The 140,637-nt window shown below is 52.2% G+C and overlaps 5 protein-coding genes and 3 pseudogenes across 5 annotated transcripts; 5 read left to right on the forward strand and 3 right to left on the reverse strand.

Annotated features, from left to right (window-relative positions):
• Window positions 1-18,477: 18,477 nt before the first annotated feature.
• On the forward strand, window positions 18,478-22,643 carry LOC134154313 (P2X purinoceptor 2-like; the record flags this gene model as incomplete). Its single annotated transcript, XM_062601067.1, has 6 exons — window positions 18,478-18,560; window positions 18,837-18,917; window positions 20,522-20,660; window positions 21,672-21,962; window positions 22,359-22,424; window positions 22,496-22,643. Coding segments are annotated over 6 exons (750 nt in total), but the record flags the coding sequence as incomplete, so codon positions are not given.
• A 2,557-nt stretch (window positions 22,644-25,200) lies between these two features.
• On the reverse strand, window positions 25,201-52,037 carry LOC134154314 (DNA polymerase epsilon catalytic subunit A-like; annotated as a pseudogene).
• Window positions 52,038-53,089: 1,052 nt separating this feature from the next.
• On the forward strand, window positions 53,090-62,922 carry LOC134154315 (uncharacterized; annotated as a pseudogene).
• A 1,534-nt stretch (window positions 62,923-64,456) lies between these two features.
• On the reverse strand, window positions 64,457-68,064 carry LOC134154316 (leucine-rich repeat-containing protein 52-like). The gene is made up of 2 exons (XM_062601069.1): window positions 67,758-68,064; window positions 64,457-64,707 (listed from the first exon to the last, which is right to left on the reverse strand). Exons 1-2 carry the CDS (start codon window positions 68,062-68,064, stop codon window positions 64,457-64,459), a joined length of 558 nt encoding a protein of 185 aa, XP_062457053.1.
• A 117-nt stretch (window positions 68,065-68,181) lies between these two features.
• On the forward strand, window positions 68,182-78,784 carry LOC134154317 (P2X purinoceptor 2-like). The gene is made up of 9 exons (XM_062601070.1): window positions 68,182-68,291; window positions 69,703-69,838; window positions 70,982-71,058; window positions 74,140-74,220; window positions 75,817-75,955; window positions 76,964-77,109; window positions 77,161-77,254; window positions 77,651-77,716; window positions 77,788-78,784. The coding sequence occupies exons 1-9, from the start codon at window positions 68,182-68,184 to the stop codon at window positions 77,875-77,877; spliced, it is 939 nt and encodes a 312-aa protein (XP_062457054.1). The 3' UTR covers window positions 77,878-78,784.
• A 1,706-nt stretch (window positions 78,785-80,490) lies between these two features.
• Window positions 80,491-110,330, reverse strand: LOC134154318 (DNA polymerase epsilon catalytic subunit A-like; annotated as a pseudogene).
• A 72-nt stretch (window positions 110,331-110,402) lies between these two features.
• LOC134154319 (P2X purinoceptor 2-like) lies at window positions 110,403-116,488 on the forward strand. The gene is made up of 6 exons (XM_062601071.1): window positions 110,403-110,563; window positions 113,623-113,728; window positions 115,026-115,147; window positions 115,263-115,353; window positions 115,749-115,814; window positions 115,886-116,488. The coding sequence occupies exons 1-6, from the start codon at window positions 110,403-110,405 to the stop codon at window positions 115,973-115,975; spliced, it is 636 nt and encodes a 211-aa protein (XP_062457055.1). The 3' UTR covers window positions 115,976-116,488.
• An 18,666-nt stretch (window positions 116,489-135,154) lies between these two features.
• On the forward strand, window positions 135,155-139,821 carry LOC134154320 (maestro heat-like repeat-containing protein family member 7). Its single transcript, XM_062601072.1, has 13 exons — window positions 135,155-135,505; window positions 135,621-135,775; window positions 135,930-136,077; window positions 136,169-136,347; window positions 136,428-136,565; window positions 136,667-136,781; window positions 137,205-137,345; window positions 137,432-137,608; window positions 137,696-137,851; window positions 137,966-138,067; window positions 138,614-138,716; window positions 139,303-139,359; window positions 139,658-139,821. The coding sequence occupies exons 1-13, from the start codon at window positions 135,155-135,157 to the stop codon at window positions 139,819-139,821; spliced, it is 1,986 nt and encodes a 661-aa protein (XP_062457056.1).
• Window positions 139,822-140,637: the final 816 nt, after the last annotated feature.

A 140,637-nucleotide genomic window follows, 5' to 3' on the forward strand; every position in this document is an offset into this window, starting at 1 on the left:
AAATAAAGGGCAAGAAGCGAGAGTCAGGGTTAGAGGAGTAGAGAAGTGGAGTGAAATACTAGGAAAAGCCTTATACAGGAGAATGAAGCTTAGTTTGGAAAACAGGAGGGGACGCTGGCAAAATGGACTCAGAGGAAACTGGACATCGCTATCGAAACAACTATGACAACACACTGCCCTCTTTTTTTCTGTCGTGTTTCTTGGATTTCACATGCCTGCCAATTATTTGTATGGCTCAATACAACCATCACAGGAAGCTTCAGTGGAACAGAGGTGAGACTCAAGCGTACATTGCTTTGTCACCCCTCCTCCAGGCAGTCTTTTCTTCCTCAGCTGGCAGCGGTACCTGCCAGCCAGCTCCACACTACTACTCTTTCCACTTGGAGAGTGAGCAAGAAACAAGTGCACTTGCTGACATCCCAAGAATCACAGGAAAAAATCAAGGGCCCCTGAGATAAAGACTCCTATGAGCAGAGTTCATTCAGTGCTTGACATCCTCTTGACTTCTGTGACAGACTCCCTTGGCATGCAAAGGCACTCACAGTGGATGCTGGAGTTCATCCAACAGAGACATTCAAGCAGAAACAAACATAGTCTTGTACGAACAGAGAGTGCTGGAGGACAGTGACAGTATTTTCTGAACCCAGACCCAGGTCTGTGGGCAGTCCTCTCGTGATTGCTCGTGCTCGTATTTAAGCAGGCTGCATGAGAAAGTCAGTGAAGTCAAGTGCAATTGCTTTTCTATGCCATGATGGCACTGGCAAGATCCACTCCTTCCCCTAGATGGGGATTAAAGTGGAAACCTCTGGGAAAAGTATTACTAGAGGTCTGTAAACTTGAGAGAGGGACAGACAGAGATTAGTGAATTTAAAGAGAAAAGATAGAAAGAAAAATCAAAGTTTGCCTCTGCATCTCAGAACCAAACAGGGAGACCATGACTAATCAGAAAGTTTGAGAAGTGCTGTTTTACTGTTATCTTCAGAAATTTACTGTCAGATGTGTCAAGTAAGGCCAGGGCATAGCTGGATTCAAAGACTGATCTCATGCAAGGAACTTGCCGTTTAAAGGCAGCATGATCTCGGTGGTATGCAGCAACAAGCAAACCAAACATGCTGCCAGCTCCAGAGGACTGGCAACACGGGGCAAGGACTAACACACCTCAAATGTAGTCAAGGAAAAGGACCCTCAATCCCTTCCCTTGGGGAAGTGGTGATTTTTCAAGCTTTTAACTCTTACCTTTTCTTCAGCTTCTTGCCCTCTTCCTTGGACGCTGAGAGGATCATGGCTAAGTAGGGCCCATCCACTTCAAAGAAGATGCTGTTCTCTGAGCGTGTAACAGGTGAGAGAGGCTGGGTCCGCCAGCTCCTGGTACTCATCATTTGTGAAGCCTTCCTGCCGGCACAGCCCCAACAGAATAGCCTCACTCAACAGCTCGGCTGATTATACGAGCAGATAGCCCCCAGATACATCATCCTGTCTGAAGGGATCACTGATGGCCTTTGTTCCTTCCGGATGATGGGAAAGATCAATCCCTGCTCCCCTGAGGGAGCATAACTTACCCTATCTTAGCAGAGAATAAAGTATCCTGATTCCTTGTGACCAAGCAACTCCTTGGAAACCTACAGAACAATTTAGCAGGTAGGACTCAAACACGGGACCTGAAGAAAAGTGCAGGAGACTCTAAAGTCACTTCTTTTGGCTCATAGCCATAAATATCTGAGCAAGCAGAGCATGCGACCTTGTTCTCTTGACTCCTACTGCTTCTGGCAGTCTATGTACAGAAGCAGACACCAACCCTGGTCTCTTACACTATACCCTCTCTGCTCTATCAGAGTCTCTCCTTCCACTCAAACGCCAGTTTGAGCTATGGGCTGTGCAGGGCAGAGAGTAGCTGTGTAGCAAGCAAAGCTGTCAGCCCCAACGTCCTGCTCATTACACAAGGGACCAGAGACAAAAGACAGGCTGTCCTCTGGGCTGAAGCCAACTCTGAGAACAAAGATGCATACTCCACTGCCAGTAGAGCTACTCCCTTCACAAGAGCTGCCTGATTGGCTTGCAGGCCTACAGAAGGCTAAAACATTTTCTTCCCTTTCACTGTTTTTACCAGACTGTACAGCTGGCTGGTACAGATGCCAGACTCACCTTCACGGGGATGTTCAGCATGGCACCTGGGTAGCAGATTGTCACCTTCGGCTTCTTTGCATTGGTTGACTAGATGACAAAGTTTTCCGGGAAGCTGTTGGGAAGGACACACCAAATCCCATCTGTATCCAGTTCTAGAGGTCTCCTAAGAACGGAAGAAAAAAAATCACCATCAGGAAGAGATTGGAAAATATGCCAAAGAACTGTTCTCTGTCCACAAGTCAGGCAGAGGCAGTGTCCTTTCTGCAAAGGAAGTCCTAGTCATACAACACCAGTTGCATTAATAAGCCATGGCAATGTCAGAAACCTGAATCTCCAGAACACCAGAGCTTCCACTGATTAATCCCACATCTATCCCACTGCTCCTCTTCTCTGCCGGTCAAATTCTGCCCTTACCCACCTGCTCACACTACATACAGGAGAACCTTTCTTCCTCAGCTCAGCACATACTCACCCAAACTGCTCAATCAGCTCCCTAGCCTGTGTGATCATATTTGCTCCAGTGAAGCACACAATCCCAGCCATTTCCACGGAGTACCAGCAAGCTCTGTGAATGGAGGAGGGACAGTCAAAAGGCTGCAGTGCTACCTCTTAAGTACAGCTGCGGGGAAGTGCATCAGGTCATACAGAAAATAGAGTCTCAGGGCAAAAAAGACAATCACAGCAGCCCTCAGGAGATCATTTTCCTTTTCCTTCCCTGTGATACTTCAGGAAACCGCACACTCTGAAGAATCACCTATAGACAAACCCTGCCATCCATTGTCAATGCTACAGGGCCTTGTTTAGCAAAAGTCCCTGCTAAGGGGACTAATAAATAAGAAGTCATTAATAGGAACAAAAAAAAAGTGTTACAGGGATCACCTATCATCCCCCTTGTGCTTCGGAAGCACATTAAGAAGGTGAGAGCCTCACTAGAACAGCTCTGGTTTACAACACTCCTTGCTGGAGGACTCCAGCAACGACCACAGGTGAGACTCACCCTTTACGCATGACATAGCCATAGAAAGAATTGAGGACACACTTGTGTGCCAGCTGCAGGGAGTCATAGAGGATTTCCATATTCTTGCAGCGCTTCGCTTCAGAGGCATCGCCTGTCTCCACAGCCGCAGACAGCTTTTTCTTCCACACCTGATGGCAAGAGGCAGAGTCAGGACAACCCTACATTCCACTACAGGCAGTACCAATAGCCAGATATTCCCCCCACCTCAATCCTAATATGACACTGTGATCCTAGAACAATATCAGTTATTAAGATAATTCCTCTTTCTTTCTGCTCTTTCTTTTGCATTTGAGGGGGAAGCGTTGGGCATAGGCATTATGCTATATTATGGAAGAATCTTGCAGCATCAACTGTAACTCACACCCATAGTTAGAATTACCTAATCCCAGCAGAACTGCCATCCTACATCAATTCTGTCACACCACATATTGTGCTGGCAAGAACTAAATGCTTGCAGCAAGAGATTAGATCGAGACTAACAGCAGAACCATTTCAGCAGAAAAGGCCTCCCAGCCACCTCCGTGATTCATGACAGAACTAGCAATAACTGCAAAGCAAATAGTTCTTTATTAAACTCTTCCAGAGACAGAGTCCCAGTGTCTTGTCATTTCTTTCAATATATTAGCAACTACATTTCAGTCTCATCCCTCTGCCACAAGACTCCAAACATTTGAGAACTAGAACATGCTGCTTCTTTCTCCTAGAATCAATCACTTCTTAGCCTAAGATCAATTGTTTCTCTGCTTGTCTCATCTTTCTCTTTGAAAAGTACCCTACACTGAACACAAACCAGATCACAAAATAGTTGAGCTGAGGATTTTCTAGATCCAATAAAAGCCAAAAAAAAACCCAGCTGTTTTCTTTCCTAGCACTGAAAGTGATTGCATCAGAGAGCTAGGAACCACTGTGGCAGCAGCTGTTTAGGATTCAGCAGGGGAAAAACCTGCACTTGCACCAGAGCTGTCAGGAAAGCTAATATTTCTTATTGACCATACAGATTGAGCAAAACGATCCTTTAGGGTTCAAGTTTTCAGTGAGAGGTGAGGACCTTCTAGCTTTGGCAGCACAAATAAAACAGAAATTCAAGCCCAGTACCTCATGCAGCCCCTTGAACTCACAGCGACGGTCTCTGAAAGCTCGTACAGTGTCTACATAGAAAGAGTTCTCTCGCTGGCAGATGGTGGTGACACGCTCCTCCACCTTGGTGACGTGGATCTGCTCATAAGCCTTGCGGCAATAATCTAGTAAAGGGAATAAACAGAGAAAGCTTTCTCAGAGATCAGTGCCCCACTATGAATGGGAAGGATGAACACAATGGCATCGGGCAAACCACACAGATCCACAGATCTGAAGCGTTCAAGGCACCAGTCTGAGAAAAATTCCATCAATGCAAATAAACATCATACCTAGGAAAGCTGAGGGCTCATCCAAAAATTCAGGCTCTGCTCAGAGCCCCCACTAGCTAGATGCTTCCGCTGAGTAGTATCACTTTAGGAGCAAAAAGTGAAAGGATAGACACATGTGTTTCACTGACATGCTTAATGAGCGCTCATTAAAGAACAACAAAAAAACCCAAACAAAATATCACCTCTCGTGTCTCAGCTCAAATACATGACTCTCAGTGAGAAAAGAGAAATACTGAGACAAAAAACAGCACTTGCCTCCTCCTCAAAAAACGTACAGGAATTGGTTGGGATCCTAGGGGAAAACTGTTGCAGCATGAAACTGAGATCAAATTCAATCTGAGCCAGCATGAACTAAGTAGCCCCAGACCTGAGAGACAAGTAATTAATGATGTGTTTGCAGTCTAGGCAGCAAAAACCTGCTCCAGATAATGCCATTTATTTTCACCTGCCAGTTGCTTCTTCTCATACTTGGCCTGCTCTTCACGGCAAAGCTCGTGGAACGCCCGGGGTGCTCCATCTAGATACAGAGGAGGAAAATTCTCAGGCTCCAGTTGTTGCTGGATGCGGTGATACTCGCTGCGGCTTGCAGGCACTGCAAAGGAACAGCAACTAGGAGCTTTCCAGGGGAGGAACAGGAAGTGGTCTCTGTGTCTTCAGCTCACACTGCAAGCTCTATCCATGCTGCAATGCAACAGGGAACTTGACAAAGCAGACAGCAGAATTACACTTACTCAATTCTCCTCTCCACTGCCAAGTCATCCGGCACTGACGATTAGCACCTGGCTTGTTGAAGTCACAGGCAGCACATGTGGCCTCATCCACCATTGCTGAGGGCTGGACACAGGTCAGACACACCCATGTTAGAGAAAACAGAACCGTCTCCAGTGACATATGCCAGAAGGAATCGATGCTGGGTACTAGAAGAACACAAATGTGAACATCACAGAGGTGATGTCCAGTAAGTTTTCCTTTCTAGAAGCTTTTCAGAACACAAGTTACAGCAAAAACAATGACTATTCTTTGGAAGAAGCCAGCTAAAGCTATTGCTCTACCTTGGACAGACCTTTCGGCTCTGTACACCTGGCAACTGTAACAGCCTGACTGGATTTCAAACCGAGCCTTATTTTATCCCCCTGTCCAGGGCAGAAAGTTTATTGTTTGCCGCTAAGGGGATCAAATCGGAGGGACCTCCTAGACCATCTGCAAGACAAAACAGGAAACACCTTCCTGACTGGACTGAGGTTACCCACCTGCAACCTGTTGGTCAGAATGATGCTGGGGTACATGGCCCCTACATCTAAATGGTAGATAAGGGGGCATTCAATTCCGTTAGGAACATCCTTCAAGGAATTCAGCTTGACTTTGATTTCATCACAAGCCTGCGGGGAGATGTAAAAAAGTAAAATTCAAACAAGAAGGAATTAATGATGCAGTCACATACGCACTATATTTGGTCCTTCCGACATGCACAGAGACACCTGCCACTGATTCTGAGGAACACAGGAAGAGTATGAAGAACTAAAGGAACAGGATTAAGAAGAGTGGCAGCGGCAAGTCTTCTTTAGCCACCAATCTTTAAGGTTTTCTTTTGGACCTCCAAGGTAGGTTTCATCTACACTGCAAATGTCTACAGATAAGTTTCTCCTGTCTCTCTCCATGGAGTATAAAATGAGTCTAAACAGGCATCTTTAACATGTGTTGTCTCACCAGACATATTCAGGATGAGAAAAATCAGCCTTGCCTCCAGCCTATGCCATTCTTTATTAATATGGGAAATAAGGCACAGATGGACATGGGGCAGAACTCAAAGCTGAAGAAAGTTGTTATACAACACCAATATGTGTGCACAGGACCCAGGCTTGCCTAAAGAAATGTGCTGCAACTCCACCCTCACAGTTCTGCTCTCCCTGGAAAGCCCAGTCATGCCTCTGGCCCTGCAGGCTGAGGCAGGACAACAGACCTCCTGGAAGTTGGTGACTTGATCCAATGGCAAACCTTCTTCCTCTTCGACAGCATGCCGGAGCGTCTTCTCCACATGCTGCACCCGGAAGTTAAAGGCAGCAGGATTCTGCAAGGATACAGGAATGATACCGAGACCTCTTCTAGCCCTGACACCCATCCTCGCACACTGCCCAGGGAAGGGGGGCAGGGGGTGACAGCTTCTGCAAGATTATCCATGCTCCAGCGTAGCTTCGGCGATCTTTGAAAACAGGCTCACTACTTAGCAGAGCATGTCTCAGTATGGGTAGAGAGCAATTCATCTCATCTGAAGGGCAGATGGCTGAAACAGGTCAGCTGAATGGCATCTTGAAATGCCCCTTCGTTCACTGATCAGCTCCGATGTGAGCAGGCAGATAATGTTGGCCAATTAGCTGGCCTGACCTCCACAGCCAACTTGAGCTCTCTAGAACTGAAGGACGGTGGCTTTCTGCTAAGAACCCTACAACTCACAAAAGTCTACACCACTGGCACTAAGGCAAAACACAAAGCAGAGAAGAGATGGTGGCTGCTCCCCGGCCCTTGGAGTTCTCCTGCAAAGGAGGCTATATAGGGCAGCTAACAAGAAGAGAAGATTGCATGCATGTTCCATAGTGCAACACTTACGGGGCTGACCTAGCAGTCAGCTGCTCACACATCGAAGGCTCTAAGGGGCCAAGGATTTAGATTTAAGGTCCTTCTAAATTCACAGTGCACGTTCCCTTAAGATCATTCACGAGATTAAGGCCACTAAAATAAGCAGCACTGAGGTGTGGTGTATCACACAGCAAAGAGAGAAGTTGCCTCTAAAACTTACAATCTAGACAGTAGCACCAACCAGAAACAGGTAAAAGAGGCCAAAAGAAGCTTGGCTTCAGTGGGAGAAGGACAAAGATATAATCCTGATGAGACAAAAACAGAGTCATCTCTGCCAACAACCACTCGCTCAAAGAAAACTAAAAAACAAAAAAAAAAAAAAAAAGAAAAAAAAGAAAGAAAACCCTCAACCAACCAATAAACAAAGTAAACAAACCCACACAAAAGCAATGAACCACTCTCCTTGCTGTAACACTGTCTTTACCCAATAGCCAGTCTGAGGTCATGAGGAGCAACTTCTCCAACCCTTCCCACCTAAACTCTAAGCAGGTTCATGCACTCAAGCCATAAATCAGATATCCAAGTTTTATAACAGGTATTGCTATTGGGTATCCCCCAAAAGAACAGAGGATGGTAATTCCAGTTGGAGGGTTATTCCCTACTGCCATGTTCTCCAGAAAGAAGAGAAAGAGCATCATTGCATTACCATTTTAAAGCCTCTGTCGCAACACCTTGATTGCGTCCTTATCTTTTTAAAGCGGCAAGGGATGTCACTGCGAAAAACCCCAGGTTCCAGAGCTTCCACCTGGCCTCCTACATACGTCTCCGAGTCCAGCACGTGGCCATCATCTGTAAGTTTGCTGAACTCCTGCTCCTGCTTGTTGCAGAAGATGATGTTGGCGTGATAGGCCTGAACCATCAGCAATGCCTCACACAGTGTCCCAGAACCTTTTCTTAACACCTGTAAAAGACAGACATCAAAAACTGGACTTAGAAAGAAGTGCTGTAAAGGGTGCTGCTGGAATTAGGCTGGCCTTACCACCCCATCATTGAACTTAAATGTTTGATTTGGTGCCCAACATGATGTGTTTATTCAGGCAGTATTGAAGCCCAAGGCAAGAAGGAGCACAGTAAGGAAACAAAACCAACTCCTTCACTTAGGCTACCCATAACTGGTCTATGGAAAAACAGCTATGACTGCTGTACTGCAGAAAGGAAGCGCATTTGGAGACTACTTTCCCTCCTTTCCTTGGGAAAAACTATCCAAACAGTAGAAATTAGTTCTATTGACAATGTGTCACTGTTGCATGAAGGATGCAGCTCTCTGCCCAGAAAAGAAATTGTTTCAGGCATGCACTCACCTCATCAGGCTCCATGGGAAGGATGGTGCACAACGCGAAAATGAAAGGGTGCACATACTTCATATACATGTAATAGGTAGCAACTGCATCAGACACCAAACAGGTGGCCAGAGTCTGTTGAGGAGAAAGACAAATCAATCCCAGTCACATTTAATACAGCAGTTAACACGTACAATGGGAAACAATGAAAGGTTGAAATCAGCAGGAAGATGCAAAAGGTGTATTTCTGCATACAAACATCCCAACATGTAAAGAGTTATCAGTTGGCTTAAGACAACATTCTGCTTTAACCCAAATTACATAAGCCAGCTCCGAATTAGCAGAAATGGGGAAGATGAGCTCACTGCCACATATCCGCACAGATGCCACTCCGGAGTGGTCAGGAGGCCACTCTTGGCCTACAGAGATCTCCAGGGCTTTGGCAGAAACCTCATTAAGGTGTCTCCTGGACACTAGCAAAGTACTGCTCTGTTGCAATGCCCCGAGTACTACCGTTTTGCAGAAGTGTAAATAACACAAATATACAGTGCAACGCCAATGCCAGAAACACATCAAGGAAATTCTATTCTTCCCTAAGCTTAAGTTCTTTCAGGTGTCTGAAATTCAGCAAGATACACTGACAACTTCTCAAAGACACTGCATTAACTTAAAGGATTTCACAAAGCTCTAACTCAAAGGTTCACTAATACTGCAGATGCCCAGAGATACAGCACCGGGTGGGAACACCTGAGGCTCCTCCGTAGCCGTCCAGCACATCTCTTCAGGGTCCAGCTCCACTGCATCATAACCCAGTTTTGCTTTCGCTGCTGCTTTCAGGTTGTGACTTCCCACTGGCAGGTAACTCTCTCTCTTCACCCACCTAGACAGAATAATGAAAACGCCAGTCTACGAAGAGACAGCCCTGCACTTCAGAAAGGGCTGCTACGTACAAAAAGATCTGCATTACTCTAACAGGGAAAGGTGAGAGCAGAACATCCAAGTGCAGTGGAATAAGAAGCTGCACAGCTTTAGACAGTCTGCATATCTACCCATGCTCTTAAATCCTGACTCGTACAAATTCTGCTATTCAAATCATTTCTATTGCTCAGATTTTTCTCAACCCTCATACTTCAGAGACTTCAAAGATAAACGTTTAAACACAGGAGGAGGTATCAGCAGGACTGCAAAGAGAGGCAGTTGTTTTCCAGAGTCTGGACACTGGTCCAATGTGAAAAAACATTCAAGTCACAACTGCCAAGACAGACAGCCCTCTCCTGTAAACACACACACACACACACACACACACACACACACACACACACACCCTTCCTTTTCCTCTCTGTGCTAGGCAGGCTGTTGGGTTAGAATATGGCCCTGTGCCCACTACAACGGTTTGGTCTTATCCTGTCCTTTTACCTGCTATCCAGGACAGTTCTCAAATCCCCAATGACAGCCACCAGCAGACTGTATAAACAGAGTTAGTCGTTCAGGCTAGTGTGGGCAAGACGTAACTTCTGTAGCTAATGGCACACAACGGAGTACCGAGTAGAAGCAGCACAACCAAAGATGGGGGTGCTAGTCCTTTCCTAGTAAGATGTAACTCATGATAGCAGTGCACAGAGATGGAAAAGGGACAGTATTCAAATACATCAACTGTAGGCATTTTATACAAATTTAACAGATAAAGATGCAGTTATACGGTACAGACGCAGCATTCGGTACCTCAGACAATCCATGTGGATGCACTGCGGGGCTTTGTACTCTCCCAGGCTGCCCTTCTGAAATCCAATCTCCTGACACATATTAATTCCATGAGCTGCTGCTCTTGCTTCCACAAAAGGCCTGAGGAGAGAGACAATGCAGAAGAGAAGAAACAAAGCAGTCCCTTTCCTCCACCCCATCCCCACCCCAAGGGTTTCAGGATTGCTTTCTTATAAGCTACTTAATGAGGAATTTTTCTTGTGAATTCTCCTTTGCTCCAGACCTTACCTGTGAGACCTGGCCACAGTGAAAACTCCCTGTAGGGCAGAGCTACTGCAAGAAGGAAGCTGCTTGCTTACATCCTACACCAGAAGGCAGAACATTATGATCGAGTTTCCCTCGCTCCCCAAAGGTTTGGCTGCTCTGGTCTCCCTATTGTTCTGCAGTTCTCTTTTGACACTTTGCCTGTTCTCCAGTTACTGAGGTCATCAGTGTACAAACATTGCCAAATCAACAACAATCTAGAAGTAGCTCAGCAATCCCAGGACCAACTGATAAGACTCTATAGAAGTTCATATTTCAAAGCCAATAAACAGAGCTCTGCTCAGGGGAAAAAAAAAAAGTTCTGAATTCCACCTCCCCCTCTTTGACAGTCCTCTGCAGGCTGGCAATCCAAGACTCAGCCCAGCACTCCAGATAAAGAGCACATAATCAGGATGTAAACAGGTTCCCAAACTGGCTGGATAGTCTGCGTAGATAAGAACGCATGTGGCCGCTATGTGACCTCCAGACAAAGGACATACAGGCTGGTATCCAATCTCACCCCATGGCCTAGACAACATTTCCTTTTAGAAACCAAGTTAGTTTTCATTCCTGATCTTACCAGTCAAAGAAGTCTCCATCGTATGTGACAATGATAGTAGGTTTGGTCTCCTGGACATGTTCAAACCGCCTCTGCATTAAATGAGCCTAGTATGCAACAGAGGATTAAAAAAAAAAAACCCAAAACAAAAAACATCTCCCCCACAAACACAAACACTCAGCAAATTCACCTCCGGCAAGCAGGCACTGGATATAATACAATTGATGCAGTCCTTCCCCTTTCCCCTTGACAAAGGAAGAGTTACTGAGGACTCAGATCCCTGTTACACCAGGGACACGTTCCTGAACAACCAGAACACACTGCTTAAAGGATGAAATAGTCTTCCATCGATGCGATAATCCTTGCACAGCTTGATAGGTAGAGCTTTTGTCAAGCGGGAACGGCTCTTTGGAGGTCACCTTCTGAACAATTGCTTACAATCAACTAAGGATGCCAAAAGGGAGACAACTTAAGGACTATACTCTCCAAATTACTACTGCCCCTCAAAGGGGCACCAGTAGCCTTAGCTGCGTTCTCCAACATACAAAACGAGGAAATCCTTATGCATCATTCAGACTAGACTTCAATTTTATTTCCACAGCCATTACATATAGACCAAGCAACTAGCAACAAAGCAAGCCAGGGACCAGACCGCCAAAGGTGACATGCTCGTTTGCTGTCTAGCATTTTGCTCCAAAGCATGAAGAAAAGAACTGTTGTTCCATTACCTGCCCATCAACCACGTAGGAGATCATCATGATCCGGTCTGTCTCTGCATCAGGAAACTTCAAAGGGAGTTTGGTAGTTTCAATGTCAAAGGCGAGAACAACCGGATCCTGAATATGACCACATACATCAAACTCAAATCAGCTTTAGAGTATGATTTAACGAGCAGTTCTCATTAGATTAACAACTAATTTACCTAAGTAGGTTTATGCACATCTCAGACCCAGCAGCCTTGACTGTAGGAGACAAGGTAGCAACAGTGGTACCCACTGATAACCAAACAGCAAAATTCATTAACAGGAGAGAACGGAATAACAAAAGCTTCTCTTTAATGCAACAACCCCCTTCGAGAAAGAGAGCCATCAGGATTGACAGCACGTGAGGAAACATTGCGCAGGCAAAAAGCACTTATTACCTCTATGCCTTTATAGTAAAGGTTTCTTATGGCACTGGATTTATAAAGCATAACAACGAGTTTAAGAATAGTTGGGCACCCCAGGAATCACCTGGAACAAAAAATGTACACCTCTCAGTGGGGCAGGGAGTGCTCACTTCACTAGATTCCTCTTCCTTTGAAATGGTTCAACTGAAATCAGACATCAGATGTAGGAAACCAAAGAGAAGATTGGAATTCTCATTTGTACTTTTTAGTCTGTGTGACTAGGGGAATCCTAAGAAGCCCATGGACCAACCCTCCTAAGGAGACCTCTTTCCTTGACAGCATAGACGTACAGACATCACTCGCCTGGTCTCGCTCTCTGTTTTTCCTCACAGCAGGAGAGATCTCTTTCCGCACCTTCACCAAGTCATGCACCATGTGGAAGGATAACTTAATGTAGTTCTGCTTAAGACCCACCAAGTGAGTTGGCTACAAAGCAACAAGACAGTGCCAGCTAAGGGTGGAAAAGAGTAATGAGGGAAAGGGGAAGACTGTTAACAGTAAGAAAGCATTGGGAAGGCAAATTATACTGGCACACGTGGAAGAACTGGCCAAAGAAGAGGTAGTAATTGGATGGAAAGACTCGGAGTGAGAAGAGATGCTAGCAAGCACGTAAGACAGCGAAGAACATGTGAGCTACGCCAGTTCACACCAAGGGCCATCTTGTCTTGTTGTCTGTTTCCAAGCGCAATCACCAGTACACACCCAAGAAAGAGTAAACGTATAGTATCTCCCTCTGCCACAACACTCTTAATCTCCAGCCATTTCTAGCTCAGGAAGTTTCTTGAGCATCCTGTGAAAAAGACTATGTGCTGGAGCAGAACATATATTTTATTTACTATTACTATAATAAGCAATTACTATCAATAAGCAATAATTAGCCTATTCATGACATGCAATGCAAACAGTGCTTGAAGATTAAAGGTAAGCATACTGCTTCCCTTTACTGCTTAGCCCCTTTCTACTCCACTTGAGCTCGAAAGAAAGAAAGAAAGAAAGATTAGTTATTCAATAGTACAGCAGGCAGAGGAATACTGACCAGATCCAAATCTTCTTTGGGGACAGTTTCCAGCTTTGAAATGTTCCCTTGAAACTTCCTGGAGAGGAAGGATGACACTTCTCGTTCACAGCCCTGCAAAGAAACTGGAGAATGAGCAACAAAGCCAGACACTTCTCCAGAGGAGAAGACAAGCTCACAAGAGGTTCTGGCACTAGTGTCCTCAATTGTGAGGGGAGGACACGAGGCTGTCCTGAAATCCTGGCCGTCTGGAAATCTGTTCCTTCACACTGGGGCTCTCTTTGATCGTCAATTCACAGCACCGTCAGAACAAACCCAGTTTTGCAGCATGAGCAGGATCAAGACGAGATGAGAGGGGAAATTTACCCCTGTTTGGGCTTAGAAGAAGTGAAATAGGCTCCAGAGATCAATTTTAGGACAAAAAAAAGAACAGGAAAAATATGACAGCTCCTTGAAGGGATAATTCATCACATAACAAACCAACCTCCCTCTAAGAAACCTTAGTGGAGCCACCATACTGATACAGCTGCTTCCCATCTCAGGTCTTCTCTAACAGCTCTGACAAAACCACCAACAGAAGCACTGGAGCTGTATTTTTCTCCTACCAACCCAAGAAGATGGTCGGTCACAAGGCCTCTCAGCTGACTGGGGGACCCTTCAAGTCAAACCTGCCCTTGTCTCTGGGACCTCGGCCACTAGTTTACTCAAGACCCCGCTTGCCAGTGTGCAGCTTCCAAGTCCATACTCGCCTTCTCGGTAGCAATGTAGAAATACGGCTTATAGGGCAGGGCCACCCAGGAGAAATCAAAACCGGTGAACATTGCGCGACCCCGCAGCCAAGGTGAGAAAGCAACCCAACGGTTCCCAACGGAAGCAACGGGCACCGCGCTGCCCTTGCTGTGCTTTGCTGGCATTTCTGCGCCACACACACATCCCTGCATCTCTGCAGCACCCACCTTGGCCCCCAAGGGTCCCAGGTGGACCCAGAGTAGGGCAGACAGCGCTGCTGCCTTGTGGGTGATGCCTGGGGCCCAGAACAGCCAAACCGGTGGGGGCAGGCAGGACGCCCAGCCCGGGCACCAGCGCTGCGCTGGAGGAACGGGATGCACCTCGAAGCAGCTCCCATCCTCCGGGATGAAGTAGTCCACAGCGCTCACCAGCCGCCGGTCCTCGCCCAGCACCTCCGTCTGCACATGCACATGGCCTGTTACGACACACGACCCCCCCGCCCCCTCCCACCCCAGTCCTACCGGGTGCCTGTCGGTGACACCTCCCCTGCCCCAGTCCTACTGGGTGTCTATTGGTGACACCTCCCCTCACACCCAGGTCCTACCGGGTGCCTGTCGGAGACATCTCCCCCTCCCGTCGGTGACATTCGCCCCCCGTCCTACAAGGTGCATGTCGGTGACCCCCCCATCGTTGTCCCCCCTAGTCCTACCAGGTGCCTGTGGGTGACACCCCCCGCCGGTGACATCCCCCCCCGGCCCAGTCCTACCGGGTGCATGTGGATGAGCCAGCCCGTGCGCTCGCCAGGCTCCGTGGGCCGCTCGAAGCCGAACAGTGTGTCCAGCCGCTCCGTGCGCTGCGAGCGCTCCAGGCGCTTGAGGGAGGACAGCGAGGAGCCATCGTCCCTGCAGGACGCCGCGCCGCCAGCCGCCGCCCAGTCCCCGCCGCGACCCCCCCCCCCTCCCGCTGCCGCCTGGCCCCAGTGCTCACTGCCCCCCCCCCCAGCCGCCGCCGCCGCCGCCGCCGCCGCCGCCCAGTCCCCGCCACGACCCACCACCCCCTCCCCCCACACACACACCTCCCGCTGCCGCCTGGCCCCAGTGCTCACTGCCCCCCCCAGCCGCCGCCGCCGCCGCCGCCCGGCTCCGCGCCGCCCCGCAGCACCATCCCGCCGCGGCCGGAGCAGCCCCGCGCGCTGCCCCCACCCCCCGCGAGCGGGAAGCCTGCCAGCCCCGCCTCCCCAGGGAGAGCACCAATCAGAGAGCGGCACCGCAGCCAATGGTCGCTCTCTTCCTCGACCTCTGCCCCGCAGCACGGCGGCTGCGCTGGCCACGCCCCTCGCGGCACCTTCCCGGGCAGGCCCCGCCCCCGCCCCGGCTGCCGCTGCCGCGCACGCGCCTGCGCGGCGGCGCCCGGCGCGGCCCGACCCGGCCCGGCCCGGCGCGGCCTGTCGTGGGGCGGCGGCGCTGCGCGGGAAGCGGCTGCTGCTCCCGAAGCGGCGCCGTCGCGGGGGCAGTTGCGGACCGGCGCCGCCGTCTTGGCCGCCTCTCCAGGTAGCCCTCCGGCTGCGAGGGAGCTGGGAGCCGGCTGCGCCCCCGAGGAGCCCTGGCCGGCCTTGAGGCGCGTGCCGGGCTCCTTGGGCCGTGCGAGTCTTCCTGCCTGGAGGCCGGACGGGCTGCGGGGAGCCGTCGGGGGCCGAGGCGCAGCGTGCGAGCTCCGTCCTTGCTGCGCTTTGGCGGGGCGGGCTGAAGCCCTGGCGGGCTGCGCGGAGCAGGCCTGGCATGGGCTCGGCGAGCCTGGCCCGCCCCGTCTCGCTGAGGTGCCGTCCGGCCGTTCAGGGCGCGGGAGGGAGCTGGCCGCTGAAGCTGGCTGGTTTGCAGTGAAACATCAAGCAGCACTGCGGTCAGTCTGTGGAGTCACTGCCTGGGAGAAGAGAAGAGGGGCAGGTGCTCTGCAGGGACCCTAAAAAAAATGTCTCAGACGTCGGAAAACTGCACTGTGGAGGTCGTGCACAGGCAGCGCTTTCTGCACGGCTGTACGAACCGTGTGTTTGGGGTTTTAAGCATATGCAGTGTGGAAATCGGGAGGCTCCTGGGAAGTTTCCTTCTGGGCCCCAGCCAGCTGCGAGCCGGCACTGCCAGCTTGAGCAGCCCGGATTGCGTTGTCCTTCCGTGGTGCTCGGGCGGTGTTGGGAGCACGTAGGAAGCACCGCTGCCTTTTGCCCAGGCTGTGCTCTGTCAGCGGCCCCTTGGGCACAGCCCCTGCTACTAAAGCAAGCCTCTTCTGTGTTGGCCGTTGCTAAGGCTTTTGTAAATAAACTAGGAGGAGCACACTGCTTTTTTGAATTTCCTTGTTTGTATTCAGTTGAACTTCTTGAACTGGATCCTTTCTAATGACCCAATACTAGTATTATTTTAATAAGAGTGTAAATTACCAAAGTTGTTTTTTTTTTCCAGATATGAATGTCATCATTATAAGATAGATGGGATGTGCAGGGTTTGTGCTTCCTCATTATAGTTAAATAAGCAAATATTAAAGAAAAATGTGGGGAGAAAACAGGTAGTTAACATAAATCTGATTTTAACCAAAACTGTGACCACTGAGTTGCTGAGGACTTGTCAGTGGGGGATGTTTTGGAAGGAAGGGCACTTTCTTTCTCCCTCCCCAAACTGTACTGCCAGCCATCTGTTGATAATTATTGTCCAGTCTCTGCTGAGAACTTGTGATAGTTAATATTTCCTCACCGCTTGAACAAATAAGCGATAATCACTGCAAGGTACTTGACCACAGGAGTAGAAAGATGAATAGCGTGGAAGAGTCAGTGTATACCTTGGTTTGTGAAAACAGCTCAGTTTTCTATAAGTGATTATGACAAATTCAAATTCTTGACGACTTGGAGAATGAGTACATTGAGTTACATAGTATCTCTGGAAAAAGTAAGTTAAAAGATCAAAATTATCAAAAATCTTAAAAATTCCCCATTCCTGTTTGTTTCGTATTATTTTTAATTTACATTATCCTTTCTCAGAGGAAATATTGAATGTTTATAGCTAAGCTGGGGATAGCTCACTTCATTGCAATGTTTATTCTCTTAACCTGTCAAATCTTTATAGTTTTATTGAGCCCTATGTAACAGGAGAGCAGAAATCATTCACTCTGGTTTAAAAATGGCCTCTGAAACTGTCCAAAATCATTGTTGTGATTTTGTTTTTCTTTTTTCAGTTATGTTAATAATACATACTAATAGGCTATGCCTTTAGTTCAAAGACCTGTAGGTTTACAAATAACAGCTCTTTCAACTTTGTAATACTCTTGATGTGATAGCTTCTAAGTTTGTCTAAGAGTGGTCTGGGAATTTTTTTTTTTTTTTTTTTTGAGGCTTCACAGTTGGACTTTTTCTATCTCTACAGTGACAATCTCTGTGTTTTTTCCTAACACGTAAAACTCAAGATTTTAAAAACTTATTTCTGGACCCACAGAAAACTTAAGATCTTAGCTCTTTGAAAACTCACTCCCTTTCAAAATGCCACAGAGTACGTTTTGCTGATAGCAAGAAAAATGTGTGTTGCTATTGAAATGGCTTTGGGTAATTTGATCAAAATGTCATCAGGCCTGATCCATTTGAGTGTATACTTTATGCTTATTTTTTGGTTATTAACTTTCCTTTTCTTCATAGGTTTCAGTAGGTACAAGTCCTTGATGGCTTGCAGCACCTTTTCCAGAGGAAATGAACTGGGCAGCGCTGGTGTGCCCCGGTGGGCATGAGAAGCGTCTCAGGGCTCCTGGGACCTCAGAGGCCTGCCCTGAGGTGAGGTGGGCCTTGGGAAGAGGAATGGAGAGGATGGCGGGTTACAGACATGTGTGGAGCTGCCAGCAGAGACCCCAGGACAGACAGTGCGGAGCTGCACGTGGACGTGATGTTGGTGCCTGTAGCTCTCCTCTGCCGCTACCAGTTTGTGGCAGGGATCCCCCTGCCTGCCTTGGCCTGGGCACTGTTTGGGGGCTGCTGAGTGAGGGATCACGGGAGGGGAGATGTGTGGAGACTGAGCGGAGCTTGCTGGCGGATGCAGAGACGTGGGGAATGCTAGTGAGCACAGCTGCCCCTGGCTCAGTTCCCATGCAAGGAAATGGAGAAGAGGGTTGACTGTCTACTCCGGAGGACACACCAAGGAAAGCCATGCTAGAGTAGGGCCACCGCAGGCACGCTTAACGGCTGCTTACCCCAGGCAGCTTGCAAGGGCTGGCACCCATGCAGAGATGGGGAAGCACATGGGGTGCCCCGTCCCCTCTGCAGCCACAGCGTAGGACTACCAGGTGCATGTCCTGTTCTCACCATGTCCCCCATGACCCTGCAGGGGCTAACAGTTTGCAGTGCTGTATGCAGCTGCGACCATGACTGCACCCCTGGCGACATGGACATGTTGGGCCACAGAGAGCTGGGCATGTGCAGGGACAAGTGATCTGTGCAGCACTGCGCACTGGGCAGGATCCCATTTGCCAGGAAGTTCAGCGTTGTGTGTTCGTCCTCACAGGGCAGAAGACAGGGCGCTGCGTGCCCAGTGCTGGCGGCACCGAGAAGAGCTCTGAAATGCTGGCTTGGTGTCCAGCAGAGGAAGCGAGTGTCGGGTACGGGCCCCAAAGATGGGTCGTGGCACTGGGGAGGAGAGTCCTCTGCTAGGATGGAACAGGCACCAAAAGGCTGGCCCATCTTCGAGGTCCTGTCGGACACCAGGGGATGCTCTGGGCGGGACACCTCTGAGGGTGCTCTTGAGAGGTTTGGCCCCTTCAGCAACAGGCCATGGCCTAGGGAGGCGGTGCCATGGCACAGGGATGGCCTTGCACAGGCCATGCCAACAGGGACCATTTTGCTCCCGAAGCCATAGTACTTAGGTCTCTCCACAGTGAGTCCCTGGCGAAGATGGCACCACAGTTCCCCATCCTTATCAAGAGGAACATCCACTTCCCCTGCTTCGGCTTCTCCAAGGATGTCCATGTGGAAGAGATCAATGTGGGGCCTAGGGATGGAGCAAGTAGACCAGTGGGTACCCAGGCTGCCATGTGTGTACAGGGTATAGAACAAAGTGGAGAGCAATATAGGTGATGCTAAGCAGCTGAGTGCAGGTCAGGCCCTGCTGCTGGGACCAGGACAGCCTTGCTGCAGCAGCAGTGCTTTGTAGTCAGGTCTTTGGCATAGTGGGGAGAAGGGGGCCACCCTGGCCCTGCACTTGCATGTGTGTTGTCTGAGTGTGTGTGTGTGGAGTGCAGCCAGATGCCTTCCTGAAAGTGCAATGGTGGATAGCACAGCCATTTCCCGTAACAATTAGGTACCAGAGGAATGAGTGTTCACTGACAGCAGGGAGATGTGGTTGAAATATGTGGACAAGCCTGAAGGATGGAGAGGCAGGAGTGGAGCTGTGCAGGAGCAGTGCCATTTGGCAGCTGGAGGAGATGCCGGCTTTTCACAGGGGATCCCTGTTCCTAAGTTGCTCCCAGAATGACGGAGGTTGGAAGCACCTCTGGAGATTGCCTAGTTCAACAGCTGCTTAAAGCGGGGTCACCTATAACAGGTTGCTCTAGGCCAAGCCAACTCGGGTTTTTGGTATCTCTGAGGATAGAGACTCTCTAACCTCTCTGGGCAACTTGGTGCAGTGTTTGATCACCCTCACTGTAAAAAAAATGTTTGTTCTTAAGTTCAAACACAATTACTGTATTTCAGTTTATGCCCATTGCCTCTCATATGATCACGGGGCACCACTGAGAAGAGCCTGGCTCCATCCTCTTTACTCTTACCCATCAGGTATTTGTACACATTGATAAGATGCCCCTGAGCCTTCTCTTCTCCAGACTTAACAGTCCCATTTCTCTCAGCCTCTCCTTGCATGAGAGATGCTTCTAGTTCCTTCATCATTATTGCTGGACTTGCTCCAGTAGGTCCATGTCTTTCTTGTACTGGTGAGACCACACCCACACACAGCACTCCAGCTGTGGCCTCACCAGTGCTGAGGAGAGGGCAGTAATCACCTCCCTCAACCTGCTGGGACAGGATGTTTTTTTGGTGCTCAGCTGCTGTCTCTGTGATACGGAGTTCTCAACCCTTACTCCATCCATCTATCCTTCACTCTTGCTTGCCCCTGCCTCCACTGAGGAAGGTGGTGATGATGAGGATGGTAATTATTGAGAAAGAAGGAGCAGGAATGCTCACACTGGTGGGTAGATATGGGGCATGTGGCCTTGCAAAGGGAGCGGCTGAAGTCTTTGGGAACAAGAATCCCTTTGAAAATGCCAGCATCTCGCCAGGTAACTACCCCCGGGTTCCTCCTCTTCCTGCTCTCCACCCTCCTGCTGTGCAGGCCATCCCCTAGTCAGTCATGTGCATTTCTGAGTGCCTGCATACATCCACGTCTGGTATGTAGTTCTCCTAGGAAATCCCTTCACCGTTCATCAGCTGGAACCATCAGTGATGGCATGGATACCAATGAGCAGAGCTGGGGTTTAATGTTTCGTTTGGGTGCTTCACGGTATTAGGAAGAAAATTCAGGAGTATTGGTGTGCTGCTCTATGCCATGGCTCTGGCTTTGTCTCCCCAGGGGCAACATTCAAGCTGCTGAGAGCAGTTACTTGAAAAGCTGCACCTTCAACACCATCTCTGCCCTTTGCTGCCCCATCTTCAAGCGGAGCTTCATCGTGGAGCAGGCAGGAGAGAACTTAAGGGAGCTGGCAGAGAAGGTGTCATGTCCTGGGAGGATGGTCCTCCCAGAGGGCCCAAGGTCTTGCTGGCTGGGCACAGGGCGTTCCTTCAGCACCTGCTCTAGTGCTTGGCTCCACGGGATCATCACTCACACACTGGCACTGTTGAGACTCAGAGGCAGCTGGAGGCAGGTCCCTGGCCCTGCTGCCCTGCCAGCATGCTGCAGGGGCTAGCTGGGATGAGCTGAGGGCAGTGGCAGCTTAGCCAGCCTCAACAGCTCGGAGCACAGCACATTCACTGCAGCCCCTGAGCAGTCCTTTCTGCCCACCTTGCGCATGCAGAGCCCTGCAAGGCTCCCAGGCCCAGGGTCTCTCTTACGAGGCCCCTGTGCAGAGGCTGGAGAGCAGGAGGCCAGCTGGCAGCAAAGCATAGACTGCAGGTGTGCCTGTATCACTGCCAGGACTGGCAAGTTTGCTCGCCCAGTGGTGGGGACTCATTCCCAAAGTGTGTGAATGAGTCTGGAGACATTGCCAGGGGAGGGCAGTGCACCCAGCATTTGGTCTCCAGCCCCATCCGGCCCTGCTGCCTCTGCTGCCCTTTTGGGAGTAGATAATTCCCATCCAGGGAAGGAACTCAGCACTGTTCCATCCTCCCTCCAGGTTCTGCATCCCCTGCTCAGCCCCAGCACCCTCAAGACCCTAGAGGCCCCCCACTCTGCATCTGGGAATGCTCCCTGATGCCTAGCCATGCTCCCAACTCAGCTGGAAAGCCCACTGCTGGGGCAGAGCTCCCCTGGGTAAGCAGCCTTGCAAGCAGTGCTGCTGGCTTCCCTGGCAGGGCCGTGTGCCCCAGTATGGTGGCATTCCTGGCCTTTCCCAGCGGGTGATGAGGATGACAGCTGTGCTAACGCCTGAGTGGGGTAAATGCCCTGCTTGCTTGCTGGCTTATCATGCCCATGGCCAAGCTGTGTGCACAGTAGTGCTGTGCCCTGGGGTCACTGTGTCCATGGTGTGCTGGTGCTGTGCTAGGCCTGCTGGTTTCTGCTGCAGGGTGGGGTGGTCATCAACTGGAACTGTAACCTGGGCCTGCCTGAAACCGACTGCAACCCCCACTACTCCTTCCACCGCCCCGATCCCAAGACCACTGTCCCAGGCAGTGGCACTTGCAGTCCTGCATCCTCCTCCTGCCCTCCCTGGTCCTGCTGTGGCTGGTCCCCATCACTGGGCCCTTCTACCTGTCTCCCCAGGAGGTCTGCGAAGTATTACAAATGGAACGGGACCCACACACAAGTGTTGATCAAGGCCTGTGGGATCCATATTGATGTCATCGTGCAGGGCCAGGTAGGATTTTGCATGGTCCATGTGCTACTGGGGTGCATATGTGCATAATATGCTGCCGTGGTGCTAGGACCGTCCTGGAAAAGCAGCTCTTCTCCACTGCTGCCTCAGAGCTGGGATGAACACAGCCAGGCCTCTTCTGCTCAGCCTTGCAGAGGAATGGGGGAATCCCAGGTGCCTCAAATTAGAACCTTTGGCAAAGTGTGCAAAGTGTGCTGGAAGGAAATGCAAGACCTCACAGTGTGCGCTGCTGCTTGGGTAGGTTGTCCACACTGTGGCTTGGGCAGAGGGAGGTCTCTGCTCAGTCTCATTCCTTGTGCCCAACCCAGAGTGAATGCAGGCCCAGGCAGGAGGCAACCTGGGCTGGGCAGCGATTGCTGATCCCATCCTTTCTGCCAGGCAGGGAAGTTTAGCCTGATCCCCACTGTCATCAACCTGGCCGTGGCTCTGACCTCGCTGGGAATGGTGAGTATTGGTGCCGGGGGCTCGGCCCAGCTGCGCACTCCCAGCACTGACCTCCCTCTCTCACCTTCCAGGGCTCCTTCCTCTGGGACTGGATCCTGCTGAGCTGCATGAACAAGGACCAGGTGTACAGCAGCAGGAAATTTGAGCAGGCACCACCCTAGATCCTGGCCCTGGAGGTTTGGTCCTCTGGGACAGAGCAGTGGCCACGCTGCCAGCAAGGCAGGGCAGGGTGCCTGGGCATGGCTGCAGGCTGGGCAGCAGCATGTGGCTGGGGCTGCCAGGGCATCTGGCCCCTCCAGCCATCTCTCACCCCCGCGGCAGGCTGAAGGTGCCTCAGAGGCTGCTCCACGACATACAGCACCTCAGGGCTCTCCAGCCTCCAGAGAGTCTGTCCCGCAGGGACCGACCGCTTGTCCCTCCCCCACCACGTACAACCACAGCTGGAAGGAGCCACTGTGCCAGGCAGCAATAACACTTCCTCTGTCCGGGCCCTGCTCGACTCTGAGCTACCTGCTTTTCCCACGCGATGCTCCCTGTGCCTGGCCAGGATGCACCGGGCACCTTGCCGGCTGCTGCTGCTGGCCACCAAGAGCCACGGCCCCCTCCCTTCCCTCAGCCATGCTTCAAGCAGCTCCAGGCAGGTCCTGCCCCATGGCTGCCAGCTGCTGTGAGAGGCTGGGGGTCAAGAAAAGCCCCAGTGGCAGGGCAGACCCGTGGTGCCCTGGCTGGCTCCTGTGGGGGCTTTCAGGAGCTTTTGCTCTGGAGCAGAAGGCAGTGCCTGACTACTGGCTCTGCTTCAGCACACCGGGAATGGGCATTACCATTTTCTGGCTGGCTTGGAGCGCTGGCAGCCCCATCCTGGAGCAGCTCCTGGCTGCGGGCACCCAGGGTCCTGGGGGCAGGGGTGGGCACATCTCGAGTAGGCCTGCCCTGCTCATCCCCTGTGCCCCTGCAAAGCTGCCACAGATGGAGCTGCAGCAGTGGTGGTGGCCCTGGAGCCGTACTGAGGACTAGAGCAAGTCCTGCACTAGCCAAGCAGCCAGTACCCAATAAACTGCAACCACCCAGCCTTGCTGCCTGGAGCCTGATTGCTGCAGCATGTGCTGGGGGGAGGGGGAGGGTGACAGTGCAGCGTCATGGCTAGCGGGGTGAGAGATGGACATGTGCATCGTTCTACCCTCCACCCTAAAAGCTGCACCCTGCTGCAGTGCCAGGGCACGGATGCTCTTGCCCCGGAGCCCGGGTGGTAGGGAACATGAGTACAAGCACCTGCTTGCCCTGCACTGCAGCAGTAGGGGAGGAGGACAAGTCACCCCCAACCCCTGCCAGCGTGGTGCATGGACCTCTGCCAACACCAACCCTGCCCTGAGGCTGCAGCTCTCTGAGCCTATGCCCAAAAGCAATTCACAGCAGGTACCTGGCAGTAACTCACCCAGGCATAACCTGATTATTTTCTGGCTCTCAGGTTACAGCAGCTCAGCTCAGCACATCCTCCCCCAGCATAGCTCAGCCCAGGCAGAAGTTTGGGGGAAAGGGGTCTTGTCACACCGGGCAAGGGAAGACCCCAAGCCATGTCTTGAAGGCTCTCCCACAGGCTGGAGGGTGGGGATGCAGATGGAGGACATGCCAGGGGTACAGGCAGGGGACTTCTGGTGCACCAAAACCTCCTCTTGCTCCCCTTGCTGGGCTGGGGAGCATCTTCCTCCTTTGACTTGGGGTGCAATTGCTCACAGGAACAAGGTAATACCATTGCAAGAGGAGTCTACCTTGTCCTCATTCCAAGAAGAGGACCTGGCTTCTCTAGGACCAAAGAGCAACTCTGAGCAGGCAAACCTATGGGAAGGGCTTGGGGGAAGGAGCCAGCCTCTCACTGTAGAGCAGCAGGATGAAGGCAAGTGCCTGCCCCCACCTCCAGCAGCTCATTGCCCTGAGGAGAGCAGGAGCAATGATGCAGGGCTGAGAGGAGCTGCCTGGCGCAGGTTGAAGCCACTGGAGGCTCCGCTGGACCAAACCTTAACTCAATTGCACAACGCAGTGATTGCATTAGGGCCAGGTTTCTCTGCCCGTCCAGGCCAGCTCATTTCCTCCAACTCTAATATCAAGAAAACAAACACATAGGTACAGCCCCCTCAACCCCCCTTTCAGCAGTACTAGATGGAGGGAGGGCATAGCGAAGGACAGGACCACTTGCCCCATAACCCAGTGCTAATAGAAACAGGTATACTATAGAAGTGAAAAAACAAAGCTCAGAAAAATATTTTCAATACAGGTATGTGTGGAGGGCATTGAATAAAAATTTGTATATATATATATGTATATACACACACACACACACACACACACACACATATATAAAAGGAAGTGTCAGAAGTAGCTGAACACACAGTGCTTCAAAATGCCCAGAAAATTAACTGGAATCTAGTAATCTTGGCTCCCCTCATGCTTTTTCAGGCTTCTGCAAGCAGGATTAGATGGAAAGGACCAGGAGGCCAGGCTTCAGCTAAGCACTGGCCTCCTGGGTTTCATCACACCTGTGCTGGGATTTCAGTGAGCAGCCCCCCCCACCCTATGACTCACTGCTGTCAACTTGAAGCTTTAGCACCCAAGGGGGACAGCTCCCTTGCTCCCCTTCCAGCCCAACAAGAAGAGTCTGGCTTTCTCCTCCCTCTAGGAATCCTGCCCCATGGCTCAGAGAATGCTCCTTTCCAGGGTGCCTACAGCTCCCTGCTGTGTGTGGGCCATAGCACGTGCTCCTCTACCCAAAGAACCAGATGCATTGTCTGTGACACATTTAATTGTCTAAAACTCCACATTAAAACCACAGAGATTCATGCACACAGGGTGCTGCCTACAGCACAAACTCCCATCCCAAACTGGGCTTCTGCAGGGCTCTGGCAAATGCAGTCCCCCCTCCCCCATAGAGAGCAGTTCCAGCCCTAGGCACCTTCTTAATTCCCCCAGCACAGCACCAGGCTGTGACCAGGACTGCCCCAACACCGCTTAGCGCCCCCACACAGTGCAAGATGGATATGTGGCTTCTCCGAGATCTATCACAGAGCACAAATGCTCTTCAGCAGAGGTGAGAGCAAGTACCCAGAGCTGACACAGCAACAAAAAAAGACAGCAGGACAAGTTCATCACATCACTGCTGGAACTGGTGGTTTGTACGGAGCAGCCACTCAATAGTTTCCAGCAGATAGGCCACACTCTAGTGCCAAGCAATGCTCTGGAAGATGTTGATGTGCTCCATGAAGATCTGAGGGGGGAGATACCAGTGAGGGAGGGCTGCCCAGCACACCTCATGCATGAGCCAGGGAAGATGGAAGCTGGAGGGGACAGGGGGGAGAAGGCCAGGCCAGGAGAAGTTCTGCAAGCTGGTCAGGCAGGACTGCCTGGGTTGAGCACAAAGCAACGAATAAACAGCCAGAAAGCACAGAGAGATGAACTTGTGCCAGATGGGCTGAAAGGGACAAGTTATCACTGGGTTTTTCACTGGCTGTTACAGAGGAGCTGCTGGCAGGAGGCTGCATCTGGTGGCAGGATGCACACATACCTGGGAAGAAATGGTGAGGGCAAAATCTCCAGCACAACTGCAGTACACAGGCATAGGTGTCTCCTTCACACCATGACACTTCTTGCACACCTAGAGGCAAAGGAGTTTTAGCTGGGATAGCAGACAAGGCTGAGCAGCTCAGTCCTTTGACAGGGCTCTCTGGGGAGACACTGCTGACATCAGGTCAATGGGTCAAGCCTCAGCCAGCCAGCAAAAGGCTGCAGCTATGTGCTGAGAAGAAGTGGAGAGCGCTCGAGCCAAACTCTCCTCATCATATTCCCACTGCATCACATCAGTCAGAGAAGTAAGGTTGGGCTGCTCGGTTTCAAGGAGCAGAGAGCAGCTTCAGCCCTCCTGCTGCAGCCTGCCACATCAAGGGCAGGCTCCCGCAGCACGGCCGCCCAGCACTCATCAAGTCCTGCAGCAGGTAGGCCATTAGCTTCTTCTGCAGCGCTTCCACCAGTGCCATTTCAATGGAATCCGAGTCATACTGGGCCTGGCAGTTGGAGCATACCCAACTGGGCAGCACTGACCCATCCGAGGGGCAGAGAGAAGGGAGATGAACACCAGTGTGACTCTTCCCAAGAGAAAGCATGGTGCAGCCTCAGCCCTCGCAGCCTAACAAGAGCATTCAGAGAGCCCCGAGTGCCAGGAAGCCATAACCAATTTCGGGAGGGGATAAAGCATCAGCCAAAGCACCAGCACACCTCAAACTGTCACAGGCAGCTAGGAAAGGGGATGAGCAGAAAATAACCTTGAAGGGAGGTTTATCGCTGTCATGGAACCAAGCAGACCTTCAAAGCAAAAGGACTGAGAGAGAGAGAAAGATGGACAACATGTGAGTGAATGATAGGCCGAGAGCACAACCATGCTAGGGCCTCTGGTGTCCCCAAGAGGGACTTAATGCATGCAGCCAGGGCAAAGGGGATTTCCTGGGAAAGGAAGGCTGTACCTGCGAGAGGGCAGGGTCCTTGCACAGGTCCAAGTCCCTGCAAAAATTGCACTTCCTGCAGATGACTTCAGGGAGCATGTAGGAGCAGCAAGGGTCCCGAAACTGGGCTTCTTCTGAGAACTCACCCACCTCAATGAGGCGCAGCAGGTCCCGGCGCAGTTTGTTTACTTGGTTAGTTATACTGGCATCCAGGGACAACACCTACAGGAGACAGTGTTAGGTAAGGCCACCAGCAGAGAAGACGGTCCTCACGGGGACTCACTCTGATGCGAGTGCTAGCTGGGCAAAACAAACTGATTGTAGAATTGCAACAGATTCTTAAAAAAAAAAAAGAAGAAGAAGAAAAAAAAAAAGAAGAAAGCACAGCCCACCCCACTAACCTTGTAGATGTATTTGATGAACTCTAGAGCTGGGTTGTTGAGTGGCAAGTAGGAGCCAGGTAGCACTGAGAACATGTCTGAGGGCTCAGTGGCATTATGGGAACCAGCCATCTTCTTCTGGATCTTCTGAGTGACGGTGAAGAAGCTCTGCGTGAGCTCGTTGGTCACATAATCCTGTGAGAAAGTGATCACGCCTGGAGAGGAGGAGCAGAGAGAGCTCTTGAGCCATACGGAAGCATATGGGGACAGCAAGGTGGGCAGCTCTCTTCCTGCTGCAGGACTGGCCCAGCAGTGCTGCACACAGCTCTCCCATGGCTAACTGTGGCTAACCGTACTCACCAGGCATGGCTCCCGTCTCTCCCAATGCCTCCTGGGACACCTGGCTCGTGGCCCTCCTCTTGATGGGAGCGCTCCGAGGGGCATTGTGCTGCAGCTCCTCGCTCCTCCTTCATGCTGTGGTACACAGCCACAATGTAGGCTGCAGAGACACGTAAGAAAAGCTCCAGATGCAGTCCACGATGGGAGAGTGGCACAAGCGCGACTGTGCTTGTCGACTCTCCTGGGGCACCAATGACTAATCAGGAACTAGTGACCTTCTTCCCCTCTCTGAGAGAGTTCACACTGGCGCTGAAACCACCCAAACAATGATATTTACAGACATGGAGGTGGTTCCTTCTGTATCACATCCAGCACAGTGCAATCTTTGACTGTAAGGGGTTCTTTGGATCAACATCAGAACCTTCTCAGTAGCACAGAGAGCTTCAAGAAGCTGTGGGGAATGCTGTGGATATGGCTTGGGCAGCAGTAGGGTGCGGATAGCTCTAATCACCAGAGGTAACATTCAAAGTAGGACCAGGCGAGCAGCAGACTGCACTCACCCAACACAATCCTGAGGAAGCAGTTCTGACAGGAGGCAGCCTGGCGGAGAAACTGCACGATGTTCCAACTATTCTCTAGCAAGTCCTCCACATTTGCTTCTCCATCCTCCTCCTCTTCTTCCTTGTCCTCCTCTTCCTCACTGTCCTCATCCAATACTTGACTCTTGCTAGAGTCCTGCTGGAATGGAGCACAAGCCATGCCCAGGCTTTCGGTTGGTGATGTCGTAGCAGTTCCCTATATCCAAACCAATAGCTCCCTGCTCAACTCAACCCACTGCACCCCTGTCTCTGCAGGACTGAGCACTTCCCATCTCTTACCTCCCCAGAGTGGACGCTAGAACGCACTCTTCCCTTGATACCTTCGTAATTTGCTGGATCCATCCAGAGCAGGAATTCCCAGCAGCGGCAGAAGGAAATAGTCAGAGAGTGAAAGATCTCCTTTGAGTGGATGCTGGAGGCAAGAGACTGCAGTCACACACAATGTTGGCATCTTCCCTAGCTAATAACCTTCTCCATGGGAGGCAATGAGGAGCAGGCGATGTTAGCAAGAGAGCAGTTCACTTCTCACATCCAACCATGCTTCAGCAAATGGACTCAGTACAGAAGGCTGCAGAGCAGTCATTAGCAGAACTAAGGGCTGCAGAGGAATCATACCCACGCTTCAACTGCCTCTTGTGTCAAGATGCCTGTCTTAGGAGCCTACACATCATAGTATTCTAGAGATGCCTGCTGGATCACATCAAAACTGATACTCACGCTGGAACCTTCTTCCATGTCATTGATGTGATGGGACTGTAACACTGTGTTTACAGCCAAGCTCTGAATATCCGGCTCCAGGCACACTGTGAACAAACACAACCTGTCAACGGGCAAGCAGGGCAGAGAACCAGCAAGGACACAATCCCCTCTCCAGGTATGATGAATGCACCCACTTGCCAGGACTTTCCACAAGTTGTAAGAGCTCTTTACAGGTCTTGCTGCATCTACCGAGTGCAACATCAAGATATTCATATCAGGAAATGGTGAAAGCCTATATGGTACTGCAGCAGCACGGGAAACTGTGCTGCTCTCCAGACTGCCACACACCTTGTATTACAGGCTTTAAAGGACACTTTTGGCACATGGCCAGACCTCTCCCCTCTCTGGCTGTGATGCTATGTATGGATGGCCCCATTCACTGCACAGCTAAACAGCATAGCACCTTCCAACAAAACTTGGATCTACTTCCCCTCCAGGGGCCACCAGCTTTTTCTGGAAACTGCAGCAGAGGTGCTCAGAACAACTATCAGTCAGCTTGTTTTGCATCACAGAAAGATTCATCCTAGCGACCACCAGAAGTGATCTTCTGAATGCTGCTATGAGAGGCCACAAACTAGGAAATAATCTGTATTTAAATGCCTACATGCATTTTCTTCTATTGCATACAGGACCTTCTATCCCCAGGAGATGCCAATTGCATATATCCTGTCCAGATCATCATTGCTCAACTTCTGAAGCTGTCAGCAACTGCAGAACTGCTCAGATACTCTTCTGCCACTGCAGCCATCCTTCTCCTGAGCTCATGGAAGAGCACTTAGCTCTGCTCCCACTCAGTGCTATCCTACCTGTGGAGTAGCAGCCAGGGTTGCTTATCTCCACTGAGGCTCTCTTGTCAAACTCCATAACTAAACGGTTATCATCAGCCTCTTTACCCCCCAGCTCTGGGCGGGCCGTGGGTGAGAGCCACAGCAAATGGTTGTGACGACGGACGTGGCGGGAGAAAAACAGGTCAGAACCAAAAGGTAGACATGTCATCAGGGAGATTCCCAATGGGGATGTGGTAATATCTGAGGAAAGGAAAGAGGTACAGTCATCGGCGTAAACACATCAACAGAAGAACTGTGCCAGCATCATATTTGCTTGTCCCAACAAGGGCAAAAGCACAGAAGGTGAAAGCATCTGGCCTCATCTTGGCCTCAGGCTCCCGCAGTCTCCCTTTCCCACCCAAGCACAAACAAAGTAACCTCTCTAGGGGAATGTGGCCACCTCAGGCACCTGCCCTCCTCAAAAGCCTGGGATAGGCACGTGTCCAAGTTGAGGCAGTGGCGGATCACGCGGCAGGCTGCACGGCGCTGCCAGTCCAGGACTGAATAGCTGACGGCATCTGTTACTCGGACAGGGACCAAAGGAAACTCCTCGATGATGGGAATCCCACTTGCCAGTCGTTTCAGGTCCCAGTTAGACTGCACAGCAAGAAGTGTGGGGCCCCGGCGCTCATCCTACACAAAGGAGGAGAGGACATGCCCTGCTACATCCCTTCAGCCAGCACCTCTGCTCAGCAGGAAACCAGCTGTGTGAATGAGTGCTCACATGCCCCATTCCTGTAGTGGTCCCTGGTCCTCCACACAGTAGAGACAGTGTACTCAGAGTCTCTTGAAGCACCTCCCACTGAATAACCAGCTCCACAATTGAGAGCTGGGGTTTGGGGGTATGATCTAGCCTCACTGCTTGCATTGCGCTATATAAGCTCACCCCAGGCAAGCCAGAGCCCGCAGGCAACATCCATTTTTACCCTTCAACTTTGAAGCACTAGCTGTGTGCAGAGAGCTATGCTTAGAGGCTGTTTGAACTGCTGGACCAATGCCTTCCATGCAATGTTTTCCTCCTCCCAGGTACCTGCGCTGACAAGGTCTCAGTGGGGACCTTCCTCATGCCCTCAGCTCATACCTTGCAGCCCTGCAGGAGCCGCTGAATGGCTCTGTAGACTGTCTTGAGGTCGGTCTCAGCACGCACTTCAAAGGTGTGCTTGTCTGGAAGCAGTAGTTCTTCGCCCACTTTTTCCAGCACAGCACTGCGCTCCGATGAGTACATGTTGGTGAGGTTTGGCATCTGGTTGCTGCGTACCTGTACCAAATGCAAACGTGATCAGAGGGAACAGGGTTCAAAAGAGACAGGCTCCAGGCTGCAAATTTCAAGGAAGCTCTTTCCTCTACACATCACAATGCTTCACGTGACAGTTGAGGAACAGACCTGCTTGGTACACTTCAAAATACGAAAATCCCTGCTGCACAGCAGTAGACATCTGTGTCTGTGCAAAGAAACCGCTCAGCTCCAAACCGCTGCCTGATCCCCTTGCGTTCCCTCCCAAACCTTTAAGCCCTACTCTTACCGTGTCCAGCACAAACACTGCAGCTTTGCGCTGAGAGGGGATGAAAAGGCCAAAGAGAGCTTTGTTGCCCTGGGAGCTCTGGTAGAGGTAGATGTGGCAAATACTTCCTAGAGACACAGAGCAAACATGCAGCATCAATAGTATCTTCAAGCTATTTGGTCCTGGGTACACTGACAAGCCTTCTCCTAGGGTGCCTTACCTGGCTCCAGCTAAGTAAACTGAGCCAGAGAGCGCATTTCCAGGTGTTCAGTGTCAAAAGTGTCGGCCTCTCGCCCTGTGAGGTGTCTGACAAGCTGCCTGCTGACCATGCACACGCAACCCAGCTGGATCAGGGCTCAGAATAGTAACGGCACCTGTAGTGACAGGGACACTGAGATAATTCTCAAGCCACCAAGTTTTGAACTGCTTAACGAATCAATATCTTCATTAAAAGCAGGCATCCCAGCTGCCCATCTTCATTTCAGACTTACAGCATTAGAAGCACCAGTACATTTAATCTTGGTCTCACTGCTTTCGTATGTCTACTACTGAATACAGTTTAGGTTCTTCTTTGCTCTTTCTGAACTTTAAAAAGTGGTATCCTATCCTTCTTTATGGAATACAGAGGTTTTATCACTGCATCCTGGCCTATGTACATGCCACATGCTGGGGTTTTCCTCATCTTTACTCGAAAGAACTCCCATACCTTTGCAGTTCAACTGCTAACAAGACGGTTCTGGTTTGGTTTAGAGGAAACTCACTCTTCCCGTTCAAGTGCCATCTTTTCCCAGAGTCTCCTAATTTCAAATAAATCTAAACCTCTTTCCCCTAAGGGGTTGGAAACCAAACAAGTATCTTTGCTCATATAAAACTGGGCACATTTCTGAGAAAGCTACTCGAGAGGGTCTTTCGTTTTAGCGTCTTACTAACTTGTTTCATTTTGAGCTCCCATGCCTCTATCTGTGCCATTGGTACACAGACCAGTCAGCTACCACTCAGCACTCCTTAAAGGATGAGGAAGGAAAACGAGCACCTGGAAGGGTTACCTGAGTCTCATACACTCCCTCAGCGTCTGGAGCAGACAGGTCTGCATTGATTTCATTGATGTGCTCTTGGTACGCGTCTTCAGGGACTGAGTAGTCGTAGAGATTGTAAACCAAGTTTGAGCGGGGCAAGATCCAGTTCACCTGCCAGGAAAACAGACACACTCAGCAGGGCACCTTGCTTCAGGCCGTGCTCCTCCCAACAGCAGGGGAATCTTAAAGGGCAGCAAGGAGTTGTAGTTTGAGCCTGCCTTATGTTTCCAGAAACATGCTGACTCAGGAAGCAATCTAGCTGCCGGTGCTGGTCATTCCTAAGACAGTTAGCGGGATTTATGCTTTGTCCACATTGCAGTAACTGTCAACCTGCTTTCTGGTCAGGCTGAGATTAGCAGCAGGCAAAAGGGACTGCATTAAGGCGCATTAGCAGGGCTGGACAGGGAAGTCTTGTGAGGCAAACTGCCTGTAACATCTGTCTGCAGTGGCTAGAGCAACTTGTATGTATTCAACCAGCTGTCTTCCCCTGTAGAAGCAGCAGGGTCAGAAACATGACCCCCACCTTCCTGTAAACAGCTCCCTCCTCTGGTTTTGCAACGCGCTGATTGACATAGAACACTCTTGGGATGCTCAGTCTGATACAGTGCAGGTCGCTTCTGATCACTGCCCACAGCCTCAACCAGCCAGCCTGGCTGCTCTCAGCAATCTGCAGGACAGGGTGATTTAAGTTAGCTTTGCTGGAGAGATGCAACCCATTCTTAGCTCTTACATACACGCCATGGAGCACTTCTGGGATCTTCAAAGGCTCTACTACCTATGTCTTCGTTCTCCAAATAAGGAGCAACTGGTGACCACAAAGACAGCAGTGGACCCAAAGATTCATTGCTCTCAGCTCTGGCATCTCCACATCCTGCTATTGTCCTACAGGTACGGTGAAAAAAACTGTTCTGCCAGAGGAAACGTCAGAGCATGAATGAAGACAGCTCTGACTGATCTGCAGGCAGCACGTTGCATTGTGCTTCTGAAGGGAAGAGGACACCTGGTAAAGGCTCAAACACATCTCTTAGCTTTGGGCTAGCATTAGCTAACAAATTCATGCCATTGTCTGACTTTAGCCAAAGCATTTGGACATGCTGGATTAGGTGTCCCATCTCCAGCTCATGGTTACACACAGAGTCAAAGGCTGCATGTGACCTTAAACCAAACAAGACTTTTCTGGAAGATGAGAAGTGTCACAACAAGAGGCTGGGTCTCAGATAGCAGAGGCAACCAAGCATAACAAGAAATTAAGAAAATGCTTGGATTGTACCATCAACTTCTTCATGCTCGCATTGACTAAATCTAGGATTCAAGGCACACTTGCCCAGCTCCTCAGCTGAGCTTGCCCCACACAGGGTCTACATAGAAGTCCCAGATTTGCAATCAAGCACAATCACTTGAGGACCTCACTTCCTTACAAAGCTTCTCTGAGCCTGAGGCTATGCAGTCCCACATGACCTTCAAGGAGGTAAAACTAAAGTAGGATTGAGGTTAGCTGTCCCTGAAGTTCAAGGTTTGACTACAGGTATTGCAAACATGAGGCACAGGGCACTGAACAGGCCTCTGTGAGGGGTTAAGAGTGGGCCTGCCTTGCTGCCTGGTACCTGCACAATCTGCCAGGGCAAGTCCAGGATGCCGTGTGCCGTCCTGTACACGTAGCTGCTCAGTCCTTTGGAGAGGGTATCACAGATTATGCCTCCGCCTGTCATCACTCCACCATCCTCCAGGCGCCGCTTCTTCCGATGCTCCTGGTGCTGCCAAGCCTGCAGCTCCCATTTCTTCTTGTGGTAGCACAGCCAGACCAGATGTTCTTCCTAATCAGAGAGAGAGTACATGAACAGGAACCACAGAAATTAGCACGCATCTCCTACACATGAGGATCAAGCAACATAAAGCCGAGCCCTTCCACCTTCAGATCCTGATCATGTTACTGGCATAGCTGTGAAGTTGCCATTGGCCTGACTTTCTCTGCTAGTGGGACTCTCCCGGTAACATTTCCCTTTGTAGTTTTCAGTCATAGAAGCACAGAGGGTTTCAATAAACATGCAGCTTGCTACGCCCTGTTCCCTAGCTAGCTAGGCAGATGATCATACTCCTAGGATGTTTCCTGGATTCCTCCTGCCCAGTCTACTTCACTTACCTTAGTAGTCCCATGGCAGCAGGTGGGTCCAGGATCTCTCGCCAGGACTGCGACAGTTCCAGATACTGGAACATCTGCTGGCTTTCCTCTGCCGTACAGACCCGCTTCTGTTTATTTGCAACTGGAACCAACGGCTGAAGGGGCTTAGCAGCCCCCAAATCCTCTACGTCTCCAATCTGGGAGCTCGGTGTTCCCCCCTGGTGCTGGTTAGCAAGGACCTGAGAGAAACGACAGCAGGAAGTTTTGGGTGCTGAGGACACAGTATCAGCAAGAGAGGCCCACCAGCACAGCCAGCTCCTTTCTCTCACTCTTATTACCTGTCTCTTGCCTTCAGAAGTGAAGAGCTCATTCATTTTCTTTTGTCTGTGCACTCCCCGGAGTCTTCTAGCTTGCGAGACATGGAACAGTTCTCTGAGATCAGCTCAAACAGCTCTCAGTCAGGCATGTTGGCAGCCTGAAAAAAGGAACAAGGGGAAAAAAATCACCATCAGGAACCTAATGATCAAACCTCGTTGCTATTATATACATGGAACATTTAAACCGATTGATATGGCTGTCTTTATGAGGAGTTTGTGAGCAATCTCTGCTCCAGTTGCCAACACGACCTATGGAACATAGAGATCATGGACATGAGGTCTGCATCAAAACTCCTGCTGTGAATGCAACACTTTGAAATGATGTTGTACGGCAAACTCTTAGTGGGCCCAGCTCTGTAGTGCCAGATGCAAAATACAAAGGGGAAGTGCTCCCAATAAACTCCCAAGCAGAGCAGTCGCTCCGGCTTTTCATCTCTCCTGCTCCCCGGTTTGAGGCTCTGTTTTCTGGCATTGTCTCTGCTCTTGCTGGTTATTTTAAAGCTAATCTCTTCTGGCCTCCTCAGAAAAGATTCTGCAGGCAAATGGTTCTGCCATCCTCTGTCTCAGTGAGTGGCTCTAGAGAAAGTCCTTGGTGCAAGAGGGCCACCACGCTACCTCTGTGAAAGAGGTGACTGGAGGACAACGCTTACCCACAATTAAGCGGTAACAGCTGACAAAAGTGCTGTAACAAGGTCTGGTGCTAAAAGACCCTAAAGAGCAGCCCTAGAGAATCAAAGAGGCAGAAATTACATACAAACAGCCATCAGAGGCACAATGGACCAACCATTCTCCACAAAGTCCATCCTCCCTACAGTGTTAGGGTAGCTTTGACCTTCTCTGGCCCCAACCTGGCAAGACAAACATGCAGGGGATGCATATCCTGCAAACCCTACACTCACCTTGCTCTACAGTACATCCAACCAGTAATCAGCCACCTTGGCTACAGAGGCAGAGACCTCCTCCAGTGTGGTGCCTTTCAGAAAGGCCTCAAATACAGCCAACTGGAATATCTTCACCAACTGCAGCTCTCCCCATTGCTTCACCTCAAACCCTTTCAGTTCAGCCAAGGATCCATCTTCATTGAAGACTGCATACCTAGGATATAGACCAGGTTTTGCACAAGCTCTGTGCCAAGGAACACATCTCCCAGGATGCTGCTTACTACCCTCCTGCCAAAGTACTTCTAGTATTGCCAAACCAGGCAGCCACCAGGTAAATTAATCCAAGCTGTGGGGCTCTGGACTACCATGATCTAGGCATATTTACACAGCTAGAGACAATAACATCATGAACTACTTCACCTCCAGCTGCAAAAGCACATCAGCCTCTGCCCCCAACTTGCCAATTCTAACTGGCAAAATGTTCTTAAATGCACACAAATAAAGGGCAAGAAGTGAGAGTCAGGGTTAGAGGAGTAGAGAAGTGGAGTGAAATACTAGGAAAAGCCTTATACAGGAGAATGAAGCTTTGTTTGGAAAACAGGAGTGGACGCTGGCAAAATGGACTCAGAGGAAACCGGACATTGCTATCGAAACAACTATGACAACACACTGCCCTCTTTTCTTCTGTCGTGTTTCTTGGATTTCACATGCCTGCCAATTATTTGTATGGCTCAATACAACCATCACAGGAAGCTTCAGTGGAACAGAGTGAGACTCAAGCGTACATACTTTGTCCCCCTCCTCCAGGCAGTCTTTTCTTCCTCAGCTGGCAGCGGTACCTGCCAGCCAGCTCCACACTACTGCTCTTTCCACTTGGAGAGTGAGCAAGAAATAAGTGCACTTGCTGACATCCCAAGAATCACAGGAAAAAATCAAGGGCCCCTGAGATAAAGACTCCTATGAGCAGAGTTCATTCAGTGCTTGACATCCTCTTGACTTCTGCGATAGACTCCCTTGGCATGCAAAGGCACTCACAGTGGATGCTGGAGTTCATCCAACAGAGACATTCAAGCAGAAACATAGTCTTGTACGAACAGAGAGTGCTGGAGGACAGTGACAGTATTTTCTGAACCCAGACCCAGGTCTGTGGGCAGTCCTCTCGTGATTGCTCGTGCTCGTATTTAAGCAGGCTGCATGAGAAAGTCAGTGAAGTCAAGTGCAATTGCTTTTCTATACCATGATGGCACTGGCAAGATCCACTCCTTCCCCTAGATGGGGATTAAAGTGGAAACCTCTGGGAAAAGTATTACTAGAGGTCTGTAAACTTGAGAGAGGGACAGACAGAGATTAGTGAATTTAAAGAGAAAAGATAGAAAGAAAAATCAAAGTTTGCCTGCGCATCTCAGAACCAAACAGGGAGACCATGACTAATCAGAAAGTTTGAGAAGTGCTGTTTTACTGTTATCTTCAGAAATTTACTGTCAGATGTGTCAATTAAGGCCAGGGCATAGCTGGATTCAAAGACTGATCTCATGCAGGGAACTTGCCGTTTAAAGGCAGCATGATCTCGGTGGTACGCAGCAACAAGCAAACCAAACATGCTGCCAGCTCCAGAGGACTGGCAACATGGGGCAAGGACTAACACGCCTCGAATGTAGTCAAGGAAAAGGACCCTCAAGCCCTTCCCTTGGGAAGTGGTGATTTTTCAAGCTTTGAACTCTTACCTTTTCTTCAGCTTCTTGCCTTCCTCCTTGGACACTGAGAGGATCATGGCCAAGTAGGGCCCATCCACTTCAAAGAAGATGCTGTTCTCTAAGTGTGTGACATAGGTGAGAGAGGCTGGGTCCGCCAGCTCCTAGTACTCATCATTTGTGAAGCCTTCCTGCCGGCACAGCCCCAACAGAATAGCCTCACTCAACAGCTCGGCTGATTATACGAGCAGATAGCCCCCAGATACATCATCCTGTCTGAAGGGATCACTGATGGCCTTTGTTCCTTCCGGATGATGGGAAGGATCAATCCCTGCTCCCCTGAGGGAGCATAACTTACCCTATCTTAGCAGAGAATAAAGTATCCTGATTTCTTGTGACCAAGCAACTCCTTGGAAACCTACAGAACAATTTAGCAGGTAGGACTCAAACATGGGACCTGAAGAAAAGTGCAGGAGACTCTAAAGTCACTTCTTTTGGCTCATAGCCATAAATATCTGAGCAAGCAGAGCATGGGACCTTGTTGTCTTGACTCCTACTGCTTCTGGCAGTCTATGCACAGAAGCACACACCAACCCTGGTCTCTTACACTATACCCTCTCTGCTATATCAGAGTCTCTCCTTCCACTCAAACGCCAGTTTGAGCTATGGGCTGTGCAGGGCAGAGAGTAGCTGTGTAGCAAGCAAAGCTGTCAGCCCCAACGTCCTGCTCATTACACAGGCGACCAGAGACAAAAGACAGGCTGTCCTCTGGGCTGAAGCCAACTCCGAGAACAAAGATGCATACTCCACTGCCAGTAGAGCTACTCCCTTCACATGAACTGCCTGATTGGCTTGCAGGCCTACAGAAGGCTAAAACATTTTCTTCCCTTTCACTGTTTTTACCAGACTGTACAGCTGGCTGGTACAGATGCCAGACTCACCTTCATGGGGATGTTCAGCATGGCACCTGGGTAGCAGATTGTCACCTTCGGCTTCTTTGCATTGGTTGACTAGATGACAAAGTTTTCCGGGAAGCTGTTGGGAAGCACACACCAAATCCCATCTCTATCCAGTTCTAGAGGTCTCCTAAGAACGGAAGAAAAAAAAATCACCATCAGGAAGAGATTGGAAAATATGCCAAAGAACTGTTCTCTGTCCACAAGTCAGGCAGAGGCAGTGTCCTTTCTGCAAAGGAAGTCCTAGTCATACAACACCAGTTGCATTAATAAGCCATGGCAATGTCAGAAACCTGAATCTCCAGAACACCAGAGCTTCCACTGATTAATCCCACATCTATCCCACTGCTCCTCTTCTCTGCCAGTCAAATTCTGCCCTTACCCATCTGCTCACACTACATACAGGAGAACCTTTCTTCCTCAGCTCAGCACATACTCACCCAATCTGCTCAATCAGCTCCCTAGCCTGTGTGATCATATTTGCTCCAGTGAAGCACACAATCCCAGCCATTTCCACGGAGTACCAGCAAGCTCTGTGAATGGAGGAGGGACAGTCAAAAGGCTGCAGTGCTACCTCTTAAGCACAGCTGCGGGGAAGCGCATCAGGTCATACAGAAAATAAAGTCTCAGGGCAAAAAAGACAATCACAGCAGCCCTCAGGAGATCATTTTCCTTTTCCTTCCCTGTGATACTTCACACACCCTGAAGAATCACCTATAGACAAACCCTGCCATTCATCGTCAATGCTACAGGGCCTTGTTTAGCAAAAGTCCCTGCTAAGGGGACTAATAAATAAGAAGTCATTAGTAGGAACAAAAAAAAAAAGTGTTACAGGGATCACCTATCATCCCCCTTATGCTTCGGAAGCAGGTTAAGAAGGTGAGAGCCTCACTAGAACAGCTCTGGTTTACAACGCTCCTTGCTGGAGGACTCCAGCAATGACCACAGGTGAGACTCACCCTTTACGCATGACATAGCCATAGAAAGAATTGAGGACACACTTGTGTGCCAGCTGCAGGGAGTCATAGAGGATTTCCATATTCTTGCAGTGCTTCACTTCAGAGGCATCGCCTGTCTCCACAGCCGCAGACAGCTTTTTCTTCCACACCTGATGGCAAGAGGCAGAGTCAGGACAACCCTACATTCCACTACAGGCAGTACCAACAGCCAGATATTCCCCCCACCTCAATCCTAATATGACACTGTGATCCTAGAACAATATCAGTTATTAAGATAATTCCTCTTTCTTTCTGCTCTTTCTTTTGCATTTGAGGGGGGAGCGTTGGGCACAGGCATTATGCTATATTATGGAAGAGTCTTGCAGCATCAACTGTAACTCACACCCATAGTTAGAATTACCTAATCCCAGCAGAACTGCCATCCTACATCAATTCTGTCACACCACGTATTGTGCTGGCAAGAACTAAATGCTTGCAGCAAGAGATTAGATCGAGACTAACAGCAGAACCATTTCAGCAGAAAAGGCCTCCCAGCCACCTCCGTGATTCATGACAGAACTAGCAAGAACTGCAAAGCAAATGGCTCTTTATTAAACTCTTCCAGAGACAGAGTCCCAGCGTCTTGTCATTTCTTTCAACATATTAGCAACTACATTTCAGGCTCCTCCCTCTGCCACAAGACTCCAAACATTTGAGAACTAGAACATGCTGCTTCTTTCTCCTAGAATCAATCACTTCTTAGCCTAAGATCAATTGTTTCTCTGCTTGTCTCATCTTTCTCTTTGAAAAGTACCCTACACTGAACACAAACCAGATCACAAAATAGTTGAGCTGAGGATTTTCTAGATCCAGTAAAAGCCAAAAAAAACCCAGCTGTTTTCTTTCCTAGCACTGAAAGTGATTGCATCAGAGAGCTAGGAACCACTGTGGCAGCAGCTGTTTAGGATTCAGCAGGGGAAAAACCTGCACTTGCACCAGAGCTGTCAGGAAAGCTAATATTTCTTACTGACCATACAGATTGAGCAAAATGATCCTTTAGGGTTCAAGTTTTCAGTGAGAGGTGAGGACCTTCTAGCTTTGGCAGCACAAATAAAACAGAAATTCAAGCCCAGCACCTCATGCAGCCCCTTGAACTCACAGCGACGGTCTCTGAAAGCTCGTACAGTGTCTACATAGAAAGAGTTCTCTCGCTGGCAGATGGTGGTGACACGCTCCTCCACCTTGGTGACGTGGATCTGCTCATAAGCCTTGCGGCAATAATCTAGTAAAGGGAATAAACAGAGAAAGCTTTCTCAGAGATCAGTGCCCCACTATGGATGGGAAGGATGAACACAACGGCATCGGGCAAACCACACAGATCCACAGATCTGAAGCTTTCAAGGCACCAGTCTGAGAAAAATTCCATCAATGCAAATAAACATCATACCTAGGAAAGCAAGGAAGCAGACCTGCTACAAAGGCAAGGGGAGGAAGATACTAATATGGGGAGAAACAGCACCTCTCTATAGAGATGCAGAGGTGTGTGTGGGAAATAAATTGCCCATGAGGGCTCATCCACAAATTCAGGCTCTGCTCAGAGCCCCCACTAGCTAGATGCTTCTGCTGAGCAGTACCACTTTAGGAGCAAAAAGTGAAAGGATATCGACACATGTGTTTCACTGACATGCTTAATGAGTGCTCATTAAAGAACAACAACAAAAAACCCCAAACAAAATATCACCTTCCATGTGTCTCAGCTCAAATACATGACTCTCAGTGAGAAAAGAGAAACACTGAGACAAAAAACAGCACTTGCCTCCTCCTCAAAAAACGTACAGGAATTGGTTGGGATCCTAGGGGAAAACTGTTGCAGCATGAAACCGAGATCAAATTCAGTCTGAGCCAGCAAGAACTAAGTAGCCCCAGACCCGAGAGACAAGTAATTAATGATGTGTTTGTAGTCTAGGCAGCAAAAACCTGCTCCAGATAATGCCATTTATTTTCACCTGCCAGTTTCTTCTTCTCATACTTGGCCTGCTCTTCACGGCAAAGCTCGTGGAACGCCCGGGGTGCTCCATCTGGATACAGAGGAGGAAACTTCTCAGGCTCCAGTCGTTGCTGGATGCGGTGATACTCGCTGCGGCTTGCAGGCACTGCAAAGGAACAGCAACTAGGAGCTTTCCAGGGGAGGAACAGGAAGCGGTCTCTGTGTCTTCAGCTCACACTGCAAGCTCTATCCATGCTGCAATGCAACAGGGAACTTGACAAAGCAGACAGCAGAATTACACTTACTGAATTCTCCTCTCCACTGCCAAGTCATCCGGCGCTGACAATTAGCACCTGGCTTGTTGAAGTCACAGGCAGCACATGTGGCCTCATCCACCATTGCTGAGGGCTGGACACAGGTCAGACACACCCATGTTAGAGAAAACAGAACTGTCTCCAGCGACATATGCCAGAAGGAATCGATGTTGGGTACTAGAAGAACACAAATGTGAACATCACAGGGGTGATGTTCAGTAAGTTTTCCTTTCTAGAAGCTTTTCAGAACACAAGTTACAGCAAAAACAATGACTATTCTTTGGAAGAAGCCAGCTAAAGCTATTGCTCTACCTTGGACAGACCTTTCGGCTCTGTACACCTGGCAACTGTAACAGCCTGACTGGATTTCAAGCCGAGCCTTATTTTATCCCCCTGTCCAGGGCAGAAAGTTTATTGTTTGCCGCTAAGGGGATCAAATCGGAGGGACCTCCTAGACCATCTGCAAGACAAAACAGAAAACACCTTCCTGACTGGACTGAGGTTACCCACATGCAACCTGTTGGTCAGAATGATGTTGGGGTACATGGCCCCTACATCTAAATGGTAGATAAGGGGGCATTCAATTCCGTTAGGAACATCCTTCAAGGAATTCAGCTTGACTTTGATTTCATCACAAGCCTGCAGGGAGATGTAAAAAAGTAAAATTCAAACAAGAAGGAATTAATGATGCAGTCACATACGCACTATATTTGGTCCTTTACTTCCGACATGCACAGAGACACCTGCCACTGATTCTGGGGAACAGAGGAAGAGTATGAAAAACTAAAGGAATAGGATTAAGAAGAGTGGCAGCGGCGAATCTTCTTTAGCCACCAATCTTTAAGGTTTTCTTTTGGACCTCCAAGGTAGGTTTCATCTACACTGCAAATGTCTACAGATAAGTTTCTCCTGTCTCTCTCCATGGAGTATAAAATGAGTCTAAACAGGCATCTTTAACATGTGTTGTCTCACCAGACATATTCAGGATGAGAAAAATCAGCCTTGCCTCCAGCCTATGCCAGTTCTTTATTAATATGGGAAATAAGGCACAGATGGACATGGGGCAGAACTCAAAGCTGAAGAAAGTTGTTATACAACACCAATATGTGTGCACAGGACCCAGGCTTGCCTAAAGAAATGTGCTGCAACTCCACCCTCACAGTTCTGCTCTCCTTGGAAAGCCCAGTCATGCCTCTGGCCCTGCAGGCTGAGGCAGGACAACAGACCTCCTGGAAGTTGGTGACTTGATCCAACGGCAAACCTTCTTCCTCTTCGACAGCATGCCGGAGCGTCTTCTCCACATGCTGCATCAGGAAGTTAAAGGCAGCAGGATTCTGCAAGGATACAGGAATGATACCGAGACCTCTTCTAGCCCTGACACCCATCCTCACACACTGCCCAGGGAAGGGGGGCAGGGGGTGACAGCTTCTGCAAGATTATCCATGCTCCAGCGTAGCTTCGGCGATCTTTGAAAACAGGCTCACTACTTAGCAGAGCATGTCTCAGTATGGGTAGAGAGCAATTCATCTCATCTGAAGGGCAGATGGCTGAAACAGGTCAGCTGAATGGCATCTTGAAATGCCCCTTCGTTCACTGATCAGCTCCAATGTGAGCAGGCAGATAATGTTGGCCAATTAGCTGGCCTGACCTCCACAGCCAACTTGAGAGCTCTCTAGAACTGAAGGACGGTGGCTTTCTGCTAAGAACCCTACAACTCACAAAAGTCTACACCACTCGCACTAAGGCAAAACACAAAGCAGAGAAGAGATGGTGGCTGCTCCCCGGCCCTTGGAGTTCTCCTGCAAAGGAGGCTATATAGGGCAGCTAACAAGAAGAGAAGATTGCATGCATGTTCCAGAGTGCTACACTTATGGGGCTGACCTAGCAGTCAGCTGCTCACACATCTAAGGCTCTAAGGGGCCAAGGATTTAGATTTAAGGTCCTTCTAAATTCACAGTGCACGTTCCCTTAAGATCATTCACGAGATTAAGGCCACTAAAATAAGCAGCACTGAGGTGTGGTGTATCACACAGCAAAGAGAGAAGCTGCCTCTAAAACTTACAATCTAGACAGTAGCACCAACCAGAAACAGGTAAAAGAGGCCAAAAGAAGCTTGGCTTGAGTGGGAGAAGGACAAAGATATAATCCTGATGAGACAAAAACAGAGTCATCTCTGCCAACAACCACTCGCTCAAAGAAAACCAAAAACCAAAAAAAACCCCTCAACCAACCAATAAACAAAGTAAACAAACCCACACAAAAGCAATGAACCACTCTCCTTGCTGTAACACTGTCTTTACCCAATAGCCAGTCTGAGGTCATGAAGAGCAACTTCTCCAACCCTTCCCACCTAAACTCTAAGCAGGTTCATACACTCAAGCCATAAATTAGGTATCAGTTTTATAACAGGTATTGCTATTGGGTATCCGCCAAAAGAACAGAGGATGGTAATTCCAGTTGGAGGGTTATTCCCTACTGCCATGCTCTCCAGAAAGAAGAGAAAGAGCATCATTGCATTACCATTTTAAAGCCTCTGTCACAACACCTTGATTGTGTCCTTACCTTTTTAAAGCAGCAAGGGATGTCACTGCGAAAAACCCCAGGTTCCAGAGCTTCCACCTGGCCTCCTACATACGTCTCCGAGTCCAGCACGTGGCCATCATCTGTAAGTTTGTTGAACTCCTGCTCCTGCTTGTTGCGGAAGATGATGTTGGCGTGATAGGCCTGAACCATCAGCAATGCTTCACACAGTGTCCCAGAACCTTTTCTTAACACCTGTAAAAGACAGACATCAAAAGCTGGACTTAGAAAGAAGCGCTGTAAAGGGTGCTGCTGGAATTAGGCTGGCCTTATCACCACATCATTGAACTTAAACGTCTGATTTGGTGCCCAACATGATGTGTTTATTCAGGCAGTATTGAAGCCCAAGGCAAGAAGGAGCACAGTAAGGAAACAAAACCAACTCCTTCACTTAGGCTACCCATAACTGGTCTATGGAAAAACAGCTATGACTGCTGTACTGCAGAAAGGAAGCGCATTTGGAGACTACTTTCCCTCCTTTCCTTGGGAAAAACTATCCAAACTGTAGAAATTAGTTCTATTGCCAATGTGTCACTGTTGCGTGAAGCATGCAGCTCTCTGCCCAGAAAAGAAATTGTTTCAGGCATGCACTCACCTCATCAGGCTCCATGGGAAGGATGGTGCACAACGCGAAAATGAAAGGGTGCACATACTTCATATACATGTAATAGGTAGCAACTGCATCAGACACCGAACAGGTGGCCAGAGTCTGTTGAGGAGAAAGACAAATCAATCCCAGTCACATTTAATACAGCAGTTAACACGTACAACGGGAAACAATGAAAGGTTGAAATCAGCAGGAAGATGCAAAAGGTATATTTCTGCATACAAACATCCCAGCATGTAAAGAGTTATCAGTTGGCTTAAGACGACATTCTGCTTTAACCTGAATTACATAAGCCAGCTCCGAATTAGCAGAAATGGGGAAGATGAGCTCACTGCCACATATCCGCACAGATGCCACTCCGGAGCGGTCAGGAGGCCACTCTTGGCCTACAGAGATCTCCAGGGCTTTGGCAGAAACCTCATTAAGGTGTCTCCTGGACACTAGCAAAGTACTGCTCCGTTGCAATGCCCCGAGTACTACCGTTTTGCAGAAGTGTAAATAACACAAATATACAGTGCAACGCCAATGCCAGAAACACATCAAGGAAATTCTATTCTTCCCTAAGCTTAAGTTCTTTCAGGTGTCTGAAATTCAGCAAGATACACTGACAACTTCTCAAAGACACTGCATTAACTTAAAGGATTTCACAAAGCTCTAACTCAAAGGTTCACTAATACTGCAGATGCCCAGAGATACAGCACCGGGTGGGAATACCTGAGGCTCCTCTGTAGCCGTCCGGCACATCTCTTCAGGGTCCGGCTCCACTGCATCATAACCCAGTTTTGCTTTCGCTGCTGCTTTCAGGTTGTGACTTCCCACTGGCAGGTAACTCTCTCTCTTCACCCACCTAGACAGAATAATGAAAATGCCAGTCTACGAAGAGACAGCCCTGCACTTCAGAAAGGGCTGCTACGTACAAAAAGATCTGCATTACTCTAACAGGGAAAGGTGAGAGCAGAACATCCAAGTGCAGTGGAATAAGAAGCTGCACAGCTTTAGACAGTCTGCATATCTACCCATGCTCTTAAATTCTGACTCGTACAAATTCTGCTATTCAAATCATTTCTATTGCTCAGATTTTTCCCAACCCTCATACTTCAGAGACTTCAAAGATAAACGTTTTAACACAGGAGGAGGTATCAGCAGGACTGCAAAGAGAGGCAGTTGTTTTCCAGAGTCTGGACACTGGTCCAATGTGAAAAAACATTCAAGTCACAACTGCCAAGACAGACAGCCCTCTCCTGTACACACACACACACACACACACACACACACATGCACGCACCCTTTCTTTTCCTCTCTGTGCTAGGCAGGCTGTTGGGTTAGAATATGGCCCTGTGCCCACTACAACGGTTTGGTCTTATCCTGTCCTTTTACCTGCTGTCCAGGACAGTTCTCAAACTCCCAATGACAGCCACCAGCAGACTGTATAAACACAGTTAGTCGTTCAGGCTAGTGTGGGCAAGACGTAACTTCTGTACATAATGGCACACAACGGAGTACCGAGTAGAAGCAGCACAACCAAAGATGGGGGTGCTAGTCCTTTCCTAGTAAGATGTAACTCATGATAGCAGTGCACAGAGATGGAAAAGGGACAGTATTCAAATACATCAACTGTAGGCATTTTATACAAATTTAACAGATAAAGATGCAGTTATACGGTACAGACGCAGCATTCGGTACCTCAGACAATCCATGTGGATGCACTGCGGGGCTTTGTACTCTCCCTGGCTGCCCTTCTGAAATCCAATCTCCTGATACATATTAATTCCATGAGCTGCTGCTCTTGCTTCCACAAAAGGCCTGAGGAGAGAGACAATGCAGAAGAGAAGAAACAAAGCAGTCCCTTTCCTCCACCCCATCCCCATCCCAAGGGTTTCAGAACTGCTTTCTTGTAAGCTACTTAATGAGGAATTTTTCTTGTGAATTCTCCTTTGCTCCAGACCTTAGCCGTGACAGCTGGCCACAGGGAAAACTCCCTGTAGGGCAGAGCTACTGCAAGAAGGAAGCTGCTTGCTTACATCCCATACAGGAGGCAGAACATTATGATCGAGTTTCCCTCGCTCCCCAAAGGCTTGGCTGCTCTGGTCTCCCTATTGTTCTGCAGTTCTCCTTTGACACTTTGCCTGTTCTCCAGTTACTGAGGTCATCCGTGTACAAACATTGCCAAATCAACAACAATCTAGAAGTAGCTCAGCAATCCCAGGACCAACTGATGAGACTCTATAGAAGTTCGTATTTCAAAGCCAATAAACATAGCTCTGCTCAGGGAAAAAAAAAAAAAAAAAAAAAAAAAAGTTCTGAATTCCACCTCCCCCTCTTTGACAGTCCTCTGCAGGCTGGCAATCCAAGACTCAGCCCAGCACTCCAGATAAAGAGCACATAATCAGGATGTAAACAGGTTCCCAAACTGGTTGGATAGTCTGCGTAGATAAGAACACATGTGGCCGCTATGTGACCTCCAGACAAAGGACATACAGGCTGGTACCCAATCTCACCTCATGGCCTAGACAACATTTCCTTTTAGAAACCAGGCTAGTTTTCATTCCTGATCTTACCAGTCAAAGAAGTCTCCATCGTATGTGACAATGATAGTAGGTTTGGTCTCCTGGACATGTTCAAACCGCCTCTGCATTAAATGAGCCTAGTATGCAACAGAGGATTAAAAAAGAACCCAAAACAAAAAACATCTCCCCCACAAACACAAACACTCAGCAAATTCACCTCCTGCAGGCAGGCACTGGATATAATACAACTGATGCAGTCCTTCCCCTCTGCTCTTGACCTAGCTAGAACCTGATCTGCCTCATCGTCACACCATGAAATGAAAGCACCACCAGCACCGTGACTGTCCGCTGTGCTCCCCAAAGATACACTCTATTGGGTGATAAGCTCTCTTTGGCCTACAAGAGACCAAGGCAGATAAAAAGCAGCCTGATTTCCCAAGTAGAACCTACTTACCTCATCTGGTTCATTAGACACAGGATGGACCCTCACACTCCGGCTTCGGAGTCCTCAATATCCTCACAGACAATCTCCTTGTTTGTGATCAGATAGCCCTAGAGAGTTGACAAAGGAAGAGTTACTGAGGACTCAGATCCCTGCTACACCAGGGACAGGTTCCTGAACAACCGGAACACACTGCCTAAAGGATGAAATAGTCTTCCATCGATGCGATAATCCTTGCACAGCTTGATAGGTAGAGCTTTTGTCAAGTGGGAACAGCTCTTTGGAGGTCACCTTCTGAACAATTGCTTACAATCACCTAAAGGGTGCCAAAAGGGAGACAACTTAAGGACTATACTCTCCAAATTACTACTGCCCCTCAAAGGGGCACCAGTAGCCTTACCTGGGTTCTCCAACATACAAAACGAGGAAATCCTTATGCATCATTCAGACTAGACTTCAATTTTATTTCCACAGCCATTACATATAGACCAAGCAACTAGCAACAAAGCAAGCCAGGGACCAGACCGCCAAAGGTGACATGCTCGTTTGCTGTCTAGCATTTTGCTCCAAAGCATGAAGAAAAGAACTGTTGTTCCATTACCTGCCCATCAACCACGTAGGAGATCATCATGATCCAGTCTGCCTCTGCATCAGGAAACTTCAAAGGGAGTTTGGTAGTTTCAATGTCAAAGGCGAGAACAACCGGATCCTGAATATGACCAAATACATTAAACTCAAATCAGCTTTAGAGTATGATTTAACGAGCAGTTCTCATTAGATTAACAACTAATTTACCTAAGTAGGTTTATGCACATCTCAGACCCAGCAGGCTTGACTGTAGGAGACAAGGTAGCAACAGTGGTACCCACTGATAACCAAACAGCAAAATTCATTAACAGGAGAGAACGGAATAACAAAAGCTTCTCTTTAATGCAACAACCCCCTTCGAGAAAGAGAGTCAGCAGGATTGACAGCACGTGAGGAAACATTGCGCAGGCAAAAAACACTTATTACCTCTATGCCTTTATAATAAAGGTTTCTTATGGCATTGGATTTATAAAGCATAACAACGAGTTTAAGAATAGTTGGGCACCCCAGGAATCACCTGGAACAAATGATGTACACCTCTCAGTTGGGCAGGAAGTGCTCACTTCACTAGATTCTTCTTCCTTTGAAATGGTTCAACTGAAATCAGGCATCAGGTGTAGGAAACCAAAGAGAAAATTGGAATTCTCATTTGTACTTTTTAGTCTGTGTGACTAGGGGAATCCTAAGAAGCCCATGGGCCAACCATCCTAAGGAGACCTCTTTCCTTGACAGCATAGACGTATAGACATCGCTCGCCTGGTCTCGCTCTCTGTTTCTCCTCACAGCAAGAGAGATCTCTTTCCGCACCTTCACCAAGTCCTCCACCACGTGGAAGGATAACTTAATGTAGTTCTGCTTAAGATCCACCAAGTGAGTTGGCTACAAAGCAACAAGACAGTGCCAGCTAAGGGTGGAAAAGAGTAATGAGGGAAAGGGGAAGACTGCTAACAGTAAGAAAGCGTTGGGAAGGCAAATTATACTGGCACACGTGGAAGAACTGGCCAAAGAAGAGGTAGTAATTGGATGGAAAGACTAGGAGTGAGAAGAGATGCTAGCAAGCACGTAAGACACGCTGTGAAGAACATGTGAGCTATGCCAGTTCACACCAAGGGCCATCTTGTCTTGTTGTCTGTTTCCAAGCGCAATCACCAGTACACACCCAAGAAAGAGTAAATGTATAGTATCCCCCTCTGCCACAACACTCTTAATCTCCAACCATTTCTAGCTCAGGAAGTTTCTTGAGCATCCTGTGAAAAAGACTATGTGCTGGAGCAGAACATATATTTTATTTACTATTACTATAAGAAGTAATTACTATCAATAAGCAATAATTAGCCTATACATGATATGCAATGCAAACAGTGCTTGAAGATTAAAGGTAAGCATACTGCTTCCCTTTACTGCTTAGCCCCTTTCTACTCCACTTGAGCTCGAAAGAAAGAAAGAAAGAAAGAAAGAAAGAAAGATTAGTTATTCAATAGTACAGCAGGCAGAGGAATACTGACCAGATCCAAATCTTCTTTGGGGACAGTTTCCAGCTTTGAAATGTTCCCTTGAAACTTCTTGGAGAGGAAGGATGACACTTCTCGTTCGCAGCCCTGCAAAGAAACTGGAGAATGAGCAACAAAGCCAGACACTTCTCCAGAGGAGAAGACAAGCTCACAAGAGGTTCTGGCACTAGTGTCCTCAATTGTGAGGGGAGGACACGAGGCTGTCCTGAAATCCTGGCCATCTGGAAATCTGTTCCTTCACACTGGGGCTCTCTTTGATCGTCAATTCACAGCACCGTCAGAACAAACCCAGTTTTGCAGCACGAGCAGGATCAAGACGAGATGAGAGGGGAAATTTACCCCTGTTTGGGCTTAGAAGAAGTGAAATAGGCTCCAGAGATCAATTTTAGGACAAAAAAAGAACAGGAAAAATATGACAGCTCCTTGAAGGGATAATTCATCACATAACAAACCAACTTCCCTCTAAGAAACCTTAGTGGAGCCACCATACTGATACAGCTGCTTCCCATCTCAGGTCTTCTCTAACAGCTCTGACAAAACCACCAACAGAAGCACTGGAGCTGTATTTTTCTCCTACCAACCCAAGAAGATGGTCGGTCACAAGGCCTCTCAGCTGACTGGGGGACCCTTCAAGTCAAACCTGCCCTTGTCTCTGGGACCTCGGCCACTAGTTTACTCAAGACCCCGCTTGCCAGTGCGCAGCTTCCAAGTCCATACTCGCCTTCTGGGTAGCGATGTAGAAATACGGCTCATAGGGCAGGGCCACCCAGGAGAAATCAAAACCGGTGAACATTGCGCGACCCCGCAGCCAAGGTGAGAAACCAACCCAACGGTTCCCAACGGAAGCAACGGGCACCGCGCTGCCCTTGCTGCGCGTTGCTGGCATTTGTGCGCCACACACACATCCCTGCATCTCTGCAGCACCCACATTGGCCCCCAAGGGTCCCAGGTGGACCCAGCGTAGGGCAGACAGCGCTGCTGCCTTGTGGGTGATGCCTGGGGCCCAGAACAGCCAAACCGGTGGGGGCAGGCAGGACACCCAGCCCGGGCACCAGCGCTGCACTGGAGGAACGGGATGCACCTCGAAGCAGCTCCATCCTCCGGGATGAAGTAGTCCACAGCGCTCACCAGCCGCCGGTCCTCGCCCAGCACCTCCGTCTGCACATGCACATGGCCTGTTACGACACACGACCCCCCCCCGCCCCCTCCCACCCCAGTCCTACCGGGTGCCTGTCGGTGACACCTCCCCTGCCCCAGTCCTACTGGGTGTCTATTGGTGACACCTCCCCTCACACCCAGGTCCTACCGGGTGCCTGTCGGAGACATCTCCCCCTCCCGTCGGTGACATTCGCCCCCCGTCCTACAAGGTGCATGTCGGTGACCCCCCCATCGTTGTCCCCCCTAGTCCTACCAGGTGCCTGTGGGTGACACCCCCCGCCGGTGACATCCCCCCCCCGGCCCAGTCCTACCAGGTGCATGTTGATGAGCCAGCCCGTGCGCTCGCCAGGCTCCGTGGGCCGCTCGAAGCCGAACAGTGTGTCCAGTCGCTCCGTGCGCTGCGAGCGCTCCAGGCGCTTGAGGGAGGACAGCGAGGAGCCATCGTCCCTGCAGGACGCCGGGCCGCCAGCCGCTGCCCAGTCCCCGCCGCGACCCACCACCCCCCCCCCCCACCTCCCGCTGCCGCCTGGCCCCAGTGCTCACTGCCCCCCCCAGCCGCCGCCGCCGCCGCCGCCGCCGCCGCCCGGCTCCGCGCCGCCCCGCAGCACCATCCCGCCGCGGCCGGAGCAGCCCCGCGCGCTGCCCCCACCTCCCGCGAGCGGGAAGCCTGCCAGCCCCGCCTCCCCAGGGAGAGCACCAATCAGAGAGCGGCACCGCAGCCAATGGTCGCTCTCTTCCTCGACCTCTGCCCCGCAGCACGGCGGCTGCGCTGGCCACGCCCCTCGCGGCACCTTCCCGGGCAGGCCCCGCCCCCGCCCCGGCTGCCGCTGCCGCGCACGCGCCTGCGCGGCGGCGCCCGGCGCGGCCCGACCCGGCCCGGCCCGGCCCGGCCCGGCCCGGCGCGGTGCGGCCTGTCGTGGGGCGGCGGCGCTGCGCGGGAAGCGGCTGCTGCTCCTGAAGCGGCGCCGTCGCAGGGGCAGTTGCGTGTCATAAGTTACTCTCTTGAAGGTCAATTCATACAGAGAGTTTGTTAAATCATGTGAACAATTTATTTAATTAAGTAAGCAGCCACAAGCAAAACAGCGCTGGGCGGCCGGGGAGTCTCAGCTCCGCCAACGGCGCGCGCCTCCCTCACACACAGTCCCCCCTTATAGTCTGCGTTGTAATCTCCCGGTGCGTCCCGCGCATGTGTGAGTTGCTGGGGGGGTCGTCTGAAGCTCTCTGGTGGTCGTGGAGAGGAAGGCCGTGCTCTTCTTCTGCCTCTTTATTTTGGTTTGTCTCCTTGTGAGTGATCACAGGGGTTTGCTTATCTGTTGTGTTGACTCCCTTTTGGGATGCTGTTCTGTGAGAAAATTACAGGCGCCTGCTTATCTTTTCTTTATCCTTTTACCTTCAAAACCTCTGAGCAGCTTGTTGCTTACTTCAGCTCTTCATAGTCCTGCAAGATAGCTAGGGCCCCGACACTGGTTCCACAAGGGGTTATATAAGCTTTTGTGCTTACCATAATTTATTTGTCTGACACCATGTCTCAACCCTGATTGTTGTAAAACCTCCTCCTCCCCCTCCATCGGCTTATTCCTCCTTCTAAACAATGAACAAAGAGTTACAATTTATTACACAGAGGAAGAAGAGGCGCTGTGCCCCAAAGCCCTGTGTTAGGAGTAGCACAGGCTTTGCTTGGAGCCGGGCGAGAGCGCGGCTGCTGCCGTGTGGGGCAGCGAGAATAACTGGGCAGCGCTCTCCGCGCCTGGGGAGGCTGTGAAACGCAGCGCAGCCGCGCGAGGCAGCCGTGCACGCGGCCGTGTGCCGCGCTGGAGCGCGGTGTTAGTGCGGGCGGCCAGGGCAGTGCGGGGGTGCTAGCGTGTCTCTTCTTTCTCCGTGCCCTCGTCTCGGCGTAGGGAGGCAGAGCGGTTTCTGGCGCAGGCGGAGCAGCTGCCTGCGGTGCCCGGCCAGAGCAGAGGGACGCCCGGGGCCGCGCGCTCCTGCGAGTGCAAGGCCGTCGTGGAGCTGGTGCTCGTGCCCCTGGCTCACCACCACACAGCAATGGGCAACGATGCCAGAGCCCTCTACTACCTGCTGGAGAGCGCGGCTGCCTGCTTGCACGTCTCCGACAACTACCTGGTGAGTTGTCCTGCATGCCAGAGGCCGCTGCACGTGGAGGCCTCTCGGTGGCCTTGCCCAGGGCAAGCCCATTTCCCCCCTGCACTAGGACCGGCCTCTGTGGGCCCTTGGGGGCGAAGGGCTGGGGTCGGAGCCGGGGTTTTCTTCCTGCTTGCCTGTCCCGGGGCAAGAGCCGCGGGGCAAGGGAGCGGGACCTTCGCGCGAGGTGCCCAGCAGGGAGGCGGTGCGGAGGAGTGCTCGTGCCCGCGGCGTGCGCTGGGGTGGCATCGGCAGGGGCAGGGGCACGGCCTCCGCGGGGAGCTGTGCAGGCGGGTGGGAGTGCTGGGGCTGGAGGCAGGCTCCGCAGCGCCGCTCACCCGCTCTCCGTGCGCTTGCTCCAAGGCCTTCACGAGCCTGCGCAAAGCAGAGGCCCTGAGGAGCTCGGCGGCTCAGAAAGCCCCGGTGCCGGCCTGCTTTGAAGAAGCCACCTTCCTGAGCCTGCAAGGGGAGGTAAAGCGGCAGGGCGGCCGCGAGGGCTCTCGGGGCGGGAGGAGCGGGATGCCGCGGTGGCGCGGGGCAGCCGGCGGGGGCGGCGGGGGGACACCTCTGGCACTTTGAGGCCCGGCCGCAGTGAGCAGCCCTGCCTGCGACCGCCGCGTCCTCCGGCCCCAGCCGGTCGAGGCCCTCGGCCTCGCGTCGGGCAGGGTCGGGAAATGTGGTGGGAGCTCAGTCAGAGCCCTCGGGCACCGCCTGAAGAAGCCTTCTCCTGGGCAGGTGTGCTACAACGTGGGACGCGTGGAGCTGGCCAAGACGACCCTCAGGAAGGCGCTGAGCCTGCTGGGCCGGAAATTCCCGGGCACCTCGGCTGGCGCCTTCTTTCAGCTCCTGCTGGAGCAGTCGGCGCACGCCTCTCACCAGAAGAGCAGAGGCTCCTGCCCTCCCGCAGAGGCAGGGTAAGGAGCTCAGGGGGAAGAGACGGGCAGAAAGAGCCCTTTCCTTGCTGGTGCTGAGCCCCTTGGCCACCAGCTGCCTAGGCTTAGGGCTAGAGTCAGGTCCTGGCGAGGGCGACGCTGCGCAAGGCGCTGGGGGCTGCTGTCGGGGGAGGCGGGCTGTGTCGTCTCGAGGGGGACGGCGCGGGTGAGAGCAGAGGGGTGTTAGCGGGGAGCACGGGCTGCAGAGGGAAAGGGAGTGTGCAGGAGGGAGCAGGCGGTGGGCCCGGGGGGAAGCGGAGGCGAGGGGCGAGGAGGAGGGAGCTCAGGGCTCGCAGCCGGGTGCCAGCCTGCCGCACAGCACCCCTTCTGCTGCCGGTGCCCGGCTTTGCTGGGCGGCGCGGGCTGTAGTGCCGTCGCGTCCATGCGAGCAGTCACCTTTCCCCGGGGTGCTTCTCGGTGCTCCTGTATCCGCCCCTGCAGCCCTGCCTGCCCCAGCCGCCTCGTGGGCCTCGCGCCTCCCCGGCCCTGCCGGACTCGGCCCCACGTGGCTCGCGGCTGCAGCTCAGCAGTTTCTCTTGCATGGCAGGACGGAGAGGCTGCCCTGGCTGTTCCAGCAGAGCCGCTGCCTTTCCTTGCTGCGGCAGCTCTTCAGCCTGGAGAACACTTCCAGCGGCCGGAGGCTCTCGCTCCTCGCAGCGCTCATGAGGGTCAACGCGGCCGAGGAGTCCGAGGACGCGAGTCACGTGAGTGCCTTCTCCGCGCCGCAGCAGCCGCAGCAGGCGGCTGCACGTCCGACACGGCTCCTTTCCCCCGGCCTGGCAAGAGCAGCCGCAGGGTCTGCCCCGGCAAGGAGAGGCCAAACAGGACGGGGATGTCCCCGTCCCGGGACTTCTCTCTGCGAGCTCCCAGGAGACGGGGCTTGCTGTTCTTCTGGGCTGCTCCTCTCATTGGATTTGTGTCGTGACTGTCACCCTTGGGCAGGCTGTGGCTGTGGGAGGCGTGCGAGTGAAAGAGAAGAGCAAAAGTGGCGGTGGGGTTTGTGGCCCTCTAGGCCTGAGAGTCACCCTGGCGAGATCCAGTCTTGTGCATTCTGCTGTCTGGACCTTTCTAGATCCTCGCGTCCTACCTGGAATATGTGCAGTGCTGCCAGGAGCTGGGCCGCCAGGAGGAGCGGCTGGAGAGCGGGCGGGCGGGCGGCCATCCAGCTTAGCTCCGGCGTCGAGCCCTTTGGAGGAGGAGGGGCGTTAACCGCGGCAGAACTGGCCCAGGCCCTGTCCCGTCTGCACCTCAGCCTGGGAAATCTGCCCCTCTCTGTTGACGTCGGTAGGTGCTGCCCCGGCTCCCTGGGAGAGGAGATCTCTGCGGAGAGAGCCTCTGCGAGTCGGCTTCATTCACTCATTCATTTATTTCCCTCTGCAGTGCACGGAGCTGGAGAAGCCCGACCTGGACCGGGAGCTTCCAGGCACGCTCTTCACGGCGCTCTTTCTCCAGATGAGGTAATGCTGCCGCTGGGCACGGTGCGGTGTCGGGGGGCCACCGGAGATCCTTTGGGCCAGGGTCACGGGAGCCTTTCCCCGGAGACTTGTTGCCAAAAGATGAGTGGGTGAAAAGAAGAGCGATGGGAACTCCCCTGGAGGTTCTCCAGGAGGAGCACAGAAGGGGGAGAGACGGGTGAGGAGAAGCGGGGTGGGACGCGTGCCAGGGTGCGGAGTTGAATCCCACCGCGCGGAGCTGCTCCCTGGGGCTCACTGCGTGCCTCCCCAGTGCCCGGAGCGTGCAGGAGCGCTCTCCAGGCTGGAGAAGCAGGTGGCTGGAGAGCCCGGGATCGCCGGGCAGGCGTGCTGCTCCTCCTGCTGCCGGGACCTCGCAGCGCGTGGAGGGGGCCGGGGCCGGGGGGCGGTCCCGCCGCGCACGGCTGCCGCTGATTGGCTGCGGGGGCGGGGCGGAGCGCGGGGATTGGTCCGGGCGTAGAGGAAGTGACGACTGGGCGGGGCGGGGCCGGCGCCGGGTTCAAAGGGCGGCGGCGGTTGGCGGCGCCGCCGTGGAGGTGCTGATGTTCCGGCGCTGCAGCCCCGCCGACATCGCTACCTGCCTCCGCGGCCGCGTCCGGGCCGGCTGCGAAGCCCGCAGCCTGGCCAAGGGCGACCTGTTCCCCGGCCCGAAGGTGCGGCGGGGCAGGGCGGGGTGGGCGCTGAGGCGACGCGCGGGCTTTGGCCCCCCGCGGCGCGGGCGGGCGGGGGGGGCCGGTGCCCCGCAGCTGTCAGAGCGCGCGGTGCCGCCGCTCGTGTTGCGGAGCGCGGCGGAGCGGTGCCGCGCGGCTCCCTCGCCTCGGGGCGGTAGCGGCGGGGCTGCTTTTCGGGGCGGCCCGGGAGCCCTGCGCGGTGCGGGTGACACGCTGGTTTGTGTCTTTGCTTTCGCAGCCTGAAGTCTTGCACGTGATTTTCATGAGAATCCTGCAGAAGGTGTACGGGATCTGCCTGGAGCATTTCTACATGGTTTGCGTGCAATGTGGTGGCTCACGTACAGTGGAACGTGTGGGGCAGATAATAAATGTTGGCTGTAGAGATGAAATGTTGAAGCGTTGCTCTCCTTTGCGTGTCGTGAGGTCAGGAGGATGCCGCCAGGAAGGTACGGTTTTCCACGTGCTGACAGAGTGAGGAGGAGCTTGGAAATCCTGCCTGTGCTGCAGAAAGCCCAGAGTGTTGGAGGCACTGTGTAGCGTGGGGATTTGCTGTGTGCGTGTCCAGGGAAGTGGCTGCTGTGTGTGCGTAGGCAGGGATGCGAGTGCAGTATTGCGGCATAGTCCTTGCAGTAGGTCCTTTGCTAGAGACCTGTTTGAAGCAGGAGTATGATGTGTGTGCGGACTGTTGCTGTGGCACGGCTGACTGCACCTGAGAATCAAAGAAGATTCTGCCTGTTTTCTGGGAGTTTGGTTCAGGTCAAGGCGCCTCTCAAAAGAGTGGGGTTTGGGTGTGCTGCATCCGAGTTGCTCTTTTTTCTTAAATAAAAAAATCTTTGTTTTGATGGTTTTGTTCTTTGGGGCTGGTTTCTTCTAGGGGGTGGGGTGGGGTGAGGGTTCCTCCTCGCTTCCTGCCCTGTCCGGGCCTCTGCCTTTGGCCCCGGTGGGAGGAGGGTGCCAGCTCCGAGGGGCCGTGGGCGCCGTGGAGAAGGGCAGTGAACGCTGCCTGCGGAGCTCGGCCCGCTGCAGCCGTGCGTTTGCCGCGCAGCGTCCGAGGGTGGCTGTGGCTGGTGGCCTCGGCAAACGGATGCCGTGCTGAGGTGAGGCCAAGCGCATCTTGTGCCTCCGCCACGCAGGAAGTTATTCCTGGAAGCCCGTGGGAAATGGTAGTCTCGGGGCATTTGTGGATAGCACGTGCTCGTGGCAGCTCAGCTGTTCGTGCGCTGTCACGTTGATTGTCGTCGTCCTGTTACGGCGTGACCAGCCCAGAGCGGTGCTCGAGGCAGTCTGCTGGCAGAAGCGAGGGCAGCCTTCGGCATCCGTTGAACAGAGCTGTGAGTCAGCTCGCGGGCCAAAACGTAGCAGAGGAAGAGCTGGGACTCGTGGTGTTGTGGGGGGAGCCGAGCAGCTCCTCTTGCCAAGGGGTTCGTGTTTGTGCGACTCGGGCCTGAGCTCCGCCGCGAGAGGCGGCCTGCGTGCGGGGCGCCTGACGTGGCCGCAGCGCGCTGTCTCCTTAGGGTCGGCTGCGTTTCCTTGCCCTGAGAGGGAGAGGTTTTTAAGCTGAAATGTGCAGGCTTAGGGAGCAGTTCTGGCTTCTGGGTGGCACTGTCTGGGGAGCATTTTTCCAACGGCCTTGTTTTGCAGCCTCTGGACAAATCCTAGGACGTGTCTCTCCAGGGTGAGTTTCTGTTACTTGGCAGTGACTATGTGGAGGTTTTCTTTCCTTCCTCCCTCCCTCTGTCTTCCTCCCTCCCTCCCTCCCTCCCTTTTTGTGTGTGTTTCTGGAGGGGAGGGTGTTTCATGCTTGGAATTTACTAGAGAGAAGATGCATGTCCCGCAGATGGAGCCTTAGCAGCTTGTGTTCCCCAGGGGTGCAAGACCATCAGGCGTGTCTTCAGTCTGAGTGATGTTCTGTTGTGGAGAAAACCTGCCTGTTTCCTGGAAGTCTGCTGTGCCTGCGTATTCACTCTGCTCTCTTTCCTCTTTAGATGCCCGTCAACATTGACATCCTGTATCCCCAAATATTTGAAGGCTTTCTCCCTGTTTGTAACTTGTTTATTCACATGTAAGTACACAAGTTTGTATCTGTTCGGTTGTTACTTCTTCCAAGGCTTCAGTTCAGAGGGAATGGGAGGGGGGGGGATGAGGGCGGGTTGTTTTTTATTTTTTTTTTTTGAGCACCTGTGAGCTGGTGGTGGCTGCAGCGCTCTCTGTGCTCTCTGGTTTGGAGCAAAATGAAATTTGCAGGCGAGCAAGAGGCAGCAAGGTTGTAATAGAAAAGAAAACCTTGGCAGCTGTCTTTTGTCTAAATCGATGCGTTACCTTTACTGTGAGGACTAGGAGGCTGCGTTAGTGACTTGATTTAGAGGGTGGGGGAGTGAAAGGGTGGGTTGGAGCGCCTGGGGGTACCGCGAATGGCCAGAAGTTCATCATCATACCCAAAAAGGGGTTTGAAGCCCTTGTTAGGTGAACTTGCCCCCCGAATTCAAGATACCTTTGCTGCAGCGATGGGAGCGTTAAACACTAATCTGTGCAGGCGATCGTACTGTGTTAGTCTCCTGAGAGGACTTGTTGTTGTTGCGTGCTTACTGCACCTGGGCTCTGGGGTAAGAGGAGAAAATCTCTTTTGAGTGAGCGACTATAGCACAAAAACTGCAATGGTGGCTGCAGATAGATCTATGTTTTGCTTCCTTGCAGGGAGCGCTTTCTCCCGGTGTGCCGTGTTAATGACTTTGAGATTGCTGATGTTCTAAGTCCAAGTAAGCAAGTGCTTGTGATGCTGTCTGTCCTGTGTGGGAGTGTAGGGGGATTGGGGTGGTGGCACTTGACAGGCAGGCTGCTTTCCTGCCCGCTTGGCACTCGACTGCTAGTAGTTTGTCCATCAAGCTGTGGCACTCTTGAAATGGTGTGGGAATACGTGGCCGTGGAAAGTAGCCTGAACTCTGGAGTTCTCTCTGGATTCCTTAGGCAAATACCTCCGCAGGGAGCGGTTAGATGGTGAAAGCTGCTCTTCCGTCTCCGCGGTTCCCAGCTGCGGCGATTCTGCTGCGCCGCACAGCTTAGGACAGGCTGTTGTGAAGAACGCTTTCACTTCTGGGTCTGTCTTAGCTTGTGAGAGTGTTGCCCGTTACTGATGTTCCTGCTGGGGGGGCAGAGGAAGACAAGCCCTGTTTCTGCGATCCCTTGCCTCCTCTGTGAACTATGCTTGGCCCACCTTTTCCTAAGTGATTGCAATATGCATGGAGACCAAAACAGTGGTGACTTGCAATTCTAATTTCAGAAGCAAAGAGGACAGCTCGCTTCTTGAGTGGCATTCTCAACTTTATACATTTTCGAGAATCACGCCGTGGAGTCTACTTGGATTTACAGGCGAACTATGTAAGATTCGGGGCTGTGTTACTCCTGATGCTTGCTAAAACATAAGTAATGTTAACCTCAGTTTGAGAACATAGAGGTTGTACTTCTTAATTGCATGTTTTAGAAACACGCTGGGGTTTTCCTGTGGGTTTAGAGATGGTGTGTTTCAAGTGAAATACGTGATTAGCAGAGCTCAGAGAGAACCCAAAATGTAAACGGTGTTCCCCTAGAATAAAAACATCTCCACGTAATTAACTTGCAGAAATGAGCTGTGGAGAAACTGCAACAGCTGGAGACAGCAAATCAAGAGGCAGCAGTGAAGCTGGAGAAGCTGAAGTGAGTATAAGGAGTAGGAGCTGAGTTGCACTAACCTTCTTGGCTAGCTCTCCTGTTCCCAGTGCATGTGTGGGGTGTGCAACTGCGAACTTACTAGTTGAGCTTTGTGGTTTGATAGAGCAGACCGAGAACAACAGGCTTCTCTGCACCTGGTGTAGATAGTGGACAGCCCAACCGGTGCTCAGAAGTTTGGCCCCTCTACCTCCCTTCTGCTTGTCTGTGACAGCCGAGGTGGTAGTTCCTCTTGGACTAGTACTTGCTTTGAGTAATGGGTGTGGGCTTTGGTGTGTGTGGGACTAGCTTGCTGTGAAGGGCAGACGGTGTAGAGGCAGTAAGCTGAGACAGTAGTTAGCTTTGTTTCTCGACAGTGAAACATATCTTGCTTTCCTAGGAGAGTTTTCTTTCAAACTGTCCACCTTCTCTCCCTTACCCCATCACACGTTCTCAGCATGTGCACCTCCATGCTTTGTAGCTTGGTTCTCAAAGCGAAGTAATATTTTTGAGCTTTCCTCCAAGCCTGTTTAGCTTAGTCTGGGCAGACTCAGCTTCTCCACTGGCACTTGACTTTGCTGTTTAGCCTCTTTGGGAAGCAAGCCCGGAAGCATAAAGCAGTTTCTGTTGGGTTGTGCCCTGTTAGAGGAGGGGCTTGTCTGGTGAGAGGCCAGAAGAGCTGTTGTGAGCAAAGAATAAGACTTTGGGAGTGCCTGGTTGCTGTGAGAGGAAAACTGTATTTTGTAGCTCAGAGACTGTGGTGGATCTTTAATTTGAAACCATCATTTTGATCGTCTAAGCTCTTAAGGATGAATTCTTTCTAGAGTGGTTGTTCTAGCCTCACTAATCTATCAATTTCACTAATAATGCTGAAACTGTCAATATCTCAGTGTGTGGTTGTGTTATTTATTTATTTACGTTTGCTTAGCACTGTTCCTGTAGAAGAGCAAGCAGAGTTCAGGCAGCTGTCTGATGACATTCAGGAATTGCAGCAACTGCTAAACCACGACTATCGTCGGAAAACGGTATGATCTCTTTACCCCTTTCTCTGGAATGCTGCTGTAGCTTCTGATCACAGGTGTTCCTTATTTTTGTGTTGGTTTTGTTTGTTTTGTCCCCTTCCCCTACTTTTGTGAAGGATAAAGAGGACTTTTCTGGTTTAAGACAAAAAAGGTATTACAACACCGCATTCTTTTTAATCCCTCCCCTTGCCTCTTTGTTTACCCATAAGTGATGTGAAACATGCTTGGAATCAGAGCTAGGGTCTTTTCTTTTGAAATACATTGTTGTGGTGAATGGAGAGGCACCTCTTTTCTTGTTGAAAGTAATATGTATGTTTTGCCGTGAAATTTTTGATTTGTCTTGCAATAGAATATGAAGGGTTTACTCAGAACTGAGGGTGAACTATGTTGGGAAATAGACTGAGGCCTAAGAAGGGTTACTTAAGGAAAGACTCTTAAAAAAAAAAAAAAAAAAAGAAAAAAGAAAGAAAGAAAGAAAAAAAAAATAAGCCAAGGTGGTGTTGGTAGGGAAGAGTGCTACTTTCCAGCAAGGGCAGCTTTCTTCTAGGTCTCGCAGGTAACCTTTTCTGTCACTTCAGAGAAATGAAAATCTGGTTAGTATTTTTTTTGGAGGTGCTACTGTAAGCCGTCTGTCTGCTTTTAATATTAACCATGTTTCACCTTCTTATTACTGGAGACCTGGTGTATTAATGTAGGCCTTCTCAAAGTAAAAACATGACCTCTGGCAAAGAAGATTGGGTGTGTGTAACAAACCACAAGGGCTGATGAGAACAGAGGAAGTAAAATGGCACCAGTATTTGCTGGTAGGGATGGAGCTGGGATGGCAAGTGAGACATGCAAGCATGCCGAAAAGGCTTTGGCGTGGTAGTACAGAGAAGGGTGCTGATAGCACTGCGTAGTACAGAGGTAGCTGTTTTGGCTCTTGGGAGCTATGGGCTGTGTTCTTGTTTTCTGCGCTGCCTGCCCACTCTGATGGAGAGAACCTTCCGAAGTTAGTGCCATCTGTCACCCCTACTCCAAGTCACCTACGGCTGCCTGCCTCCTCGATGCTCCCAGTGGCTTTTCAACAATGTTTTCCTTCCCTATATTTTAAGTTTCTACAGACTGCTATTTTATCTGCTAGTTGTGGCATTCCAGAGAAACTATCAGTGAGATTTAAATAGCAGTGAGGTGTACGACCTTAACTGTGGCTTGCATCTGGGAGATTAGCTTAGTATAAGGTAGCTCTTCCCCTGAAAGAGTCTTAACCCACACTAGGGCAATTGTCTGTTCTGTTGACAGGTCTAAGCTGGAAGAGTAAAGGAGGTAGCAGTTGAAAAGATGTTCCTGTTGTTTGTTGCTTTGTTTCTTTTCTTGTTAGACAGCTTTGCAAGAAGTGATCTCACAAAAAAAGTCAGATATTGCGGAGAGGACCCGAAAATTGGTGAGTGTACCTTGATATAGGCTATAGTTTAAATTCCAGTTCAGCTAATTGATCATCTTTCTGCCTTTAAGATCAGGTTAGTCTTGGAGCTTGGTAACGTGATCGTTCAGGAGATGATTTTTAGCTTTTTAAAAACTGTTTCAGCTTTGCTTTTCCCACAGAAACTTTACTGCAACTAACTGGTGATTTTTTTTTTTTTAGCCTTTACAGACTTCTCTGATATACGCGTGAACAAACACACGTCTGTCGCCCGTTAGACTGCGCCTCTGCGTCCACTCTTGCCTATTTGGGGCCTATGGATTAGAGGCAAGATCACTTCTTGGTAATTTCACTTTTGATTCACAGTCTGCAGACAGGTCACACTGTAATGGTTATAAGATAGCCTGTTTAGCATGCTTAATGGAATTTTATCATGCTTTTCCCTTATATTTCACCAGATCCCGCTGGTGTCGGACGAAGAAGCCAGCGTCTGGCACGTGGAGTTGCTGTGTGTTTTCATGCAGGCAGATACCTCCCTAGGCAAATGGCAGTGTTAGGCAAATGACAGGATTTTATTTGCACCTCCCTTTATTCTGGTCTGTATATACACTTTGGTATCAAAACACAAGTCATTTCCAAGAATACTTTGATAATGTGTAGGCAATACGTTTTATGTTAAAAGATTCCAGCTTCAGCGATATATGATACAAACCTTAAAATTCAGGAGGATTTTCTAGGTCTGTAAGGGGACAAACATGCAAAATGTTCCTAAACCAGTGGCGGTGTAGTGGGGTCCCACTGCAGGAGGACAGATGGCATCTTTTCACCGTTGCTGGTGTAAGAAAGGAAGAAAACAGGACCCGGTGGGATCCCAGGTTCCTGAAAGCCCTAAATGAGCAAAACGCTTCAGCCCGTGCTAATCCAGCGTGATTGAGGCCCGCTCCGAGCAGCCCTTAGGGTCGGGACCAAACCTACCTGCTGATGCCAGTTGTGGCGCATGAAGGATCTGGGTGCTCGTCTGCGCAGGGCAGGTGTTGGCATTGCCCCTCGCTGGCCTGCAAGGGGCTCGTGGGGCGCTCAGGAGAATCCGAGAAGTACCTGCTACAGGAATTAGACGCCTCTGGAATTTTAGCGACTGGTCAAAATCCTCATTTAGGCCATTAAATCGATTTTTGGATCCAACCGAGGGGCGTCTTTTTTTTCAACAGTTACAAAAATGCCAGATTATTTTTCCCCCAAAGTGTCAGTCTCTGCATTTAACTGCGACATGTGGATGCTTCTTCTTTATAGTTTCTCTGGGGAGAAAATTTGTTTCTTTCTTATTGGGCTCCCCAGGTTTAAGGGTGGGGGGGGCACATGCAAGCTTTTCAGAAACTCAAAGCTTAAACTTAAACTCTTGTGCTTGCATTAAGGCTTGGAAACAGGTGACCTGGTTTCCAGCAGCCTTTGGCCCCCACTACTGCTCACCAACTGGAGCCCTGGGCTTCTGGTGACAGGAGCACCCTGCTTTAGAGCCTAGATGTAAATATAAGATCCTGACTTGACAACCCTGTTTTTAATCTCTTTGCTCATATACCTGCCTTTGCACAGCAGAAGATTCTCAGATTCTTTGGGGCACCAGTGAGGTCTTGGGGCTGGTCCCAGCAAGCTCTGCTGGGTTTTGTGGCCCAGAGACCTTGGTAAAGGTAAACTCCCTGGCTACAGCACAGTTCTGGGGCCTTTCCTGTGCATGGGACATAATTGCTCAAGCCTGTTTGTAGGACGTGGTAGGCCCCATGCTGATCCTGCTTTTCAGCGGGTGTCATATGGTACAGGAGGAGTGCTAATGCTCCTGGTTGGCAGATAGGCACTGTCCACAGTTCTAGTGGCAACTCGATATTTTGCCACTGATGTCCTGCGCCCCGGTGGAAGAATAAATGTGGAGGCAGCAGAGTGAGCAAAACTGTAACACAGGGACTTTGTTCTCCTGTAGTTTTATTTTGGTTCACAAAAATCGCTTCTGGAGGGGGACGCACAATTTGCAAAATTGGACAGGAAGGACCTGGTTTCAAGTCTCGGGACAGGCATTCAGAAGCTTCTCCAGGGCCCGTTCTAAGTGGTTGTGTCTTCCTCTTCATCCTCCTCCCCTTTTGCAGTGTGGAGTTCATCTATCACTGCACAGATGCCAGCCAGCCAGGCTGCCACAGTGCCAGCTGAGAATATACAGAAGCCAACGAGACACAGAAAGATGTAGTCCTGCTTGTGCAGTTGGATCAGGCAGTCCAGCTGGAGCTGTGCCTCCACTGCGGGCATTTTCAAGCCGCGTAGACCTTCTGGCATGTAGCAGGTGATGTTCTCGGCACCTGCAGAGGGAAAAGCAGAAGCAAGACTAACTTGTCCGTGCCCTGAGCAATAGTGGATAGGAGTCCTGCTAGAAAAGCAGTGGAGGAGTTTCGTAAAGCCTTTGAAAAATGTCTCCGCACTTCACACTCCTTTCCCTGAAGAGCCTGGGTGAAAATACGTAGTCCGTCCCTTGCCAAACCAGGTAGCCAGAATGATCAGAACGATTTCTGTGTTATTGTCGCGATAGGAAAATACTGCCGGTTGGATTATACCGCAGTGGCAAGCTGCTGTACCTGCGCTGTTGAGTTCTGCTAACTGAGCACCTTCATTTTAATATAAAAGCTCTTGTGATTTTTTTGAAAAAACCTTAAACATCTTCTGCCATGCCATAGGCTAAGCTGAAAGAGGTTGTTTTATGCTGGCATAGTGAGGTCTGCATCCACAGAGTCAAGCTGTGAAACCTGGGTTGTTTGCAGTTAGGGGTCACCGAGCTTGTTGTGTGAAAGAAAAAGAGGAAAGTCCTCAGTAATTCAGTTCCGCCGAAATAATGACTGTGCTCTGCCGTATTGTAGTCTAGGCCGTGAGAAAACAGGTGCTGGCTTTTCCCTCTGGAGCTAGTGAAGGCTGGGCATAGTAGGAAGCAATGTCTCTTCCTGGTGTTTGTAGAAGGCCAGTGTGGCCTCCAGCACAGCCGCCTCCTTCCCCTGGGGGTTTTGAAATCAGTGCGACAGACTCGGTTACTGCGACAGAACCGTGTCGGTCGCTGCTGGAAGTGCTGGATGGGTGGTCCTTCTTAGGGAAAGGGAGCAGGGGAGAGGGACGAGCAACAATTTATACTGTATTGTGTTATGTTGTATTTTGTTATACCTTGACGAGTGGATACAGCTGCAGAGACCGTTGGTGCTGTTATCGCTCGCTGTCAGGAGCGTAACTGCGGGGCTCGTTCACCCTTACCCCAAGCCGTCGAGCTGTGGGAACTTCCCGCCTGCGCCTCGACCGTGCGCAGCTCCTGCTGAGCGTAAAACACTGGCACAAAGTGGTCTGTGAAGCTGCAGTGGCTCTCTAAAGGCCGGGACAGGGATCTGCTTGCAGCAGATTTCAGTGCTCTGCGTTGCCCCTCAGTTCCGTCTGTCCCACTGTCCCTCTGCTAGAGCTGTCAGCTCCTGGGACAACCCTCGTTTTAGGGCCGCCTAAGCCTGACAAACAGGGAGTTGCTTTTCCCTGCCTGGATGCAGATAGGCGCACGTGATCCGGGGTTCCCAGCATGGATACACTTACCTGCAGCATTAAAGTTTACCCAGTTCTCACACCAGTTCCAGGAAATACAACACCTCGTGCTGACTCACCCGCAGCACCTGGCTGGGACATAGCAGCAAAGTCTGACAGAGGAGGAAACTGGAGCTGCCTCCGCTGGCTGCTGCTGAGTCTTTCCGCTCTTTCTCCCCTGCCCTGACACGTGGAAGCAGGGAGACGGGTCGTTTCTTCCCAGCCCTGGCGCAGTCTATTCCATCTCCTCCCAGCCTCATCAGAAAGGTTTCAGTAGGTGCCTTGGTCTCTTTCCCATCCTTCCCGGGATTGTGCAGGGACCCACACGAAGACGTCCAGTCCTCGCTGCCACTTGCTTTTCTGCTCGTAGCCTTCCAAACCGCCTGCAGTGAGCTTTACTCTCCTGTTCAGGGCTTCCACGTGTAATCTCCAAACTACCTGGCGACTGCTAGGGGTAGGACTTCTCTACACTGTTCCATAACTGTCTGTAATCTGTATGAGGACAATAAGTACCTTTACAGGCATTTACTACGCCTATTAAGACACTCAGACATCCCTAATTCTGTTCTGTCCTAACACCAGCTTCCCTTGCCCTTCCTTATGGTTCTTTTCTGCCTTTTTCTTACTTGATGGACAGGTTTTCTCAAATTTCTTTTTTTTTTTTTCCCAGCTCTCCTTCATTATTTTATTGTGAATTACTGAGGATCAAGCTTTTTTCATTGGTGCAGTGATGTGTTCCTTTTCAATTTGGAAAATCAAATACAAATTTCATAGCTGCATAACAAATTTTTACGCTTGGGACTAGTGTTTCTGTGAAAAAGGGAACCAGTGATTACTTTGCCTCATGAATATTCAATATCTGTGGTCCAGCTGTAGACTCTCTCAATAAGATGGAAAAGAGCTGGATTTTGGTGAGCCAGATGATGGAAGGAAAGAAGGCTCCTGCCTTCAGTAAACTGCTCTTACTCGGGAGTAAGTGCCTTTCTGCTGCAGAAGTCAGAGGAACTCAAGCGAACGCTCATCTGCAATGCATGTACATTGATTATTTTGGATAACTTAAAACAAAAGTGAGCCAATTTGCTCTGGGATGCTGGAGGAAGAGTGGGAACATATGAAGCCCGTCAGTCATAAGGATACAGGGACGCTTTTCTGACCACAGTCTTAACTTGCATTCTGTTTCACCCTGTCAATCGCATTTCACCGGTACCCAAACCAGAACCCCCCATGGGAACAGCAAAAGTCTTTTGCCGAGTTCAGAGCATTTGGATCACGGCTTGATCCTGAGAACCTGTCAAATGTACCTGCTTTGACAGCTAGAAGCACTGTGATAGCTGGAGGTTATAGGAACTGTCGTTTCGATCTGCTTTAGCACAACAGCTGCCATATTTTTTACGGAAAAAGGCATTGCAGGAGGCGTTTGAGGTGAAGGGGACACTGGCAGAACGGTGGGCAGCTCAGGGCTGGAGAGGCTGAGCAGAGCAGGACAGAACAGAGGCAGGAGCAGAGCACTTCCCGCATCTCCACGGAGAGAGGGGTTTTTAACGGACTGTTATGGACGCAGCGATACTGCAGCAGCAACAAAAAGATACAGTCTATCGAGCAGCTGAAGAAAAGGCAGGAAAATCAGAGCAGTAGCCTTCTCTGCAGCTCTCCCCAGAGCCTCCTCGGGCTCCTCACTCTTGGCACTGCAGCTGTAAGGTGCTTGTGACTCGCAGTGACAAAAGTGATAACAAGCTCGCAGTGATACCGCCTGCAGCTGGGGCAGGCACTTTATAGAAGTAGCAATATCCTAGCTACTGGTTACGCTTCCCGATGCGTAAAGTGAAATCCAGACCATCCCCCAAGAGGTTCTCCCGGCAGTCCAGATAGACCAGGTCAGCGAGGAAGCTCAGTTCCACTGCAGGCAGGTATGAGATCTTGTTTGCTGCCAGAATCAGCTGCCTGGTATCCAGTGGGATGGTCACAGGGAGCTCTTGCAGCTGTTGCCCTGTGCAGTTCACTTCCAGGTACTGACAGCTGCACCTGCCTGGGCAGTTGATAGTCTCTGATGCCAGCCCCAGCCCCAAAAGAAACATGAGGCTCAGGGGCTGGTGTCCACCTGGAAGAGACATGATCTAACACCTCCCAGAGTGCCCGGCCCCTTAGGGAGTACAGACAGACAGGCACGGAGGAGCTGCAAAGGAGGGGACCTAGGGAAGTGGTTTCGTCATTACAGCCATGCCGACGAGATGTCCAGCGGCAAGGCTGTTGGGAAGCGCTCTGCTTCTGTGGCTCACCTGGCTCCTTGGCAGCCTGCCTGGCTGGAAGCGGAGCCGGGTTTCACCCACTTTCTGGATCTGCAAGTGCAGGGCGGTGGCTAGAGTGTCTCCATGTCACGCTCATTGCCAGCTGACACCTCCGTGATGTCAGCAGCTTGCAAAAGCCACCTAGTTTGGGGACACTGACATGACCGGCCTTGCTGAGCCCGTGCTGCTTTCGTCGGAGTGAAAGCGCACGCCTGTAGGCCTACGAGGCAGGTGCGCCCTGGATGAGGACACCAAGTGTGTGCAGGGCCGGTGTGAGCAAATGCAGTTGCTGTCACAAATAATGTCAAAAGCCGAGGCGTGGTCATTTGTGTAATAAATTGTAACTCTTTGTTCATTGTTTAGAAGGAGGAATAAGCCGATGGAGGGGGAGGAGGAGGTTTTACAACAGTCAGGGTTGAGACATGGTGTCAGACAAATAAATTATGGTAAGCACAAAAGCTTATATGACCCCTTGTGGAACCGGTGTCGGGGCCCTAGCTATCTTGCAGGACTATGAAGAGCTGAAGTAAGCAACAAGCTGCTCAGAGGTTTTGAAGGTAAAAGGATAAAGAAAGGATAAGCAGGCGCCTGTAATTTTCTCACAGAACAGCATCCCAAAAGGGAGTCAACACAACAGATAAGCAAACCCCTGTGATCACTCACAAGGAGACAAACCAAAATAAAGAGGCAGAAGAAGAGCACGGCCTTCCTCTCCACGACCACCAGAGAGCTTCAGACGACCCCCCCAAGCAACTCACACATGCGCGGGACGCACCGGGAGATTACAACGCAGACTATAAGGGGGGACTGTGTGTGAGGGAGGCGCGCGCCGTTGGCGGAGCTGAGACTCCCCGGCCGCCCAGCGCTGTTTTGCTTGTGGCTGCTTAATTAAATAAATTGTTCACATGATTTAACAAACTCTCTGTATGAATTGACCTTCAAGAGAGTAACTTATGACACGCAACTGCCCCTGCGACGGTGCCGCTTCGGGAGCAGCAGCCGCTTCCCGCGCAGCGCCGCCGCCCCACGACAGGCCGCGCCGGGCCGGGCCGGGCCGGGTCGGGCCGCGCCGGGCGCCGCCGCGCAGGCGCGTGCGCGGCAGCGGCAGCCGGGGCGGGGGCGGGGCCTGCCCGGGAAGGTGCCGCGAGGGGCGTGGCCAGCGCAGCCGCCGTGCTGCGGGGCAGAGGTCGAGGAAGAGAGCGACCATTGGCTGCGGTGCCGCTCTCTGATTGGTGCTCTCCCTGGGGAGGCGGGGCTGGCAGGCTTCCCGCTCGCGGGAGGTGGGGGCAGCGCGCGGGGCGGGATGGTGCTGCGGGGCGGCGCGGAGCCGGGCGGCGGCGGCGGCGGCGGCGGCTGGGGGGGGCAGTGAGCACTGGGGCCAGGCGGCAGCGGGAGGTGTGTGTGTGTGGGGGGGTTGGGTCGCGGCGGGGACTGGGCGGCGGCTGGCGGCCCGGCGTCCTGCAGGGACGATGGCTCCTCGCTGTCCTCCCTCAAGCGCCTGGAGCGCTCGCAGCGCATGGAGCGGCTGGACACACTGTTCGGCTTCGAGCGGCCCACGGAGCCTGGCGAGCGCACGGGCTGGCTCATCAACATGCACCCGGTAGGACTGGGCCGGGGGGGGGTGTCACCGGCGGGGGGTGTCACCCACAGGCACCTGGTAGGACTAGGGGGGACAACGATGGGGGGGTCACCGACATGCACCGACATGCACCTTGATTTAACAAACTCTCTGTATGAATTAACCTTCAAGAGAGTAACTTATGACAACCACCACCTTCCCCACAATCCCCGCTCCAGCAGCATCACACTTTGGCATGCTCATACTGCTGCCCAGCCCAAAGGCTTCATCAGTGGCAAGGGTAGGAGGAGAAGCTGCTCTCTGCAGAGAGCCCTCAAAACCTGCACACCTGGACCCAATCCCAGGCTGGCACCCCGCCTCTTGCAGTCGGGCTGCTAGGGTATGGCTCTGACGAGTTCCCGCTGGCGTCTCTCTGCCATGCATGTCTCCACTCTGTCTGAACCCTGCTGGTACCTCCACCACCTCCCGTGGAGCAACTCTCTCCAGTTCAGGGCCACCAGACAAGGAAGAGCTACCTTTTCCCTGCTTTAACCCATTCTGCCACCAGTTTCACTGCATCACTCCAGTTCCCCTGCAACATTTGGTGAACAGGAGCTCGACACACAGCTCACCCACTACTTTCTTGGTCCTGTAGCCTGCATCGCCCCTTTCTCCTCTCCTCGAACCTGGCAACCAGATGTCCTACCTCTGCTCCCCAACCCTTCCTGCAGCCTCTGTCTGTCCCCTGCTGGCAGCCCTGTGCCTTGCCTGCCAGTCCCTTCCCTCGCCTCCAAGCCCTGTCCCTCATCTGCAGCCCCCGTCCCCTGCCTGCAGCCCCCATCCCTCGCCTGCAGCCTCTTTCCTCTGCCTGCTGCCCCACCCGTGGTGCTGTGCTGTGAGTGCCAGCTCCAGACTTATCCACTTGCGTCCGTGCTGACCATGCCCGTCCCTCACCGTGGTCCCCATGGCACAGCAGGGGTTGCGTCCGTGCTGGGCTGGGGCTGTGTGGCAGCTGTGGGGCGTCGTTGGTGGTGGGGTGGGGGGGGGGTCAGTCCTTATCGCTCCAGTGGTTCCCCGAGCTGTGCCATGCCGTGCCGTGCCATGCCGTGCTGTGCCATGCTGATCACGCCAGCAATGGGTGCCCGGGATTGCCTGTGGGCGCTGTGCAGCTACTCCACCCCACAGGTGATGGTGGTGAGGAACGGGCACCTCGGCACCAGGCACCGTGCGCTGCAGCTCCTCGTCCTGCTTTACTTGGTCAGGCGAGTGCGGGGCTGGGAGCTGCTGCCTCCCGGTGGGGCATCGCTGCCGCACGGTTTATCCCTGCTCCGCACACAGCCCCTGCGCAGCCCCACAAGTTGCCAGGGCAGCTTCTCTTGCCTCTGCCGGGAGAGGGGGAAGGCGATTTCAGCTAAAGCCATAGTGCTGCAAGAGGCGGGGGGCGCAGTGTCTCTGTCCTACCCTGATGGTGATCTCCCCGTGCCCTGTCCCATTGCTCCAGTCCCTTCACATCCTGCTCTAAGGGCCACTTTTCTTGTACGCCCCCGACTGGGACCCCTGCAGGGGTGCTGTCCCTGAGCCTTGTGCCATTTTTCCCACGTGGCCTGCACACCTGTGGATAGCACGACTGCAGCTTGGCAATGCTGGATCCCAGGGATTTCTACGTCTGCAGGAGATGGGTAATGCTTGGCTGCTGAAGGAAGTGGGTGGCAGAGCTCTGCCTGTGCTTTCTGCCAACCGCGAAGGCCTGCCCTGCGCAGGCGAGGTAGCCGTGAGGTGCAAATCCCAGGCCAGGGAGGCTGGCTCTCCTGAGACTGCCCTGCTGGGGCGCTCTGCTTGCCTGTGCAGAGCAGCATGGCAAGGGCTATTTGCAGGTGGCTGCCGCGGCTCCTCTGTGGCACTGAGGACCTGACGCTGGCCTCATCCCATCCCTGCCTTTGGGATGCTTTCACCTTTCCTGAGCTGTGCAAAGCCCAGATTAGCAGGTACTGCTGGCAGCCAGAGAGAGCAGGGTGTTGGTGCTTGCCCTGGCACGACTCTCCACACACCACCTCCACCCTCTCCTGTGCCACAAAGCAGCTGTGCTGGAGCCTATGCTCTCCAGAAGCTGCTTGGGACAAGGTGACGGAGGGGCCATGCCCGCAGGCTGCGGGAGATACCGCAGAGACCGTGGGCATGTGTTGCTGTACAGGGCAAGGCGAGTGTGGCAGCTCTCTCTTAGCTGTCTGTCCACTCTGCCTGCCTTTGGTGGCTCTGAGATTACCTCCTTGCCCACATATTGCCCCATACCATGATCTCCTGGAAGCGTGACTGGAAGTGGAGCAGAGGGATAGGAAAGAGAAGGCGCAGCTGGAGCATTGCAGTGCCAGATCCCAGGGACTTCCAGAGCTGCAGGAGATGGATGACAGGTGCCTGGTGAACAAAGTAGCCGAGCAGAGCCCTTCCCATCCTGCCTGCTGCCCTCAAATACCTCAAATGGCAGCAGAGCCCTGTGTCTCCTAGCCGCATGTGCTGGTGCCCACAGATGGTGCTAGGGAGCACCTGTTCCACTCGGTTCCCGGGGGCCAAGTGTCCGCTTTGGCAAGGCAGCACTAACGCACACACACACACACACACACACACACACACACACACACACACGCACACTTCACCAGCAAGCAGTTTATTCATAAATACTTACAAAGAGACCGACCCAATGGAAATCTTGAGAAGGACCACTCCAATGCTTGTCCCAATCGTCTACATGATGAGAGAGAGAGAGTTGGCAGGTACAATCCTTTTGGGCGTTCCCGAGGAGGCAACTTGGCCCTCTGTTGTGTAGCAACTTCCCTCTCCTTTGGAAAAATTCCAGTATTTATGGTTATTCGCCCCCAACCTGCACAGCCGAGGTGAGGCTCTGACCTGCCTTTCTCCCTTCTCTTCTCTTGTCTTGCTTGCTTTGGGTGGCCTCTTGGAGCAGTAGATGAGCAGCAGACTTTCTGCAAGGGCTTCCCAACTGCTCCTTCATCCAGATGGACCCAGCACAGGAAGCTGTCGTGTGTGGTGGTCCCCGCTGCCTGCATGGGGACTCCTGTGTTCCCTCCTCCAGGCCCAGCACTGTCCTTGGCTCCCAATGAGGCAACCATAGCTGCATCCCAGACACATTGGGACTGCATGTTAGGTCACCTTTGCAGTGCTGTGCGGCAGGCTCAGCGGAGCTTGGCACGTCGCACCGGGCAGGGCCCTGTGGCCTTAGCCAGGCAGGTGCGCCATGCTCTGCCTGCCCTGACGAGCAGCGTCAGGCCTCTGTGGTTTTGCATGTTCAGGGCGGGAGAGGGCACTCTCAGATCAGGTCAGGGGAGGCTCTGACATTCACGTGATGTTGGTGCCTGTAGCTCTCCTCTGCTGCTACCAGTTTGTGGCAGGGATCCCCCTGCCTGCCTTGGCTTGGGCACTGTTTGCGGGCTGCTGAATGAGGGATCACGGGAGGGGAGATGTGTGGAGACTGAGCGGAGCTTGCTGGCGGATGCAGAGATGTGGGGAATCCTAGTGAGCACAGCTGCCCCTGGCTCAGTTCCCATGCCAGGAAATGGAGAAGAGGGTTGACTGTCTACTCCGGAGGACACACCAAGGAAAGCCATGCTAGAGTAGGGCCACCGCAGGCACGCTTAACGGCTGCTTACCCCAGGCAGCTTGCAAGGGCTGGCACCCATGCAGAGATGGGGAAGCACATGGGGTGCCCCGTCCCCTCTGCAGCCACAGCGTAGGACTACCAGGTGCATGTCCTGTTCTCATCATGTCCCCCATGACCCTGTAGGGGCTAACAGTTTGCAGTGCTGTATGCAGCTGCGACCATGACTGCACCCCTGGCGACATGGACATGTTGGGCCACAGAGAGCTGGGCATGTGCAGGGACAAGTGATCTGTGCAGCACTGCGCACTGGGCAGGATCCCATTTGCCAGGAAGTTCAGCATTGTGTGTTCGTCCTCACAGGGCAGAAGACAGGGCACTGCGTGCCCAGTGCTGGTGGCACCGAGAAGAGCTCTGAAATGCTGGCTTGGTGTCCAGCAGAGGAAGCGAGTGTTGGGTACGGGCCCCAAAGATGGGTCGTGGCACTGGGGAGGAGAGTCCTCTGCTAGGATGGAACAGGCACCAAAAGGCTGGCCAATCTTCGAGGTCCCGTTGGACACCAGGGGATGCTCTGGGCGGGACACCTCTGAGGGTGCTCTTGAGAGGTTTGGCCCCTTCAGCAACAGGCCATGGCCTAGGGAGGCGATGCCATGGCACAGGGATGGCCTTGCACAGGCCATGCCAACAGGGACCATTTTGCTCCCGAAGCCATAGTGCTTAGGTCTCTCCACAGTGAGTCCCTGGCGAAGATGGCACCACAGTTCCCCATCCTTATCAAGAGGAACATCCACTTCCCCTGCTTCGGCTTCTCCAAGGATGTCCATGTGGAAGAGATCAATGTAGGGCCTAGGGATGGAGCAAGTAGACCAGTGGGTACCCAGGCTGCCATGTGTGTACAGGGTATAGAACAAAGTGGAGAGCAATATAGGTGATGCTAAGCAGCTGAGTGCAGGTCAGGCCCTGCTGCTGGGACCAGGACAGCCTTGCTGCAGCAGCAGTGCTTTGTAGTCAGGTCTTTGGCATAGTGGGGAGAAGGGGGCCACCTTGGCCCTGCACTTGCATGTGTGTTGTCTGAGTGTGTGTGTGTGTGGAGTGCAGCCAGATGCCTTCCTGAAAGTGCAATGGTGGATAGCACAGCCATTTCCCGTAACAATTAGGTACCAGAGGAATGAGTGTTCACTGACAGCAGGGAGATGTGGTTGAAATACGTGGACAAGCCTGAAGGATGGAGAGGCAGGAGTGGAGCTGTGCAGGAGCAGTGCCATTTGGCAGCTGGAGGAGATGCCGGCTTTTCACAGGGGATCCCTGTTCCTAAGTTGCTCCCAGAATGACGGAGGTTGGAAGCACCTCTGGAGATTGCCTAGTTCAACAGCTGCTTAAAGCGGGGTCACCTAGAACAGGATGCTCTAGGCCAAGCCAACTCGGGTTTTTGGTATCTCCAAGGAGAGAGACTCTCTAACCTCTCTGGGCAACCTGGTGCAGTGTTTGATCACCCTCACTGTAAAAAACATGTTTGCTCTTAAGTTCAGACACAATTACTGTATTTCAGTTCACTCTCATATGATCACGGGGCACCACTGAGAAGAGCCTGGCTCCATCTTCTTTACTCTTACCCATCAGGTATTTGTACACATTGATAAGATGCCCCTGAGCCTTCTCTTCTCCAGACTTAACAGTCCCATTTCTCTCAGCCTCTCCTTGCATGAGAGATGCTTCTAGTTCCTTCATCATTATTGCTGGACTTGCTCCAGTAGGTCCATGTCTTTCTTGTACTGGTGAGACCACACCCACACACAGCACTCCAGCTGTGGCCTCACCAGTGCTGAGGAGAGGGCAGTAATCACCTCCCTCAACCTGCTGGGACAGGATGTTTTTTTGGTGCTCAGCTGCTGTCTCTGTGATACGGAGTTCTCAACCCTTACTCCATCCATGTATCCTTCACTCTTGCTTGCCCCTGCCTCCACTGAGGAAGGTGGTGATGATGAGGATGGTAATTATTGAGAAAGAAGGAGCAGGAATGCTCACACTGGTGGGTAGATATGGGGCATGTGGCCTTGCAAAGGGAGCGGTTGAAGTCTTTGGGAACAAGAATCCCTTTGAAAATGCCAGCATCTCGCCAGGTAACTACCCCAGGGTTCCTCCTCTTCCTGCTCTCCACCCTCCTGCTGTGCAGGCCATCCCCTAGTCAGTCATGTGCATTTCTGAGTGCCTGCATACATCCACGTCTGGTATGTAGTTCTCCTAGGAAATCCCTTCACCGTTCATCAGCTGGGACCGTCAGTGATGGCATGGATACCAATGAGCAGAGCTGGGGTTTAATGTTTCGTTTGGGTGCTTCACGATATTAGGAAGAAAATTGAGGCGTATTGGTGTGCTGCTCTATGCCATGGCTCTGGGTTTGTCTCCCCAGGGGCAACATTCAAGCTGCTGAGAGCAGTTACTTGAAAAGCTGCACCTTCAACACCATCTCTGCCCTTTGCTGCCCCATCTTCAAGCGGAGCTTCATCGTGGAGCAGGCAGGAGAGAACTTAAGGGAGCTGGCAGAGAAGGTGTCATGTCCTGGGAGGATGGTCCTCCCAGAGGGCCCAAGGTCTTGCTGGCTGGGCACAGGGCCTTCCCTCAGCACCTGCTCTAGTGCTTGGCTCCACGGGATCATCACTCACACACTGGCACTGTTGAGACTCAGAGGCAGCTGGAGGCAGGTCCCTGGCCCTGCTGCCCTGCCAGTATGCTGCAGGGGCTAGCTGGGATGGGCTGAGGGCAGTGGCAGCTTAGCCAGCCTCAACAGCTCGGAGCACAGCACATTCACTGCAGCCCCTGAGCAGTCCTTTCTGCCCACCTTGCGCATGCAGAGCCCTGCAAGGCTCCCAGGCCCAGGGTCTCTCTTACGAGGCCCCTGTGCAGAGGCTGGAGAGCAGGAGGCCAGCTGGCAGCAAAGCATAGACTGCAGGTGTGCCTGTATCACTGCCAGGACTGGCAGGTTTGCTCGCCCAGTGGTGGGGACTCATTCACACACTTTGGCAAATACCATGACATTGCCAGGGGAGGGCAGTGCACCCAGCATTTGGTCTCCAGCCCCATCCGGCCCTGCTGCCTCTGCTGCCCTTTTGGGAGTAGATAATTCCCATCCAGGGAAGGAACTCAGCACTGTTCCATCCTCCCTCCAGGTTCTGCATCCCCTGCTCAGCCCCAGCACCCTCCAGACCCTAGAGGCCCCCCACTCTGCATCTGGGAATGCTCCCTGATGCCTAGCCATGCTCCCAACTCAGCTGGAAAGCCCACTGCTGGGGCAGAGCTCCCCTGGGTAAGCAGCCTTGCAAGCAGTGCTGCTGGCTTCCCTGGCAGGGCCGTGTGCCCCAGTATGGTGGCATTCCTGGCCTTTCCCAGCGGGTGATGAGGATGACAGCTGTGCTAACGCCTGAGTGGGGTAAATGCCCTGCTTGCTTGCTGGCTTATCATGCCCATGGCCAAGCTGTGTGCACAGTAGTGCTGTGCCCTGGGGTCACTGTGTCCATGGTGTGCTGGTGCTGTGCTAGGCCTGCTGGTTTCTGCTGCAGGGTGGGGTGGTCATCAACTGGAACTGTAACCTGGGCCTGCCTGAAACCGACTGCAACCCCCACTACTCCTTCCACCGCCCCGATCCCAAGACCACTGTCCCAGGCAGTGGCACTTGCAGTCCTGCATCCTCCTCCTGCCCTCCCTGGTCCTGCTGTGGCTGGTCCCCATCACTGGGCCCTTCTACCTGTCTCCCCAGGAGGTCTGCGAAGTATTACAAATGGAACGGGACCCACACACAAGTGTTGATCAAGGCCTGTGGGATCCATATTGATGTCATCGTGCAGGGCCAGGTAGGATTTTGCATGGTCCATGTGCTACTGGGGTGCATATGTGCATAATATGCTGCCGTGGTGCTAGGACCGTCCTGGAAAAGCAGCTCTTCTCCACTGCTGCCTCAGAGCTGGGATGAACACAGCCAGGCCTCTTCTGCTCAGCCTTGCAGAGGAATGGGGGAATCCCAGGTGCCTCAAATTAGAACCTTTGGCAAAGTGTGCAAAGTGTGCTGGAAGGAAATGCAAGACCTCACAGTGTGCGCTGCTGCTTGGGTAGGTTGTCCACACTGTGGCTTGGGCAGAGGGAGGTCTCTGCTCAGTCTCATTCCTTGTGCCCAACCCAGAGTGAATGCAGGCCCAGGCAGGAGGCAACCTGGGCTGGGCAGCGATTGCTGATCCCATCCTTTCTGCCAGGCAGGGAAGTTTAGCCTGATCCCCACTGTCATCAACCTGGCCGTGGCTCTGACCTCGCTGGGAATGGTGAGTATTGGTGCCGGGGGCTCGGCCCAGCTGCGCACTCCCAGCACTGACCTCCCTCTCTCACCTTCCAGGGCTCCTTCCTCTGGGACTGGATCCTGCTGAGCTGCATGAACAAGGACCAGGTGTACAGCAGCAGGAAATTTGAGCAGGCACCACCCTAGATCCTGGCCCTGGAGGTTTGGTCCTCTGGGACAGAGCAGTGGCCACGCTGCCAGCAAGGCAGGGCAGGGTGCCTGGGCATGGCTGCAGGCTGGGCAGCAGCATGTGGCTGGGGCTGCCAGGGCATCTGGCCCCTCCAGCCATCTCTCACCCCCGCGGCAGGCTGAAGGTGCCTCAGAGGCTGCTCCACGACATACAGCACCTCAGGGCTCTCCAGCCTCCAGAGAGTCTGTCCCGCAGGGACCGACCGCTTGTCCCTCCCCCACCACGTACAACCACAGCTGGAAGGAGCCACTGTGCCAGGCAGCAATAACACTTCCTCCGTCCGGGCCCTGCTCGACTCTGAGCTACCTGCTTTTCCCACGCGATGCTCCCTGTGCCTGGCCAGGATGCACCGGGCACCTTGCCGGCTGCTGCTGCTGGCCACCAAGAGCCACGGCCCCCTCCCTTCCCTCAGCCATGCTTCAAGCAGCTCCAGGCAGGTCCTGCCCCATGGCTGCCAGCTGCTGTGAGAGGCTGGGGGTCAAGAAAAGCCCCAGTGGCAGGGCAGACCCGTGGTGCCCTGGCTGGCTCCTGTGGGGGCTTTCAGGAGCTTTTGCTCTGGAGCAGAAGGCAGTGCCTGACTACTGGCTCTGCTTCAGCACACCGGGAATGGGCATTACCATTTTCTGGCTGGCTTGGAGCGCTGGCAGCCCCATCCTGGAGCAGCTCCTGGCTGCGGGCACCCAGGGTCCTGGGGGCAGGGGTGGGCACATCTCGAGTAGGCCTGCCCTGCTCATCCCCTGTGCCCCTGCAAAGCTGCCACAGATGGAGCTGCAGCAGTGGTGGTGGCCCTGGAGCCGTACTGAGGACTAGAGCAAGTCCTGCACTAGCCAAGCAGCCAGTACCCAATAAACTGCAACCACCCAGCCTTGCTGCCTGGAGCCTGATTGCTGCAGCATGTGCTGGGGGGAGGGGGAGGGTGACAGTGCAGCGTCATGGCTAGCGGGGTGAGAGATGGACATGTGCATCGTTCTACCCTCCACCCTAAAAGCTGCACCCTGCTGCAGTGCCAGGGCACGGATGCTCTTGCCCCGGAGCCCGGGTGGTAGGGAACATGAGTACAAGCACCTGCTTGCCCTGCACTGCAGCAGTAGGGGAGGAGGACAAGTCACCCCCAACCCCTGCCAGCGTGGTGCATGGACCTCTGCCAACACCAACCCTGCCCTGAGGCTGCAGCTCTCTGAGCCTATGCCCAAAAGCAATTCACAGCAGGTACCTGGCAGTAACTCACCCAGGCATAACCTGATTATTTTCTGGCTCTCAGGTTACAGCAGCTCAGCTCAGCACATCCTCCCCCAGCATAGCTCAGCCCAGGCAGAAGTTTGGGGGAAAGGGGTCTTGTCACACCGGGCAAGGGAAGACCCCAAGCCATGTCTTGAAGGCTCTCCCACAGGCTGGAGGGTGGGGATGCAGATGGAGGACATGCCAGGGGTACAGGCAGGGGACTTCTGGTGCACCAAAACCTCCTCTTGCTCCCCTTGCTGGGCTGGGGAGCATCTTCCTCCTTTGACTTGGGGTGCAATTGCTCACAGGAACAAGGTAATACCATTGCAAGAGGAGTCTACCTTGTCCTCATTCCAAGAAGAGGACCTGGCTTCTCTAGGACCAAAGAGCAACTCTGAGCAGGCAAACCTATGGGAAGGGCTTGGGGGAAGGAGCCAGCCTCTCACTGTAGAGCAGCAGGATGAAGGCAAGTGCCTGCCCCCACCTCCAGCAGCTCATTGCCCTGAGGAGAGCAGGAGCAATGATGCAGGGCTGAGAGGAGCTGCCTGGCGCAGGTTGAAGCCACTGGAGGCTCCGCTGGACCAAACCTTAACTCAATTGCACAACGCAGTGATTGCATTAGGGCCAGGTTTCTCTGCCCGTCCAGGCCAGCTCATTTCCTCCAACTCTAATATCAAGAAAACAAACACATAGGTACAGCCCCCTCAACCCCCCTTTCAGCAGTACTAGATGGAGGGAGGGCATAGCGAAGGACAGGACCACTTGCCCCATAACCCAGTGCTAATAGAAACAGGTATACTATAGAAGTGAAAAAACAAAGCTCAGAAAAATATTTTCAATACAGGTATGTGTGGAGGGCATTGAATAAAAATTTGTATATATATATATGTATATACACACACACACACACACACACACACATATATAAAAGGAAGTGTCAGAAGTAGCTGAACACACAGTGCTTCAAAATGCCCAGAAAATTAACTGGAATCTAGTAATCTTGGCTCCCCTCATGCTTTTTCAGGCTTCTGCAAGCAGGATTAGATGGAAAGGACCAGGAGGCCAGGCTTCAGCTAAGCACTGGCCTCCTGGGTTTCATCACACCTGTGCTGGGATTTCAGTGAGCAGCCCCCCCCACCCTATGACTCACTGCTGTCAACTTGAAGCTTTAGCACCCAAGGGGGACAGCTCCCTTGCTCCCCTTCCAGCCCAACAAGAAGAGTCTGGCTTTCTCCTCCCTCTAGGAATCCTGCCCCATGGCTCAGAGAATGCTCCTTTCCAGGGTGCCTACAGCTCCCTGCTGTGTGTGGGCCATAGCACGTGCTCCTCTACCCAAAGAACCAGATGCATTGTCTGTGACACATTTAATTGTCTAAAACTCCACATTAAAACCACAGAGATTCATGCACACAGGGTGCTGCCTACAGCACAAACTCCCATCCCAAACTGGGCTTCTGCAGGGCTCTGGCAAATGCAGTCCCCCCTCCCCCATAGAGAGCAGTTCCAGCCCTAGGCACCTTCTTAATTCCCCCAGCACAGCACCAGGCTGTGACCAGGACTGCCCCAACACCGCTTAGCGCCCCCACACAGTGCAAGATGGATATGTGGCTTCTCCGAGATCTATCACAGAGCACAAATGCTCTTCAGCAGAGGTGAGAGCAAGTACCCAGAGCTGACACAGCAACAAAAAAAGACAGCAGGACAAGTTCATCACATCACTGCTGGAACTGGTGGTTTGTACGGAGCAGCCACTCAATAGTTTCCAGCAGATAGGCCACACTCTAGTGCCAAGCAATGCTCTGGAAGATGTTGATGTGCTCCATGAAGATCTGAGGGGGGAGATACCAGTGAGGGAGGGCTGCCCAGCACACCTCATGCATGAGCCAGGGAAGATGGAAGCTGGAGGGGACAGGGGGGAGAAGGCCAGGCCAGGAGAAGTTCTGCAAGCTGGTCAGGCAGGACTGCCTGGGTTGAGCACAAAGCAACGAATAAACAGCCAGAAAGCACAGAGAGATGAACTTGTGCCAGATGGGCTGAAAGGGACAAGTTATCACTGGGTTTTTCACTGGCTGTTACAGAGGAGCTGCTGGCAGGAGGCTGCATCTGGTGGCAGGATGCACACATACCTGGGAAGAAATGGTGAGGGCAAAATCTCCAGCACAACTGCAGTACACAGGCATAGGTGTCTCCTTCACACCATGACACTTCTTGCACACCTAGAGGCAAAGGAGTTTTAGCTGGGATAGCAGACAAGGCTGAGCAGCTCAGTCCTTTGACAGGGCTCTCTGGGGAGACACTGCTGACATCAGGTCAATGGGTCAAGCCTCAGCCAGCCAGCAAAAGGCTGCAGCTATGTGCTGAGAAGAAGTGGAGAGCGCTCGAGCCAAACTCTCCTCATCATATTCCCACTGCATCACATCAGTCAGAGAAGTAAGGTTGGGCTGCTCGGTTTCAAGGAGCAGAGAGCAGCTTCAGCCCTCCTGCTGCAGCCTGCCACATCAAGGGCAGGCTCCCGCAGCACGGCCGCCCAGCACTCATCAAGTCCTGCAGCAGGTAGGCCATTAGCTTCTTCTGCAGCGCTTCCACCAGTGCCATTTCAATGGAATCCGAGTCATACTGGGCCTGGCAGTTGGAGCATACCCAACTGGGCAGCACTGACCCATCCGAGGGGCAGAGAGAAGGGAGATGAACACCAGTGTGACTCTTCCCAAGAGAAAGCATGGTGCAGCCTCAGCCCTCGCAGCCTAACAAGAGCATTCAGAGAGCCCCGAGTGCCAGGAAGCCATAACCAATTTCGGGAGGGGATAAAGCATCAGCCAAAGCACCAGCACACCTCAAACTGTCACAGGCAGCTAGGAAAGGGGATGAGCAGAAAATAACCTTGAAGGGAGGTTTATCGCTGTCATGGAACCAAGCAGACCTTCAAAGCAAAAGGACTGAGAGAGAGAGAAAGATGGACAACATGTGAGTGAATGATAGGCCGAGAGCACAACCATGCTAGGGCCTCTGGTGTCCCCAAGAGGGACTTAATGCATGCAGCCAGGGCAAAGGGGATTTCCTGGGAAAGGAAGGCTGTACCTGCGAGAGGGCAGGGTCCTTGCACAGGTCCAAGTCCCTGCAAAAATTGCACTTCCTGCAGATGACTTCAGGGAGCATGTAGGAGCAGCAAGGGTCCCGAAACTGGGCTTCTTCTGAGAACTCACCCACCTCAATGAGGCGCAGCAGGTCCCGGCGCAGTTTGTTTACTTGGTTAGTTATACTGGCATCCAGGGACAACACCTACAGGAGACAGTGTTAGGTAAGGCCACCAGCAGAGAAGACGGTCCTCACGGGGACTCACTCTGATGCGAGTGCTAGCTGGGCAAAACAAACTGATTGTAGAATTGCAACAGATTCTTAAAAAAAAAAAAGAAGAAGAAGAAAAAAAAAAAGAAGAAAGCACAGCCCACCCCACTAACCTTGTAGATGTATTTGATGAACTCTAGAGCTGGGTTGTTGAGTGGCAAGTAGGAGCCAGGTAGCACTGAGAACATGTCTGAGGGCTCAGTGGCATTATGGGAACCAGCCATCTTCTTCTGGATCTTCTGAGTGACGGTGAAGAAGCTCTGCGTGAGCTCGTTGGTCACATAATCCTGTGAGAAAGTGATCACGCCTGGAGAGGAGGAGCAGAGAGAGCTCTTGAGCCATACGGAAGCATATGGGGACAGCAAGGTGGGCAGCTCTCTTCCTGCTGCAGGACTGGCCCAGCAGTGCTGCACACAGCTCTCCCATGGCTAACTGTGGCTAACCGTACTCACCAGGCATGGCTCCCGTCTCTCCCAATGCCTCCTGGGACACCTGGCTCGTGGCCCTCCTCTTGATGGGAGCGCTCCGAGGGGCATTGTGCTGCAGCTCCTCGCTCCTCCTTCATGCTGTGGTACACAGCCACAATGTAGGCTGCAGAGACACGTAAGAAAAGCTCCAGATGCAGTCCACGATGGGAGAGTGGCACAAGCGCGACTGTGCTTGTCGACTCTCCTGGGGCACCAATGACTAATCAGGAACTAGTGACCTTCTTCCCCTCTCTGAGAGAGTTCACACTGGCGCTGAAACCACCCAAACAATGATATTTACAGACATGGAGGTGGTTCCTTCTGTATCACATCCAGCACAGTGCAATCTTTGACTGTAAGGGGTTCTTTGGATCAACATCAGAACCTTCTCAGTAGCACAGAGAGCTTCAAGAAGCTGTGGGGAATGCTGTGGATATGGCTTGGGCAGCAGTAGGGTGCGGATAGCTCTAATCACCAGAGGTAACATTCAAAGTAGGACCAGGCGAGCAGCAGACTGCACTCACCCAACACAATCCTGAGGAAGCAGTTCTGACAGGAGGCAGCCTGGGGGAGAAACTGCACGATGTTCCAACTATTCTCTAGCAAGTCATCCACATTTGCTTCTCCATCCTCCTCCTCTTCTTCCTTGTCCTCCTCTTCCTCACTGTCCTCATCCAATACTTGACTCTTGCTAGTGTCCTGCTGGAATGGCGCACAAGCCATGCCCAGGCTTTCGGTTGGTGATGTCGTAGCAGTTCCCTATATCCAAACCAATAGCTCCCTGCTCAACTCAACCCACTGCACCCCTGTCTCTGCAGGACTGAGCACTTCCCATCTCTTACCTCCCCAGAGTGGACGCTAGAACGCACTCTTCCCTTGATACCTTCGTAATTTGCTGGATCCATCCAGAGCAGGAATTCCCAGCAGCGGCAGAAGGAAATAGTCAGAGAGTGAAAGATCTCCTTTGAGTGGATGCTGGAGGCAAGAGACTGCAGTCACACACAATGTTGGCATCTTCCCTAGCTAATAACCTTCTCCATGGGAGGCAATGAGGAGCAGGCGATGTTAGCAAGAGAGCAGTTCACTTCTCACATCCAACCATGCTTCAGCAAATGGACTCAGTACAGAAGGCTGCAGAGCAGTCATTAGCAGAACTAAGGGCTGCAGAGGAATCATACCCACGCTTCAACTGCCTCTTGTGTCAAGATGCCTGTCTTAGGAGCCTACACATCATAGTATTCTAGAGATGCCTGCTGGATCACATCAAAACTGATACTCACGCTGGAACCTTCTTCCATGTCATTGATGTGATGGGACTGTAACACTGTGTTTACAGCCAAGCTCTGAATATCCGGCTCCAGACACACTGTGAACAAACACAACCTGTCAACGGGCAAGCAGGGCAGAGAACCAGCAAGGACACAATCCCCTCTCCAGGTATGATGAATGCACCCACTTGCCAGGACTTTCCACAAGTTGTAAGAGCTCTTTACAGGTCTTGCTGCATCTACCGAGTGCAACATCAAGATATTCATATCAGGAAATGGTGAAAGCCTATATGGTACTGCAGCAGCACGGGAAACTGTGCTGCTCTCCAGACTGCCACACACCTTGTATTACAGGCTTTAAAGGACACTTTTGGCACATGGCCAGACCTCTCCCCTCTCTGGCTGTGATGCTATGTATGGATGGCCCCATTCACTGCACAGCTAAACAGCATAGCACCTTCCAACAAAACTTGGATCTACTTCCCCTCCAGGGGCCACCAGCTTTTTCTGGAAACTGCAGCAGAGGTGCTCAGAACAACTATCAGTCAGCTTGTTTTGCATCACAGAAAGATTCATCCTAGCGACCACCAGAAGTGATCTTCTGAATGTTGCTATGAGAGGCCACAAACTAGGAAATAATCTGTATTTAAATGCCTACCTGCATTTTCTTCTATTGCATACAGGACCTTCTATCCCCAGGAGATGCCAATTGCATATATCCTGTCCAGATCATCATTGCTCAACTTCTGAAGCTGTCAGCAACTGCAGAACTGCTCAGATACTCTTCTGCCACTGCAGCCATCCTTCTCCTGAGCTCATGGAAGAGCACTTAGCTCTGCTCCCACTCAGTGCTATCCTACCTGTGGAGTAGCAGCCAGGGTTGCTTATCTCCACTGAGGCTCTCTTGTCAAACTCCATAACTAAACGGTTATCATCAGCCTCTTTACCCCCCAGCTCTGGGCGGGCCGTGGGTGAGAGCCACAGCAAATGGTTGTGGCGACGGACGTGGCGGGAGAAAAACAGGTCAGAACCAAAAGGTAGACATGTCATCAGGGAGATTCCCAATGGGGATGTGGTAATATCTGAGGAAAGGAAAGAGGTACAGTCATCGGCGTAAACACATCAACAGAAGAACTGTGCCAGCATCATATTTGCTTGTCCCAACAAGGGCAAAAGCACAGAAGGTGAAAGCATCTGGCCTCATCTTGGCCTCAGGCTCCCGCAGTCTCCCTTTCCCACCCAAGCACGAACAAAGTAACCTCTCTAGGGGAATGTGGCCACCTCAGGCACCTGCCCTCCTCAAAAGCCTGGGATAGGCATGTGTCCAAGTTGAGGCAGTGGCGGATCACGCGGCAGGCTGCACGGCGCTGCCAGTCCAGGACTGAATAGCTGACGGCATCTGTTACTCGGACAGGGACCAAAGGAAACTCCTCGATGATGGGAATCCCACTTGCCAGTCGTTTCAGGTCCCAGTTAGACTGCACAGCAAGAAGTGTGGGGCCCCGGCGCTCATCCTACACAAAGGAGGAGAGGACATGCCCTGGTACATCCCTTCAGCCGGCACCTCTGCTCAGCAGGAAACCAGCTGTGTGAATGAGTGCTCACATGCCCCATTCCTGTAGTGGTCCCTGGTCCTCCACACAGTAGAGACAGTGTACTCAGAGTCTCTTGAAGCACCTCCCACTGAATAACCAGCTCCACAACTGAGAGCTGGGGTTTGGGGGTATGATCTAGCCTCACTGCTTGCATTGCGCTATGTAAGCTCACCCCAGGCAAGCCAGAGCCCGCAGGCAACATCCATTTTTACCCTTCAACTTTGGAGCACTAGCTGTGTGCAGAGAGCTATGCTTAGAGGCTGTTTGAACTGCTGGACCAATGCCTTCCATGCAATGTTTTCCTCCTCCCAGGTACCTGCGCTGACAAGGTCTCAGTGGGGACCTTCCTCATGCCCTCAGCTCATACCTTGCAGCCCTGCAGGAGCCGCTGAATGGCTCTGTAGACTGTCTTGAGGTCAGTCTCAGCACGCACTTCAAAGGTGTGCTTGTCTGGAAGCAGTAGTTCTTCGCCCACTTTTTCCAGCACAGCACTGCGCTCCGATGAGTACATGTTGGTGAGGTTTGGCATCTGGTTGCTGCGTACCTGTACCAAATGCAAACGTGATCAGAGGGAACAGGGTTCAAAAGAGACAGGCTCCAGGCTGCAAATTTCAAGGAAGCTCTTTCCTCTACACATCACAATGCTTCACGTGACAGTTGAGGAACAGACCTGCTTGGTACACTTCAAAATACGAGAATCCCTGCTGCACAGCAGTAGACATCTGTGTCTGTGCAAAGAAACCGCTCAGCTCCAAACTGCTGCCTGATCCCCTTGCGTTCCCTCCCAAGCCTTTAAGCCCTACTCTTACCGTGTCCAGCACAAACACTGCAGCTTTGCACTGAGAGGGGATGAAAAGGCCAAAGAGAGCTTTGTTGCCCTGGGAGCTCTGGTAGAGGTAGATGTGGCAAATACTTCCTAGAGACACAGAGCAAACATGCAGCATCAATAGTATCTTCAAGCTATTTGGTCCTGGGTACACTGACAAGCCTTCTCCTAGGGTGCCTTACCTGGCTCCAGCTAAGTAAACTGAGCCAGAGAGCGCATTTCCAGGTGTTCAGTGTCAAAAGTGTCAGCCTCTCGCCCTGTGAGGTGTCTGACAAGCTGCCTGCTGACCATGCACACGCAACCCAGCTGGATCAGGGCTCAGAATTGTAACGGCACCTGTAGTGACAGGGACACTCAGATAATTCTCAAGCCACCAAGTTTTGAACTGCTTAACGAATCAATATCTTCATTAAAAGCAGGCATCCCAGCTGCCCATCTTCATTTCAGACTTACAGCATTAGAAGCACCAGTACATTTAATCTTGGTCTCACTGCTTTCGTATGTCTACTACTGAATACAGTTTAGGTTCTTCTTTGCTCTTTCTGAACTTTAAAAAGTGGTATCCTATCCTTCTTTATGGAATACAGAGGTTTTATCACTGCATCCTGGCCTATGTACATGCCACATGCTGGGGTTTTCCTCATCTTTACTCGAAAGAACTCCCATACCTTTGCAGTTCAACTGCTAACAAGACGGTTCTGGTTTGGTTTAGAGGAAACTCACTCTTCCCGTTCAAGTGCCATCTTTTCCCAGAGTCTCCTAATTTCAAATAAATCTAAACCTCTTTCCCCTAAGGGGTTGGAAACCAAACAAGTATCTTTGCTCATATAAAACTGGGCACATTTCTGAGAAAGCTACTCGAGAGGGTCTTTCGTTTTAGCGTCTTACTAACTTGTTTCATTTTGAGCTCCCATGCCTCTATCTGTGCCATTGGTACACAGACCAGTCAGCTACCACTCAGCACTCCTTAAAGGATGAGGAAGGAAAACGAGCACCTGGAAGTGTTACCTGAGTCTCATACACTCCCTCAGCGTCTGGAGCAGACAGGTCTGCATTGATTTCATTGATGTGCTCTTGGTACGCGTCTTCAGGGACTGAGTAGTCGTAGAGATTGTAAACCAAGTTTGAGCGGGGCAAGATCCAGTTCACCTGCCAGGAAAACAGACACACTCAGCAGGGCACCTTGCTTCAGGCCGTGCTCCTCCCAACAGCAGGGGAATCTTAAAGGGCAGCAAGGAGTTGTAGTTTGAGCCAGCCTTATGTTTCCAGAAACATGCTGACTCAGGAAGCAATCCAGCTGCTGGTGCTGGTCATTCCTAAGGCAGTTCGCGGGATTTATGCTTTGTCCACATTGCAGTAACTGTCAACCTGCTTTCTGGTCAGGCTGAGATTAGCAGCAGGCAAAAGGGACTGCATTAAGGCGCATTAGCAGGGCTGGACAGGGAGGTCTTGTGAGGCAAACTGCCCGTAGTATCTGCCCGCAGTGGCTGGAGCAACTTACATGAATTCAACCAGCTGTTTTCCCTTGTAGAAGCAGCAGGGTCAAAAACATGACCCCCACCTTCCTGTAGACAGCTCCCTCCTCTGGTTTTGCAACGCGCTGATTGACATAGAACACTCTTGGGATGCTCAGTCTGATACAGTGCAGGTCGCTTCTGATCACTGCCCACAGCCTCAACCAGCCAGCCTGGCTGCTCTCAGCAATCTGCAGGACAGGGTGATTTAAGTTAGCTTTGCTGGAGAGATGCAACCCATTCTTAGCTCTTACACACACGCCATGGAGCACTTCTGGGATCTTCAAAGGCTCTACTACCTATGTCTTCGTTCTCCAAATAAGGAGCAACTGGTGACCACAAAGACAGCAGTGGACCCAAAGATTCATTGCTCTCAGCTCTGGCATCTCCACATCCTGCTATTGTCCTACAGGTACAGTGAAAAAAACTGTTCTGCCAGAGGAAACGTCAGAACATGAATGAAGACAGCTCTGACTGATCTGCAGGCAGCACGTTGCATTGTGCTTCTGAAGGGAAGAGGACACCTGGTAAAGGCTCAAACACATCTCTTAGCTTTGGGCTAGCATTAGCTAACAAATTCATGCCATTGTCTGACTTTAGCCAAAGCATTTGGACATGCTGGATTAGGTGTCCCATCTCCAGCTCATGGTTACACACAGAGTCAAAGGCTGCATGTGACCTTAAACCAAACAAGACTTTTCTGGAAGATGAGAAGTGTCACAACAAGAGGCTGGGTCTCAGATAGCAGAGGCAACCAAGCATAACAAGAAATTAAGAAAATGCTTGGATTGTACCATCAACTTCTTCATGCTCGCATTGACTAAATCTAGGATTCAAGGCACACTTGCCCAGCTCCTCAGCTGAGCTTGCCCCACACAGGGTCTACATAGAAGTCCCAGATTTGCAATCAAGCACAATCACTTGAGGACCTCACTTCCTTACAAAGCTTCTCTGAGCCTGAGGCTATGCAGTCCCACATGACCTTCAAGGAGGTAAAACTAAAGTAGGATTGAGGTTAGCTGTCCCTGAAGTTCAAGGTTTGACTACAGGTATTGCAAACATGAGGCACAGGGCACTGAACAGGCCTCTGTGAGGGGTTAAGAGTGGGCCTGCCTTGCTGCCTGGTACCTGCACAATCTGCCAGGGCAAGTCCAGGATGCCGCGTGCCGTCCTGTACACGTAGCTGCTCAGTCCTTTGGAGAGGGTATCACGGATTATGCCTCCGCCTGTCATCACTCCACCATCCTCCAGGCGCCGCTTCTTCCGATGCTCCTGGTGCTGCCAAGCCTGCAGCTCCCATTTCTTCTTGTGGTAGCACAGCCAGACCAGATGTTCTTCCTAATCAGAGAGAGAGTACATGAACAGGAACCACAGAAATTAGCACGCATCTCCTACACATGAGGATCAAGCAACATAAAGCCGAGCCCTTCCACCTTCAGATCCTGATCATGTTACTGGCATAGCTGTGAAGTTGCCATTGGCCTGACTTTCTCTGCTAGTGGGACTCTCCCGGTAACATTTCCCTTTGTAGTTTTCAGTCATAGAAGCACAGAGGGTTTCAATAAACATGCAGCTTGCTACGCCCTGTTCCCTAGCTAGCTAGGCAGATGATCATACTCCTAGGATGTTTCCTGGATTCCTCCTGCCCAGTCTACTTCACTTACCTTAGTAGTCCCATGGCAGCAGGTGGGTCCAGGATCTCTCGCCAGGACTGCGACAGTTCCAGATACTGGAACATCTGCTGGCTTTCCTCTGCCGTACAGACCCGCTTCTGTTTATTTGCAACTGGAACCAACGGCTGAAGGGGCTTAGCAGCCCCCAAATCCTCTACGTCTCCAATCTGGGAGCTCGGTGTTCCCCCCTGGTGCTGGTTAGCAAGGACCTGAGAGAAACGACAGCAGGAAGTTTTGGGTGCTGAGGACACAGTATCAGCAAGAGAGGCCCATCAGCACAGCCAGCTCCTTTCTCTCACTCTTATTACCTGTCTCTTGCCTTCAGAAGTGAAGAGCTCATTCATTTTCTTTTGTCTGTGCACTCCCCGGAGTCTTCTAGCTTGAGAGACATGGAACAGTTCTCTGAGATCAGCTCAAACAGCTCTCAGTCAGGCATGTTGGCAGCCTGAAAAAAGGAACAAGGGGAAAAAAATCACTATCAGGAACCTAATGATCAAACCTCGTTGCTATTATATACATGGAACATTTAAACCGATTGATATGGCTGTCTTTATGAGGAGTTTGTGAGCAATCTCTGCTCCAGTTGCCAACACGACCTATGGAACATAGAGATCATGGACATGAGGTCTGCATCAAAACTCCTGCTGTGAATGCAACACTTTGAAATGATGTTGTACGGCAAACTCTTAGTGGGCCCAGCTCTGTAGTGCCAGATGCAAAATACAAAGGGGAAGTGCTCCCAATAAACTCCCAAGCAGAGCAGTCGCTCCGGCTTTTCATCTCTCCTGCTCCCCGGTTTGAGGCTCTGTTTTCTGGCATTGTCTCTGCTCTTGCTGGTTATTTTAAAGCTAATCTCTTCTGGCCTCCTCAGAAAAGATTCTGCAGGCAAATGGTTCTGCCATCCTCTGTCTCAGTGAGTGGCTCTAGAGAAAGTCCTTGGTGCAAGAGGGCCACCACGCTACCTCTGTGAAAGAGGTGACTGGAGGACAACGCTTACCCACAATTAAGCGGTAACAGCTGACAAAAGTGCTGTAACAAGGTCTGGTGCTAAAAGACCCTAAAGAGCAGCCCTAGAGAATCAAAGAGGCAGAAATTACATACAAACAGCCATCAGAGGCACAATGGACCAACCATTCTCCACAAAGTCCATCCTCCCTACAGTGTTAGGGTAGCTTTGACCTTCTCTGGCCCCAACCTGGCAAGACAAACATGCAGGGGATGCATATCCTGCAAACCCTACACTCACCTTGCTCTACAGTACATCCAACCAGTAATCAGCCACCTTGGCTACAGAGGCAGAGACCTCCTCCAGTGTGGTGCCTTTCAGAAAGGCCTCAAATACAGAAGACTGGAATATCTTCACCAACTGCAGCTCTCCCCATTGCTTCACCTCAAACCCTTTCAGTTCAGCCAAGGATCCATCTTCATTGAAGACTGCATACCTAGGATATAGACCAGGTTTTGCACAAGCTCTGTGCCAAGGAACACATCTCCCAGGATGCTGCTTACTACCCTCCTGCCAAAGTACTTCTAGTATTGCCAAACCAGGCAGCCACCAGGTAAATTAATCCAAGCTGTGGGGCTCTGGACTACCATGATCTAGGCATATTTACACAGCTAGAGACAATAACATCATGAACTACTTCACCTCCAGCTGCAAAAGCACATCAGCCTCTGCCCCCAACTTGCCAATTCTAACTGGCAAAATGTTCTTAAATGCACACAAATAAAGGGCAAGAAGTGAGAGTCAGGGTTAGAGGAGTAGAGAAGTGGAGTGAAATACTAGGAAAAGCCTTATACAGGAGAATGAAGCTTTGTTTGGAAAACAGGAGTGGACGCTGGCAAAATGGACTCAGAGGAAACCGGACATTGCTATCGAAACAACTATGACAACACACTGCCCTCTTTTCTTCTGTCATGTTTCTTGGATTTCACATGCCTGCCAATTATTTGTATGGCTCAATACAACCATCACAGGAAGCTTCAGTGGAACAGAGTGAGACTCAAGCGTACATACTTTGTCACCCCTCCTCCAGGCAGTCTTTTCTTCCTCAGCTGGCAGCGGTACCTGCCAGCCAGCTCCACACTACTGCTCTTTCCACTTGGAGAGTAGCAAGAAATAAGTGCACTTGCTGACATCCCAAGAATCACAGGAAAAAAATCAAGGGCCCCTGAGATAAAGACTCCTATGAGCAGAGTTCATTCAGTGCTTGACATCCTCTTGACTTCTGCGATAGACTCCCTTGGCATGCAAAGGCACTCACAGTGGATGCTGGAGTTCATCCAACAGAGACATTCAAGCAGAAACATAGTCTTGTACGAACAGAGAGTGCTGGAGGACAGTGACAGTATTTTCTGAACCCAGACCCAGGTCTGTGGGCAGTCCTCTCGTGATTGCTCGTGCTCGTATTTAAGCAGGCTGCATGAGAAAGTCAGTGAAGTCAAGTGCAATTGCTTTTCTATACCATGATGGCACTGGCAAGATCCACTCCTTCCCCTAGATGGGGATTAAAGTGGAAACCTCTGGGAAAAGTATTACTAGAGTTCTGTAAACTTGAGAGAGGGACAGACAGAGATTAGTGAATTTAAAGAGAAAAGATAGAAAGAAAAACCAAAGTTTGCCTGCACATCTCAGAACCAAACAGGGAGACCATGACTAATCAGAAAGTTTGAGAAGTGCTGTTTTACTGTTATCTTCAGAAATTTACTGTCAGATGTGTCAATTAAGGCCAGGGCATAGCTGGATTCAAAGACTGATCTCATGCAGGGAACTTGCCGTTTAAAGACAGCATGATCTCGGTGGTACGCAGCAACAAGCAAACCAAACATGCTGCCAGCTCCAGAGGACTGGCAACATGGGGCAAGGACTAACACGACTGAAATGTAGTCAAGGAAAAGGACCCTCAAGCCCTTCCCTTGGGAAGTGGTGATTTTTCAAGCTTTGAACTCTTACCTTTTCTTCAGCTTCTTGCCTTCCTCCTTGGACACTGAGAGGATCATGGCCAAGTAGGGCCCATCCACTTCAAAGAAGATGCTGTTCTCTAAGCGTGTGACATAGGTGAGAGAGGCTGGGTCCGCCAGCTCCTAGTACTCATCATTTGTGAAGCCTTCCTGCCGGCACAGCCGCAACAGAATAGCCTCACTCAACAGCTCGGCTGATTATACGAGCAGATAGCCCCCAGATACATCATCCTGTCTGAAGGGATCACTGATGGCCTTTGTTCCTTCCCGATGATGGGAAGGATCAATCCCTGCTCCCCTGAGGGAGCGTAACTTACCCTATCTTAGCAGAGAATAAAGTATCCTGATTCCTTGTGACCAAGCAACTCCTTGGAAACCTACAGAACAATTTAGCAGGTAGGACTCAAACATGAGACCTGAAGAAAAGTGCAGGAGACTCTAAAGTCACTTCTTTTGGCTCATAGCCATAAATATCTGAGCAAGCAGAGCATGGGACCTTGTTGTCTTGACTCCTACTGCTTCTGGCAGTCTGTGTACAGAAGCAGACACCAACCCTGGTCTCTTACACTATACCCTCTCTGCTATATCAGAGTCTCTCCTTCCACTCAAACGCCAGTTTGAGCTATGGGCTGTGCAGGGCAGAGAGTAGCTGTGTAGCAAGCAAAGCTGTCAGCCCCAACGTCCTGCTCATTACACAGGCGACCAGAGACAAAAGACAGGCTGTCTCTGGGCTGAAGCCAACTCCGAGAACAAAGATGCATACTCCACTGCCAGTAGAGCTACTCCCTTCACATGAACTGCCTGATTGGCTTGCAGGCCTACAGAAGGCTAAAACATTTTCTTCCCTTTCACTGTTTTTACCAGACTGTACAGCTGGCTGGTACAGATGCCAGACTCACCTTCATGGGGATGTTCAGCATGGCACCTGGGTAGCAGATTGTCACCTTCGGCTTCTTTGCATTGGTTGACTCGATGACAAAGTTTTCCGGGAAGCTGTTGGGAAGCACACACCAAATCCCATCTCTATCCAGTTCTAGAGGTCTCCTAAGAACGGAAGAAAAAAAAATCACCATCAGGAAGAGATTGGAAAATATGCCAAAGAACTGTTCTCTGTCCACAAGTCAGGCAGAGGCAGTGTCCTTTCTGCAAAGGAAGTCCTAGTCATACAACACCAGTTGCATTAATAAGCCATGGCAATGTCAGAAACCTGAATCTCCAGAACACCAGAGCTTCCACTGATTAATCCCACATCTATCCCACTGCTCCTCTTCTCTGCCAGTCAAATTCTGCCCTTACCCATCTGCTCACACTACATACAGGAGAACCTTTCTTCCTCAGCTCAGCACATACTCACCCAATCTGCTCAATCAGCTCCCTAGCCTGTGTGATCATATTTGCTCCAGTGAAGCACACAATCCCAGCCATTTCCACGGAGTACCAGCAAGCTCTGTGAATGGAGGAGGGACAGTCAAAAGGCTGCAGTGCTACCTCTTAAGCACAGCTGCGGGGAAGCGCATCAGGTCGTACAGAAAATAAAGTCTCAGGGCAAAAAAGACAATCACAGCAGCCCTCAGGAGATCATTTTCCTTTTCCTTCCCTGTGATACTTCACACACCCTGAAGAATCACCTATAGACAAACCCTGCCATTCATCGTCAATGCTACAGGGCCTTGTTTAGCAAAAGTCCCTGCTAAGGGGACTAATAAATAAGAAGTCATTAGTAGGAACAAAAAAAAAAGTGTTACAGGGATCACCTATCATCCCCCTTATGCTTCGGAAGCAGGTTAAGAAGGTGAGAGCCTCACTAGAACAGCTCTGGTTTACAATGCTCCTTGCTGGAGGACTCCAGCAATGACCACAGGTGAGACTCACCCTTTACGCATGACATAGCCATAGAAAGAATTGAGGACACACTTGTGTGCCAGCTGCAGGGAGTCATAGAGGATTTCCATATTCTTGCAGTGCTTCACTTCAGAAGCATCGCCTGTCTCCACAGCCGCAGACAGCTTTTTCTTCCACACCTGATGGCAAGAGGCAGAGTCAGGACAACCCTACATTCCACTACAGGCAGTACCAACAGCCAGATATTCCCCCCACCTCAATCCTAATATGACACTGTGATCCTAGAACAATATCAGTTATTAAGATAATTCCTCTTTCTTTCTGCTCTTTCTTTTGCATTTGAGGGGGGAGCGTTGGGCACAGGCATTATGCTATATTATGGAAGAGTCTTGCAGCATCAACTGTAACTCACACTCATAGTTAGAATTACCTAATCCCAGCAGAACTGCCATCCTACATCAATTCTGTCACACCACGTATTGTGCTGGCAAGAACTAAATGCTTGCAGCAAGAGATTAGATCGAGACTAACAGCAGAACCATTTCAGCAGAAAAGGCCTCCCAGCCACCTCCGTGATTCATGACAGAACTAGCAAGAACTGCAAAGCAAATGGCTCTTTATTAAACTCTTCCAGAGACAGAGTCCCAGCGTCTTGTCATTTCTTTCAACATATTAGCAACTACATTTCAGGCTCCTCCCTCTGCCACAAGACTCCAAACATTTGAGAACTAGAACATGCTGCTTCTTTCTCCTAGAATCAATCACTTCTTAGCCTAAGATCAACTGTTTCTCTGCTTGTCTCATCTTTCTCTTTGAAAAGTACCCTACACTGAACACAAACCAGATCACAAAATAGTTGAGCTGAGGATTTTCTAGATCCAGTAAAAGCCAAAAAAAACCCAGCTGTTTTCTTTCCTAGCACTGAAAGTGATTGCATCAGAGAGCTAGGAACCACTGTGGCAGCAGCTGTTTAGGATTCAGCAGGGGAAAAACCTGCACTTGCACCAGAGCTGTCAGGAAAGCTAATATTTCTTACTGACCATACAGATTGAGCAAAATGATCCTTTAGGGTTCAAGTTTTCAGTGAGAGGTGAGGACCTTCTAGCTTTGGCAGCACAAATAAAACAGAAATTCAAGCCCAGCACCTCATGCAGCCCCTTGAACTCACAGTGACGGTCTCTGAAAGCTCGTACAGTGTCTACATAGAAAGAGTTCTCTCGCTGGCAGATGGTGGTGACACGCTCCTCCACCTTGGTGACGTGGATCTGCTCATAAGCCTTGCGGCAATAATCTAGTAAAGGGAATAAACAGAGAAAGCTTTCTCAGAGATCAGTGCCCCACTATGGATGGGAAGGATGAACACAACGGCATCGGGCAAACCACACAGATCCACAGATCTGAAGCTTTCAAGGCACCAGTCTGAGAAAAATTCCATCAATGCAAATAAACATCATACTTAGGAAAGCAAGGAAGCAGACCTGCTACAAAGGCAAGGGGAGGAAGATACTAATATGGGGAGAAACAGCACCTCTCTATAGAGATGCAGAGGTGTGTGTGGGAAATAAATTGCCCATGAGGGCTCATCCACAAATTCAGGCTCTGCTCAGAGCCCCCACTAGCTAGATGCTTCTGCTGAGCAGTACCACTTTAGGAGCAAAAAGTGAAAGGATATCGACACATGTGTTTCACTGACATGCTTAATGAGTGCTCATTAAAGAACAACAACAAAAAACCCCAAACAAAATATCACCTTCCATGTGTCTCAGCTCAAATACATGACTCTCAGTGAGAAAAGAGAAACACTGAGACAAAAAACAGCACTTGCCTCCTCCTCAAAAAACGTACAGGAATTGGTTGGGATCCTAGGGGAAAACTGTTGCAGCATGAAACCGAGATCAAATTCAGTCTGAGCCAGCAAGAACTAAGTAGCCCCAGACCTGAGAGACAAGTAATTAATGATGTGTTTGTAGTCTAGGCACCAAAAACCTGCTCCAGATAATGCCATTTATTTTCACCTGCCAGTTGCTTCTTCTCATACTTGGCCTGCTCTTCACGGCAAAGCTCGTGGAACGCCCGGGGTGCTCCATCTGGATACAGAGGAGGAAACTTCTCAGGCTCCAGTCGTTGCTGGATGCGGTGATACTCGCTGCGGCTTGCAGGCACTGCAAAGGAACAGCAACTAGGAGCTTTCCAGGGGAGGAACAGGAAGCGGTCTCTGTGTCTTCAGCTCACACTGCAAGCTCTATCCATGCTGCAATGCAACAGGGAACTTGACAAAGCAGACAGCAGAATTACACTTACTGAATTCTCCTCTCCACTGCCAAGTCATCCGGCGCTGACAATTAGCACCTGGCTTGTTGAAGTCACAGGCAGCACATGTGGCCTCATCCACCATTGCTGAGGGCTGGACACAGGTCAGACACACCCATGTTAGAGAAAACAGAACCGTCTCCAGCGACATATGCCAGAAGGAATCGATGTTGGGTACTAGAAGAACACAAATGTGAACATCACAGGGGTGATGTTCAGTAAGTTTTCCTTTCTAGAAGCTTTTCAGAACACAAATTACAGCAAAAACAATGACTATTCTTTGGAAGAAGCCAGCTAAAGCTATTGCTCTACCTTGGACAGACCTTTCGGCTCTGTACACCTGGCAACTGTAACAGCCTGACTGGATTTCAAACCGAGCCTTATTTTATCCCCCTGTCCAGGGCAGAAAGTTTATTGTTTGCCGCTAAGGGGATCAAATCGGAGGGACCTCCTAGACCATCTGCAAGACAAAACAGAAAACACCTTCCTGACTGGACTGAGGTTACCCACCTGCAACCTGTTGGTCAGAATGATGTTGGGGTACATGGCCCCTACATCTAAATGGTAGATAAGGGGGCATTCAATTCCGTTAGGAACATCCTTCAAGGAATTCAGCTTGACTTTGATTTCATCACAAGCCTGCAGGGAGATGTAAAAAAGTAAAATTCAAACAAGAAGGAATTAATGATGCAGTCACATACGCACTATATTTGGTCCTTTACTTCCGACATGCACAGAGACACCTGCCACTGATTCTGGGGAACAGAGGAAGAGTATGAAAAACTAAAGGAATAGGATTAAGAAGAGTGGCAGCGGCGAATCTTCTTTAGCCACCAATCTTTAAGGTTTTCTTTTGGACCTCCAAGGTAGGTTTCATCTACACTGCAAATGTCTACAGATAAGTTTCTCCTGTCTCTCTCCATGGAGTATAAAATGAGTCTAAACAGGCATCTTTAACATGTGTTGTCTCACCAGACATATTCAGGATGAGAAAAATCAGCCTTGCCTCCAGCCTATGCCAGTTCTTTATTAATATGGGAAATAAGGCACAGATGGACATGGGGCAGAACTCAAAGCTGAAGAAAGTTGTTATACAACACCAATATGTGTGCACAGGACCCAGGCTTGCCTAAAGAAATGTGCTGCAACTCCACCCTCACAGTTCTGCTCTCCTTGGAAAGCCCAGTCATGCCTCTGGCCCTGCAGGCTGAGGCAGGACAACAGACCTCCTGGAAGTTGGTGACTTGATCCAACGGCAAACCTTCTTCCTCTTCGACAGCATGCCGAAGCGTCTTCTCCACATGCTGCATCAGGAAGTTAAAGGCAGCAGGATTCTGCAAGGATACAGGAATGATACCGAGACCTCTTCTAGCCCTGACACCCATCCTCACACACTGCCCAGGGAAGGGGGGCAGGGGGTGACAGCTTCTGCAAGATTATCCATGCTCCAGCGTAGCTTCGGCGATCTTTGAAAACAGGCTCACTACTTAGCAGAGCATGTCTCAGTATGGGTAGAGAGCAATTCATCTCATCTGAAGGGCAGATGTCTGAAACAGGTCAGCTGAATGGCATCTCGAAATGCCCCTTCGTTCACTGATCAGCTCCATTGTCAGCAGGCAGATAATGTTGGCCAATTAGCTGGCCTGACCTCCACAGCCAACTTGAGAGCTCTCTAGAACTGAAGGACGGTGGCTTTCTGCTAAGAACCCTACAACTCACAAAAGTCTACACCACTCGCACTAAGGCAAAACACAAAGCAGAGAAGAGATGGTGGCTGCTCCCCGGCCCTTGGAGTTCTCCTGCAAAGGAGGCTATATAGGGCAGCTAACAAGAAGAGAAGATTGCATGCATGTTCCAGAGTGCTACACTTACGGGGCTGACCTAGCAGTCAGCTGCTCACACATCTAAGGCTCTAAGGGGCCAAGGATTTAGATTTAAGGTCCTTCTAAATTCACAGTGCACGTTCCCTTAAGATCATTCACGAGATTAAGGCCACTAAAATAAGCAGCACTGAGGTGTGGTGTATCACACAGCAAAGAGAGAAGTTGCCTCTAAAACTTACAATCTAGACAGTAGCACCAACCAGAAACAGGTAAAAGAGGCCAAAAGAAGCTTGGCTTGAGTGGGAGAAGGACAAAGATATAATCCTGATGAGACAAAAACAGAGTCATCTCTGCCAACAACCACTCGCTCAAAGAAAACCAAAAACCAAAAAAAAACCCTCAACCAACCAATAAACAAAGTAAACAAACCCACACAAAAGCAATGAACCACTCTCCTTGCTGTAACACTGTCTTTACCCAATAGCCAGTCTGAGGTCATGAAGAGCAACTTCTCCAACCCTTCCCACCTAAACTCTAAGCAGGTTCATACACTCAAGCCATAAATTAGGTACCAGTTTTATAACAGGTATTGCTATTGGGTATCCGCCAAAAGAACAGAGGATGGTAATTCCAGTTGGAGGGTTATTCCCTACTGCCATGCTCTCCACAAAGAAGAGAAAGAGCATCATTGCATTACCATTTTAAAGCCTCTGTCACAACACCTTGATTGTGTCCTTACCTTTTTAAAGCAGCAAGGGATGTCACTGCGAAAAACCCCAGGTTCCAGAGCTTCCACCTGGCCTCCTACATACGTCTCCGAGTCCAGCACGTGGCCGTCATCTGTAAGTTTGTTGAACTCCTGCTCCTGCTTGTTGCGGAAGATGATGTTGGCGTGATAGGCCTGAACCATCAGCAATGCTTCACACAGTGTCCCAGAACCTTTTCTTAACACCTGTAAAAGACAGACATCAAAAACTGGACTTAGAAAGAAGCGCTGTAAAGGGTGCTGCTGGAATTAGGCTGGCCTTATCACCACATCATTATCACCACAGCAGGAAGATGCAAAAGGTATATTTCTGCATACAAACATCCCAGCATGTAAAGAGTTATCAGTTGGCTTAAGACGACATTCTGCTTTAACCTGAATTACATAAGCCAGCTCCGAATTAGCAGAAATGGGGAAGATGAGCTCACTGCCACATATCCGCACAGATGCCACTCCGGAGCGGTCAGGAGGCCACTCTTGGCCTACAGAGATCTCCAGGGCTTTGGCAGAAACCTCATTAAGGTGTCTCCTGGACACTAGCAAAGTACTGCTCCGTTGCAATGCCCCGAGTACTACCGTTTTGCAGAAGTGTAAATAACACAAATATACAGTGCAACGCCAATGCCAGAAACACATCAAGGAAATTCTATTCTTCCCTAAGCTTAAGTTCTTTCAGGTGTCTGAAATTCAGCAAGATACACTGACAACTTCTCAAAGACACTGCATTAACTTAAAGGATTTCACAAAGCTCTAACTCAAAGGTTCACTAATACTGCAGATGCCCAGAGATACAGCACCGGGTGGGAACACCTGAGGCTCCTCTGTAGCCGTCCGGCACATCTCTTCAGGGTCCAGCTCCACTGCATCATAACCCAGTTTTGCTTTCGCTGCTGCTTTCAGGTTGTGACTTCCCACTGGCAGGTAACTCTCTCTCTTCACCCACCTAGACAGAATAATGAAAATGCCAGTCTATGAAGAGACAGCCCTGCACTTCAGAAAGGGCTGCTACGTACAAAAAGATCTGGATTACTCTAACAGGGAAAGGTGAGAGCAGAACATCCAAGTGCAGTGGAATAAGAAGCTGCACAGCTTTAGACAGTCTGCATATCTACCCATGCTCTTAAATCCTGACTCGTACAAATTCTGCTATTCAAATCATTTCTATTGCTCAGATTTTTCCCAACCCTCATACTTCAGAGACTTCAAAGATAAACGTTTTAACACAGGAGGAGGTATCAGCAGGACTGCAAAGAGAGGCAGTTGTTTTCCAGAGTCTGGACACTGGTCCAATGTGAAAAAACATTCAAGTCACAACTGCCAAGACAGACAGCCCTCTCCTGTACACACACACACACACACACACACACACACACACATGCACGCACCCTTTCTTTTCCTCTCTGTGCTAGGCAGGCTGTTGGGTTAGAATATGGCCCTGTGCCCACTACAACGGTTTGGTCTTATCCTGTCCTTTTACCTGCTGTCCAGGACAGTTCTCAAACTCCCAATGACAGCCACCAGCAGACTGTATAAACAGAGTTAGTCGTTCAGGCTAGTGTGGGCAAGACGTAACTTCTGTACATAATGGCACACAACGGAGTACCGAGTAGAAGTAGCACAACCAAAGATGGGGGTGCTAGTCCTTTCCTAGTAAGATGTAACTCATGATAGCAGTGCACAGAGATGGAAAAGGGACAGTATTCAAATACATCAACTGTAGGCATTTTATACAAATTTAACAGATAAAGATGCAGTTATACGGTACAGACGCAGCATTCGGTACCTCAGACAATCCATGTGGATGCACTGCGGGGCTTTGTACTCTCCCTGGCTGCCCTTCTGAAATCCAATCTCCTGATACATATTAATTCCATGAGCTGCTGCTCTTGCTTCCACAAAAGGCCTGAGGAGAGAGACAATGCAGAAGAGAAGAAACAAAGCAGTCCCTTTCCTCCACCCCATCCCCACCCCAAGGGTTTCAGAACTGCTTTCTTGTAAGCTACTTAATGAGGAATTTTTCTTGTGAATTCTCCTTTGCTCCAGACCTTAGCCGTGAGAGCTGGCCACAGGGAAAACTCCCTGTAGGGCAGAGCTACTGCAAGAAGGAAGCTGCTTGCTTACATCCTATACCAGGAGGCAGAACATTATGATCGAGTTTCCCTCGCTCCCCAAAGGCTTGGCTGCTCTGGTCTCCCTATTGTTCTGCAGTTCTCTTTTGACACTTTGCCTGTTCTCCAGTTACTGAGGTCATCAGTGTACAAACATTGCCAAATCAACAACAATCTAGAAGTAGCTCAGCAATCCCAGGACCAACTGATGAGACTCTATAGAAGTTTGTATTTCAAAGCCAATAAACATAGCTCTGCTCAGGGAAAAAAAAAAAAAAAAAAAAAGTTCTGAATTCCACCTCCCCCTCTTCGACAGTCCTCTGCAGGCTGGCAATCCAAGACTCAGCCCAGCACTCCAGATAAAGAGCACATAATCAGGATGTAAACAGGTTCCCAAACTGGCTGGATAGTCTGTGTAGATAAGAACGCATGTGGCCGCTATGTGACCTCCAGACAAAGGACATACAGGCTGGTACCCAATCTCACCTCATGGCCTAGACAACATTTCCTTTTAGAAACCAGGTTAGTTTTCATTCCTGATCTTACCAGTCAAAGAAGTCTCCATCGTATGTGACAATGATAGTAGGTTTGGTCTCCTGGACATGTTCAAACCACCTCTGCATTAAATGAGCCTAGTATGCAACAGAGGATTAAAAAAAACCCAAAACAAAAAACATCTCCCCCACAAACACAAACACTCAGCAAATTCACCTCCTGCAGGCAGGCACTGGATATAATACAACTGATGCAGTCCTTCCCCTCTGCTCTTGACCTAGCTAGAACCTGATCTGCCTCATCGTCACACCATGAAATGAAAGCACCACCAGCACTGTGACTGTCCGCTGTGCTCCCCAAAGATACACTCTATTGGGTGATAAGCTCTCTTTGGCCTACAAGAGACCAAGGCAGATAAAAAGCAGCCTGATTTCCCAAGTAGAACCTACTTACCTCATCTGGTTCATTAGACACAGAATGGACCCTCACACTCCGGCTTGGGAGTAAATTCAAAGTCCTCAATATCCTCACAGACAATCTCCTTGTTTGTGATCAGATAGCCCTAGAGAGTTGACAAAGGAAGAGTTACTGAGGACTCAGATCCCTGCTACACCAGGGACACGTTCCTGAACAACCGGAACACACTGCCTAAAGGATGAAATAGTCTTCCATCGATGCGATAATCCTTGCACAGCTTGATAGGTAGAGCTTTTGTCAAGTGGGAACGGCTCTTTGGAGGTCACCTTCTGAACAACTGCTTACAATCAACTAAGGGTGCCAAAAGGGAGACAACTTAAGGACTATACTCTCCAAATTACTACTGCCCCTCAAAGGGGCACCAGTAGCCTTAGCTGGGTTCTCCAACATACAAAACGAGGAAATCCTTATGCATCATTCAGACTAGACTTCAATTTTATTTCCACAGCCATTACATATAGACCAAGCAACTAGCAACAAAGCAAGCCAGGGACCACATCGCCAAAGGTGACATGCTCGTTTGCTGTCTAGCATTTTGCTCCAAAGCATGAAGAAAAGAACTGTTGTTCCATTACCTGCCCATCAACCACATAGGAGATCATCATGATCCGGTCTGCCTCTGCATCAGGAAACTTCAAAGGGAGTTTGGTAGTTTCAATGTCAAAGGCAAGAACAACCGGATCCTGAATATGACCAAATACATTAAACTCAAATCAGCTTTAGAGTATGATTTAACGAGCAGTTCTCATCAGATTAACAACTAATTTACGTAAGTAGGTTTATGCACATCTCAGACCCAGCAGGCTTGACTGTAGGAGACAAGGTAGCAACAGTGGTACCCACTGATAATCAAACAGCAAAATTCATTAACAGGAGAGAACGGAATAACAAAAGCTTCTCTTTAATGCAACAACCCCCTTCGAGAAAGAGAGTCATCAGGATTGACAGCACGTGAGGAAACATTGCGCAGGCAAAAAACACTTATTACCTCTATGCCTTTATAATAAAGGTTTCTTATGGCATTGGATTTATAAAGCATAACAACGAGTTTAAGAATAGTTGGGCACCCCAGGAATCACCTGGAACAAATGATGTACACCTCTCAGTTGGGCAGGAAGTGCTCACTTCACTAGATTCCTCTTCCTTTGAAATGGTTCAACTGAAATCAGACATCAGGTGTAGGAAACCAAAGAGAAAATTGGAATTCTCATTTGTACTTTTTAGTCTGTGTGACTAGGGGAATCCTAAGAAGCCCATGGGCCAGCCATCCTAAGGAGACCTCTTTCCTTGACAGCATAGACGTATAGACATTGCTCGCCTGGTCTCGCTCTCTGTTTTTCCTCACAGCAAGAGAGATCTCTTTCCGCACCTTCACCAAGTCATGCACCATGTGGAAGGATAACTTAATGTAGTTCTGCTTAAGATCCACCAAGTGATTTGGCTACAAAGCAACAAGACAGTGCCAGCTAAGGGTGGAAAAGAGTAATGAGGGAAAGGGGAAGACTGCTAACAGTAAGAAAGCGTTGGGAAGGCAAATTATACTGGCACACGTGGAAGAACTGGCCAAAGAAGAGGTAGTAATTGAATGGAAAGACTAGGAGTGAGAAGAGATGCTAGCAAGCACGTAAGACACGCTGTGAAGAACATGTGAGCTATGCCAGTTCACACCAAGGGCCATCTTGTCTTGTTGTCTGTTTCCAAGCGCAATCACCAGTACACACCCAAGAAAGAGTAAATGTATAGTATCCCCCTCTGCCACAACACTCTTAATCTCCAACCATTTCTAGCTCAGGAAGTTTCTTGAGCATCCTGTGAAAAAGACTATGTGCTGGAGCAGAACATATATTTTATTTACTATTACTATAATAAGCAATTACTATCAATAAGCAATAATTAGCCTATTCATGATATGCAATGCAAACAGTGCTTGAAGATTAAAGGTAAGCATACTGCTTCCCTTTACTGCTTAGCCCCTTTCTACTCCACTTGAGCTCGAAAGAAAGAAAGAAAGAAAGAAAGAAAGATTAGTTATTCAATAGTACAGCAGGCAGAGGAATACTGACCAGATCCAAATCTTCTTTGGGCACAGTTCCCAGCTTTGAAATGTTCCCTTGAAACTTCTTGGAGAGGAAGGATGACACTTCTCGTTCACAGCCCTGCAAAGAAACTGGAGAATGAGCAACAAAGCCAGACACTTCTCCAGAGGAGAAGACAAGCTCACAAGAGGTTCTGGCACTAGTGTCCTCAATTGTGAGGGGAGGACACGAGGCTGTCCTGAAATCCTGGCCGTCTGGAAATCTGTTCCTTCACACTGGGGCTCTCTTTGATCGTCAATTCACAGCACCGTCAGAACAAACCCAGTTTTGCAGCACGAGCAGGATCAAGACGAGATGAGAGGGGAAATTTACCCCTGTTTGGGCTTAGAAGAAATGAAATAGGCTCCAGAGATCAATTTTAGGACAAAAAAAGAACAGGAAAAATATGACAGCTCCTTGAAGGGATAATTCATCACATAACAAACCAACCTCCCTCTAAGAAACCTTAGTGGAGCCACCATACTGATACAGCTGCTTCCCATCTCAGGTCTTCTCTAACAGCTCTGACAAAACCACCAACAGAAGCACTGGAGCTGTATTTTTCTCCTACCAACCCAAGAAGATGGTCGGTCACAAGGCCTCTCAGCTGACTGGGGGACCCTTCAAGTCAAACCTGCCCTTGTCTCTGGGACCTCGGCCACTAGTTTACTCAAGACCCCGCTTGCCAGTGCGCAGCTTCCAAGTCCATACTCGCCTTCTGGGTAGCGATGTAGAAATACGGCTTATAGGGCAGGGCCACCCAGGAGAAATCAAAACCAGTGAACATTGCGCGACCCCGCAGCCAAGGTGAGAAACCAACCCAACGGTTCCCAACGGAAGCAACGGGCACCGCGCTGCCCTTGCTGCGCGTTGCTGGCATTTGTGCGCCACATACACATCCCTGCATCTCTACAGCACCCACCTTGGCCCCCAAGGGTCCCAGGTGGACCCAGCGTAGGGCAGACAGCGCTGCTGCCTTGTGGGTGATGCCTGGGGCCCAGAACAGCCAAACCGGTGGGGGCAGGCAGGACGCCCAGCCCGGGCACCAGCGCTGCGCTGGAGGAACGGGATGCACCTCGAAGCAGGTCCCATCCTCCGGGATGAAGTAGTCCACAGCGCTCACCAGCCGCCGGTCCTCGCCCAGCACCTCCGTCTGCACATGCACATGGCCTGTTACGACACACGACCCCCCCGCCCCCTCCCACCCCAGTCCTACCGGGTGCCTGTCAGTGACACCTCCCCTGCCCCAGTCCTACTGGGTGTCTATTGGTGACACCTCCCCTCACACCCAGGTCCTACCGGGTGCCTGTCGGAGACATCTCCCCCTCCCGTCGGTGACATTCGCCCCCCGTCCTACAAGGTGCATGTCGGTGACCCCCCCATCGTTGTCCCCCCTAGTCCTACCAGGTGCCTGTGGGTGACACCCCCCGCCGGTGACATCCCCCCCCGGCCCAGTCCTACCGGGTGCATGTTGATGAGCCAGCCCGTGCGCTCGCCAGGCTCCGTGGGCCGCTCCGTGCGCTGCGAGCGCTCCAGGCGCTTGAGGGAGGACAGCGAGGAGCCATCGTCCCTGCAGGACGCCGCGCCGCCAGCCGCCGCCCAGTCCCCGCCGCGACCCACCCCACCCCACACACACACCTCCCGCTGCCGCCTGGCCCCAGTGCTCACTGCCCCCCCCAGCCGCCGCCGCCGCCGCCGCCGCCCGGCTCCGCGCCGCCCCGCAGCACCATCCCGCCCCGCGCGCTGCCCCCACCTCCCGCCAGCGGGAAGCCTGCCAGCCCCGCCTCCCCAGGGAGAGCACCAATCAGAGAGCGGCACCGCAGCCAATGGTCGCTCTCTTCCTCGACCTCTGCCCCGCAGCACGGCGGCTGCGCTGGCCACGCCCCTCGCGGCACCTTCCCGGGCAGGCCCCGCCCCCGCCCCGGCTGCCGCTGCCGCGCACGCGCCTGCGCGGCGGCGCCCGGCGCGGCCCGACCTGGCCCGGCCCGGCCCGGCCCGGCGTGTGGTGGGGCGGCGGCGCTGCGCGGGAAGCGGCTGCTGCTCCCGAAGCGGCGCCGTCACGGGGGCAGTTGCGGACCGGCGCCGCCGTCCTGGCCGCCTCTCCAGGTAGCCCTCCGGTTGCGAGGGAGCTGGGAGCCGGCTGCGCCCCCGAGGAGCCCTGGCCGGCCTTGAGGCGCGTGCCGGGCTCCTTGGGCCGTGCGAGTCTTCCTGCCTGGAGGCCGGACGGGCTGCGGGGAGCCGTCGGGGGCCGAGGCGCAGCGTGCGAGCTCCGTCCTTGCTGCGCTTTGGCGGGTCAGGCTGAAGCCCTGGCGGGCTGCGCGGAGCAGGCCTGGCATGGGCTCGGCGAGCCTGGCCCGCCCCGTCTCGCTGAGGTGCCGCCCGGCCGTTCAGGGCGCGGGAGGGAGCTGGCCGCTGAAGCTGGCTGGTTTGCAGTGAAACAGCAAGCAGCACTGCGGTCAGTCTGTGGAGTCACTGCCTGGGAGAAGAGAAGAGGGGCAGGTGCTCTGCAGGGACCCTAAAAAAAATGTCTCAGACGTCGGAAAACTGCACTGTGGAGGTCGTGCACAGGAAGCGCTTTCTGCACGGCTGTACGAACCGTGTGTTTGGGGTTTTAAGCATATGCAGTGTGGAAATCGGGAGGCTCCTGGGAAGTTTCTTTCTGGGCCCCAGCCAGCTGCGAGCCGGCACTGCCAGCTTGAGCAGCCCGGATTGCGTTGTCCTTCCGTGGTGCTCGGGCGGTGTTGGGAGCACGTAGGAAGCACCGCTGCCTTTTGCCCAGGCTGTGCTCTGTCAGCGGCCCCTTGGGCACAGCCCCTGCTACTAAAGCAAGCCTCTTCTGTGTTGGCCGTTGCTAAGGCTTTTGTAAATAAACTAGGAGGAGCACACTGTTTTTTTGAATTTCCTTGTTTGTATTCAGTTGAACTTCTTGAACTGGATCCTTTCTAATGACCCAATACTAGTATTATTTTAATAAGAGTGTAAATTACCAAAGTTGATTTTTTTTTTCCAGATATGAATGTCATCATTATAAGATAGATGGGATGTACAGGGTTTGTGCTTCCTCATCATAATTAAATAAGCAAATATTAAAGAAAAACGTGGGGAGAAAACAGGTGGTTAACATAAATCTGATTTTAACCAAAACTGTGACCACTGAGTTGCTGAGGACTTCTCAGTGGGGGATGTTTTGGAAGGAAGGGCACTTTCTTTCTCTCTCCCCAAACTGTACTGCCAGCCATCTGTTGATAATTATTGTCCAGTCTCTGCTGAGAACTTGTGATAGTTAATATTTCCTCACCGCTTGAACAAATAAGCGATAATCACTGCAAGGTACTTGACCACAGGAGTAGAAAGATGAATAGCATGGAAGAGTCAGTGTATACCTTGGTTTGTGAAACAACTCAGTTTTCTATTAGTGATTATGACAAATTCAAATTCTTGAGGACTTGGAGAATGAGTACGTTGAGTTACATAGTATCTCTGGAAAACATAAGTCAAAAGATCAAAATTATCAAAAATCTTAAAAATTCTCCATTCCTGTTTGTTTCGTATTATTTTTAATTTACTTTATCCTTTCTCAGAGGAAATATTGAATGTTTATAGCTAAGCTGGGGATAGCTCACTTCATTGCAATGTTTATTCTCTTAACCTGTCAAATCTTTATAGTTTTATTGAGCCCTATGTAACAGGAGAGCAGAAATCATTAACTCTGGTTTAAAAATGGCCTCTGAAACTGTCCAAAATCATTGTTGAGATTTTGTTTTTCTTTTTTCAGTTATGTTAATAATACATACTAATAGGCTATGCCTTTAGTTCAAAGACCTGTAGGTTTACAAATAACAGCTCTTTCAACTTTGTAATACTCTTGATGTGATAGCTTCTAAGTTTGTCTAAGAGTGGTCTGGGAATCTTTTTTCTTTTTTTTCTTTTTTTTTCTTTTTTTTTCTTTTTTTCTTTTCTTTTTTTTTTTTTTTTTGAGGCTTCACAGTTGGACTTTTTCTGTCTCTACAGTGACAATCTCTGTGAACCTCATTGCTCAGTTTTTTCCCAACACGTAAAACTCAAGATTTTAAAAACTTATTTCTGGACCCACAGAAAACTTAAGATCTTAGCTCTTTGAAAACCCACTCCCTTTCAAAATGCCACAGAGTACGTTTTGCTGATAGCAAGAAAAATGTGTGTTGCTATTGAAATGGCTTTGGGTAATTTGATCAAAATGTCATCAGGCCTGATCCATTTGGGTGGATCCATTTGGCTTGCAGGGCTTGCCAGGTTGCTCTGTACCGCAGCGCTACCGCAAAGCATGCTGAGTTGATGTCTCCTGAGCATTGAGTCAAGGCACTGGAGTTGAGAAGTGGATCCCTTGGGTGCCTTTGGGTGCACAGGTGTTTCTCTCCAGTAGACCACATCTGTTCCTCTTGCTGTGGCCCAGGGCTGTGTCTCGGCATTCCTGCCTCTCCTCGCCAGCACAGCAAGGCCAGGGCTGGCCCCACAGCACGTTCAGGCACACAATTGCCTGCAATGACTGTGAGCAACACACTCCACCCAGAGCCCTGCAGGCAACGCCAGGATCCCCTACCTTGCCTGGCAGACTGTGCTCCCGAGACTCTTTCCCCACAGGCACGCATGCGACACAAGGCTCTTCCCAGAGCCCAGACCCTCCGCAGGGCGTTTCCCACCTTGCAGCCCCAGTGCCTGCCATACTGCCGCACACCCTCTGGCTCCAGCAGCGCTCTCTGTCCCACTCTTGGAAGCCAAGCCAAGCCAAGGCTGCCACGTGAGGTGACAGTGGGCTAAGCAGAGGCTGCAGGCAGGAAAACACCTCTGTCACCACCACCTTCCCCACAATCCCCGCTCCAGCAGCATCACACTTTGGCATGCTCATACTGCTGTCCAGCCCAAAGGCTTCATCAGTGGCAAGGGTAGGAGGAGAAGCTGCTCTCTGCAGAGAGCCCTCAAAACCCGCACACCTGGACCCAATCCCAGGCTGGCACCCTGCATCTTGCAGTTGGGCTGCTAGGGTATGGCTCTGACGAGTTCCCGCTGGCGTCTCTCTGCCATGCATGTCTCCACTCTGTCTGAACCCTGCTGGTACCTCCGCCACCTCCTGTGGAGCAACTCTCTGCAGTTCAGGGCCACCAGACAAGGAAGAGCTACCTTTTCCCTGCTTTAACCCATTCTGCCACCAGTTTCACTGCGTCCCTCCAGTTCCCCTGCAACATTTGGTGAACAGGAGCTCGACACACAGCTCACCCACTACTTTCTTGGTCCTGTAGCCTGCATCGGCCCTTTCTCCTCTCCTCGAACCTGGCAACCAGATGTCCTACCTCTGCTCCCCAACCCTTCCTGCAGCCTCTGTCTGTCCCCTGCTGGCAGCCCTGTGCCTTGCCTGCCAGTCCCTTCCCTCGCCTCCAAGCCCTGTCCCTCATCTGCAGCCCCCGTCCCCTGCCTGCAGCCCCCATCCCTCGCCTGCAGCCTCTTTCCTCTGCCTGCTGCCCCACCCGTGGTGCTGTGCTGTGAGTGCCAGCTCCAGACTTCTCCACTTGCGTCCGTGCTGACCATGCCCGTCCCTCACCGTGGTCCCCATGGCACAGCAGGGGTTGCGTCTGTGCTGGGCTGGGGCTGTGTGGCAGCTGTGGGGCATCGTTGGTGGTGGGGTGGGGGGGGGTCAGTCCTTATCGCTCCAGTGGTTCCCCGAGCTGTGCCATGCCGTGCCATGCCGTGCTGTGCCATGCTGATCACGCCAGCAATGGGTGCCCGGGATTGCCTGTGGGCGCTGTGCAGCTACTCCACCCCACAGGTGATGGTGGTGAGGAATGGGCACCTCGGCACCACGCACCGTGCGCTGCAGCTCCTCGTCCTGCTTTACTTGGTCAGGCGAGTGCGGGGCTGGGAGCTGCTGCCTCCCGGTGGGGCATCGCTGCCGCACGGTTTATCCCTGCTCCGCACACAGCCCCTGCGCAGCCCCACAAGTTGCCAGGGCAGCTTCTCTTGCCTCTGCTGGGAGAGGGGGAAGGCGATTTCAGCTAAAGCCATAGTGCTGCAAGAGGCGGGGGGCGCAGTGTCTCTGTCCTACCCTGATGGTGATCTCCCCGTGCCCTGTCCCATTGCTCCAGTCCCTTCACATCCTGCTCTTAGGGCCACTTTTCTTGTACGCCCCCGACTGGGACCCCTGCAGGGGTGCTGTCCCTGAGCCTTGTCCCATTTTTCCCACGTGGCCTGCACACCTGTGGATAGCACGACTGCAGCTTGGCAATGCTGGATCCCAGGGATTTCTACGTCTGCAGGAGATGGGTAATGCTTGGCTGCTGAAGGAAGTGGGTGGCAGAGCTCTGCCTGTGCTTTCTGCCAACCGCGAAGGCCTGCCCTGCGCAGGCGAGGTAGCCGTGAGGTGCAAATCCCAGGCCAGGGAGGCTGGCTCTCCTGAGACTGCCCTGCTGGGGCGCTCTGCTTGCCTGTGCAGAGCAGCATGGCAAGGGCTATTTGCAGGTGGCTGCCGCGGCTCCTCTGTGGCACTGAGGACCTGACGCTGGCCTCATCCCATCCCTGCCTTTGGGATGCTTTCACCTTTCCTGAGCTGTGCAAAGCCCAGATTAGCAGGTACTGCTGGCAGCCAGAGAGAGCAGGGTGTTGGTGCTTGCCCTGGCACGACTCTCCACACACCACCTCCACCCTCTCCTGTGCCACAAAGCAGCTATGCTGGAGCCTATGCTCTCCAGAAGCTGCTTGGGACAAGGTGACGGAGGGGCCATGCCCGCAGGCTGCGGGAGATACCGCAGAGACCGTGGGCATGTGTTGCTGTACAGGGCAAGGCGAGTGTGGCAGCTCTCTCTTAGCTGTCTGTCCACTCTGCCTGCCTTTGGTGGCTCTGAGATTACCTCCTTGCCCACATATTGCCCCATACCATGATCTCCTGGAAGCGTGACTGGAAGTGGAGCAGAGGGATAGGAAAGAGAAAGCGCAGCTGGAGCATTGCAGTGCCAGATCCCAGGGACTTCCAGAGCTGCAGGAGATGGATGACACGTTTCTGGTGAACAAAGTAGCCGAGCAGAGCCCTTCCCATCCTGCCTGCTGCCCTCAAATACCTCAAACAGCAGCAGAGCCCTGTGTCTCCTAGCCCCATGTGCTGGTGCCCACAGATGGTGCTAGGGAGCACCTGTTCCACTCCGGTTCCCGGGGGCCAAGTGTCCGCTTTGGCAAGGCAGCACTAACACACACACACACACACACAAGCACCCTTCACCAGCAAGCAGTTTATTCATAAATACTTACAAAGAGACCGACCCAATGGAAATCTCGAGAAGGACCACTCCAATGCTTGTCCCAATCATCTACATGATGAGAGAGAGAGAGTTGGCAGGTACAATCCTTTTGGGCGTTCCCGAGGAGGCAACTTGGCCCTCTGTTGTGTAGCAACTTCCCTCTCCTTTAGAAAAATTCCGGTATTTATGGTTATTCGCCCCCAACCCACACAGCCAAGGTGAGGCTCTGACCTGCCTTTCTCCCTTCTCTTCTCTTGTCTTGCTTGCTTTGGGTGGCCTCTTGGAGCAGTAGATGAGCAGCAGACTTTCTGCAAGGGCTTCCCAACTGCTCCTTCATCCAGATGGACCCAGCAAAGGAAGCTGTCGTGTGTGGTGGTCCCCGCTGCCTGCATGGGGACTCCTGTGTTCCCTCCTCCAGGCCCAGCACTGTCCTTGGCTCCCGATGAGGCAACCATGGCTGCGTCCCAGACACATTGGGACTGCATGTTAGGTCACCTTTGCAGTGCCGGCTCAGCAGAGCTTGGGGAGCTTGGCACGTCGCACCGGGCAGGGCCCTGTGGCCTTAGCCAGGCAGGTGCGCCATGCTCTGCCTGCCCTGACAAGCAGCGTCAGGCCTCTGTGGTTTTGGATGGTCAGGGCGGGAGAGGGCACTCTCAGATCAGGTCAGGGGAGGCTCTGACATTCACGTGATGTTGGTGCCTGTAGCTCTCCTCTGCCGCTACCAGTTTGTGGCAGGGATCCCCCTGCCTGCCTTGGCCTGGGCACTGTTTGGGGGCTGCTGAGTGAGGGATCACGGGAGGGGAGATGTGTGGAGACTGAGCGGAGCTTGCTGGCGGATGCAGAGACGTGGGGAATGCTAGTGAGCACAGCTGCCCCTGGCTCAGTTCCCATGCCAGGAAATGCAGAAGAGGGTTGACTGTCTACTCCGGAGGACACACCAAGGAAAGCCATGCTAGAGTAGGGCCACCGCAGGCACGCTTAACGGCTGCTTACCCCAGGCAGCTTGCAAGGGCTGGCACCTATGCAGAGATGGGGAAGCACATGGGGTGCCCCGTCCCCTCTGCACCCACAGCGTAGGACTACCAGGTGCATGTCCTGTTCTCACCATGTCCCCCATGACCCTGCAGGGGCTAACAGTTTGCAGTGCTGTATGCAGCTGCGACCATGACTGCACCCCTGGCGACATGGACATGTTGGGCCACAGAGAGCTGGGCATGTGCAGGGACAAGTTTTCTGTGCAGCACTGCACACTGGGCAGGATCCCATTTGCCAGGAAGTTCAGCGTTGTGTGTTCGTCCTCACAGGGCAGAAGACAGGGCGCTGCGTGCCCAGTGCTGGCGGCACCGAGAAGAGCTCTGAAATGCTGGCTTGGTGTCCAGCAGAGGAAGCGAGTGTCGGGTACGGGCCCCAAAGATGGGTCGTGGCACTAGGGAGGAGAGTCCTCTGCTAGGATGGAACAGGCACCAAAAGGCTGGCCAATCTTCGAGGTCCCGTTGGACACCAGGGGATGCTCTGGGCGGGACACCTCTGAGGGTGCTCTTGAGAGGTTTGGCCCCTTCAGCAACAGGCCATGGCCTAGGGAGGCGATGCCATGGCACAGGGATGGCCTTGCACAGGCCATGCCAACAGGGACCATTTTGCTCCCGAAGCCATAGTGCTTAGGTCTCTCCACAGTGAGTCCCTGGCGAAGATGGCACCACAGTTCCCCATCCTTATCAAGAGGAACATCCACTTCCCCTGCTTCGGCTTCTCCAAGGATGTCCATGTGGAAGAGATCAATGTAGGGCCTAGGGATGGAGCAAGTAGACCAGTGGGTACCCAGGCTGCCATGTGTGTACAGGGTATAGAACAAAGTGGAGAGCAATATAGGTGATGCTAAGCAGCTGAGTGCAGGTCAGGCCCTGCTGCTGGGACCAGGACAGCCTTGCTGCAGCAGCAGTGCTTTGTAGTCAGGTCTTTGGCATAGTGGGGAGAAGGGGGCCACCCTGGCCCTGCACTTGCATGTGTGTTGTCTGAGTGTGTGTGTGTGTGGAGTGCAGCCAGATGCCTTCCTGAAAGTGCAATGGTGGATAGCACAGCCATTTCCCGTAACAATTCGGTACCAGAGGAATGAGTGTTCACTGACAGCAGGGAGATGTGGTTGAAATACGTGGACAAGCCTGAAGGATGGAGAGGCAGGAGTGGAGCTGTGCAGGAGCAGTGCCATTTGGCAGCTGGAGGAGATGCCGGCTTTTCACAGGGGATCCCTGTTCCTAAGTTGCTCCCAGAATGACGGAGGTTGGAAGCACCTCTGGAGATTGCCTAGTTCAACAGCTGCTTAAAGCGGGGTCACCTAGAACAGGATGCTCTAGGCCAAGCCAACTCGGGTTTTTGGTATCTCCAAGGAGAGAGACTCTCTAACCTCTCTGGGCAACCTGGTGCAGTGTTTGATCACCCTCACTGTAAAAAAAATGTTTGCTTTGACTGCAGGTGTGCCTGTATCACTGCCAGGACTGGCAGGTTTGCTCCCCCAGTGGTGGGGACTCATTCACACACTTTGGCAAATACCATGACATTGCCAGGGGAGGGCAGTGCACCCAGCATTTGGTCTCCAGCCCCATCCAGCCCTGCTGCCTCTGCTGCCCTTTTGGGAGTAGATAATTCCCATCCAGGGAAGGAACTCAGCACTGTTCCATCCTCCCTCCAGGTTCTGCATCCCCTGCTCAGCCCCAGCACCCTCCAGACCCTAGAGGCCCCCCACTCTGCATCTGGGAATGCTCCCTGATGCCTAGCCATGCTCCCAACTCAGCTGGAAAGCCCACTGCTGGGGCAGAGCTCCCCTGGGTAAGCAGCCTTGCAAGCAGTGCTGCTGGCTTCCCTGGCAGGGCCGTGTGCCCCAGTATGGTGGCATTCCCGGCCTTTCCCAGCGGGTGATGAGGATGACAGCTGTGCTAACGCCTGAGTGGGGGGAAATGCCCTGCTTGCTTGCTGGCTTATCATGCCCATGGCCAAGCTGTGTGCACAGTAGTGCTGTGCCCTGGGGTCACTGTGTCCATGGTGTGCTGGTGCTGTGCTAGGCCTGCTGGTTTCTGCTGCAGGGTGGGGTGGTCATCAACTGGAACTGTAACCTGGGCCTGCCTGAAACCGACTGCAACCCCCACTACTCCTTCCACCGCCCCGATCCCAAGACCACTTCAGCTTCCCCTGGCTACAGCTGCAGGTGATGGCTCTGTCCCAGGCAGTGATAATTGCAGTCCTGCATCCTCCTCCTGCCCTCCCTGGTCCTGCTGTGGCTGGTCCCCATCACTGGGCCCTTCTACCTGTCTCCCCAGGAGGTCTGCGAAGTATTACAAATGGAACGGGACCCACACACGAGTGTTGATCAAGGCCTGTGGGATCCATATTGATGTCATCGTGCAGGGCCAGGTAGGATTTTGCATGGTCCATGTGCTACTGGGGTGCATATGTGCATAATATGCTGCCGTGGTGCTAGGACGTCCTGGAAAAGCAGCTCTTCTCCACTGCTGCCTCAGAGCTGGGATGAACACAGCCAGGCCTCTTCTGCTCAGCCTTGCAGAGGAATGGGGGAATCCCAGGTGCCTCAAATTAGAACCTTTGGCAAAGTGTGCAAAGTGTGCTGGAAGGAAATGCAAGACCTCATAGTGTGCGCTGCTGCTTGGGTAGGTTGTCCACACTGTGGCTTGGGCAGAGGGAGGTCTCTGCTCAGTCTCATTCCTTGTGCCCAACCCAGAGTGAATGCAGGCCCAGGCAGGAGGCAACCTGGGCTGGGCAGCGATTGCTGATCCCATCCTTTCTGCCAGGCAGGGAAGTTTAGCCTGATCCCCACTGTCATCAACCTGGCCGTAGCTCTGACCTCGCTGGGAATGGTGAGTATTGGTGCCGGGGGCTCGGCCCAGCTGCGCACTCCCAGCACTGACCTCCCTCTCTCACCTTCCAGGGCTCCTTCCTCTGGGACTGGATCCTGCTGAGCTGCATGAACAAGGACCAGGTGTACAGCAGCAGGAAATTTGAGCAGGCACCACCCTAGATCCTGGCCCTGGAGGTTTGGTCCTCTGGGACAGAGCAGTGGCCACGCTGCCAGCAAGGCAGGGCAGGGTGCCTGGGCACGGCTGCAGGCTGGGCAGCAGCATGTGGCTGGGGCTGCCAGGGCATCTGGCCCCTCCAGCCATCTCTCACCCCCGCGGCAGGCGGAAGGTGCCTCAGAGGCTGCTCCACGACATACAGCACCTCAGGGCTCTCCAGCCTCCAGAGAGTCTGTCCCGCAGGGACCGACCGCTTGTCCCTCCCCCACCACGTACAACCACAGCTGGAAGGAGCCACTGTGCCAGGCAGCAATAACACTTCCTCCGTCCGGGCCCTGCTCGACTCTGAGCTACCTGCTTTTCCCACGCGATGATCCCTGTGCCTGGCCAGGATGCACCGGGCACCTTGCCAGCTGCTGCTGCTGGCCACCAAGAGCCACGGCCCCCTCCCTTCCCTCAGCCATGCTTCAAGCAGCTCCAGGCAGGTCCTGCCCCATGGCTGCCAGCTGCTGTGAGAGGCTGGGGATCAAGAAAAGCCCCAGTGGCAGGGCAGACCCGTGGTGCCCTGGCTGGCTCCTGTGGGGGCTTTCAGGAGCTTTTGCTCTGGAGCAGAAGGCAGTGCCTGACTACTGGCTCTGCTTCAGCACACCGGGAATGGGCATTACCATTTTCTGGCTGGCTTGGAGCGCTGGCAGCCCCATCCTGGAGCAGCTCCTGGCTGCGGGCACCCAGGGTCCTGGGGGCAGGGGTGGGCACATCTCGAGTAGGCCTGCCCTGCTCATCCCCTGTGCCCCTGCAAAGCTGCCACAGATGGAGTTGCAGCAGTGGTGGTGGCCCTGGAGCCGTACTGAGGACTAGAGCAAGTCCTGCACTAGCCAAGCAGCCAGTACCCAATAAACTGCAACCACCCAGCCTTGCTGCCTGGGGCCTGATTGCTGCAGCATGTGCTGGGGGGAGGGGGAGGGTGACAGTGCAGCGTCATGGCTAGCGGGGTGAGAGATGGACATGTGCATCGTTCTACCCTCCACCCTAAAAGCTGCACCCTGCTGCAGTGCCAGGGCACGGATGCTCTTGCCCCAGAGCCCGGGTGGTAGGGAACATGAGTACAAGCACCTGCTTGCCCTGCACTGCAGCAGTAGGGGAGGAGGACAAGTCACCCCCAACCCCTGCCAGCGTGGTGCATGGACCTCTGCCAACACCAACCCTGCCCTGAGGCTGCAGCTCTCTGAGCCTATGCCCAAAAGCAATTCACAGCAGGTACCTGGCAGTAACTCACCCAGGCATAACCTGATTATTTTCTGGCTCTCAGGTTACAGCAGCTCAGCTCAGCACATCCTCCCCCAGCATAGCTCAGCCCGGGCAGAAGTTTGGGGGAAAGGGGTCTTGTCACACCGGGCAAGGGAAGACCCCAAGCCATGTCTTGAAGGCTCTCCCACAGGCTGGAGGGTGGGGATGCAGATGGAGGACATGCCAGGGGTACAGGCAGGGGACTTCTGGTGCACCAAAACCTCCTCTTGCTCCCCTTGCTGGGCTGGGGAGCATCTTCCCCCTTTGACTTGGGGTGCAATTGCTCACAGGAACAAGGTAATACCATTGCAAGAGGAGTCTACCTTGTCCTCATTCCAAGAAGAGGACCTGGCTTTTCTAGGACCAAAGAGCAACTCTGAGCAGGCAAACCTATGGGAAGGGCTTGGGGGAAGGAGCCAGCCTCTCACTGTAGAGCAGCAGGATGAAGGCAAGTGCCTGCCCCCACCTCCAGCAGCTCATTGCCCTGAGGAGAGCAGGAGCAATGATGCAGGGCTGAGAGGAGCTGCCTGGCGCAGGTTGAAGCCACTGGAGGCTCCGCTGGACCAAACCTTAACTCAATTGCACAACGCAGTGATTGCATTAGGGCCAGGTTTCTCTGCCCCTCCAGGCCAGCTCATTTCCTCCAACTCTAATATCAAGAAAACAAACACACAGGTACAGCCCCCTCAACCTCCCTTTCAGCAGTACTAGATGGAGGGAGGGCATAGCGAAGGACAGGACCACTTGCCCCATAACCCAGTGCTAATAGAAACAGGTATACTATAGAAGTGAAAAAAACAAAGCTCAGAAAAATATTTTCAATACAGGTATGTGTGGAGGGCATTGAATAAAAATTTGTATATATATATATGTATACACACACACACACACACACACACACACACATATAGAAAAGGAAGTGTCAGAAGTAGCTGAACACACAGTGTTTCAAAATGCCCAGAAAATTAACTGGAATCTAGTAATCTTGGCTCCCCTCATGCTTTTTCAGGCTTCTGCAAGCAGGAGTAGATGGAAAGGACCAGGAGGCCAGGCTTCAGCTAAGCACTGGCCTCCTGGGTTTCATCACACCTGTGCTGGGATTTCAGTGAGCAGCCCCCCCACCCTATGACTCACTGCTGTCAACTTGAAGCTTTAGCACCCAAGTGGGACAGCTCCCTTGCTCCCCTTCCAGCCCAACAAGAAGAGTCTGGCTTTCTCCTCCCTCTAGGAATCCTGCCCCATGGCTCAGAGAATGCTCCTTTCCAGGGTGCCTACAGCTCCCTGCTGTGTGTGGGCCATAGCACGTGCTCCTCTACCCAAAGAACCAGATGCATTGTCTGTGACACATTTAATTGTCTAAAACTCCACATTAAAACCACAGAGATTCATGCACACAGGGTGCTGCCTACAGCACAAACTCCCATCCCAAACTGGGCTTCTGCAGGGCTCTGGCAAATGCAGTCCCCCCTCCCCCATAGAGAGCAGTTCCAGCCCTAGGCACCTTCTTAATTCCCCCAGCACAGCACCAGGCTGTGACCAGGACTGCCCCAACACCGCTTAGCGCCCCCACACAGTGCAAGATGGATATGTGGCTTCTCCGAGATCTATCACAGAGCACAAATGCTCTTCAGCAGAGGTGAGAGCAAGTACCCAGAGCTGACACAGCAACAAAAAAAGACAGCAGGACAAGTTCATCACATCACTGCTGGAGCTGGTGGTTTGTATGGAGCAGCCACTCAATAGTTTCCAGCAGACAGGCCACACTCTAGTGCCAAGCAATGCTCTGGAAGATGTTGATGTGCTCCATGAAGATCTGAGGGGGAAGATACCAGTGAGGGAGGGCTGCCCAGCACACCTCATGCATGAGCCAGGGAAGATGGAAGCTGGAGGGGACAGGGGGGAGAAGGCCAGGCCAGGAGAAGTTCTGCAAGCTGGTCAGGCAGGACTGCCTGGGTTGAGCACAAAGCAACGAATAAACAGCCAGAAAGCACAGAGAGATGAACTTGTGCCAGATGGGCTGAAAGGGACAAGTTATCACTGGGTTTTTCACTGGCTGTTACAGAGGAGCTGCTGGCAGGAGGCTGCATCTGGTGGCAGGATGCACACATACCTGGGAAGAAATGGTGAGGGCAAAATCTCCAGCACAACTGCAGTACACAGGCATAGGTGTCTCCTTCACACCATGACACTTCTTGCACACCTAGAGGCAAAGGAGTTTTAGCTGGGATAGCAGACAAGGCTGAGCAGCTCAGTCCTTTGACAGGGCTCTCTGGGGAGACACCGCTGACATCAGGTCAATGGGTCAAGCCTCAGCCAGCCAGCAAAAGGCTGCAGCTATGTGCTGAGAAGAAGTGGAGAGCGCTCGAGCCAAACTCTCCTCATCATATCTCCACTGCATCACATCAGTCAGAGAAGTAAGGTTGGGCTGCTCGGTTTCAAGGAGCAGAGAGCAGCTTCAGCCCTCCTGCTGCAGCCTGCCACATCAAGGGCAGGCTCCCGCAGCACGGCCGCCCAGCACTCATCAAGTCCTGCAGCAGGTAGGCCATTAGCTTCTTCTGCAGCGCTTCCACCAGTGCCATTTCAATGGAATCCGAGTCATAGGGGATCCTCAGCAGCACTGAAGGCCATTAGCAACAAGGGGGGCTGATGAGAGCAGAACATTGTGATCCCCAATCACAGGCAGGCAGAGGAAATGCGCAGGTGGCTCTGACACCACGTAACCCCTTCCTGTGTTTCATCAAGCAAAATGGCCAGGCACGGACACCCAGCCCCTGGGAAGGGAGATCCTTTCCGTTACACATTGCTCAAGGCTCTTCCTGGGGGCAGTGTGAGGGTGGGGGCATGCAATGGCGAGTGCAGGGCAAGGACACAACACCTTGCAGGCTGCCCAGTGGGGCAAGAGAACGGCAAGGCCGCGGTGTCTCCTGGTCGGCCCTGGTGGCACACACAACAGCCCTAGCCGAGGGGACCAAGCCCTCAGTTCCAATGGAGGCTTTCAGCCTTGCCAGAGCCCTCTGCTGTCTCCAGCACAGGCTGCCCTATGCTGCCCCACGCCTCTTGTGCGTGTGTCCCTGTAGACCGCTAGCCTGCTTCCCCACCTTGCTCTCACCCTGGCATCTCCCTGCCTTCACTGATGTCTCTTCCCTCTTACTGGCTGCTCCTTGAAACACAAAGCCACGGGATGATGACACACTCACTCCCTCAGGGGGACCTCTTACACCAAAGCACCACCCTTCAGGCGACGTTTCTTCATCCTCACAAACTACCTAAGCTGCACTTTGTGGCTCTCCTCTTCTCATGCTGTTTCCCACTGCCAAGGAAAGCTCCTGGGAGCCCCCAAATCAGACACGTTAGTGCTGAGTCAAGGGGTATAGCAACTCCCCTTGTCTGCACAGCCACCCTCCTCCCAGCACAGACCCGTGCGTATCTGGCCTTATGCACCCCAGGTGCACACCACAGGCTCCCACAGCACCCTTGTAACACCCAGGCCCTTCTTGCCACTCCTCAGCCTGTCAGGTCCCAGCCTGCCCTGATGCACAGCAGTCCTCTTCCCATGTCTTGCCCCTTCTGCTTGTAAAACCTCATGAAGGTGCCGGTGGCCGAATCCCCGGGCTTCTCAGGATTCCACCAGATGGACGCTCCTTGGTGTCAGCTGTTCATGTGTGTGCGCAGACGGCTCACCCACACTTTGTGGTGCCTCTGACAAGATAACAGCGGGCAGAACTAACTGCAGCACAGCACCACTACTAGCAGGCAGTGCTAGTGTAATGGCATTGCTGGCCAAGGTAGGAATTACCATCTCAAAGGCATCTCAAAAACACCAGAGGAGGGTTCAAGACAAGCAAAACCTTTTCCTGTGGGGAAAGGGCAAACAGAGACAGGCTGTTTGGAGGCAAGGCTATGTGGATGGCAAGAGGGAAGAACTTAGACGGGGGAAAAGAGCAAGAAAGAGACTAAGAGGTGAAGCAAAGCAGGACCAAGGGCAGATCGTGCTTGTGTCTGATGTACTTCCATGGTCCCACAGAACCTCAGTGCTTTCCCTAACACCAGCAAGAGAAGAGCCGGAGCGGAAGGAATCACAGGCTCGCTGAGGCAAGGCAGGACCTCCGGCGGCCTCTAGCCCAACCTCTGGCTCCCAGCAGGGTCAGCTATGGTGGCAGAGTAGGTTTCCCAGGCCCTGAGGTACTCTTGAAAGCTCTTCTCCAGGCTGAACAAGCCCCCTTGCCTCACCCAGCAAGCACTTCCGATCCCCAGCCATCTTGGGAGCAGTCCATCGAACTCACTCACCCATACCAGGTGCATCCGCTGACTCTTTCAATCCGCGATGAGTTTTAGCAGTTAGCTGTGGTCTGCAGAAAGGCCCCTGGGAGGAGGGAGGCAGTACCCCAGCTCATACTAGGCCTCAGCGACTTGTAGACCAGTTGGACAGGCATCAGTCTGCATGCTGAGGGAGCTGGCTGTTGTCATGGCGATGCTGGAGCGATGCTGAGAGGAAACCCCTGCAAATAGTTAACACGACTCAAGGCCAAGGCGGAGAGAAAAACAGCATTGCAAGGGATAACCAGCTGCAGCGGAATGACCTTGCTGAAACCACAGCACATCAAAGAATGTGAGAGGTAGGCAATTCAAAAACAGAGGAATAACCCACAAGTGGCTGTCGGTTCATAAAGGCTTGTTAACATGTTGTCCTAGACACCCCTAAATGAATAATGAGGTGGAAATGCCATAATAATGATGTCACCGCCTCTTCTCCACTTCATATGCTAATTAACAGGAAGGTGAAAGTGCAAGCGCAGAGCGAATAATGAAATTGTAACCGGAAGGAAAATTGGTATGAAGTACTCCCTGAAAAGCGTATATAAAACTGGGGGAGGTTCCTGAGCTCTGGAAGAAAGCAGACATCACTCCTACCCACAAGTACGGCAAGAAGGCAGATGCAGACCTGGCAGCCTGTCTGCCTGTCAGCCTTAGCTTGATCCCTGAGAAGGTGATGGAGAAAATCCTCCCCAGAGCCCTTTCCACACATATTTTCCCCAGAAGGGGACTGGGAATACTCAGCATGGCATAAGAAAGGTAACTCTACAATGAATGGATGGGCTCAGTGGGTAAGGGCAGTAGGGCGGCAGGTGCTGTTTATGGGGCTTTCGTAAGCGGTTGATACACCAGAGAGTTGTGCAGCCATTCAGGGGGATCTCACTTTAATGAATGACTTCTACTCCAAAGTGCATGGGGAGCCCCGGGAACCACGCAGAGCGGTCACAGCTGGGAAGCTGCTGGACACCCAGGTTGGACGGCCAGCCAGGAGTCACTCCGCGTCCCCTAAAGGCCCCTTTCACAGAATGGGTAAGGTTGGAAGGGACCTCTGGAGATCTTCTAGTCCAACCCCCCTGCTCAAGCAGGGTCACCTACAGCAGGTCAGACAGGAGTGCATCTGGGTGCGCTTTGAATAGCTCCAGAGAAGGAGATTCCACAACCTCTGTGGGCAACATGTTCCAGTGCTCTGTCACTCTCACAGTAGAGAACTCCCTCCTCATATTCAGGCAGAACTGCCTGTGTTTCGGGTTGTGCCTGTTGCCTCATGTCCTGCCGCATGGCACTACCGACAAGAGTCCGGCCCCATCCCCTTGACACCCTCCCTTCAGATCCTTCTACACACTGAGGAGAGTTACACACTTGGTCAGACTAGAGCTATTTCTTCATCTCAACCGTATGCAGCTGGAGTGGCAACTGGCTGCAAAGCAGCTAGATATCATCGACAAAGGGCAATACGCATGTCCGGCCCTGACTGGATTGGTCAGTGTGTAGAGAGCACCCTTTGGGGCTACTCTCACGTGCTCTGCCAGTTGCCTGAGTCCTCACCAGATCTTCCACAGGTGCTCTTACTACACATGGGCACATCTGAATGCGTGCAAAAAGAGCCAGTGCGGGAAAAGGAACATCACAGACAACATTGCTGCTGCTGCCAAGACCATCATGAGGTTCTAACCTCTTCCTAATGCACCCCAGGATACCTTTGGCCGCCTTGGCCACAGGGGCACATTGCTGGCTCATGATCAACTTGTTGTCCACCAGCACTCCCAGGTCCTTCTCTGCAGAGCTGCTTTCTAGCAGGTCAGCCCCCTCCTTGTACTGGTGCCTAGCGTTATTCCTCCCTCGGTGCAGCACTCCGCATTTGCCCTTGTCAAACCTCAGGACGTTCTTCTCTGCCCCACTCCCCAGCCTGGCCAGGTCTCTCTGAATGGCAGCACAGCACTCAGCTGTATCAGCCACTCCTCCCAGCTTGGTATCATCAGCAAACGTGCTGAGGAGATACTCTGTCCCTTCAACCAGGTCATTGATGAATAAGCTGAGCAGGATGGGACCCAGTCCTGAGCCCTGGGGAACTCCACTAGCCACAGGCCTCCAACTAGACTCCGCACAATGGACGACAACCGTCTGAGCTCTGCCATTCAGCCAGTTCTCAATCCTCAATCCACCTCACAGTCCACTCATCCAACACACACTTCCTGAGCTTGCCTGGGAGGATGTTACGGGAGACAGTGTTGAAAGCCTTGCTGAAGTCAAGGCACACCATGTTCAATGCTCTTCTTTCATCTACCCAGCCAGTCATACCATCATAGAAGGCTATCAGATTTCCCCTTAAGCATGTTTTCTCCTTCGTGAATCCATGCTGACAACTCCTGATCACCCTGTTTTCCTCCATATGCTTGGAGATGGCATCCAGAATGAGCTGTTCTATCACCTTTCGAGGGATGGAGGTGAGGCTGACTGGCCTGTAGTTACCTGGGACCTCTTTCTTGCCCCTTTTGAAGACTGGAGTGACATTGGCTTTCTTCCAGTCCTCAGGCACCTCTCCTGTTCTCCAGGACCTTTCAAAGATGATGGAGAGTGGTCTGGCAAGAGCATCTGCAGCTCAGTACTCGTCGGTGTATCCCATTGGGACCCATGGGTTTGTGAACATTAAGCTTGCCCAGAAGATCCCTAATCCGATCCTCCTGAAGCAAGGGAAAGTCTTCCTTTCTGCAGGCTTTCTCCCTTGTCTACAGCCTCTGGGATTCTTGAGGGCTGCTGTTAGCAGTGGAGACTGAAGCAAAGAAGGCATTCAGTAATTCTGCCTTCTCTGTAGCCTTCGTCACCAGGGCCTTTGCCCCATTCAGCAGCAGGCCCACATTTTCCCCAGCCTTCCTCTTGCTGCTGAGGTATAGGAGGAAGCCCTTCTTGTTGTCCTTAACATCCCTCGCTGGACTTAATTCCAGCTGGGCCTTAGGCTTCCTCGTCGCATCTCTACATACTCTGACAGCATTCCTATAATCCTCCCAAGTAGCCTCTTCCTGCTTCCACATTCTGTGTACTTTCTTCTTCTGTCTGAATTTGGCCAAGAGCTCTTTGCTTATCCATGTCGGTGTCCTGCCCCATCTGCTGGACTTCTTTCTCCTTGGGATGCCCCACTTGAGCTTGGAGGAAGTGATGCTTGAATACTAGCCAGCTCTCTTGGACCCCGCTTCCTTCTAGGGCCTTAACCCATGAGATTCCACCAATTAGGTCTCTGAAGAGCCCGAAGTCCACGGTTGCAGTCCTGCTTGTTACCCTAGTTCTTTCCTGCAGGATCCTCAACTCCACCTCCTCATGGTCACTGAAACCAAGGCTACCCCCAGCCTTCATATCTGCAACCAGTCCTTCTTTGTTGCTTAAGACAAGGTCCAGCAAGAAAACCTTCCTCGTAGGCTCCTCCACCACCTGTGTCAAGAAGTTATCATCGATGTACTGCAGGAGCCTCCTGGACTGTTTGTGCCTAGCTGTGCTGTCCTTCCCGCACATGTCAGGGTGGTTGAAGTCTCCCATGGGAACCAGGGCCTGTGATTTGGAGGCTACTTCCAGCTGTCTGTGGAAGGCCTCATTGACTTCCTCTTTTTGGTCAGGTGACTTGTCTTAGACACCCACAATGGGGTCCCCATGTTAGCCTGCCCTTTGATCTTCACCCGTAAGCTCTCGACTGCCTCCTCCTCCACTCCTAGGCAGAACTCGAGGCATTCCAATTGCTCTCTCACATAAAGAGGAACTTACCACCTCGCCTTCCTGGCCTGTCTTTCCTAAAACGCACGTAGCCATCCACGACCGCATTCCAGTCATGTGAGCTATCCCACCATGACTCTGTATTACCAGCTCCATTACATTTCGAGCTTTACAAACCTTTCTAGTTTTCCTATACCTCTGGCGTGTTTAGTGTTGTCTAGCATCTGTCATAGGTGTAGAACCCCTAAGCTCCAAGAAATTCTTCTCCTTAACAAATGATGAGTTCTCGAGTTCAGCGCAACCAGCCGGCACAGCCCAACACTCTTCAAAGCCTCAGGCTGGGAGCAGAGAGGCTGGGGAGCATCTGTGCTGAAAATGACAACAGGATTTTGGCACACCAAAGGCAAAGGAAGAATCACAGAATTGTTGAGGTTGGAAGGGACCACTGGAGATCATCTAGTTGAACCAGCCTGCACAAGCAAGGTCACCTACAGCATATTAGATGGGATTGCATCTGGGCTGGGGGACCCAGCGCATCCCCTCAGGTGCAGGACAGAGGCTCCCAGAGGTGACCAGCCTCAAAAATGGGCAGAACCCCTCCTCAGTGGTGCCCAGCCTTGGTCCTGGCTCTGCTCTACCTCTGCACCCCATGGTGGGGGGCACCACTCAACCACTGTCCCAGCCCATGCCATGGGAGATGCTGTCCTGGGCTGTTCCCTGCACAGGGATGGGGAGCTGCTACAGGTTTCACATGGGTTTGTGCTTCCCAAGGAACACCCTTTTGCTTAAAAAATGCAGTTAGCCAAATTGTAATTAGAGAATACCTTCACCTGCTTTCTTGTTTGGATGCCAGAGGATTAATAGCTGAATTAAAAAACAACAACAACAAAAAAATCCACCCCAAATTTTGTCTCTCTTGCCTCTACTACCTAACTGGGCATTGAAAACTTCTCCATGATCGTTAATCATCAAGGAACAAATCTAGTACCTAAGCTCCGAGGAAATTAAAAGGAAAAAAAAAAAAAAAAAAAAAAAAAAAAAAAAAAAAGAAGTCCCGAAAGGGGATATTCTACTTCAAAATGAAAAAATGAAGTAACCTTTTTAAAGGTCGGGCAGGAGCTGTGAGCACAGAAGCGGTGCCTGCAGTTACCTTGTGATACACTCCAACAAGCAATCCTTTCTGCCCCTACAACTACAAAAAATGGGTTCATGCCCGCGGAGCCCTTGGCTGAGCAGCTCTGCTCATGTGGACACACCAGCACTGCACAGCACTTGTATAAATCCACAGATCTGCATTTACCCCTCCGGCCTTGGCACTTCCTTGCCCACAGCCCTCTGCAGCCCATTACCCACAACAGGCACACACGAGTGCTGCCTGGTCCACATTTAGTGCACAACCAGGCAGGTTGTGGCACCATGCAGAGGGCCATTGACAGGCTGGAGAAAGGGGCAGAAAGAAACCTCACGAAGTTTGGCAATGGGAAATCTCAAGTCCTGTACATGAGAAGAAAAATCCCCAGGCATCAGGACACGTTGGGGACTGACCAGCTGAGGAGTAGCTTTCCAGAGAAGGACCCAGGGATCCGGGTGGGCAAGTTGGCCATGAGCAAGCAACATGTCTGTGTGACAAAGACGGCTGACAGTGTGGCTGTTGTGAGGAAAAGGAAGTGCAAGGGGTCTTGTATCTGGATGCACATCAACAGAAATGCCAGGAATAAGGAAAGTGCAGAACAGACTCATGGACACCCATTCTGCCCACTCCTGGTCTAGCACTGGTCTTTACTTCTTCACATCAGGAAACTGTTTTCCCAAAAGAAACTAAACAGTCCCCCAATACCTACAGTACTTGCACCAGACCAAGCAAGCACCCCTAGCACTTGGTGCTCAGACCTCAGCTGAGCAGCTGCTTTTCCCAGGACTCTGACTCAGAAGAGAGAGTGAAATTCTCCCACAAGGGCAGCCCAAGCAACAAGCACATGGGCAAATTCAGCTGCACAAGGTAGATGAGGCGGTAGCTGCACCCAGGCCCCTCTGCTGTAGTCCTTCAACCTCCTGTCAGCGGCATCACAGATGCCTCCATCCTGATATCCTGACTAGCGATTTCTTCTTCTTAATGCACATGGCATGAAAAGAACAGATCTGGAATTAAAACCCCTCTTTCTTTCCCTTCCACATCCACAAACACTGAAAACAACCGAGACAATCTAGTTGTTGCTAGCAACCCTCTGGCTTCTTCATTGTTTTCTCTGAACGGTTGTTTTGAGTGTGAGTTTTGTTGTTTTCACAGAATGACAAAATAGATGATATTGGCAGGGACCTCTGGAGATCCCCTGGTCTAACCCCCCTGACCAAGCAGGGGGGCTTAGAGCAGGTTGTCCAGGACTGGGTCAGGCAGGTTTGGAGTATCTCATCAAGCCAAGACTCCACAACTTCTTGAGGAATCTCTTCCAGCACTTACCTACCCTCAGAGTGAAAAAGTGTTTTTCTGCCCTCAGGTGGAAAGTCATGATTTGCCATTTTGTGCCCATTGCCTCTCTTCCTCTTGCTGGGTGCTACAGAGAACCACTCAGAGTCATGATCTCCATCTTCCTTAAACTCTCCCGTCAGATATTTAGATACCTGGAAAGGATCCCCACCAGCAGTCTGCTTTACAGCAGAAACAGTCCCAGCTTTCTCAGTGTCTCCTCCTACGGGAGATGCTCCAACCCTTCAGTCATCTTTGTGACCCCACAGCACCAACATCTCTGACACTCACAGCAGCGATAGACATGACCCAGGGAAATGAGGAGGGCAAACAGGGACAGGTTTGCAGCTGCAGATACAGAACAAACCTCTCCTCAAGGACTGTTAGAAAGAGACAATCCACACAACCACAAGAAATGATCTTACAACCACAAACAGCAGCCATGGGCCTGGCACTGGCCCAACAGACACTACTGCAAAAATGACCTCACTGGCCGGCACTGACCTGTCGGACTCTGCAGCATAAGGGACCTCACAAGCACAAACACCAGCCATGTTACTAGCAGTGGCGTATCTGGGCCTCAGGCAGAAGTAACCAAAAGCCTGATAGAGCAGACACGGCCATAGCACTGGCCTGTCAGGGCCTCAGGCAGAAGAGTCCCCACTGCCACAAACCATAGCCATGCACCTATAAGAAACCCATGAGGCACTCAGGAAGAGGCGGCCTCACAAGCAGCCGTGGACCTAGCACAAGCCTCTGCGGCACAGAGGTCCAAGTGACCTCACAACCACAAGCAGCAGCCAGGGCCCAGCAGCGACCCGTCCGGCACTGAGGAAGAAGTGACCCCAGAAACACAAAGAGCAGCCATGTGAGCAACGCTGGCCTAACAGACACACTGCGGCAGAAGTGACCTCACAGCTACAAACAGCAGCCAGGGGCCTGCCAGTGACCCCTAACAGGGTCCCTGCTGCACAAGCCACCTCACAACCACGGACAGCAGCCATGCGCCTATCACTGGCTTACGAGGGCCTGAGGCAGAAGGGGGCTCACAAGTACAAAGAGCAGCCATGGGCCTGCCAGGGCCCTGTCAGGCAGAGAGGCTGAACTGACCTCACAGCCACAGAGAGTAATAATGTGTCTCCTTGTTGTCTGTCATTTACAGATGCAGAAGCGTTTCAAATACGTATCAAAGGAATTTAATTGCAGTTTGCCTATCCCGTTCTCAGGAAGTGGTGACTTCACAGTCTCCATCAAAGCCACCTGCTGGCATATCGGACAGCACAGCAATAGCGACCTCACAAGCAAAAGCAACAGCTACGTGCCTACCCCTGGCCTCTCACATACTTAAACAAAAGTGTCCTCACACTCTGCATCGAAGCCATGCTCGTGCTGCTGGATTATCATGGACAGAGGCACAAAAATCTCAGAAGCACAAACAGCACTAATGTCTGCACTGCGGCTCTGCCAGATACTCATGCAGAACCAGAACTCAGAACCAGAAACAGCAGCAATGGGTCTGCTGATGGCCTGTCAGATTCTTCAGCAACAATGATGCTCTAGTTAGATTCCCGGGGGCCAAATGTCCTGTTTGGCAAGCCAGCACAAACTCTCTCTCACACACAAACACTCTCCAGCAGCAAGCAGTTTATTAGTAGATACTTACAAACAGACGGACTCGATGGTAGTCTCGAGAAGGACCACTCCAATGCTTGTCCTGATCATCTGCATGATGAGAGGGAGACTCAGCAGGCACAATCTTTTCAGGCATCCCCGAGGAGGCAACGTGGCCCTCTGCTGTGTAGCAGCCTCCCTGTCCTCTGGAAAAATTCCGGTATTTATGATTATTGGCGGTAGGTGGGAGTCCCGGCACATGGGGCCAACGAGTGCAGGGAGTCTAGCCCAACTCTGCCCTGCTTGCGTAACTGGGCTATGATACTGCGCACACATGCAGACTTATTTTGGGGGCCACTTTGACTTTGGGGGTCACTATTTCATTACTCTTCAACTGGAGACCTTCATGTTGACTGCTTCTCATGGTTATTCTGTGGCTGGGAGCCACCGAATCTAGATGTAACCAAATGCTGTTCTTTCTCACAGATTTCCAAGACCTTGTTAGTTACTTATTTGTACTCTGCTTAACACAGTGGTACTGTTCTAGGCACTACGAAGTTACAATACTAGACCATTCTCACCAAGTATCAGGTAGTATAGATACAAAAGTTACAACACGGACCATTCCCACCAACTATCACCTAGTACAGATACAAGGGACAACAGAATCTGCATCCAAGGCATGTGCTTCCATGTTGCTGGACTACCAGGCCCTAAGCACAAGGGCAAAAGGAACCATGTGCTTGATGTTGTCTAATCAGGTACTGAAGCAAAAGTCACCTCACAAGTACAAAAAGGAGCACTGTGTCCACTAGTGGCCTAGCAGACACTGAGGCCAAATTTCATTTTCAACACAAACATCAGCAATATGCATCAAGCGGGACTGCCAGCTCCTGAGGCTGAAGTGACGTCACAGGCATCCATGGAGCCGTAGATCTGCCTGGCCTGTTAGGGACTCAGGCACAATTGCCCTAAACTCCACTTCCACCTCAGCCTCTAAGAGACCAGCTGCAAGCATGTGGCTCAGGGGATGGTTATGGTGTAATTTCTGCCTGAGCACCTGAACCTCCTGAGCTTCAACAAGGGCAAGTGCAGAGTGCTGCACCTAGGCAGAAATAACCCTAGGCACCAGTACAAGCTAGGGGCTCACCTTCTGCAGAGCAGCTCTGCAGAGAAGGACGTGGGAGTGCTGGTGGACAACAAGTTGACCATGAGCCAGCCTTGTGCCCTTGTGGGCAAGAAGGCCAGTGGTCTCCTGGGGTGCATTAGGAAGAGTGTTGCCAGCAGGTCGAGGGAGGTGATCCTGCCCCTCTACTCAGCCCTGGGGAGGCCTCATCTCGAGTACTGTGTCCAGTTCTGGGCTCCCCGGCACAAGAGAGACATGGAGCTACTGAAGAGGGTCCAGTGTAGGGCTATGAAGATGATTAGAGGGCTGGAGCATCTGCCCTATGAGGAACGTCTGCGAGAGCTGGGCCTCTTCAGCCTGGGGAAGAGAAGACTGAGGGGGGGATCTTATCCATGTGTATAAGTACCCGAAGGGAGGGTGTCAAGGCGACAGGGACAAACTCTTTTCAGTTGTCTCGTGTGACAGGACAAGAGGCAATGGGCAGAAATTGAGGCACAGGAAGTTCCACCAGAACGTGAGGGAGAATTTCTTCACTGTGAAAGTGGCGGAGCACTGGAGCAGGTTGCCCGGAGAGGTCGTAGAGTCTCCTTCTCTGGAGATATTCAAGGCCTGCCTGGATACAACCCTGTCTAACATGCTGTAGGTGACCCTGCTGAGCAGGGAGGTTGGACTAGATGATCTCCAGAGGTCCTTTCCAACCTTACTGATTCTATGATTCTATAATTCTATGACTCAGGCACAATTGCCCTAAACAAGTACAAACAGCAGCAAGGGGCCTGCTCCCCATTCATGAAGCTCTGAGACACAAGGGACCTCACCATCTGCACCAAAGCTAGCGGCATGCTGTTGGCCTACCAGGTTCAGAGGCACAACTCACCTCGCAAGCGCAAAGGGCATCAAGGTGCCTGCTGCTGGTCTTTCTGGGACTGAGTCACAAGTGACCTGAAAAGTGCAAACCTTCACGGAGGAGAAGCTCACCTGCGCCACTCTCGTGGCCCTTCATTATGCTGTTACCACTACAAACATAACAGTCCCCTGCAAACGGCTTTCATCTCCTGGCAAGGCTACATGGGACATCTCCACTCTGTCACCCTGGGCACAATCCATAACAGGGAACAATTGGTTGTGCCTTTCCTTTATTACCATCAAGACTGAGCTGTGCGCCTTTGCCCTGGAGCACTTACGCATTGCTCACTGCCTTCCCTTGCCTCCACCTCCCAAATACACAGAGAATCTATTGCGCTAACACCAAAGGTGGCCAAGGAACTCTGGGCTCACAAGGCGTGTGCAAATGATCAGCACAAGATCAGGCCCAAAGCTGGCTCCTTGCATGATGCGGCTCTTCTCACTGGGCAGCATCCTGCTGTCTTTAGGCAGAGGAGATTGCTGCTTTCCACCTCCCTCCCCTCAAGAACCTCCACCTAGGGCGGGGGGAAGGAGTTTAGTTTACCAATACAAAGTTAGAGATACAACGTAGAAACATCAGGGAGCCCTGAAGGCCTCCTGAGCCCGAAGTAACTTTATTGTGCATATCCTTTATCAAACCTATCCTGTTTAACGCCTTACGAGCATAGTTTGGCTTGCAAAGCTGAAGTTGTTTTATGCAAATAACTCTGTGAGCCTCTTCAGTATTATGGCCCTCATCTTTTCAGATACTCGTCTCTTACCTAAGGGAGTCATTTCTGACCTGGCAGTTCAGATGTCCATCTCAGCTGAGCATATTTTGCAATGTGTCACTAGGTTTTTGGAGGCCTGCAGTTTCTGCAATTCTTGCCAGGGTCCCCAGACAGAATGCTTACTAAACTCCCACTTTCAGCTGATCAGATACAAGTAACCTTCCCATCAACAGCCAAGCCATTTGGCTACTGCTGGTCTGTCAGCTGCTAAGGCAGGAGTGACCTCAAACACACATGACTCAGCCATGACCTTGCTGCTAGCCTGTCCGAGGCTGAGGCAGACACAACTTCCCAAGTAAGAACATAAACCCTGTCTGTCACAGAAACTGCGAGGCCAGAAGCAACCACATGTGGGTCTGGTAGGTGATTGTTAGGACATCTCTAGCTGAGCAGCTGAGAGCTGCTCTGATGAGCCTTTGGCTCATGCCTGAGGTAATTGTTTGCAAGATCACTTCTGCCTAAGGACCTGGTAGGCCACCATGAGGCACAGGGCCAGGATGCTGATAGTGAGGTATTTAGAACTGAGTATCGGGCATACCAGAAACAGTTGCATGGCTCGGATGGTGACTGAGAGATCACTTCCACCTCAGCCTCTAAGAGGCCAGCTGCAAGCACGTGGCTCAGGGGATAGTTATGGTGTAATTTCTGCCTGAGCACCTGACTGGATGGAAGCCAAGACCATGCTAAGGTCATTTCCATAAGGGAAGGGGAAAGATCATCAGCAGGCCCATTGGCTTGGTAGGCGATTAGGAGGTCAGTTGCATCTGGTCAGCTGATGCAGCTCCTGGTCATCAGGAGACTGGTGGCTGGAGACATTTTTATGAGATTTATTGTTTCTCAGAAGCCCATAGGGCAGTAAGAGGCACACAGCCATGAAGGTGCCGGTGAGGTCACTTCTGTGTCTGCAGGTGCCGGACCATGAGCAGGCACATAGGTGGGAAAGTGACTGTGACGTCACTTCTGTGGGTGAAGCTGATAGGCCAGCACTTCCCTCCTGTCTGGGATGAGTGGTTGTGAGGTCACGTCTGCCTGAGTACCTGATAGGCTGCCGTCAGGCACAGGGCTGGGATGTTGGGTTCTGTGGTCATTCGTTTCCGCGGTGTGCACGCCTTACTCCGTACAGAGTGAGGAGTGGCATGGACAGCCCTGGGCAGGGAGTGTTCGGGGGCCACTGAGCTCTGCGCAAGACACACAAATATCTTTTTAATGGTGCAGGCATGAGTGTAAAAGAACGGCTACTGGATCTTTTGCGGGCAATTTTTTTTTTCTTTAAAGGAAAGTGATTCCAGAATTGGGGTGGACTGCAGTCACAGGAATACAGACAGCTGGTGCCATTGTAGGTGCCCTGTTCTCCTCTGCCCAGCCTCCATCTGCAGCTCCGAGGGGCTCCCACAGGTCCATCATGAGAGCTGCCAGGCCCAAGCAGCTACCTCCGACACTCTGGGGCCTCCCCAAGTGCCCCTGGGTGCCTGTGCTTAGACACCCGAGCTCTGCCTGGAAAGGTGAAGAATTGTTTTCAACATTTAAAGAAAAGATAGGAGCACCTTCTCCTCAGCTGAAATGGCTGAATAGTTTTAATAAAATGTCAACATTTTCCCATGAAAGCACACTGGAAATTTTCAGGAAAGATATTAATCTCAGGAGAAGAAGTACTGTTCTGCCCCTTGTCTTGCATTACCACTGCTTGGGCTATTATGCTGTCGATGTAATCTCACTGATCTTTCACATATTTGCAGCTGTCCTCATCAAAGTGGTCATGTGTAAAGTTCCCTTTATATCAGACTATCTGGACTATCTGGAAAACTTCCTGTAACTTTCCAGTTTTCCTCCTCCCCTTGCCCATTATCCATCAGATACCTCTCAGCTCTCCAGTTGCTGCTCTGAGCCTCAGGGAGCCTCAAACTTGCCTTGTCTTTTGAGGAGTCTGATTGTCTCCTTAGTCTACTCCGTAGCAGTGCTTCTGTCTATCCATTTCTACCTACCAGTCAAAAACAGTCCAAGGAAGGTAATTTCTTGTGGAAAGTGGCCCTCACTGGAGGCAGCTTGGACTTAACATACAGTAGAGGAGTGCATTTGACTGTGTATTAAACTGTATCTTATTTTATTTTTGTTTGCAATTAAGAAAAACCCTCCTATGTCTGCAGCCAATTCTCTAAGGAGAACAGGCAGGAATTGGTGCGTAGGAGCCGCAACATTCAGCTACAGATTCGAATGGAAACAGGCTAGGTTTTAACAGGAGTGATGTAAGTCTCCAGTGGCTGATGAGAGAAATGGCAGGGTTGGGAGGTGAGGAGGAAGGTTGTCTGTAACAGGTCACATATTGAAAACACTGCTTTTTCCTCATGTTCAGGTTTTATTGTGGTAGAGACAGTCTGCCCATTGCCTCTTGTCCTGTCGCATGGCAGCACTGATCCGAGTTCGGCCCCATCCCCTTGACACTTCCCCCCACACCAAGGTATTTGTAGACATTAATAAGATCCCCTCTCAGCCTTCTCTTGTCCTGGCTAACCCCCCCAAAAACTGCCTGCCCCCTGCCCACAGCCCCTACCAGCCCAATTTGCCCCATGGCTGCCGCTGCCTCAGCTGCCTCAGGAGCCCCAGCCCCTGGCTGCCCCTGGGCATGGAGACTCCCCACCAGCTTCCCTATTTCAGACCTACACGGGGAATCCCTGGCTCAGAGGTGGCCCTTCACGGGTCACCCTTGTGTAATTAGCTAATGAGCAGCCCCACACACCTCCTAGCCAGCCCCACGGAGGCCTCCCTGCAGTGAGCTGCAGCAGAGACTGACCAGGGTGATGTCAGGGCCCTTTGTGATCTCCACTGTCCCCCCCACTGTGACTCCAATGGTCCCTCGTGGTGTCACGTAATGCCCCACAGCATCGCCTCAGTGTGAGGGGAGGGGGACGGCTAGGATCTCCCAGGGAGCTCCCTCAGCCAGCCCATGGTCCTGTGAAGGCCCCCCTTTCACCACTGCTCCTTCCTGTCCCGCCTGAGCCCCAGAGCCGGCATGGCAGGGAGACACCCCAGCCGCCCTGCAGCAGTGTGGGGTGAGGATGAGGACCATCCCCCCAGCCACCCCATGGAGGCCTGGGTCAAGGAGGAGGCCAGACCCCCCAGACGCCCAAAAGAGGCTTGGGTTGACGATATGGAGAGACGCCCTGGCATCTCCATGAGAACTGGGGTCAAGGAGGAGGATGGACCCCCAAGCTGCCCCATGGAGGCCTGTGAGGAGGCTGAGCAGGCAGATGTGGTCCTTATGGCCATCGAGGGCTTGAAGGACAGCAGTGCCTACAACACCTCAGCGGCAACACATGTGCTCGAGGATATGATGGGATACTGCGCTGCCAGGCCAGAACACGTAAGCCTCCAGCCCACTGGTGATGACCCCCAAGCACGGGGCTCTAGAGCACAATTTATCTGGCAAACAGGGTTTCCTGTGGCAGCAGGCTGGTGCCAACCCGTGTTTCTTCCAGTTGCAGCTGACTGTGGCACATATCTATGAGCACCTGCCAGGCATCAGTGAGGCCGCAGCCCGGGACATGCTCAAGACCTTCCTTCTCCTCCTGACATGCCACTACCCCAGCGAGGTGGTCACTGGCCTGCTGAGCTGCTCCCCGACCTGTGACAGGTACACTTCCCCTGGTGCCAGCCTGAGTGCAGCAGCCGCAGGGCTGCAGCTCTGCTCCCTCCAGGCCTCACAGATCCGCCGGGTGGGCCAGCGCTGGCAAGGGTCAGCAGGATGCCACAATGCTGACCTGACCCTTTCTGGCTTGGACTCACAGTGTTGCCGTGGCCATGTGGGAGGTGATGGTCTCCCAGTCTTTGACAGCGGAGAAGGTGCTGCAGGAGCTGCTCTGTGTGCTGCAGGAGCGGCCCTTCTGCAAACCGGGCACCACCATCAAGGACCCCAGCTGCATCCTCCCTCTGACCGTGAGTTGCCCCACAGGCTTGCTGGCTGAGGGAAGCCTCCCCGTGCATGCAGCTGTGGCACTAGTGAGGGCTGCCATTGGTGTCTTTGCAGGCAACCCGGGCACTGAACATCATCCTTCTGCAGCACACGTGCAAGCAGCAGGTGAAGGCACTCTTCCCCCGCCTCTACCTGGCGCTCTTCTTCCAGCTGTCCTTTACCATCGTCTGTGCGCAAGAGGACATCCCTGCCTTCAGCCGCGAGGGCAAACTCATGCCTCACAGGCCTGCCAGGTACCCTGTCCACCCGGTCTGTCCCCCAGTGCCCATGCTGGAGAAGGGGATGACAGATCAGTGCTCTTCTCCCTGCGCAGGGTGGTGGTGCAAGCCATGCAGGCGTTGTTGTGCTGCAGTGGCTATAGGGAGCAGGTCACTGCCATGCAGCAGCGAGGTGGCTGGGACATGATCAGCCAGCCTGAGACTCACCTCACAGGGGTTACCTTGCTGGCCAGGTAAGCCCCTTCCGGTCCTTACTCCCCGTCCCACCACGGGGTCCCACTGCACTTTGCCCATCGGTCTTGGCCACCACGGTGACTCTCCTGCCCATTGCCAGGCAGATGCAGGGCAACCCCCTGGAGGAGCGCGCTGAGGTCTTCCTGAACCTGAGCGTGGCCCTGAGGGGCAAGGACAGGTGCCAGGAGACCCCTTCTATGGCCTTCTTCATCGAGGTAGGCTGTGAGGTGCTGGCATGAGTGGGAAGGGGTGGCTGGTGACAGCAGAACTAGGACTCTGCTGGTGCCTCTGTTAGTCCCCAGCTGTCCCCTGTGTCTCACACACCCTCTGTGCTGGCCCTCAGCACTCCATGTGCTCTGAAGAAAGGCCAGAGGGCTGCAGATGGAGCCAGGCTGAGGGGATGGGGACATGGGGATGGCGCTGAGGGCACAGGGATGGGGTGGAGGGGTTGCGCACAAGGGGGCAATGATGAGGGGATTCAGCTGGAGCTGGGGCTGCCCCTGGGGCTGGGGCTGGGGCTGGGGCTGGGGCTGGGGCCAAGTGGGAGGTGGCAGTGGGAATGCCGTGCTACGTGCCAGGGTCCTGGTCCTAGCTGTGGCCACTGGTCCCTGTGCCACCCTGGCCCTGTGCCGTTGCAGCTGCTGCAGTGCCCTGATCTGTGCGCGGCAGATGACGAGGTGGCACTGAGCCTCTGCCAGGAGCAGCTGGGCAACGAGCGCCGAGTCATGCGCTGGCTGGCGCTCCGCGGCCTCCTCTTCCTCTCTGAGAGACCCGCCACAGTGAGTGAGCGCTTGCCGCCCGTGCCTCTGTACAGAGCATTTCCACCATCAGTGGTCTGAGGAAAATGCTGCATGTCTCGCTGCAGGCAAGGAAGATGCAGAAGCTGATCCCGGACGTGGTGAAGCAGCTGCAGGACGCTGATGGGGAGACAGATGCCAAAGCGCTGGTGGTGCTGAGTAACGTGCTGCACCACATCACCCCATCGCAAAGCAGCCACTTCGCTGTGCAGCTGGCCCATGACCTTCTGTCCCTCTTCTCCAGTGTGAGGATGGCGGCAGGGAGCTGGTAGGGAGCCCTTTCCGGTTACTCCCCATCGCCACTGCTGACGTTGCCGTGTTTGCCCCAACAGGAGGTCAGAGCGGTGCGGGAGCTGGCCATGCAGCTCTTTGGGGAGCTGCTGAGCCGGGCAGCAGGCAGCGAGAGGCAGCAGATGAAGCAGGTGGCACGCCAGGGACTGCTGCCCCTCTTCCTGCATCTGAGTGACCCACACCCCGGGGTGGCACAGGTACAGGGCACTGTGGCAGGCCGTACGGCCACCCGGGGGACACTCTGGGTGGCGGCTGTGGGGTGTCCCTGGCCTGGCCGTGGTGCCATCACCCATCTCCCCACTCCTCCGAAGGTGGCCCAGGCAGCCCTCGTGGACGCTGCAAAGCTCCTGCACTGGAAGCAGCTCCGGAAGCTGGCCGAGAGAGCACAGATCTGGTACATTGGCGAGTACCTGGTAAGGAAGCCCCAGCAGCGCCAGGCCTGTCCTGGAGGTGCTGGCCCCTGTCCCGCTGTTGCCGGCACCTCTCCTGGGAGCCAGCCCCTGTCCCAGCAGTGCCAGCATCTGTCCTGCAGGTGCCAGCCCTTGTCCTGGAGGTTGCTTCTCCTGGGACAATTTGCAATCTGACTGCTTGCAAAGCCAGTGCCAATCCCTGTCCCAGCTATGCCAGCATCTTCCCTGGAGGTGCCGGCCCCTACTGAAGCAGGGCTAGCTCTTTTCCCAGAGGTGCCAACCACTGCCCCAAAGGTGCCAGCATCTCTCCTGGCAGTCCTAGCCCCTGTCCTGGCAGTACAAGCCACTGGCCCTTCTCTGCCAACATCTTTTCCATCAGTGCCAACACCTGTCCCGGCCGTGCCAGCCCCTGTCTTGGTTGTGCCCTCACCTGTCCTGGGAGGGGGGGTGGACCCAGTGTTGGCAACGCCTGTCCTAGAGAGGGGATAGGTGTCCCACAGAGGGGAGCAGGCTCAGCGGTGCCAGCACCTTTACTGGGGGTCCCTGCAGGTGCGGAATGCCGGGCCGGTAGCCAGCGAGTATGTGAGCTGCAGCTGCCGGTACCTGGAGGATCCCCGGACTCCCCTGCGGGAGCAGGCGGCATACTTCCTCGGTGAGAACCCCCTCCCCCCCAGGCACCCGCGACCCTCTCCCCAGCCCCAAGATCCTTCTCCTCAGCCCTCTTCCAAGAGACTGTGTTCCCCTCCTCAACGCCCGTGACCCTCTCCCCAGCACTGGGTTCCTCTCCCCAGGCCTCACCCTTGAATGCCGAGGTCCCTCTCCCCAGCATGTGGGACCCACTTCCCAGTCCCTAGGTCCTTCTCCATAACACCTGGGTGCTTCTCCCCAGCCCTCCTGGCCCTCTCCCAAGAGCCCATGTCCCTCTCCTCAGCATCTGCGACCCTCTCCCCACCACCAGGTCCCTCTCCCAAGCCCCTGGATCCCCCTCCCCAGCCCCCACAACCCCCTCCTTAATGCCTGGATCCCTCTCCCCAGCACCTGAGACCCTCTGACCAGTCCTTTTGTCTTTCTCCATAATGCCTGGGCCCATCTGCCCAGACCCCAAGTCCCTCTCCCCAGCCCCTAGGTCCCTCTCCCCAGCACTAGATCTCTGCCCCAAAGTCCACGTCCCTCTACCCAGCCCCAGATCCCTCCCTCCTGGCCTGGCTCTCACCTTGTGACGGGTTGTGTGTGCTTAGGGCTTGCTGGGCGGCTCCTGGACTGGCACGGGGAGAACCTGGAGGAGATGTGCAGCCGTACGTAGGGCACGCAGGGCTGGCTGGGGTTGGTGAGAGGAGCCTGGGCCTGGAGATGCAGGGAATTTCTGGGGCATTTGAGGGCCAATGCTTTTGGCCAGGCAGAGAGCACCCGTGCCCTGCACAAGGCTGGAGGGCTCTTGCCTACCTTCCTGAAGGGAATTTGGGGAACATTTGGAGTATCACTGAGCACAGGCAGGTTTCCTGGTGCCTGGCTTCCCCTTGGCCCTCCCTCAAGGAAGGGCCTGGGGGCTCTGCTGGTACAGGGCATGATCACTACTCTTTCCTCCCACCACAGTACTTCAGCGCTTGGAGAATGACAGCAGCCCCACAGTCCGCTTCCTGGCAACATACACAACCTTTGCCCTCCGAGAGCCCAGGAAAGCATCCCCGTCAGGCTTCACCATCCGAGCCCTGCTCGCTCGCCTGCGGAGAGTCTGGCAGTGGTGGCACCAAGGCTGAAGAACCAGTGTGGGATAAGCTTCCCATAATTCAGCATCCCCGAATCGCCGGTCCGCCTCCAGTGCAGAGCACATTCAGCTAAGCAGGTAGCTCCAGGCCACGTCTCATCAGACTTGCACAAGCAAGAAGATGCCACAGCTTGCCTGGGAAGCCCTGTTTCTGCATTTGCCCATGCCCATATTAAAACAAGGCTTTTTCTTGTGTACATTTGGAAAGCTGGGGCAGGTAGGCTGTTGGGGGCTGCAGGTGAGTGTGGGAGGAGGAGTGTGGATGCCATGGAGAGGAGGTGGATGCAGCTGGAGAGCAGGAGGTGATGGAGGGCATGGGAGCGAGTGTGCCTTGTCGGGCCCTGTGGCAAATTGAAGGGTAAAGGAAGCAAGCTGGTGCACTCACAGCCACCTCTGGGGCATCTGAAGGTGTACGTGACCTGCCCTGCAGCCCCATTAGGACACATCCATGTACCTTTCAGTGCACCTCAGGGCCTTCTGTGGGCCCTTGAGTGCACCCCAGGGCTCTCTGTGCGCCTTTTGGCATGCCCTATGCCCCTCCATGCAGCTTTTGGAAAACCCCAGTAGCCTCCATGTGCCTTTCTGTACAACCCTGGCCCTTCCGTGCACACTTCTGTGCAGCTCAGGCCCCTCTGAGTAGCCCTTTGGTGCTCCTCAGTACCCTGAGGACGGATGTACGAACCCTCACAGAGCCTCCACAAGCCCTGCTCCCCCTGTACAGCTGCCCCTGAGCCACAGGCTCTGCAATCCTGCACGAGTCCCACGTCACCTCCAGCATCTCCCCAGACACCCACGTGCTGCACGCGGC

This window comes from Rhea pennata, unplaced genomic scaffold (genome assembly GCF_028389875.1).
Source record: "Rhea pennata isolate bPtePen1 unplaced genomic scaffold, bPtePen1.pri scaffold_23_1, whole genome shotgun sequence".
Classification (NCBI taxonomy): Eukaryota; Metazoa; Chordata; class Aves; order Rheiformes; family Rheidae; genus Rhea; species Rhea pennata.

Bases quoted from the DNA above. Each gene is read 5' to 3' on its own strand.
- LOC134154317 (XM_062601070.1), top strand. From the start codon at position 68,182: ATGTCCAGCGGCAAGGCTGTTGGGAAGCGCTCTGCTTCTGTGGCTCAC. The intron at 71,059-74,139 runs GCGAGTGCGGGG...GTCTCTCCACAG, and splicing joins GTCCTGCTTTACTTGGTCAG to TGAGTCCCTGGCGAAGATGG. The intron at 77,717-77,787 runs GTGAGTATTGGT...CTCACCTTCCAG, and splicing joins CTCTGACCTCGCTGGGAATG to GGCTCCTTCCTCTGGGACTG.
- LOC134154319 (XM_062601071.1), top strand. From the start codon at position 110,403: ATGCCGTGCTGTGCCATGCTGATCACGCCAGCAATGGGTGCCCGGGAT. The intron at 115,354-115,748 runs GTAGGATTTTGC...CCTTTCTGCCAG, and splicing joins ATGTCATCGTGCAGGGCCAG to GCAGGGAAGTTTAGCCTGAT. The intron at 115,815-115,885 runs GTGAGTATTGGT...CTCACCTTCCAG, and splicing joins CTCTGACCTCGCTGGGAATG to GGCTCCTTCCTCTGGGACTG.
- LOC134154320 (XM_062601072.1), top strand. From the start codon at position 135,155: ATGGCAGGGAGACACCCCAGCCGCCCTGCAGCAGTGTGGGGTGAGGAT. The intron at 135,776-135,929 runs GTACACTTCCCC...TTGGACTCACAG, and splicing joins TGCTCCCCGACCTGTGACAG to TGTTGCCGTGGCCATGTGGG. The intron at 138,717-139,302 runs GTGAGAACCCCC...GTGTGTGCTTAG, and splicing joins GCAGGCGGCATACTTCCTCG to GGCTTGCTGGGCGGCTCCTG.
- LOC134154316 (XM_062601069.1), bottom strand. From the start codon at position 68,064: ATGTCTCTTCCAGGTGGACACCAGCCCCTGAGCCTCATGTTTCTTTTG. The intron at 64,708-67,757 runs GTAACCAGTAGC...TTCCCTCTGCAG, and splicing joins CACTTTACGCATCGGGAAGC to GTGCCGAGAACATCACCTGC.